The sequence below is a fragment of the Notolepis coatsorum genome, assembly GCF_963971535.1.
Source record: "Notolepis coatsorum genome assembly, chromosome: 1".
NCBI classification, from domain to species: Eukaryota; Metazoa; Chordata; class Actinopteri; order Aulopiformes; family Paralepididae; genus Notolepis; species Notolepis coatsorum.
The window spans coordinates 133797565-133941743 of record NC_140165.1 but is presented as its reverse complement, the minus strand read 5'-3'; the positions used below and the strand labels follow the sequence as shown (position 1 = coordinate 133941743).

General features: G+C 44.7%; 4 protein-coding genes across 4 annotated transcripts; 2 read left to right on the top strand and 2 right to left on the bottom strand.

The window, feature by feature from the left end:
• Nucleotides 1-13536: 13536 nt before the first annotated feature.
• On the bottom strand, nt 13537-27073 carry aqp3a (aquaporin 3a). The gene is made up of 6 exons (XM_084317619.1): nt 26946-27073; nt 18804-18930; nt 17816-17953; nt 17525-17640; nt 17130-17347; nt 13537-16236 (listed from the first exon to the last, which is right to left on the bottom strand). The coding sequence occupies exons 1-6, from the start codon at nt 27051-27053 to the stop codon at nt 16026-16028; spliced, it is 918 nt and encodes a 305-aa protein (XP_084173745.1). The 5' UTR covers nt 27054-27073; the 3' UTR covers nt 13537-16025.
• Nucleotides 27074-49639: 22566 nt separating this feature from the next.
• Nucleotides 49640-50641, top strand: LOC311222801 (paraneoplastic antigen Ma1 homolog; the record flags this gene model as incomplete). The annotated part of the gene is made up of 1 exon (XM_084307428.1): nt 49640-50641. One exon carries the CDS (start codon nt 49640-49642, stop codon nt 50639-50641), a length of 1002 nt encoding a protein of 333 aa, XP_084163554.1.
• An 18459-nt stretch (nt 50642-69100) lies between these two features.
• On the bottom strand, nt 69101-133071 carry nol6 (nucleolar protein 6 (RNA-associated)). Its single transcript, XM_084327689.1, has 26 exons — nt 132950-133071; nt 126767-126991; nt 125641-125757; nt 125326-125505; nt 124806-124974; nt 123407-123538; nt 119874-120037; nt 117375-117495; nt 115516-115574; nt 115287-115388; nt 115054-115169; nt 114505-114682; nt 113555-113677; nt 113251-113399; nt 107164-107239; nt 106841-106981; nt 103702-103819; nt 102984-103138; nt 102615-102778; nt 101448-101600; nt 97995-98092; nt 97760-97884; nt 82977-83066; nt 72186-72386; nt 69929-70030; nt 69101-69639 (listed from the first exon to the last, which is right to left on the bottom strand). The coding sequence occupies exons 1-26, from the start codon at nt 132986-132988 to the stop codon at nt 69490-69492; spliced, it is 3447 nt and encodes a 1148-aa protein (XP_084183815.1). The 5' UTR covers nt 132989-133071; the 3' UTR covers nt 69101-69489.
• Nucleotides 107214-112593, top strand: LOC311239393 (E3 SUMO-protein ligase ZBED1-like). Its single transcript, XM_084327699.1, has 2 exons — nt 107214-108965; nt 110970-112593. The coding sequence occupies exons 1-2, from the start codon at nt 107490-107492 to the stop codon at nt 111522-111524; spliced, it is 2031 nt and encodes a 676-aa protein (XP_084183825.1). The 5' UTR covers nt 107214-107489; the 3' UTR covers nt 111525-112593.
• Nucleotides 133072-144179: the final 11108 nt, after the last annotated feature.

The following is a 144179-nucleotide window of genomic DNA, read 5'->3' as shown; positions in this document are numbered from 1 at the left end:
AGGACGGAGCGTGCGCGTACCGGATAGCGTTAACCATAGAATAGTCAAAACGCATCCCTACCAGATTCACACTGTCAGCAGTCAAGCCTAGAGGCTGCCCCAGAACAGGAGGCAGAACAGAGTTCCCTGAGAGAGGGCCCGCGGGGACCACACAGCTGAGCCCCGGCCCGGCGCGATCAGGACCAAATCCCGCGCTCCCGACGTACCCGCCCCAACAGCTGAGCTATCAGGTGTAAGGGGGGGAATGCGTACAGAATCCCGGACGGCCACGGAATCGGTCCCAGACCTGCCCAACTATGTCTGGACGTAGTCCACACTCGTCAGGGTGAGGACCGCCCTGCGACATCACACCTGCACCCACATTCTCCCTGCCGGGGATGTGGAGAGCCCTCAGGCAGCGCAGATGGAGAACGCCCACAGCAGGAGCCCGACCGCCGCCCGGTGCAGACGGGGGGAGCGCACTCCTCCCTGTCTGACAATATACGACGTTGACGTCGTGTTGTCCTTCCTGACCCAAACATGCTTGCCCACCACAAGGTGGCCGAGCCGTTTGAGGACCAGAAGGACTGCCTTCAATTCCAACACATTGAATGTAGCGCAGACCGGGAATCATGGTTTTGCCAGCTACACGTCCCCCCCCATCCCCCCATCCCATGAGGGAGGCGTCGGTGAAGACAGTGACGTGTGACAGCCTGCTGCCCACAGGGACCCCGCTGGTGAGGACACCAGGCCCTCCCCAGAGGACGAGGTCCCCCAGCACTGACATGGGAACCTTCAGCCACTTCCACATGTCTCTCACCGGGTCCATTTCCATACTGGAAAAAACCACCTCTGTATCCTCCTCATGAAGAGGAGGCCAAGAGGGACCACAGTGAGGCGGTGTGGGGCCTAGGTCAAATACCGCCTGCACTCCTGCGGAAAGACCAAAGTCCCTCTGCGGAGAGGGGAGCCCTGAGGAGGGAAAAACCTTCTCTCATATACATTACATTTACATTTACATTTAGTCATTTAGCTGATGCTTTTATCCAAAGCAACTTACAAGTTCTGTACGACAAGTCATCAGGAAGGGTACAACTCTATCAGCTGAGTAACAATGTTCATCAAAGTGTTGCGTGTTACAGTGTAGGTTAGTTTATTAGAACAAGTGCATGACAGTAAGGTTAGTTGGGGTTAGATTTTTTTTTATTATTATTATTTCAGATAATGGTTGAAGAAGTGCGTCTTTAGTTGACGGCGAAAGATTGGACGGGATTCGGCTGTCCTAACTGGGGTGGGTAGTTCATTCCACCATTGTGGGGCAAGGACTGAGAATAGGCGGCTTCTCTTTGATGACCCTCCCGGAGCTTGGATAGGAGTAGGTCTGAGGCGGCCAGAAGATGCAGAGCGTAGGGGTCTTGAGGGTGTGTAGTTAGAGACCATTGACCGGAGGTAGGTGGGAGTGGTTCCCTTTGCCACACGGTATGCTAGGTCAAGGGCCTTGAAGCGGATACGTGCAGCAATGGGGAGCCAGTGCAGGTCCCTAAGAAGTGGGGTGACATGGGCCGACTTCGGTAGGTTTGAGATCAGGCGGGCCGCTGCGTTTTGAATGAGTTGAAGAGGCTTGGTGGCAGTGGCCGGGAGGCCAGCGAGCAGTGCGTTGCAGTAGTCGAGGCGGGAGAGGACTGTTGATTGGACGAGGAGTTGGGTGGCTTCTTTTGTCAGGAAGGGGCGGATCCTTCTGACGTTGCTCAGGAGGAATCTGCAGGTTCTGGTTGTCGCTGCGATGTCTCCTCCTCGCTTCTATCCTCCTCAAGGGGAGACTGTCCCAACCAAAGATGTCTGTGAACAAGCGTTGACAGCATCCTAGCCCTCCCTGCGGTTATAGCTTGCGGCTAGGTCAAAAGCTGAATAACCTCAAAACCTTGCGTGATGTTTTGACGTCGGCTGGCCCTAAGGCCCCACCACCCGACACCATTTTTGACAGAAAAAACAGCAATTTGAACAATGTTGCCAGTCACTGCTAATTCTATACCGCGGCGGTATAGGCTTTAACAGCCCACCAGCCACCTGCCGGGCCGACTCGCCTCATGGCGTTGGCCGGGCGGGACACCGTTCCACCATGTCAGAGGCAAAGGACTGATGCCACCTGCTTCACAAGCACGGAACACTGCACGGTGGCTGCAGACCAAAGTCTACTACTAGTGAAGCACTGCCTCACTAGTAGGCATACAGCAACCTCCACTGTGGTGTGCACCCATGAAGGGGTAAATGAATAAATGAACGAAAACTCCACTAACACACTGCAGAATGGGCTAGCCCATACACACAATTGTTAAGGGGATGCAGACCAAAGAAAAACACCAGTCCCGTCCACACTATTCATAGATTCACAAAAAGCACACCAGCCCTGAGCCTCAGCCCATCCACCCATGTAAATGGTAAACAAGCCCCTGTTAAACCCCCAACATTAGACACCGATTGACCATCAGCATGAATGGTTAAGAGGAGGGAAGACCTTTTAGTAAAGACATCCCTTGGCGGGGAACAAAGGAACAGCGTCCTAGCATTGTAGCATTAGCATTAGCCGCGCGCTCTAGGATAGCTGGGAAAACACCCAAAACAGAGTCATGACGACCATGTTTTCCCAAATATCCTGCCCCTCGCGCCAATACATAACTCGGCTGTCTCACGGGACAACAAGCAGTATCACTCATGCTAGTATCAATGCCTGTTAGCGCAGGCCCTACCTGTGCGCAACGTAGCTCGACTGCTAACCGTCGCGCGATGTCCCTCGATTCGCTGTAACGAGATGAGGAAACCCCAGGACAGGCCCGATGCATTGTTAGGATGTGCCGAGAAGATTCCAGGGGCTGGTGAACCAAGAGATATCTCATAATGGCGAAGAGCGAGAGGCAATTGGCCAGTATGATAATATAACTAATGTGATTACTCACATAATCACACATGAATGCAGTTGGGCTCCTTGAATTCACAAGAGTCTTCATCTCACAATTCTGGAGCAATATTTAACCATTTCCAGGGAAGCTAGCATGACATGGGGTTGGTATCTATGGATTCCCCCAGGGTCTAGTTTCAGATGATAGAGCCTGCTCTATCTCTTTACAATTTTGCACTACAGTCTGAAAAATAGTGATACATGAAATATAGTGGAAGGGAACGTTGTGTAAACTCTTAAGTAGGTAAAATATTTTATAGAATATTAGAATAATACAGTGTTAAAGGTAACAGCCCGACTACATTTTAGTCAACTATGATATTGTTTTTACACAGGCATCAAATTAACTACCACTTGACACTTGTTAAAAGCATAAAAGCATCATAAAGTAAGGTTCAAACAAGTGTTTCCCACACTCCTGTTGGCTTTTTTTGCACTGTGAACGTAGCCGTAGGTTATACAACACTGAAATGTGGCCAGATGCAAATATTTCGATCAGACCTTGGCAATAACAACCAGCCAAATGCCTTCAGAGAGGGGGGATTTACAGTTACACATAGTACAACAACCTGTAAAAACAGTAAATTGTTGATCAGATTGAATCAGATTGTAAATTGTATCATATTGCTGTTTCTGCTTCTTGTAGGGCTATTTGAAACAAGTATGTCTTATTAGCGCAATCTAGTAATCTAGAGTTTTAATTAGTCACAAAGTTGATCTCCACCCAAGCATGACACTCAAAAGCTTATTCCCGAGTATTGTAAGTTATTTCAATTTCCTTCCACCTTGGTGGCCTACTATCCATTCTATACTCTATCTGGAGGAAGGCCCATTTCTCTATTCTTTCCTGTATCTGAGTAAGTCTTTTTTTATATTCCTCTACCTCTTGCTTTGAAGCTTTGAGTTTCCCTCCCTTTCCTTGGCTGAACATTCCTTTAACAAACTTAAATGTATCCTTATAAAATGCTGTCCCGACTCGCTCCTTCTTTTTTCTCTTCCTCCTAAGTTGTTCTGCTAACCATTTTACATTTAGTCATTTAGCTGACGCCTACCGACTTTTTAAGCCACACTCTCAGACCCAAACGCATTTCCTTTGATTTAATTATACATCAAATGATTTATGAAGTTAACTTTTCACCTGGATAACGTCAACATTCAGGGTGAATGTAATGTGAGAAATTGGGATTAAAAAAAAATGATGATTATTATTATTTTTTGGGTCTGAGAGTGTGGCTGGTCTGCCGTTCTGCAGCTGGATACTATTGGTTTGTTTTGGCAAAATTCTTCTGCTCTGTGTGACAATAAATAAATAGCAGATTTTTTATTTATTTTTTTGCCGATCCCGATCTTCGGAAAATCACGTGATCGGATCGGGACATCCCTAGGTGTAACGGTACACAAAAACCACGGTTCGGTATGTACCTCGGTTTTTGAAGTCACGGTTCGTTACGGGTTTTCGGTACAGTGGGGGAAGGTTTGGCTTTTCCACCACTCAGGGGTGATGTAGTGTGCAGTAACTGTTAAGTAGGACTGTCAATGAATATTCTATATTCAAATTAATAATCGATTTGTTAAATTCTTTTTTTAATAAATAAATAAAAATAATTATATTAGATTGTGAAAAAAACAGTCCCGGTGGGCGTGGCCTGAATCCGCTGCGTGACGGATAGGAGACACGCAACGTCATTGAGCTGAAGAACATGTAGTAATAAACAACAACAACAACCGCGATCATCGGTTGCGAAGACAGTGATTTGCACTCTGAGCATTTCAAGCCCCGGTTGGAAATACTTCGGATTTTGATTAACTTGTGGAACCTCGAGACAGTTTTATGCAAGCTATATAAAATACAGCTGGCCTACCTTTTTTTAAACGCTATTTTGGGAGATCTAGCGTCAAGAATGTAAGTAGCCTACTTTTCAGTTTTTAGCACTTTATTGTAAATCATACCTCAGGGTAAAACTTTATTGAATAGAGAAAGAAGCGTCATGCAGGTCCCTAAAGTTTCATAGTTTTATGTACAAAACGTATGTACACATTTATGTTTTTTTATATATCCTTTTTTCTTTTTCTTTTTTCGATCCCTAGCTCTAATAACTAATGTCAGAAACCTGTGTTTAACGAGAGTTAATGACCAGATTAACGTAACAATGAGCTGAAACCAGTTAGAAGACGCCCCAGTTTCAGCCAGATCTAATAAACTCTGACATTTAACCAGTCAAAAACCAATACGCTATGAGATTGCTTTCTTAGCTGTCTCTCCTTCACTAATTCCTCTATTCCTTCTGCCGTCTGGACCTAACTAACTGCAATCTCTCCACCCTCTTTCTCTCAATGATTCCAAATCTTTCAGCACTATATTCATAAATAATGACTCACATCTCCTCTAATTTATTTTCCATTGTTCCTTTAAGCTCATCTAACACCATTATCAAATCCCCTGTTAACCGTCTCACATTCTTTCCTTTCATTTGCCCTAGGCCATTTAACTCTAGATTTTTGCCCACAGCTCTTCTCTCTGACCAGCAGGCTGGTCTCTGTACCATCTACACCCCCTCCTACAGCACTTCCCCCCTCCTTCCTCATCGATAAGGGTTACTGATATCCTGCAAACTGTGGTTTTCTACCTGTCGCTGGACTTCAACTGACTTGACTTCTCAAGAAGTACTGATCAATGTGCCAAACCTGCACTCCAAACACGGCCCTGCTCCCAAGTAGCCCACTGTTAGGGCAGGGGTTGGCGGAGCCCAATAGCAGAACACAGGAGGAGAGAGAATGGAGCGTTTTAGGTTGGTTTTAATGTTTACCCCCAATCAGACAGGTTTACAGGTACAGGAATGTGCAACAGGTACATGAATGTGCAATAGACGAGAGCAGGTGCACTCCTTGTGCAGCACGGGGCGTCCAGGTGGGTGGTGTCTCGGAGCGGTGGTCCTGGGCACAGAGAGAACAAGATTAGGACAAGGTATTTCAACAAGGACAGAGTAGCAAGGCTAGGGTTCGTCGTCGTACCTAGGTAGTTAGGTTAACACTGCGACAAGGGTAGAGCAGTATCCGTGGGCTGAAGTAGGAGTTCGTTGACGAGGGAATCCCTCACAGCCGCGTTAATTGATGTCCCTCTGGCAGCGTGGGAATCCTGGGGTCGGATGCTGCCCATATAAGGGTGTGGGGGGATGAGGAGTGAGGAAGGCTTCCGCCGTGATGGTGTGGAAGGAAGAGGGGTGAGGAAGGCTCTCGCCGTGATTATGACAGGACCCCCCCCTCTACGGGCGCCTCCTGGCGACCCTCCAGGCTTGCCAGAGTTGGCCCGATGGAAATCCTGGATGAGGGCAGGATCCAGAACCATCTGGCGGGAGACCCAGCTGCGCTCCTCCAGGCCGAAGCCCTCCCAATCCACCAGGTACTGAAAGCCGCGACCGCGGCGACGCACGTCCAGCAACTGCCGGACGGTGTAGGCCGGATGGTCGTCGATGATCAGCGGAGGGGGAGGCTCCGGAGCTGGGGGAGACAGGGGGCTGGAGACCACCGGCTTCAGCTGGGAAACATGGAATGAGGGGTGAATGCGCATATGGGAGGGAAGCTGGAGTCTGACGACTGAGGGGTTAATGACAGACAGAATCTTGTAAGGACCAACAAAACGGGGGGTGAGTTTTCGGGAAACTGATTTGAGAGGCAGGTCCCGAGACGAGAGCCAAACCATCTGACCTGGTTGATAGTCGGGGGCCGGGGTCCGGTGGCGGTCGGCAAAACGCCGATTCTGGTCAGCGGAGCGGAGCAGCGCGGCCCTGGTGTCCTCTCATATCCTCCTGCAGCGGTGAAGGTGCGCCTGCACAGAGGGAACTGAGATCTCCTCCTCCTGGGTAGGGAACAGTGGAGGCTGGTAGCCCAGAGAAGACTCGAAAGGGGACTGATCTGTGGCAGCGTAGGACAAGGAGTTGTGGGCGTACTCGATCCATGGCAGGAAGGCGCTCCAGCCAGAGGGGTCCCGGGTCGTGACGCAGCGGAGGGCAGACCCCAGGTCCTGGTTGGCCTGCTCCGACTGGCCGTTGGTCTGCGGGTGGTATCCGGAGGAGAGGCTGACCGTGGCCCCCAGGGCCCAACAGAAGGCCTTCCAGACCTGGGAGATTAATTGAGGCCCTCTGTCGGAGACGATGTCCACCGGGATCCCGTGGAGGCGGAAGACATGGAGCACCATCAGGTCCGCAGTCTCTGAAGCAGAGGTAAGTTTGGGGAGAGCAACAAAGTGAACAGCCTTCGAGAATCGATCGACAATGGTGAGAATGACTGTGTTACCGAGTGAGGGGGGCAGGCCAGTGACGAAGTCCAGGGCGACGTGTGACCAGGGCCGGCCAGGAACAGACAGCGGACGGAGGAGCCCGGCAGGTGGTCGGTGGGAAGCCTTCCCACGAGCACAGACGATGCAGGCAAGGACAAAGGCGCAGGTGTCTTCCCTCATGGAGACCCACCAGAAGTGCCACTTCAGTAGGGACAGGGTACGGTCGATCCCAGGATGACAGGCGAACCGGGAGGCGTGGATCCACTGGAGCAAGGTCGGGAACAAAAAGCCGGTTAGGTGGGCCGTTACCTGGATCAGGCTGGGCGCGCTGAGCCTCTTGGACGATGGACTGGATCTCCCAGGTGGCGGAAGCCACCAAGCAGGAGGAGGAGAGGATGGTTTAGCGGACCAGACAAAGGGCACAGAGGTTGAATCGAGTTGGGTAAGGGGTGCAGCGACCCGGCTGTAGTCCCTGATGAAACGCAGATAGAAGTTAGCAAATCCCAGGAAGCGTTGGAGTTGCTTGACGTTGGTGGGTCTGGGCCAGTCTGACACTGCCTTGATCTTCTCGGGGTCCGCCCGGATCTGGCCGCCCTCTATTATGTAGCCAAGGAACCCGATGGAGGAGACGTGGAACTCACACTTCTCCGCCTTGACGAACAACTTGTTCTCCAGCAGGCGTTGGAGGACCCGGCGGACATGCTGGACGTGCTCTTCCATAGAGCGGGAAGAAATCAGAATGTCATCCAAATAAACAAAAACAGAGTGGTTAAGGACATCACAGAGAACGTCATTGACAAGGGCCTGGAAGACAGCAGGGGCGTTGGTCAGCCCAAAGGGCATTACCTTGTACTCGAAGTGACCAAGCGGGGTCTTAAAGGCTGTCTTCCATTCGTCCCCCTCCCGGACACGGACAAGGTGATAGGCCAGCTGAGGTCCAGCTTCGTAAAAATGGTGGCACCTTGCAGGGGTTCAAAAGCAGAGTTAATTAACGGCAGGGGGTACTTGTTCTTGATCGTGATGTTGTATATACAGGGGCGAAGGGAGCCATCCTTCTTGGAAAACGAAAAAGAAACCAGCGCCGACAGGAGAGGAGGAGGGGGTAATAATGCCCGAGGCCAGGGACTCATGGACGTATTTCTCCATGGACTCCCTCTCCGGGCGCGAGAGATTGAACAGGCGACTAGCGGGGCCCCCGGGAGCAGGTCAATAGCACAGTCGTACAGGCGATGGGGTGGCAAGGAGAGAGCATGCTGTTTACTAAAAACAGCCTCTAAATCATGATAAATTGGAGGGATAGCAGAAAGGTCAATGGGTTCGTTGGAAACGTGATAACCAGCTACCTCCAGTGGTGGCCGAGCAGACTGTAGACAGGAGGCGTGGCAGTGGGGGCTCCAGCTCACAACCGCACCGGTTGGCCAGTTTATCACTGGGTTGTGTAGCTTCAACCAGGGCATGCCGAGAACAATAGGGTTATGGGGGGAATTAGTGACGTGAAAACGGATAACCTCGTTATGATTCCCTGAGAGTAGCAGGCGGAGTGGCTTGGTGTGGCGAGTTATCCCCGAGAGTAGCCTCCCATTTAGACCGTGAGGAAGGGGTGAGGAAGGCTCTCGCCGTGATTATGACACCCACCCCCTGACTCTTTTCTTGCCACAGATCCTGTTGTTTTTGTTGTTTGTTTGTTTTTGTTCTTTGTTTGTTTTGTTTTTAGTTTTTGTTAATTTCAACCACTTCATCCAATTGGACAGCACGCTTGCTTTTTTTTTATCAACTTTTTTTCCCCTGTTGTTACTATACACATATTCATTTTTTTTTTTTTTTTTTTTTACCCTTTCTTTTATATAGCTTCTCTCTCCTGTACAGTATCCTTGAGTCTGAGAAAGGCACTTCTCTCTTTAAATCCAATTTATTATTATTATTATTATTCCCTCCAAGCACTTCTTCCTGCACTCCCTCTAACAAGCACTTCTTCCTGCACTCCCTCTACCAAGCACTTCTGCCTTCACTCCCTCTATCAAGCACTTCTTCCTGCACTCCCTCTACCAAGCACTTCTGCCTTCACTCCCTCTATCAAGCACTTCTTCCTTCACTCCCTCTACCAAGCACTTCTTCCTTCACTCCCTCTACCAATCACTTCTTCCTTCACTCCCTCTACCAAGCACTTCTTCCTTCACTCCCTCTACCAAGCACTTCTTCCTTCCCTGATGTATTCTGAGGCCTTTTACTGTTGTTACTTTCTGCCACAAGGACAGATCTGGAGTTTCTTTCCCTCTACCACTCCACCTCTGCCCTCCATTGATGCATTCATCCTACTCACAGTGCTGTTCTCTATAGTTCTATAGTTCTTTATTGAATCATAAGGTAAGGCAGCAGTCTCCATAAGACAAGGTTTTGCAATTTTTTCAATAATTTCATGAAGCTGTAATTAACACAACACAAGGATTCAATGTCCCCAATGACTCACGGTTGCCATATTCAAACTCATTTAATTTAAATAACTGAATGTGTGCAAAACTATTTAGAGTTTTTGGATGTGTGTGAAGTCGTGTTGGTGAAGTGCCCTTAAGGTTTACTGAAAAGTATACATTTCCTGTAACATTTCCCCTTGCAAGTACAGTATATGTGAAAATATCAGATGAAATAATGAACATATGCATGATGCCAACAAATTATAATACAGCAGAAAAGACGTGTAAACCAAGGGACATGAAGCAGGAAATTGGAATTATATTCCAGTTGATATATTATATCCCAGGGAGGGGGTGTTAAGTTGAGGTAGCAGCAGGTTGACTCTTTGCACAAATAAGGAGTAATCAAGTCAAGTCAAGAGTTTTATTTGTCACGGCATACAAGTATACAATGAAATGCGGGTGGTCTTGCCCGCAACGATGTGCAATACAGTGGTACAACATATAATAGAATCCAATAAAAAACTAACATTGTGCAATAAACAGGTAACAGGTAACATGGTGGGACATGCTATCATAATGCTATCATATGGCAAAGGCTGACACAAAAACAGATGTAAAATGAAGTATTATCATGTTCAGTAATGCTATTAGGCTAAGCAAATTCAAAGGCTACCAGTTTGGCATACTGGTTGAGTCAACAGGATTTACTTGGTTTTTAAGGTAACAGCTACTTTAGTCCCTGGCACAGCTCTATCCAATGGTAGGCTATTTTAACCTTTGAATGTTTATTTATTTGTCTTTTCCTTTAGATATAGACTGATGTGAACTTGCATCACATTCTGCTGCAAGGTATACAATACAATGTAAATGTATTTAAAACATTTACATCATTTACAGTTAAATTAGCTATATATCAAAGCCTTGGTCAGGTTGATCCCCCAGGCCTAGTTGTTCTCGCCAATGTCTGTTAGAAATAGTTGCACCTGGCCACCATTTCAGTGTTGTATAACCTACTGTACGTTCACAGTGAGAAAAAGCCAACACGAGTATGGGAAACACTTGTGTCTTTGAACCTTACTTTATGATGCTTTTATGCTTTTAACAAGTGTCAAATGGTAGTTAATTTGATGCCTGTGTAAAAACAATATCATAGTTGACTAAAATGTAATTGGGCTGTAATGTAATCCAATAAAGATAATTTTATTTCCCACTATATTTCATTTATCAACTATCAATTACTATTTTTCATACAGTAGCGCTCAGTTCTAAAGAGATAGAGCAGATATAGTAGTGGTTATAATCTGAAACTAGTCCCTGGGGGAATCCATAGTTACCTTTAGTTTTTGCTTACGTTCTGCTCTGCTGGGAATAACCTCATTTCCTATATATCACTGAAAGTTTTTGCTACATGCACCTCCATTTGCCCGGCCATGCCCATTTCCGGTTATTGTATATAAGCGGGGGGCGTAGCCATACTCTTCCTTCCCTCATTATTCATCCGGAAGTGTTTGGCTACAGGCGCACGTCAACAGTGAATACTAGCCTTTTTCTTAGATCATAGATTTTTTCTTGTTGCTGTTTTTTCAAGATGGCATCGCCACCGAGACCCGAGAAGCCTTTCTTGGGGCTCCACCAGCGCTCCCTCCTTCCAACCCCCGCCGTTCGCCCGGCGCCGAGTGCATGTCGCCCGAAGGCCGTTGACCGGCCCTCATTCGTGAGGAGGATAGCTCCGGCCTCGGCATCCCCATCAACACAGACCCCCGACCATGGGCGCGGTCTCTCTGGTGGTAGACGATTGAGGCACAAGCTCTCCGCCTCTGCTTGCTACCGCCGTTCGGTGGTGAGCGAGTAGGGCGGGTGGTCAGAGAAGGAGGAAGAGTACCGCAGGGTTCGATTCCCTTCAGTTCTGCGGAAGAGCTGGTGTCAGAGAGGACCTTGCGCTCTCCTACCATCACATCTGAGAGGATTACATGGAGGGGGCGGGGGTTTCCCCTTTGATGCCTCGCTGGCAAGAGTCAGGGTTCGATACCCCATGAGAGTATGCCCCCGCATGATTATGACGTCTGCCAATTGTGTCAAACTCTTTCTCTGAACCCTGACCCCGCGAGATACAGGCTTCCTGGCAGGGTCAGGGTTCGTGGCAGAGTCAGTTCACTGACCCCGACCCCGCGAGATTGTGACCCCACGAGATCATGACATTGTACACAGCGTACCGGTGGTGTCACGAGTAAACGCCTGGAGAGGTCTCGATGCCACGGCTACGTTGACCTCACCAGGTCCCTTTGGTCGGGTTCTGGCTCCTGGACTCGGCGGAAGGCTCTGCCCTTGAATGGTCCATGGGGCTGGGACCCCCTCCGCGCCCCGCTGCTAGGCTTCGCTGGCAGACTCAGGGTTTGGAACCCCGACCCCACGAGACGCCTCGTGGGCAACGACCCTGACCCCGCGAGGTGTGGGAGCAGTAACACGAATATATGCTTCGCATACTTTTTCCCTTGTAGCAAGTGGGACGCGCAGTGGGGTAGACGCGGGTCCTTTTCCCCCACGGTCTACTCGCCTTGCACGTCTTTTGGGTGCTGTTACCTTTTTTCACACAGTCGGTGTCCTGTCCCCCCCCCCACCCCTCACTAGGAAGGGTGGGGGGGGCCCGGACCCTCCCCAGTGTTCTGATGGTTGTAAAGGGGACCTCAGTGGGTACATTTGTCGGGCTCTCCGCGTCCTGCTCCGCTCCTGTGCCCCAGCAGAACAGAACGTAAGCAAAAACTAAATGTAACGAAGGTTATCCTATAACCCTAGTTACATGAGTTTTTGTGAGCATTCTGCTCTCACGCGCTAAGGACCCCTGACTGTCTTCCGAATGAAGGTCAAGACTCGGTAAGGAAGAGTACGGCTACACCCCCCGCTTATATACAATAACGGGGGGCGTGGCCGGACAAATGGAGGTGCATGTAGCAAAAGCTTTCAGTGATACATAGGAAATGAGGTTATTCCCCAGCAGAGCAGAACGCTCACAAAAACTCATGTAACTAGGGTTATAGGATAACCTTCGATACCAATCATGTCATGATAGCTTCCCTGCAAAGGGTTAAATATTGCTCCAAGAGTTGGCATGGCCATTTTCAAACGGGTCCACAGGAGTCTCACATGTACAGCTGTGCCCAATTTATGCCAGTCCTATAAAGTATAGGGTCAAAACCATGCAGTTCTTTGCATGCAGCACAACCATGTTATTTATGCTTTTTGATCAAATTATATATATGCCTATTTCCGATACTAAACAGTCTTGGAATTGCATAACCTGAGTATGGCTTAAGGAGCTTAACTGCATTCATGTGTGATTATGTGAGTAACCACAGCAGTTCTTTCACTATTAGTGTATCCATGTTTTGAACCTTGACCTCCTATTGTACCTCATAGGCTATATTATCTGTATATATACTATGTATGTTGGCTATTGTCAGTAAGCATGTAGGCTATATTATCTGTATACTAAATACTGTATGTTAGCTATATTGTGAAAAGATGATGCAGCTTTTATATCAGCTTTTTATTATGCTCCTTTATATTCTTTATAGAAAAGGTGTCTTAAATTCAACAGATTGATTGGATAAAAGTTCTTTGAAAAAAAGCTTCCTTTCTGTCTCCTTTGACATTATAATTTTCTTGGTCTTTATTTAGCTTATGAAATTCAGGATGCCAGGTGATCAGCCTGGAAGACTGCTATCTATAATCTACTGACTGGTGCCATAACTGAGGCTCAGACAGACAGACGTGAGAAAGAAGAGAGAACAGAAAACAGGAGTGAAACATCATCCCATGACCCAATTTCATGATAAAAAGGAGCTTTATTATATCAGTACAAAAAGATCTCCCTTTGACCAACAAACAAAATACAAAAGCTCTCATGACACAGGCCTATTTTGCGCACTACCATGGGGTGTTACGCAAACAAGGAGTCACAATGATATTTTTCAAGAGATACAGATACATACATTTGATACATCTCTGTCGTTTAGAGCAGTAGTTGCCATGCATTTGCCACTGCAAATATTTACAAGCAGAGAATTGGGAAACTAGCACATCTTTTGATAACGTTTCCATAGGGATGTGATCAAATTATCTTGTTAACCCTTTCACTACCACACTACATAAGTTTAACCCTTTCAATACCACACTACAGACGGTTAAAGTGAAAGGGTTAACCATTTGTCGTGTGGCAGTGAAAGGGTTAACCTTCTGTATTGTGGCAGTGAAAGGGTTAACCATTTGGTAGTGTGGTAGTGAAAGCGTTAAGGAGGTGTCATTGAGGCTGTCAGCTCTTGTAACAATGGCAGGTCAAATAGTTACTTTACAGTGCAAAGCTATTGGATGCTGAAAGCTTTAAGATAGAAGAGCTCCAGTGGAAGAAGGATGATGGCTGGATAGTTTCACCATCGTTTGTCAGCTCCAAACAACGGGTTAGTCGGATAGATGATTGTTATTTAGATGGGATCTCGTTACCTTGCCAGCAAATGCATCTCTGGTTGTCAACTTTTTCTCAAGGCCCGAAACACATGAACAAATTCTAAAACGATAAACTATAAAACATTTGTCAAATTCTAGCTTTTAATGGCCAGCAGCCAACGTGACATAATCATTAGAATGTTCACTCCTCATAATTGTAATCTCACATGTGAGCTTGTACACACCTGAAAGGGTTAATCAAGCACGTTAATTAAGATGTTACACTATATATAGTAGATACATGAAAAAGGGAGTTACTTTCTGTGCAATCAGGAAAAAAAACATTCTGCTGAATCACATCCCCATTCACGGACATTTAAATTATGAAGTTACATTTCAAACTTAAAGGGGACATAATAGAATACAGGTTTTGGTTGCCTTGTTTTTGTACAAATTTGGCAGTCTGAAATGTTATTTAGGCGCTGGGGAAAACACCTTGCCGTTTGGCCAGAGTTTGAAGTCTTCAGATGAATGAGCCTAAACAAGCTGTTCAGAATTATTGCCCTTGGTGATGTCACAAGGGGGACACAAGAAATGACTTAGCATTTTCATTAAACAATTAACTGCTTTTTGGAGCCGGGAACATTGCGTACCTAATGTACTGCCTTGTTTGTACAGTTTTTTTTTTACTATTGGGTGTGGTAGTCACCCACATTAAAATGTCAGGCACATTTTAAATTAGGTGTGCACTATATCCCCTTGATCCCAAGGGGATCAATAAAGGAATATCTTATCTTATCCACCAAAAATACCATGTTTAATACAAGGGAAGAGGTGCTGGAAAATATATAATATATAAAATTACATTTAAACAAATGTATTTGCAAAAAAACACAACAAACATGTTCCACATGCTCAGAAGTCCTAAAGAATTGTCGAATAGATTAATAATATGTCCCTTTTGAAGGTCCCATATTAAACTCCAAGCTAGGTTAAAGATAAAATATTATGACTCAAGATCCAGCTATTTCATATCTTAAATGTTGTCAGGTTCAACTTTAGATAGAAAAGAGAATATTTATGCAAGCAAGCCACCATTTTGGACATGTGTGTTTTTTTCACACATTGCACACATGAGTCAAGGACTGCACATTGCAATACGTTTTTCGGTGTGACATCACATAAAGACAGAAGTCCAAACGGTCCATCAGAGACCCAAAGTATGTGCATTGTGCACAAGCACTGCAAATCTTTCATAATATGGGACCTCTAAGAGTCTTCCCTGAATGCAGAATGTTAGTACTGAAAGGTTTGGGACTGTGAGCAACAAATACAATTGGTTTAAGTCGGTACACACTCATACGTACACCCGTCTAAATTCTTCTATATAAATATTACAAACTATAAAAAACTACACTGGTATAAAATATACAAATACTGTTAAAACAGGAATGCTAAAAGACACTAAGACACTTTAATTTCTTCAAAGAATTAATATAATTCTATGGTCTTGGGTGTTTCTCCACACTATGGTCAAACACCAAATCTCTCCTCTACAACATAATACAATATCAAACTTAAAGAAACTGGAGTAATGCTACAGATGCTAAATAATCCTGGAATAAACGCTCTCACGAAACACACAGCTGTCAGAATCGTTGGAAATTCCTTTGGAAGGATGGCAGAATGGTCCAGCAGCTGGAAAGCTGACCGAAGGTTCTGGGAAGTGCTGGAATAGTGTTAGAAAAGGCTAGATGTAGGTATGTGTGTATGTGTGTGTGCTCTTGTGTGTGCTCTTGTGTGTGTGTGTGTGTGTGTGTGTGTGTGTGTGTGTGTGTGTGTGTGTGTGTGTGTGTGTGTGTGTGTGTGTGTGTGTGTGTGTGTGTGTGTGCGTGTGTGTGTGTGCGTGTGTGTGTGTGTGTGTGTGTGTGTGTGTGTGTGTGTGTGTTAAAAAGTCTGCTCATGACATCTCCTGCTTGGTGGGCTCCTTGGGGAGGTCATTGGTGGTGACGTTGGTGAGTCTGACCCTCTCCTTCTCTTGGTCACTGCTCAGCTTGTCGCGGGCCTCTCCCTCCACATGGAAACCAACCATCATCTGGTAGACGACCACACCAATGATGGTTCCCAGGAACGGGGCAAAAATGGGAATCAGGAACCAGCACTTTCTGGCACTGAGAGGGGCAAAGAAGAATTGTTTGAGATCGATTTTTTTTTTTTTTTTTTTTTTTTATCTTTCTTCCCCTCCTTTTTCCCGATTTTTCTCCCATCCCACCCTTCCTGGTTGTTGCGTACTTTCCCCTACTGTTGGTCCGGGAGACCGGAGACTGTCACATGCTTTCCTCCGACGCATGTGCAGCCTGGGGCAGGCCAACCTGGCCGCGCAGGTTCTCACCGGGGAGAGTGTAGCGTGTGGGAGGCCACACTATCTCTCCTTAGTTCCAACCCTCGCTGAGCAGGCACCCCGACCGAACTGTAGGGGTCGCTGTCCACAACGCCCAGGACCCACCCTTCAGCTTTCCCACCCCCTGATACAGCCAATTGTATCAGTGTGAGAGGCCAGCCAAGCTGATAGCAACGCCGGGAGCTGGATTCGAACAGGCGAATCCTAGTGTCTCCCGGTGTTGGTGACGAACGTAATCTCCGTGCGCCACCTGCCCCCCCGAGATCGATTTATTGATCTATATGTGGGAGATGAATTTGCCCAATAACAAAAGTCATATTATACACTTTATAGTAGTGAACTAAGTAACAGGAGTCAGGATGAATGAAAAGGGTTTAGAAGAGTTGACAAATACATAGAGATAATGTGAAAATGTGTATAGGCTGTAACTATGAAGTTATATAGAGAATCGAGAATTATTTTTGCATTTTGTTTTGCATTTTGTTTTGTATATTGTATATTTTGTATAGTGTTTGGTCTTATTATTTTACTTTCTTTTACTGTATGAAGCACAATCTCAGGAGGCTCATACAGAACCAAGCATTTCACTATAATGTACTTGTACCTTATATGTGACAAATTAAACAAAACTTGAACTTGAACTTGCACTGGATGGAGACTCACGTGAAAACCTCTGAGCCCCAGCCAGCCAAAGCAGTGAAAATACGTGGTCCCAGATCCCTGGCAGGGTTGACAGCATAGCCAGAGTTGAAGCCCATGGAAAGTCCAATGACCAGAACCACGAAGCCCACAGTGAAGGCCTCTAGTCCCTGGGGGATGGGGTTGTTGTACGGGTCTACAATCGCCAGGATACACACGATCAGAGCAGCTGTGCCGATTAGCTATGGTAGAGAGTTGATAGACACATGATAAGAACCAGAGAGGGGAACGCCTGGCCAGTGGTTACTTTTCTAGAGAGCAAAGTCAACATTTACGACATGGAATTTGTATTTGGTTGGATGGGCAGGTTGCCTTCGCAGGCAATGTTCCCAGCCTTCCTCTTTGTCTGATGAATCTACCTGATCAAAGAAACCGTTGAGAAGGGTGAGGTGTTCTCCAGGGTATGTAGCAAAGATTCCAGCTGTAGAGTTTTTCCCAGTAACAACGAAGGCTCCAGGAAAATCCCACAGAGCGTCTGAGAGACACAGACACCAAAGACATGAGACGTGTATTCTTTGTTTGGACCGTTTCATGGCACACTTGTACAATATTTGCATTGAATGGTGTATTCATATAATGGTGGTTTACTGAAAGAGATGGCTCCGCCTTTGGCAAATTTTGGCTCTGCCTCTGAAACTATACCTCCTTACCATGGTACATGCCGAAGATGATGGCAGAGCCCAGGAAAGCACCGAGGGTCTGGAAGGCAAAGTACACTGGGAACTTTCTCCAGCGTTCTCTCCCAAGCAGGCAGAGGGCAAAGGTCACGGCAGGGTTCAGGTGACCTCCTGGGAAATGCATGTATTAAGACAGAATGTTAACGTTACACCACATTAAAGTATTAAAAGTATTAAACAACATTTCCTGGGGGGGGGGGCAGGTGGCGCACGGAGACTACGTTCGTCACCAACACCGGGAGACACTAGGATTCGCCTGTTCGAATCCAGCTCCCAGCGTTGCTATCAGCTTGGCTGGCCCCTCACACTGATACAATTGGCCGTATCAGAGGGTGGGAAAGCTGAAGGGTGGGTCCTGGGCGTTGTGGACAGCGACCCCTACAGTTCGGTCGGGGCGCCTGCTCAGCGAGGGTTGGAATTGAGGAGAGATAGTGTGGCCTCCCACACGCTACACTCTCCCCGGTGAGAACCTGCGCGGCCAGGTTGGCCTGCCCCAGGCTGCACATGCGTCGGAGGAAAGCATGTGACAGTCTCCGGTCTCCCGGACCAACAGTAGGGGAAAGTACGCAACAACCAGGAAGGGTGGGATGGGGAGAGAAAATCGGGAAAAAGGAGGGGAAGAAAGATAAAAAAAAAAAATAAAATAAAAAAACATTTCCTAAACAAAGATCAAAATAGCTTAAAATTCTCTCAAATCTTATTCCATCAAGTCATTTGTCTAAGCGAGGATCACAGCCAATTATTTAAATAGGTTATAATTTAGTACGACACGTGCAGAGCAAATCTTCCCAGAGGAGCACCTGTCTGTACATGCTGGTGAAATTACCCAGAAAGTAACTCCCATAATGAAATTCAATCAAATGTCTTTTTGAATGCCTGTGAATTAGACAACAAGGTCTGTGTACTGTACTGTACTGTACTAGGCCACATGTATGTGAATATACAACCGTATTCTGCCTACCTGATACTTGGCCGCAGACCAAGATTCCCAAGGTGGCACCGAAGCCAAAAGCAAAGTTGACACTGAGGAACAAGCCATGGGACCCCGAACTCACCACCAGCTGGGCCACTGCACCACAGCCAAACATCTGGCGAAGGGAGAGGAAAACATTTGGACGTGATTTATCATTAAACCTTTCAGGTACATTTTCTTTATATATCTTTTTTAAACGTTGTCTTCAAATTCTGTAGCTTGTTTCAAGTATCCATTGTTACATCGTAATTCTACCTCACATGTAAATGGTAAATGGTGCATTTATATACATTTAAATGGTGCAATTTTGTTCCTCACATTCACCCATTGACTCACACGTTCACACACAGACGGCACAGGCAACCATGCAAGGTGCCAACCTGCTCATCAGGACCAATTAGGGGAAGTGTTTTGCTCAAGGACACTTCGACGCGCTGCCCGGGAGGAGCGGGAATCGAACCATGGGAACCTTCCGATTACCAGACGACTGCTCTACCTCCTGAGTGCGATTATACACCTGAAAGAGTTAACTGTACACACAGTGTATAGGCTACAGTGGTGTCATACAAAGTGGAGATCATTCAATTTCTGTGAAGAGAAAATGCTGTAACACGTGTTCTTTCGTGGGGCACGATAATTTTGTGTGTACAGGTGAAAAACGTATATTCACATTCTTGACATTAAGGGGCACCCGATGAGTACTCAAGCGTCTATGAGTACAAACGGACGGGGAGGACACTTGTGGCAAGAAGTGTTGAAGATACTTTTGAAAGGCCCCATTATTCCTGTAAAATGAAATTAAAGACTACTGTTCACCAGTGGCCGTGTCACCATTGAAGGTCAGGTGGAGGGACGAGGAGAGGGGACATGAGTGTCATCGGCGAAACCAAAACCCAGGGCCATTTAAATAGGCTCCATTGTGTTTACTGCGGGAGGGCGGGAGACCGTGTAGGGAAATGTCAGAGTGTTGACATTGGACTCAGCAAGAATTACTGCTGTCCTGTTGCTTTATCTGATCAAACGATCAATTCAATACTAACCCAGAAGGAAGATGTCTGTTATGTAACGGAGGGAAAGACAGGAAGCAGAAACATGATCCATACTGTCAGACAAGGTATGCAGTACGCTTTTATTACTCCTATCTTATAGGTTTAAAATGCCAAGCAGGTCACAGCCACAGGCTTGCATACTGTGTGTGTGTGTGTGTGTGTGTGTGTGTGTGTGTGTGTGTGTGTGTGTGTGTGTGTGTGTGTGTGTGTGTGTGTGTGTGTGTGTGTGTGTGTGTGTGTGTGTGTGTGTGTGTGTGTGTGTGTGTGTGTGTGTGTGTGTGTGTGTGTGTGTGTGTGTGTGTGTGTGTGTGTGTGTGTGTGTGTATGCAGAGGTGGATGTGTGAGTGCATACCTGTGCATGTGGTGCATGCCAACGTGTGTGTATGTACGTGTGTGCGCGCGTGTGTGTGTGTGTATATACGTGTGTGTGTGCATCTAAGTGCTTATGTTCCACTTGTGTCTATTCAATAAAAGAAGTGTGTGGTCCTTGCTTGGGCGGACAGTCTCAAAGCCCCCTGAAGAGGAGGCATTCCACCCAGGCCACAGGGCCCATGTGCTGAGGTCTAGCTCTGGGGGAACCACACTCACTTACAGGGGCTGGCGCCTGGGGGAGGTTCACCATCATTGGGCCCAGTCTAAACTCTGCTCAGCCCCTGCCAAGCCTTAACCAGTGGAAAAATACTACATACATTAGCTCCTTGTTAGACATGTACTGTACAGTATTTGTAGCCATTGGTATTTAGGGTGCACGCTACTGTTCTCTGTGATGTTGTACAGTGATGTTCACTTATGCGGAATGATGTGTCACTCACAAACTTGCTCACCGAGAACTCCTATATTCTGAATGTCAGGCAACTAATTGAGGGATTAGCCCGCTGGCACCAGCAGAATTAGTACGATCCGATTACGCAAAAGAAAGGTCTAATTTTAAATTCAATGGCGAATCTCAGCGAGACTACTATTCTATATTTTTTTTAATATATATATATATATATATATATATATATATATATATATATATATATATATATATATATATATATATATATATATATATATATATATATTGTCACTATGCTCTTAGCAACGGAAACATCTCACCAGTAGTTCATACTGTGTCTCTCCATTCTGTCTAACAACATCAGAATGAACGGACACACTCGGCCATCCAGCCAGCCACTCTTGGACCGTTAGCACAGCTGGGGAAGCTGAAGTGAGTCCGAAGACGTGAAGAGAGTCCTTTAAGACTGTCCAACCTATTGAAACGCTCCTACGTCATTTAGAAAGGAGCTTTGAGACTGAATAGAGGTTACATTTTGGCCCCATCTAAGAAGCTGCTAGTCCACATGTAGTCTAACCATAGGCTCTTGATGTTTTCTTTTGCAAAGTGACGTGATTTGCACACACACACACACACACACACACACACACACACACATGCCATATACCTCGCCCCTGCCTACGTGCAGGAAATATGTTTCTACTTGCAAAATGTATTTTGGTTCATTTGCCATATAATCTTAACACTGTCATTATCTGAGTTCAGGCAGGACACTCCGCTGAATGACCCTGTGATGACCTTCAAGGACAATGAAGCCGCTTTAACAGCCATGAGCCACATGACCACTCGATACGTTACAGTACAGATTACCCTACAGACACACCCAAACACACCAGACCTCAGCCTGTGGTAACTGAACTGGTAAATGTGGCTCTGTCCTGTGTTTTCATGGTAACCTGCTTTCAGGAAGGTAATGTCTAGATCCCATAGCTGGGAAGAACATTTGTACATGTATTTCACATTTTTAGGTGGTGGGAGTGGTTGAGATTAGGATTATGGTAAGGGATATATTAACAACTTTTTAGGTGAATTATGATGATTCATGGCTTCGTATCTAGGTCCATTTCTATGGAAAGATCATTCCGGGCTGTGGGATCTAGACACTACCATTCAGGAATATCACATGGATTAGATTAGATTAGATAAAATTAAAATATATTGTATTATACAGCACAAGTACAGTACAACGAAAATAAGTTGGCATTAACCAGATGCTCACAAATCGAGTGATCATAGTGCCAACACAAATAACACATGAAACGTGTGCAAGAAGGCACACGCACACACACACACACACACACACACACACACACACTTATAGTAGTGTCTATAGTAGTAATGACTTGCAGACAGACATACAGTATGTAGCGTACATTAGTCAGAGAGAGAGAATGATAGATGACATCCCTAATAGAGGAAGTAGAAATATTGTGTTTCTGCCATCCCTTCCCGGATTACTATCCACACATGCGTCATCATGGACATGCCACACCTGCTTTAATACTTGCATGCTAAATCACCTGGTGATCTACAGCAATACGTTCTGAAAGGGGTAACCCTTTGGTAGTGTGGTAGTGAAAGGGTTAACCTTCTGTATTGTCACAGTGAAAGGGTTAATCCTTTGGTAGTGTGGTAGTGAAAGGGTTAAGGATCTCGTAAAACAAGACTTTCACAGCGTGAATCCTGTCACAGCATGAAATGTGCTTGAAAGGTGCTCAAGCACTAAGTAAGTCAGAGAGTCAGGTACATTCTCTGAGCCAGACAGTAAGTTCAACCCACCAGACTGGGTTTGTTAGTACTTAAAATTATTAGCTCCATTTACCTACTGTAAGTGCCCACTTATGAATGAATGAATGAATGAATGAATGAATGAATGAATGAATGAATGAATGAATGAATGAATGAATGAATGAATGAATGAATGAATGAATGAATACTTTATTTAACAGATTGCAGAATGGGTACAATACAGTACGGCTCAATACACACAATTGTTAAGGGGATGCAGACCAGAGAAAGTTGCTTGTCTTGTTTACATCAGGGTCCCCCATTTTCAATTCATAGTGGCATTTATGACATACACAACATACCGTAATTCCTCTAATAGTAACCGGGTCTCAAATACAAGCCGGGTCTCTATTAATGGCCGGGTGCGCTCTTGAGCTAAGCAATTATAAGCCGGCCTCCTAATACAAGCCGGGTTACTAATATACTGAGCTGCATACTGAGCTAGTTACTTGATTTCACTTTGAAAACGTTGAAATGACCAGTGACCACCTGTAATTGCACTGTTTACTATTTCATACAGTACTTGGTTTCAATAAATGAACCCAGTACATTTTACTGGGTTCAAACTGACACAAAATGTTGATTTATTCATTATGATCCGTTTGAAAATTTGAAATATAGGCCTCCCTCTTATACAGGCCTCCTCCTAATACAAGCCTGGTACCCGCTACAGTTGAAACAAATACAAGCCGGGGTTACTATTAGAGGAATTACGGTACATGACATTTATGGCATAGGGACATACATGACATACACGTATTTAGTACTGTTACATTTGTGACATATACGATATTCAAATATACAGTACTGTTACCCATAGATCCTGACAGAGTATATACATATGATGGGGAGGGGACTGTACATTAGGAGGGGGTGGGCGGGTGGGAGAGAAATATACATACGGTGGGGAGAGAATATATAGATACGGTGGGAGGAGACTGTACATTTGGAGGGGGTGGGTGGGTGAGAGAGAAATATACATACGGCGGGGAGAGAATATATACATGTGGTGGGGAGGAGACTGTCTATTAGGAGGGGGTGGGGGGGTTTGGAAATTTATGGTGGCCAGTTTCGAATTGCAGCCCGTAGGTGCTGTTTAAGAGCGGTTTTGAATGTGGGTAGGGATTCACATTCCTAGAGCTTTGGGTAGGGCGTTCCACATTGATGTGGCATAATTGCGAAACGTGTTTAGTCCCTTGTTTGAGCCGAATCTGGGTTTAACATGATTTGTTGAGCTTCCTCTGGTGTTGTGGTCGTGGTATTCACTGACCTTTGGGAAGTATTTTGACATGTACATGGGTACCTTAGTCGTATAGTGTATCTTGTAGACCAGGCCCATTGCAAGTTGCTGTACTCTGTTGTCTACTCTAAGCCATCCTAGGTTGTCAAAGTGGGCAGGGGTGAGGTGGGTTCTAGGGGTAAGGTCAAGTAGAAGTCTGACCAGTTTGTTTTGTGATGTTTGTAATCTTGTTTTTAGCGCCTTTGAGGTGCTTTGGTACCATGAGGTGCAAGCATAGTCGTAGTACCCTTGAATGAGTGCTCCTGCCAGAGTCTTCAGGGTATTCTTGTTTACCAGAGAGGAGATCCGGTACAAGAATCTAGTTCGTTGGTTGACTTTTTTTATTACATTGGATGCCATTTTGTCACAGGAAAGATTTGCCTCTAGGATGGAACCCAGGTAGGTAATTTCATCTTTCCTTGTGACAATATTGTCACCCACTGTAACTGAGAAGCCGTCGGTCTTGCTGAGTTTGTTGTTTGAACCGAAGAGAATGGACTCTGTTTTGCCCATGTGTAATGATAGTTTGTTATCAGCGAGCCATATGCAGATTTTGCCTAGTTCCGAGCTGAGGGTTTTTTCAACCTGCAACTTGTTCTTGTCAGAGACCAGCAGGGCTGAGTCGTCCGCAAACAGGAACAAGTTGCAGTCACAAGCTGACGACATGTCATTTGCATAAATTATGAACAGTAGCGGTCCTAGTATGCTTCCTTGTGGAACACCACAGCTCACTGTGAGGGGGGGGGGATAAAGTACCGTTTACCTCCACCATCTGTTCTCTCCCCTCCAGGTAGGATTGCATCCAGCTCACTGATAAACTATCAAAACCAATTGCTTTTAGCTTGTCAATCAGAATGGAGTGATTGACAGTGTCGAAGGCCTTTTGTAGGTCCAGCATGACCATGCCGCAGTATTTGCCCACATCCACCTCTTGTTTGGCTGAGGCTGGAGTGAAAGGAACCATTTCAGAGCCCCCTCTGAAAATAAATGTGAAATCTACTGTAAGGTTATTTATTTTGTGACACATTTGTTGAGGCAGATAGCCAGTGGCCTGAATTAAAAAAAATGCAATGGCCTAAGGAAGATTAATATCAGGCTAAGAGAATATCATTCAACGACCACACCCGTTTCTTTTACTCTGCACTCTGTAAGATTGTGACTGTGTGTAGTCTCAACCACGTGCAATTACCTTGAATAAGCACGTCATTTAATGGTTGAGTCTACTCGGTCCTCGTTACGGTGCAGCAGCGTGAGGTCCATGTAGACTCAATCATTAAACAATCATGTGTTTGTTCTACGTGCTTGAGTCTATTCTGCAGGGTGCACCTTTAAACCCATATTGGAGTGCATGAATGGATGGAGGAGACTAACGTTCCTAAATCATGCATCTAGTCTAGTACATTGTTGTTTATATTTTACACGTAAAAAGTATATTCACTTCAGAACGAGGCTCAGGGGCTCAGAATTTGGTACCAGAAATATTAATAACAGTTTACCCTGAAACGTAATGAAATCAAACGTAACTTTGATGGCTTTGCAAACAGACACACGTGCTCAAAGTTATCCGTGAAAGCAAAGACAGAGAATAGATTTTAAGAAGAGGTGGTTGATTAAAAGATGCTCATACATCATTCATACACACACACACACACACACACACACACACACACACACACACACACACACACACACACACACACACACACACACACACACACACACACACACACACACACACACACACACACACACACACACACACACACACACACACACACACACACACACACACACACACACACACACACACACACACACACACACACACACACACACACACACACACACACATATCTTACATGGGAGGTAGTGGATCCTGGATCACAGTTCTTATCATATCATTGTGTTCACATGGTGAAGTTGTAAATGTTGTTTGCTGTTTGTTGTGAACATTGTTCCTAAACTGTTTGCTCTGAACTCGGCTTGTCATAATCACACTCACACCCCTGGAAAGTAACCAAGTCCCATAGTACAGTAACACACAATACATATAGTACAGTAACACATGATACATACTGTATAGTGTACAGTAACACATAATACATATAGTACAGTAACACACGATACATATAGTACAGCAACACACTATACATATAGTACAGTAACACATAATAAATATAGTACAGTAACACATAAAGCTTAAGGGATGTAATAGTGTTTGTCAATTCAAAAATAATTATAAAAAAAATATTTAGTCAGTATGAAAGTCAAATGTGATCTGAATAGTGAGATTTTTTTTTTCTTTCTTTTATTATCATTATTATTATTAAAATTTTATTTTCTTGTTTAAACTGTGGATTGTTGGTTTCTTGTATATGGTATAAATTATTATTTTGTGTAAATTAGGTTGTACGCCGACCATCAAATAAATACTTGTTTAGTTTAGGAATAAGGGGCAGGTAACTATACGATTTATTCTTCTTCCTGCTCCTTTTGTCCATGGTATGATATTATGATTGTGTATGAAGAACTCTGATTGTATTGATTCCATGTGGCAAATAAAACTCTGAATCTGAATCTGAATATAGTACAGTAACACATAATACATATAGTACAGTAACACATAATACATATAGTACAGTAACACATAATAAATATAGTACAGTAACACACGATACATATAGTACAGTAACACATGATACATAGGCTATAGTACAGTCACCTCACTTTCTTTGAAGTCTGTGCGGTCAATCTTTTAACCTTTTCTTGCCTTAGGCATTCATCACTCTTAAAGTCCCACCATTATGGGAAATGCACTTACCATCTTCGCCAGAGTCAGACAAGAAGATATATATCAATTTCCTCTCGCACAGAAAGGAAATTGGCATATATTTTCTCGTCTGACTCTGGAGAACACGGTAAGCGCATTTCCCATACTGTTCCTTTAAACCCTGGCAGCATAAAAACTGTTTACACAAAAGCTGCCATGCAGAGGATCATATCAGTATCATATCGATAACAGTATTGCAAAATGTATCAAATTCTAAATGGATGGCAAGGGCCAGTAACACCAGTAACACATAATGTGTTTTGTTATTTTTAACACATGCTTTTTGAGAGTGCACACACAAGCAAACGAACACACAGACACCCACAAACCATAACACACTTACCACCAGGATGAGGGTGCCGAGACATTCTCCCAGGGCCTGGCGAAGTAGCAGGTTGCGAACCTGGAAGGTACGTGCCAGCTTGTCCAGGTACGTCTTGTGTCTACCCATGGTGTCTCTGTCTCTACAGCTCAGTGTGTATGAGGAGAAGATGAGAGCAGGATAGGTGATATGTTCTCCTGGGTGACTGTGATGGCAGAGGCACTGGCCTCCGCCTCTTATAGAACCAGGACCGGCCTGAGGAGAGTTCTCCCCCCTCCACCCCTCCCTCTGGACCACACCTCCCTCCCTCCTCCCTCGCTCTCTCACACAACTACGCACACCCTTTCACTGAGGTCACACCCCTTGTATGTATGTATGTATGTCTCTCTCTCTCTCTCTCTCTCGCTCCCTTTCTCTCTCTCTGTCCCTCTGTCCTCCTTTTCTCTGTCCAACTCTATTGTCCACTGTTTGAAACTTCATCACCACACATTATTCCTGCTTTGTCTAGTTTCAATGGAGGTGTGAGAACATTACGATGCATAAAGCCCACAGATATGCCTCTACCTAGTAGTACACCAGTGTACTCTTTCTTTGCTCTGAGCGTCTTTTGTTCCGTCTGGTCTATGCCTATTTGTTGTTGTGACATCGGAGTGCATTATCAAAACCCTGGATCACTTGAGGATTAAACTCAATGTTATATACTATATATTTTATTCCATATCTTGATAGCAGGGGTTCCCAACCGTTTTGTTTCACATGTGACCTCATTATTAAGTTTGGAAAATTCCTACGATCCCAACATTTAACATGAAAATGTTGTTATTTACATTGTAGGCTACTGATGTTTGTTTTTAATGGTTTGCTTCCAACCCATTTTCCATAACATTTGAATTCCATTCAAATTGGTTTGAATCCAGGTTGAAAAAGATCATTCCATAACTAGCATTAAATCCTTGTGTGAAAACAAATTCCATCTCATTGGCATACATAGGAAATACATCTCTATGGTAGAACACAGCCAAAACAACGGTTCAGCAAAGCTGTCGACACTCATGGAGCCTGAGGATTTCTGAGTCATGTTAGTCAAGGAGCAGGCGTCACCCAGTCCTGCGTCATGACTGTTGCACAACCGTCCGGTGTGACACAACCGTCCGGTGTGAAGCTTCATTGGTACCTCACAGAAAGAAGGGAGAGAGGGAGGGAGGGAGGGAGGGAGGGAGGGAGGGAGGGAGGGAGGGAGGGACGGACGGACGGACATAGACGATGACAAACTTGTCAGAACTGTGGGAATTGGACCGTGCTGTCTGTGAGTATGCAAAACTAAATTATTTGGGTGAGAGGTCTGTGATCAAAACCAACTCAGGTGACTCACCTGGACTTGAAAACGTTCCAAGATGGCACCGCGACTAATCATTTTGGAAAATGAATTAATTTGCATATATAACATAATGCATTAATTATCATGTATTATATTGTATACACTTATCTGAGTATATAGAACTGAAATAAGTGTTTTTCCATTTGCGTTTCTTTCTTTTACTATCCAGGCTTATCTCCTTCTTTATGAAAAAAGAAAGAAAAAAAGAAGGAGGGTTGGCATTTGGTCTGAAACATATTTTCTTCTTTCTTTTTGGCTTTTCTGTATTCGTTTTCCAAACTCAACTCTTCAGGATGAATACCACAGCTGGCCCAGCCCAAAACAGCCACATGGAAGCTCTTTGGCTTGCCCACTAAGACTAAGGTCTTAAACAGCCTTTCCTGGAATAATTTGGCTCCGATATAGGACAGTGAAGAGAGAAAAAAACAGCAGAGGTGCCCACATACACGACAGGAAGCTAAATGACTCGTAACAAACAGAATTTATCTCATTTTCACATTAGAGGCCTTGCAATTAAGTGGTTGTTTTGTGAAGTTGTAGTCAGACTGATACTAGTAACATCCAGTGAATGGTGACAAGCAGACGATGGGGAGAGGAAGTGCTTTCCTCTCATTCTCCCTGCAACAAATGGGAAAGGTTCCTTAGTGAATGATTGATGGGTGTATGTACCATATGTCTACGAGATAAGTATTGTTAATATAGTCTATCTTGATAAGCTGATTTATCAAAAGCGTTTGACACTGTTAACTTAACAAGCGGGCAGAAAAGTGGCAATTTTTGAACTTGAACTTGAGGACTGCATACTTTTTTTGCAAACCAAAACAACATACTTTATACTTATAGCACATGCATGAGCCTGGTCTCTTTTGAAAGATGACATTCTGAAGTTTCTGATTCCAGAAAATAAATCACTTCTAGTGCTAATGTAATAGAGTTACATAGGTCTGAACTTGAGTTGTAAAAAAACGTGTTACTCAAGTTTTTCTGTAGTAGTATTTCCCCAGAAGGTGGTATGGCTTACAAAGACGGAGCCATAGCCTGAAGCCTTATGTAGTACATATCCAAATTTCATAAAGATCCATTCAGAAATGAGTGATTAGGAGTGATTTTGGTGTGTATAAACTGTGTACAAAGAAAAACTTTATATTTTTGCACAAATCTTTCCAATATTCACAAGACATCTTTCCACAGCATAATATGCAACATCCAAGATTTGTCTTTTTCTTTTTCGTAACATCATACAAAACATACAAAAGACTCATACAAACACATTAACAACTGACATGGAAATTAAAAAAGCACTTACAAAAAAAAACATTACTATACATTGTGCATATATATCCCTGATGCACATACGTTACATGTAGACCGATCTGCATCTTCTATCGGGATGCCATCTTTCTCCATAGTGCATGTGAGAGGATGCGTCTCAAATATATGTAGGTGTGCGTGAGAACATGTATGAATGTGTGTCTCAGATATGTGTATGTGGGTACGTGTCTCACGTAAGTATGTGTGTATGTCTCATACGTGTGTGTGTGTGCATCTCTCAGGTACGTGACTGTAACGCAGCTACTATTTTAATAAATAAGCTATCTTCCAGGGGGTTTGGATGAGCTTACTACAAACCGTTTTTTTATTATCTTTCAGGGAGCACTCAAGTTGTTGTTGCTGATGGTATCAAATCAAGCTCTCTTGAAATTAGTAAAGGTGTCCCACAAGGGTCTATTCTGGGTACATTTTTATTTACATTATAAATAATGTGGTATTTTCCTCTCCGCATTGTGATGTATATTTATATGCAGATTATACAATCGTGTATGCCACTGGCCACTTCAAAGTAACTTTTGATGCCTTTCAGATATATCTCATTAATCACAAGCCTATCTTAAATTCCAATAAAAGTGTATTTTATTTTCAAGGTCTTGTGTGAGCAATACTATAAAACTAAACTGTTGTATCTGTTAATGATACTAGGTACCCGTGTTGTTATCAAACCAGAAGTATACTCTTGTTAAGAATGGGATGTCCAGACAGGCGCTCCTGACTTCTTGCAAGTTTATTAACACTTTGATCGCCAGGGTTAAATTCATAATTTACCATCCCTCGCCAGCCCTATTTAACATGGAGAAGTTCCCCTTCTTTGCAGGGCTATAACTTGTATTGCTAAATTGACATTACTATGGCCCATTCAACGTCCTATATCTATTGTTCAGGGTGTAGCAACGTTATACTTTTTCATTCACATATTCATACTAAAATACGGTCTAAAGTATAAGTATGTTTTTATCGTTTTCTGCAGCTTTCTCCAGAACTTGATTTATAGCCCCAAATGCATTATATTGATGATGAAATACAGTTTGATAGGAATCTGTGCGAGATAAACAATTTCAACTGGACGTGCTTCTAGGAGTTACTAAGTATGATCTGATGTTGACCGGATGGGCGGGGGGTCGTTTATAATTCCGTGGCCAACGTTATATCATTCATCTAGTGTGGGTGATATGATCATTAGAGCAGTTAGTATCGAACGCGTTGAAAAATAACGCTGGATCTTACCGTATCTTCCTCGCGCCGTTGGACGATGAGCGTTGGACGATGAGCGTCCAATGTAGAAATATCCGATCCATTTCCAGGTTGTATAATAGTATATACGTCCAAATCATGTTGTTTATCGAGTTATTGGTAACGGATTGCTATCCGTTGTGATCAGCTCGAGTCCTGAGACTATTACCGAGTGATCGGACCGAATTGAAATGAGCACCAGCTTTCATTTCCTGTTTCCGCCCAGGCGATCCGCCGATCGGCCACCAGATGGCGCTCTTGAACCGTTGGAGAGTTGAGAGGGGCTCAACAGTACATATCATGTCTCCGGGGGAGAAATATGATTTCGATCACAGATTTTTGAAATATTGATATCAAAGACACTGCCCAGCGTCTTCGGCAGAATAAGCATGGCGGCGAAAGACGCTGCCCAGCGTCTTCGGCGATTAAAGTGTTAACAAAAGCAAAACAATGGCTGCTTATTAAAAACACTCGCTGTCATTCAAAAACATGTATCCAACAATTTAAGGTCTGAATCAGCGTTCTCCAAACTTATCTAACAAAAATGTCCGCTGATCGTATCCCGTCTTTGGCAACGTGGATATAGCTTATTCTTCACCGATGGGGCAGTCCGTTCAATGTATCCTTCTTCGTCTTCATCATCTTCTCTTTCAACTCTCCTCTAGTGTCTTGATGGCCCTGTATTCATAGCAGGCCTGGGTCCAGCTGATGACATCACAGCTAGTGACATCATAACAGGTTTTCCTCCAATCCACAAACAGTTAGTTTTCAGTTTGAAAATGTAGGCGTGGCTTATCGCTAACTGCCCTGCTGAAGACAGTATTTCTTTCCAACTCAATTTAAGACTAAATCATTGTTACCATTACATTTACTACACATGATATATGAATATTATGGTACTTCTCTCAAAGACACATATTTCAACATAACACATTACTTGTTTTGTCCCAGAGTAAACCACCAAACTGACATTCACATGAGTTATTTCCAGTTCAGAGTATCAAGATCTATATTACCTTATTTGACTTATTCATTAAACTTAGTTACCTAGATTTCTTTAAAACAGAGCTTTTCTAAGTAATCATCTTAAATGATACTAATTCAACCAGTTACAATTGATACTCAAACTTAATTATTTTACACAATAGTTTTGCACTTTAGTAAAATCACTTGACCTCCCTTAATCCTGTACATTTGGCTATATACCACTCCAAGTTTACTATCAAAATGTTTCCCTGGTTAAACACATAATTTCAGTGATAATTGTAGTTTAATCTGGTTTAAATTGAATATAGAAAAATACATTTCTAATGTGTCCTAATTACTAAACATTATCTCCTTCCTCCTGTCTATTTGTGCCCCAGCAGAAGTTTGAGCTTTTCACACCTCTGGGAGAAACAGCTGATGAACCTGCTTGTATGCAAATGCCTTGGTCTCCCTTTCCAGCTACTCACAGCATTTTCTGAGTACTTGCATTAGTTACAGAATGAGTTATTCTTAAAAGACATATACTTTATCCCACATAATACTTTGAAGATGTAATACTTTAAATTACTTTTTTTAAAGGCTTGATTCAACCAGAAGCTTTATTTCATGATTATATGTGATTTTCAAGAGCCGCCTAGTCTGCTCACACAACACTGTGTTGATACAGCTGTTTATCACGTATACATGTGATTTGAATGTTAACACCGTCATTGGCAGAATCATTGTTTGAGTCTTCGGGGGTGAATCATATCCCTTGGTTCCTTCTGTTGTGTGTTGCTTTGAAGCTCACTGAGGTGTCTGTATACAAAATTGATTTCTGTGGAAACATCCTGGCTTGCATGACCTGGGACAACTGGTCCCCTATAATGATTTCCTAATTAAGGTCACTCGAGGATTTTTCTAAATGGCTTCCTCCTGAATTCCAAATTGTGAATTAATAGTTATTAAGAATATGTATAATTTAACAGCCAAATTATACTACAAAACAAAATCTAATATTAGTAGTCAGGGTTCTGAAATTTAAATTGTAGTCTTATAAATGTTTAGTTAGATCAGTGGTACCCAAACTTGGGGGGGCGCAGACGATCTACAGGGAGGGGGGGGTGCACGGGGAGGTAAGATGGAGAGAGAAAAAAATATGTTGTTCCCTCATATTGTTCTATGTTTGCTCCTACTAGTCTAGTAGACTGCTGGCACAATGCTAATGCAGTGAGGTCTGGCTATGCAAGACTACCAGTGGAACAAAATATCAGAGTGTGGACACGTCATTATCTGTATCTGTATCTGTCCAACCAACAAAACGATCTGTATCTGTATTCAGATTGAAGACCGGAAGTGGTTTAAATATGTTTTAGGTTTTTTTGCAACAATTATTGTACAATACAAGATGGGAACAGATGTAATCAAATGAATAAATTAACATTAGATTAAAGGTATACCGATAACGGATAGCGGATACCGATAACGGTTCCAATAACATAACAGAACTGATTGTTAAACTGACACAACCATCATGTCCACCGTCAAACGATATCATTCGTTTTTTTACTTGATTTGTTGTAGTTGAAATATTTGTAATAATTATTTGGAACGGTGTGTGTCTGCATTTGTATTTGTCATACCAGGACAACTCATGACACCTTTTGAACAGATAAAGGGTATCTATAAATCATATTCCTGGAATTGGCGTGTCAGTGTTGTCAATGCAGGAATGGAGGAGAAGTTCACAGCACACCGATGATAATAATCAATTATTACTAATGTTTCCGTGAGTCAAAATGAAGAGACAGGGCAGACCTACTACAGGTCGTTTTTGATGGCAGTCCTACAGGTCGTTTTTGATGGCGAACAGATGGTTCTCCTAGGTGGAGTGTGCTGCGAATGGAGCTCATAACATTAAAAAATATTTATTCTTGAATAATACTATTACTATCCATGTAATGGAAATATCTGTGTACATCTCATCATCCGTACTTTCCCGAATTATAATTCGGGCTCATCCCTACTAGCTACCTGACCAGACTCATCCCTACTAGCTACCTGAAGGGCTCATCCCTACTAGCTACCTGATATATAGTGGTATACCTGATACTAGCTACCTGATATATAGTGGTATACCTGATACTAGCTACCTGATATATAGTGGTATACCCGATACTAGCTACCTGATATATAGTGGTATACCTGATACTAGCTACCTGATATATAGTGGTATACCTGATACTAGCTACCTGATATATAGTGGTATACCTGATACTAGCTACCTGACGAGGGAGGCTCATCCCTACTAGCTACCAGGGAGGAAATGTTTCCAATTACCCAGGGACACCTGACTAAATTTTTGTCGGAGCTGTACTTGTTTGTCAAATGTGTTTTGTTATGTCTTTTGTAAACAAGACGCTCATGAAAAAGAGATCAGGTCCCTGTTCCTCGTACCTGGCTAACTGAGTTAGCCGGATCATTTTCAGCATAGCTTGACTTAAGCCAGACCTTTCCGTTCCCCGACGTCGGATTTTCTAAGTCGCTATGGTAACAGATCAGAAAGTTTGAACCTGGTCGAGGGCAGGGTTTAGTTCAGTTAGCTGGATAACCTGCATGGCCACACCCTCGCAAAGTAATCCCAGCTCGCTTCCTGAAATAATTATCATAGTGTAGATCCCATTATACCATTCTGAATTATGTTTTTGTGCTTCGTTTTTCTAGAGGGGGGTTTTGAAATGTAAAATAATAGACCTAAAATGCTGATACTAAATTTACTTTGTCCTATATAATGCACGTCATAGTTATATGCATGGCCGCCTAGTTATAGTTGAAAGTGGGGGTGCAAGATTTTTTTTTTTTTCTTTTTTTTTGACAGGCAACGGATGGTCGTGCCGGACCCCCTCCATGGCAGACTTTTTTTTGTAAATTTAATGAACCTGTACGTGCAATTTCCTGCAATATAGAGCCTTCAATCTTGACCAATAAAGCTGCTCTTTTCACTATAAAACTCAGTTTATATTGCAGTATGATAGCCAATTACTATAATAATAATAATATATTATACTGTATATACACTGTATATTGATTTTTCGCTCATTCATTTTTATTAAATCAATCTCCTTTCAAATAGGCCAAGTTTTTAATAAGAAAGAGAAAAAAGATATATTTCCATTACCTGTAAATCTTGTGTCTCTTTCTCTCCTTCTCTGCCTCCTCCCTGAGTCTGCAGTGCACAATCATGACATCGATCTCAAAAATTAAAATTAAAATTAAAAAAAGAAAAAAAAGAAAAAAAAATGGAGGCCCCTCGTCACTATAGGCCCACGGGCCGCGGCCGTCGTTAATCCGGCCCTGCTCGTCTGCCATATAGATAGCGTTAACATTTGGAAATGAAGTCAACGTCATCCAGCTCACACCACATATCTAGATAACGTTAGCTAGCGGCTAGCACTAAAGCTAACGCCAACCAGAGAGGGAAACGTTATTATTTATTCGAGGAAACCGTATGACCAGATCGCAATTCGGGACCGTGAAACACTTTTATTGTATTGCGTGGTAGAACCGTAGAAGTTCTACTACCACTCAATAGTAACTTATGTCTAACATAATTCTTTTATTTGAACAACTTACTGGAAAAGCCTGCCTGCCTGCCACCAATATTATGACACACTCTGTGGGCTTTGATTTACACTCAGCCTAGTACCTGCAGCCAGACTGCAGCGCTGTGCTCCAAGGTCTACGCGCTGGAGATGGGAGGAACTGGATCAAACCATAATGGGGCAGGGGGGGGGGTTCGCAATCTTTGGAAACTTAAAAACTTGTTATTAAGTGTCATTGCGTATTATTAATTTGATTGAAATTACGTAGTTATGGTTAGATTTATATATTGGGGGGGGGGGGGGGGGGTATATCATATTTTTCATATGATCAAAAAGTGGTGGGGCAAGATCATACCCTTGCTCCCCCAAGTTCAATAGTGGGAGAGCAGCTGCTCCGCGTGCTCTTAAGGCCAGGCGCCTATGGTTATACGGATACGGCGCTCGCGATCGCGACTCACAGTTATTTTAATAACGGACTAAACGGATCATTGCAAATGTGAATCCCGCAGGGATATTTTTAATGAATGAAACCTATCGGGCGTTTGGCTCTGATTAGTTTAATATTCTTCGCTGTGTATTTGCTTAACGGAGCGCCCGGATTGTGTTTCATTCAAGCATATAGCGTCTATGCGTGGATTGTGGATATGAATTATGAGGAATCTGAATCTGTGGATTGTTTAATTGCATCACTGTCACTGTGACAGTGTCACACGTTATTATGATATTGTAACTGGGTTTAAAATATATGAGGAGATGCGCTGTTTGATGGATTTGATGACGTGACGTGACTTGATAAATTGAATGAGCCTTTGACGTTTTTGATGAATGAATTTGAGAAAATGCATTTATCTTTTCAAGCACTGTTATCTGATGATGAACATGAGGTGTCACTGGTATAAACCAAAGGGTAATCAATTCAATGCATGTATGGATGATGTCCGAAACATTCAAACCTGATTAATAGTGTAACTGCAAGCCTCCCTCCAAGCCTCTCTTTGGGAACCATGTATTTATATAGTAGATAATACCTAAGCATATACAGTACAGATATCCTCATAATATAATTGGTATCAATTAGATATACTATTTGGGCTTGTTTTTATCCTTATTCTGAAAGAGTTGGAACTAATTATTTTCGCTAGCAATATATCTCATTTGATTATTCATTCCATTAAGCCTACTGCCAGCAGGCACATTTAAAGAAATATAATCTGATTGATTGGGGTAATGAGGGACTTAAAATTAGTCTATAGATTATGCATGTCGGCGAGGCTATTGAGCCGTACTGTATTGTACCCATTCTGCAATCTTGTTAATAAAGTTTTAAATCAATCAATCAATCAATCAATCAATCAATCAATCAATGCCGTTAGAAAACCAGGATTTCTGCGATCGACACCTGCTGTCTTTTCAGGTGAGGCGGCCGCGCACAATTATCCTGAGTATCAAGTCTGGTTCAAATAACGAGACAGAATCAGCGTTCGAGGAACAGGGAAAGCCCGGATTCAAACATCGGGTTAATTGAATCTGGATAATGGACTTTTGATCAACTTAGTTGAACCAGGTACGGGGAATAGGGCCATGTGTTTACTTGTATAAATAAAGAACAAATAAATAAATATATGTGTTCCCTGTAAGAATGCCAGGCATTTGTTTAGCAACTACTGTAGGCGGTGGAGGGAAGGACAGGTGTGGATCAGTGATGACTGATTAATGGCTCTCAAACAGATGGCACAACCTGGCAGAGGAAATGAACAGGTTTGATCAAGCGGATAGATTCATAACCTTGTTATGGCAGGCTGAGAGTCCAGAAAGTAGTAGAAGCTCAGAGACTCTTTTCAAATCTCCCACCACTAAGCTCTTGAGCAAGGCATTTCATTTTACAAATGAGCTGAGAGTTCTATTACATCTTTCTTGACCGCCAGTCCGGTGTTAACTTCAGTGAGAATTATGGCTGCAAGTACACAAATGAGGTTCAGTCTGTCCACTTTGGGGGATCCCATCAGCAAGCTATCCTCCACACTGGTTACCTGTACACATCCTCCCAGTCACCTCTGAGCTTTTGTTCCATCTCCCCTTCTCTGAGGCACGACCCATCGGCCATCTGGGCCCACCTGTACCCGGTAAATTATACAGACCTGTTTGAACGACTTGAAATTAGAAAAACTAAGAAAACTGTGTTTTTCCATTATGACACAAGGGCTGTCCCCGACTAAGGATTTGGACAGTCGACTTTGATTGGCCGAAATTAGCCGATAGTAGTCGACTATGAAAATAATTTAATAAAATTGACTGAAGGAGTCGACGGAAGGCTTCTTGTCCCCTGCAAAAGCATGCAATTGGTCCACTGATGGATACATCTTGATATTTGTCAAGTAGCGTGTTCATTAGATGGGTGAAATCCTCTTTCAGTGCCTCTGTGGCTGTTTTCTTAGGCAGTTAGCCTCTGGTATGCATGCCATTAGCGTTAGCCACGCTTCTAGGCCTATTTTCTTTTGGAAAGAATGATTAAAAAAAAATACAAAAAAAGAAAAACAATTATAATACTTTTATTTATTTTTTGCATTCGACTAAGAGGTTGGCAGTTGACTACGGCTCCTTTCGATCGATTAGTCGACTATGCGACTAATAGGGGTCAGCCAGTGATGATATTTAAGAGGCTTTTTGTCGAGGACCTTGAGGGCTCTTTTGAAGAGCTGTTTTATGGGTTGGAGGATGGTGACACGCACCTGTAAAAGACAACTGCAGGTTCTCGCGCATCTTGCACTGACATGTTTCCCTGTCAGCTTCAGTTGGTGCTACAACCCAAAATGGGCAAAATGGAATTATTATAATGCAAATCTTATAGCTGGTATGTTGACAGTCAGGTACTGTGCCTGATTGAAGAGCCTCAAGAAAGTATTGTTGAATATTTACATTATTAACACTTTGCAATAGCTATGTATATGTCCCTAACAGGGTGGAACTCTCTCACGGTCGATGGCTGAACAATCCACCCATAATTATTATTATTTAAGTGCTTGAGCTCTACCAATGCAAGTACCTGAAGGTTATTATACATGTTATTTACCCGATATAATTCTAAAAACGCAAAGAAAAACATGATTTCCCCCCCCAAAGGTTAGCACATTGAAAAGTCACCAATAGCCAGGAATGACTCAGGTAAACAAACTGTTTATTCCGTTAAAAGACCATGGAACAGGAGAGCTTCTACAACTAAGAGTTGTAACAAAAAAGAAGATGCTCTTTGGTGGAGGGTATGAATATTTCTTGAAGGAATGAGGAAAGAACCAAGGCACTCTAAGTTCTTAAACACAGAACATGGTTAAAAGATATACAGTACTGTTACATCCAGACATTTATGACATACAAGATATACAAATATACAGTACTGTTTAAGAGACAGAGTTTCTAAAAAAGAATATATACATTTGAGGGGGAAGAAACTGTATATTGGAGGGGGTTGGGTGGGGGGGGGGGGGGGGGGGGGGGGGGGGGGGGGGGTTGGACATTTACCAGGGCCATTTTCGAATTGCAGCCTCCCGTAGGTGCTCTTTGAGAGCGGTTTTGAAGGTGGGTAGGGATTCACATTATTTTACGGCTGTGGGTAGGGCGTTCCACATTGTTGTGGCATAATTGTGAAACGTGTTTAGTCCCTTGTTTGAGCCGAATCTGGGTTGAACAAGTACACAAATGAGGTTCAGTCTGTCCACTTTGGGGGATCCCATCAGCAAGCTATCCTCCACACTGGTTACCTGTACACATCCTCCCAGTCACCTCTGAGCTTTTGTTCCATCTCCCCTTCTCTGAGGCACGACCCCTAGGCCATCTGGGCCCACCTGTACCCGGTAAATTATACAGACCTGTTTGAACGACTTGAAATTAGAAAAACTAAGAAAACTGTGTTTTTCCATTATGACACAAGGGCTGTCCCCGACTAAGGATTTGGACAGTCGACTTTGATTGGCCGAAATTAGCCGATAGTAGTCGACTATGAAAATAATTTAATAAAATTGACTGAAGGAGTCGACGGAAGGCTTCTTGTCCCCTGCAAAAGCATGCAATTGGTCCACTGATGGATACATCTTGATATTTGTCAAGTAGCGTGTTCATTAGATGGGTGAAATCCTCTTTCAGTGCCTCTGTGGCTGTTTTCTTAGGCAGTTAGCCTCTGGTATGCATGCCATTAGCGTTAGCCACGCTTCTAGGCCTCTTTTCTTTTGGAAAGAATGAGTAAAAAATAATACAAAAAAAGAAAAACAATTATAATACTTTTATTTATTTTTTGCATTCGACTAAGAGGTTTGCAGTCGACTACGGCTCCTTTCGATCGATTAGTCGACTATGCGACTAATAGGGGTCAGCCAGTGATGATATTTAAGAGGCTTTTTGTCGAGGACCTTGAGGGCTCTTTTGAAGAGCTGTTTTATGGGTTGGAGGATGGTGACACGCACCTGTAAAAGACAACTGCAGGTTCTCGCGCATCTTGCACTGACATGTTTCCCTGTCAGCTTCAGTTGGTGCTACAACCCAAAATGGGCAAAATGGAATTATTATAATGCAAATCTTATAGCTGGTATGTTGACAGTCAGGTACTGTGCCTGATTGAAGAGCCTCAAGAAAGTATTGTTGAATATTTACATTATTAACACTTTGCAATAGCTATGTATATGTCCCTAACAGGGTGGAACTCTCTCACGGTCGATGGCTGAACAATCCACCCATAATTATTATTATTTAAGTGCTTGAGCTCTACCAATACAAGTACCTGAAGGTTATTATACATGTTATTTACCCGATATAATTCTAAAAACGCGAAGAAAAACATGATTTCCCCCCCCAAAGGTTAGCACATTGAAAAGTCACCAATAGCCAGGAATGACTCAGGTAAACAAACTGTTTATTCCGTTAAAAGACCATGGAACAGGAGAGCTTCTACAACTACAGTAAGAGTTGTAACAAAAAAGAAGATGCTCTTTGGTGGAGGGTATGAATATTTCTTGAAGGAATGAGGAAAGAACCAAGGCACTCTAAGTTCTTAAACACAGAACATGGTTAAAAGATATACAGTACTGTTACATCCAGACATTTATGACATACAAGATATACAAATATACAGTACTGTTTAAGAGACAGAGTTTCTAAAAGAGAATATATACATTTGAGGGGGAAGAAACTGTATATTGGAGGGGGTTGGGTGGGGGGGGGGGGGGGGGGGGTTGGACATTTACCAGGGCCATTTTCGAATTGCAGCCTCCCGTAGGTGCTCTTTGAGAGCGGTTTTGAAGGTGGGTAGGGATTCACATTATTTTACGGCTGTGGGTAGGGCGTTCCACATTGTTGTGGCATAATTGTGAAACGTGTTTAGTCCCTTGTTTGAGCCGAATCTGGGTTGAACATTATTTGTGGAACTCCCTCTGGTGTTGTGGTTGTGGTATTCACTGACCTTTGGGAAGTATTTTGACATGTACATGGGTAATGTATCTTAGTGGTGTAGTGTATCTTGTAGAACAGGCCCATTCCAAGTTGCTGTACTCTAAGCCATCCTAGGTTGTGTTCTGAGCCCCCTCCTCTACTCCCTGTACACACATGACTGCGTAGCACAGCGGAACAACAACACCATCATCAAATTTGCTGATGACACAGTAGTGGTGGGCCTGATCTCTGCCAACGACGAAAGGGCCTACCTGGAAGAGGTAGAGAACCTGTCACAGTGGTGTCAGGAGAACTGCCTCTCCCTGAACGTCAGCAAAACAAAAGAGATGATTGTGGACTTCAGGAGGTCGGGGGTCAAGGACTACAGCCCCCTCAGCATCGACGGGGCACCAGTTGAGAGAGTGAACAGTTTCAAGTACCTCGGAGCCCACATATCCGAGGACTTGACATGGACCACACACATTGACAGTGTTGTGAAGAAGGCACGACAACGCCTCTACTTCCTCAGGCGCCTAAGGAAGTTCCAAGTCAGTCAGAAGATCCTTAGGAACTTCTACTCATGTACAATAGAGAGCATCCTGACCGGCAACATCACCTCCTGGTTTGGGAATAGCACTGCACAAGACCGTAGCAGACTACAAAGAGTGACACGTTCAGCCGAACGCACAATTAGAGGGGGGCTTCCCACCCTCCAGAACATTTACAACAAGCGGTGCAAGGGGAAGGCTAAGAGAATTATTAAGGACTCGAGCCACCCGAACAACTGCCTCTTTGAACTGCTGCCGTCAGGCAAGCGATACCGGAGTCTTATGGCGAGCACAGAAAGACTCAGAAGGAGCTTCTATCCCCAGGCCATCAGGCTGCTAAACGAAAATAATCGCTAAACGAACAATAATCACTATGCAACAACCATCAAATGCACACAGCACACACACCCACACGCACACACTCACTCAAACAAACAACACACTGCAGCACCCACTCTCCACACTTTAGATCACACAAACACACTTACACTTTATATTTATTGATAAAGGATTTGCACTACAACTCGTACACCTACTGTGAATTGTACCTAAACTGCACCTCGTCCATTTATGCCTTGCACTATATTGTATTGTATATTAGTACACTGCACAGTATTGTATATTGTATGGTAACTACGTCTACGAACATTGTACATATGTCAAAACTGAACACTGTGACCTCTTTTTTTACTTCTAATTTTTACTATGTTTTTATTTCATACTTATCTTGTCATGCACAGTCTCTGGAGCGCAACAGTAAGAAGCATTTTGTACAAAAGTATTCTGTACTTCTGTATGACAACTATTAAAGAAACTTGAAACTTGAACTTGAAACTTGGGCAGGGGTGAGGTGGGTTTTAGGAGTAAGGTCAAGCAGTAGTCTGACCAGTTTGTTTTGTGATGTTTGTAATCTTGTTTTTAGTGCCTTTGAGGTGCTTTGGTACCATGAGGTGCAAGCATAGTCGTAGTACCCTTGAATGAGTGCTCCTGCCAGAGTCTTCAGGGTATTCTTGTTTACCAGAGAGGAGATCCAGTACAAGAATCTTGTTCGTTGATTGACTTTTTTTATTACATTGGATGCCATATCTAAGGAAGTTCCAAGTCAGTCAGAAGATCCTTAGGAACTTCTACTCATGTACAATAGAGAGCATCCTGACCGGCAACATCACCTCCTGGTTTGGGAATAGCACTGCACAAGACCGTAGCAGACTACAAAGAGTGACACGTTCAGCCGAACGCACAATTGGAGGGGGGCTTCCCACCCTCCAGAACATTTACAACAAGCGGTGCAAGGGGAAGGCTAAGAGAATTATTAAGGACTCGAGCCACCCGAACAACTGCCTCTTTGAACTGCTGCGGTCAGGCAAGCGATACCGGAGTCTTAAGGCGAGCACAGAAAGACTCAGAAGAAGCTTCTATCCCCAGGCCATCAGGCTGCTAAACGAACAATAAACACTATGCAACAACCATCAAATGCACACAGCACACACACCCACACGCACACACTCACTCAAACAAACAACACACTGCAGCACCCACTCTCCACACTTTAGATCACACAAACACACTTTACACTTTATATTTATTGATAAAGGATTTGCACTACAACTCGTACACCTACTGTGAATTGTACCTAAATTGCACCTCGTCCCATTTCTGCCTTGCACTATATAGTATTGTATATTAGTACACTGCACAGTATTGTATATTGTATGGTAACTACGTCTATTCTGCATCGAACATTGTACATATGTCTAAACTGAACACTGTGACCTCATTTTTTTACTTCTAATTTTACTATGTTATTTTATTTCATACTTATCTTGTCTTGCACAGTCTCTGGAGCGTAACAGTAAGAAGCATTTTGTATAAAAGTATTCTGTACTTCTGTATGACAAATATTAAAGAAACTTGAAACTTGAAACTTGAATTTTGTCACAGGAAAGATTTGCCTCTAGGATGGACCCAGGTATGTAATTTCATCTTTCCTTGTGACAATATTGTCACCCACTGTAACAGAGAAGCCGTTGGCCTTGCTGAGTTTGTTATTTGATCCGAAGATAATGGACTCTGTTTTACACAGGTGTAGGTAATGATAGTTTGTTATCAGTGAGCCAGGTGCAGATTCTGCCGAGTTCTGAGCTGAGGGCTTTTTCAACCTGTAACTTGTTCTTGTCAGAGACCAGCAGGGCTGAGTCGTCCGTGAACAGGAACAGGTTTCAGTTCAGATTCAGATTCAGATTCCTTTATTAAGCCATTTGTGTAAAAACACATTGGTAATTGTTGCAGCATTACAGTGTATGCATTTTTCATTTCTTTTTTCACAGTAACGACAAACACCAACACAGACACAGGACAAAAAACAGTGCAGTGGAGGATTAATCATTTAAATACATATAAAGTGCAGAGTGCAGAGTTCCAGTAAGGACTAGTGCAGTGCAGTCAGTGTCATTGTGCCAGTGTCACTTGGGGGCAGAGGGGGGGGGACCTGAGGCATTGATCAGCCTGGTGGCTGAGGGGAAGAAGCTCAGTCTGTGACGAGCTTTCACAGCCTTTGGGATCCTCAGCCTTCTCCCCGAAGGGAGCAGGGTGAAGAGGCTGTGTCCGGGGTGGGAGGGGTCGTCCTCGCCCTCTTCAGCGCCCTGGAGTCGTGCAGGGACCTGAGGGAGGGCAGGGGACAGCCGCGGAGCAAATCACCCGCTGCAGCTTGGCGAGAGCTTTTGCCGCTGCAGCGGGGAACCAGGAGATGATGGAGTTGCAGTCACAAGCTGATGACATGTAATTTGCATAAATTAGGAACAGTAACGGTCCTAGTATGCTTCCTTGTGGAACACCACATCTCACTGGGAGGGGGGGGAGGGGGGGTAGTGTACCATTTACCTCCACCATCTGTTCTCTCCCCTCCATTGGTAGGATTGCATCCAGCTCACTGATGAACTATCAAAACCAATTGCTTTTAGCTTGTCAATCAGAATGGAGTGATTGACAGTGTCGAAAGCCTTTTGTAGGTCCAGCATGACCATGCCGCAGTATTTTGCCCGCGTCCACCTCTTGTTTGATGTGGTCGTTCAAATAGAGAAGGCATGTGTGAGTGACTTTTAACACATCCAAATTCGCTCTGCCCTGTTTCAATCTGCACAGTGTAAAGAGGAAGAAATGTGCAGTCATGTCAACACATGATATTTGTGAATCAGCCAATGCCTCCAGGCTTGTCGAATGGGCAGTGACTAGCATCTGGTGGCAAGTCGTGTGAAAGTGTCAATGACTCACCATACCATTTACACCTGGTATTAACGTGCAATTTGTATCCGGATATATTGTCTCACTGATTGTTATTGTTAGAATGTTAATGCAAGCTGTAAAGGCAGACAGTACGCATTGCTGTCGGAATGTGATCAGATCACAAGGAGGAAGGGAATCGCAAGCTTGGGAAAGTTACTTTAAAGATGCACTCAGTTACAGATTGCATGCAGATGGCACACATATGCATCACCTGTCCGGGTGATCAGACCATCACCCTGATTTATTTTCTCATTCATATTTTGTCTTGTTCTTTACCTTTAAAAAAATTAATTCTCATATTTGTATTGTAATTTATATTACCCTGCTGCCTGTACCTCCCCTCCCCACACCCACCTGTGCTGCTATGACCCCTGAATTTCCCCAAGGGGGTTAATAAAGATACATCTAATAAAGGAACCATTTATCTTATCTTAGATTACAGATTATCTTCTTAGAATTGTAATTTCTAGCATAATCCACTGGATTAAAACAAATAAGTAATGTAGTATGATTATTTTCAGTTAGTCTCAGATAACTTGTCTGCAAAATAAGACATTGACAATTGTGTGTATTGTATTAGTGCAGACAGAACTGTTGTAGCAGATGGGTGTGATAAGTTACTTAGGCTGAACCCATGTCTAAACCACCATCAAATATATATCAATATTTGAAGTTGAGTAGAATGAGTGAGTAGAATGTGCAACACCCAACTCAGACCAGTATAACTAGACTACTATGTCCTGTGGGTGGTGCATGAAGCCTGTTGCTGGTACATTTCCACTTTATTCACTTTCCATCACTCTCTAATTAAGAACATGCTTAAGAACATGCCCGCCAGCCCCCCCTCCCCCACACACACAGACTGCAGACACAACAGAAAAAAATAGTCCTTCTGATGCATCTGTGTTACTGGCACACGTGGGTAGTCATTCAACAGTTTGTTGTCACAATATTGAGTAGGCATAATTCCTTATCATCAGTGATTCTTAACTGATTTGTCTTGGAATCAGTTAGTTCAGTCAACTTGAGATGTTGCACAAAATGTCAAGAAAATCTATGGCAAACAAAAAAGCATTCCATTTCCTCAGTATTTTTCCCATTATTATTTATCAAAGTTAATCTATTTTAATATCTCCTCTTGTATGAACATCTATCTACCTCCTCTGTTGTCTCTCATTTTTACTTTTGGATTTCTCCAAAATCCCTACAATAATAAATCTATATGTATAGATTTATGATAAAATTTTTTTTTTTTATCATTTACAACCATCATCAACCATAATTTTGACATTTATGAAATTATCTTTGCATGCAATGTTTTACAATCTAAATACCCCCTTTCCCCCTTCAGTCATGTTTCAAAGTACTGTTAACCAACCCGCTTTTCCCCGCCGTATTATACATTCATCTGATGAGGTTTTTCTAGATTCAGTAACTGTAACAAATGACAGTTGCACACTGGTATTCAGTAATCAGATTATTGTATTACCTTTAAATGAATCCCGTCACTAACAGAGCCATAGTGGTGGTGTAGCCCAGTGGTCCCCTTCATTTCCATGTCTAGGATACCAAAATGTGTGTATCTGACCACTGACCCCCAATTGAAAATATTTTGTCCACGGGAACCCTGTGATGGCTGCATTTCCAGTAGTAGTATTACGACACAAATCGCTTTACAATGTGTAGCATCCTGAAAATATGACTATTATTCAGAAGTGCTGACTTGCCTTTCTTATCTCCCCTGGTGCACCAACACATTCTGATTAGTTTCCACTGATATTCTCACGAACAATGACGCAAGCTCCTCCTTCTTCTATCGCTGGAATATGGATTATGAACAGGGTTACTGGACCATACTCCATCAGTCTTTTCCCTGTGTGACTAGTTGGCGGTACCAGCAGGGGGCGGTGGCAGGCAGAGAGTGTCGGAGAGAGATGGAAGGAAATATATGGAGGCGGAAGAGGGGAGACGGACCTCTTCGAGTCCGGACGATTGTTGTGAACAGACGTGGATCGGGGAGCCCCGTTGTGAAACACGGGCGGACGAACTGAACCGGAGCATGTGACGGGTTATCCTATGAACGTAATCGTAGTGGAGCCTTGCATGTTTCCCCCCTGAATATCCCTAGTGATATAAAACAAGTTATCCTAGAACAAAGGCGGTATAGCCAAGTTGGGCTTAAGTTAAAGCTATCCTCTCTGTGGAGGTGTCCCGCCAGCGTGGCGTGAAGAGGACCGGTGTTTAGGGACACCCTGCGTTATTATATACCCCGTCTAGCAGGAGGGCTGTTTGGGACCCAGAGTGTAGCTGCAGTGTTAGTGAGGGCGAGCTTATAAATGCGCGTCGACCCAACACCAACCGTCTACAACCGGTCTGCTCCGGCTGTCTACAACCAGATCTGCACCAGGCTGCCTTCAGAGCAACAGAGGTCGCCATCACCCAGCACACGCTCTCAGCCCAGCACTGCCCCTCTGCTCCAGCTCCGCCTACTAGCACCCTCGCAGAGAGCGTTCGACGCCATCTTGCCACCCGGACGGTGGTGGTGCGGCGAGGCCGCCATGTTGGTTGAGTACAATTGAGCATCTACGCTCCGGAGCTATTACACAGTACACAGTGTGGTGCAGCCCGCGGGCGAAGCTAACGTTGCTAACCACAGTTCTAGGGGTACATTAACAATACATGCCAGCATTAGCATAGGACTTTGTTAGGCATTTGTGGGCCCACCTTTTGATTTCTTTTCATTTTCTTTGAGTGTGATAACGTGTTTGTGTTTAATAATATTTTCCCATCTAATTAACCCTTTCCCTGTGGGGAGGTTACAGACCTGTTGCATTACAAGTAAAGCCTAGAGAGGTATTATTCTTGCCGTATAATTAAAGCCTGTATTATACAGGGCGACCCAGACGTGGGTGAGGAGTCAAACACATTGCAGTATATTACCCCTGATACTAACCCAGAGGTGGGTGTATAAAATACGGGTTTAGGAGGTATTGAGTCACAAACGGAATTATAGTGGGACTTCAGTCCATTTGGTCATTATTATTAAATCATTGTAACTGACCAGTATAGTTAACATTAAAGAATTAGATGAGAGTTCTGTGTGCGTGTCCATTCATGAGCGGTTCAGCAACTCTTTTGGTGTGGGTAACGTTAACATAATTAACCCCTTCTTATTCCACCTTTCCCTTTTCATTGTAAGGTTTCTAGTGTCACTGAGGGAGGGTACTGCTTGCGGGGGGAACTCAGGATATTTATTTACAATTCAGTCACTAGGTGTGGGAGGGTTTACGGAGCAATTGGGGGAAGTGGGAGCGTGTTGGGGAGTACTGCTGACCGCCCTGCTGCAGGGAAGGAAGACCAGAGTACCAGACCAGGTTGGTAAATCCCGGGCCCCATCCACTCACACTACCAGCCTCCAGTCGAAGCTCCAGACTCAAAGACGGAGGTGCAGTCAGACAGAGCTCTACTGTGTCTCGCTACCCAGTGATTGTGCCCACCCGTTCCCACGAAGCAGGGATAATCCACCCTGCTACAAATGGAATAACTGCATATATTTGTCAGTATTTGTGGTGCTGGTGGGAATCAAACACCTAAACCTGGCAGTGGCATGGCTGGGCGTCAAGCAGTCTCTACCCATGGAGCTACACAGGAGCACTACTGTCTATATGAGGAGATAACAGCGGAGACAGTGAGACCTCAGAATAGTCATTGTTATACATTCCCTTGTTGTACTAACTTATATTGACAAAAATTGTGATATCAAACTATTCCTCATTTTGCTGGGGACCAAGGACACCACTAGAATCTAGGGTGTAGCCAATGTCTTACTTACTTATTTACTTACTTTGACTGAACACTATACCTTCATCCTGAGAGACGATTGTGGACTTTAGGAGGTCGGGGGCCAGGGACTACAGGAGTTACTAATATAGAGTTACCGATGATAACCTCAGAGACGTCTGAATGAACCCCAATGTGTTGATCCAATCGACCTAGGCCTTGATATCGACCTAACCCTCCCGCAAGGAAAGGTTACTGACCTAATCTAAAAGGGATACTTCAAAGCATAAGTTGTACTTTACGTACGTATGTATTATTACTGTTTATCTAGCGCGCTTTTAAGTAAAACACCGGTTATTGTTATAACTCTGCCTCTGGTCTACAATTCTTTTAATTGTGTATATTACTCCTTGTCGCATTCGAACCTAGAACTGTGCCCGTGGCAAACAGCTGTTACTGGTATTAACACAAGTGCTACATAAATTTGGCGAGCCAGCCAGGAGGAGTATATCACAGTTAACTGGATTATTAGCCTTTAAGGCAGAAGGTTAAATAGCGTGTAGCGATGGAAGTAGTTCGAACTAGCAGCGTGAGACTCACTCATTCACTCCTAGTCCGCGGTATAGTTGATATTACCTCTGACCCTAAACTGCATGAACACCTGCTGGGACGCGGCACCATTCAGAGGACGTTCGTGGTCGCTCCTGACGGCGGCGATCCCGACTCACGGGTTATTATAGAATACGACGGCCCGCAAGTAGTTACCAAGTTCCGACTAGCGACGCCCCAAGCGGAGTACGACATTACAGATTTGGCCAGCGTATATGACCCGGTAGATAGCGACGCGGCTACACAGATGTTTATCCAACATATAGCGGGGATAGCGGCGAGGAGGGGCGAAGCCCTGGGGGCCGTCCTCAAGAGAGAACTCGTCGCCATGAGCACCGCCCTCGACGAAAACCCCCAGGACGCAGTGATCTGGGGGCCAAAGAACCACCCCCACCGGGTCCGGGTCCTGCAACCCAAGCAGGCCCCGCACCCGGGCCAAGCCGAGCGGAGCCCGTACCCGAGGCCCGCGGGCCCCCAGCAGCAGTGCGTCCACAAGAAAATGCACAACCTGTTCTGACACAAGAGGATGTCAACCCCCCGGGGGTGCAAAAGATAATTGTGGAGCACCTAATGAGAACCGAAGACGCAGCCAGGCTCCGACCCTTCTCTGGGCGAAGCCCTCAGCCCGACAGAGAAGTAGACTACGAGACATGGCGTAACAATGCGGCTCTTCTCCTCAACGACCCAAGAGTGTCTGATGTACACAAATCCCGGAAACTCCTGGATAGCCTCATGGCACCCGCCAGTGGCATCGTAAGACACCTGGAACCGGACTGTCCTCCAGGGAGGTACCTGGAGAGCCTCGACGCCGCCTTCGGAGCCATTGAAGATGGAGCTGATCTTTTTGCAAAGTACCTGGGTACAGTGCAATACGTTGGAGAGAAATCATCAGTTTACCTTCCGCGACTACAGGAGATCCTGACTACCACCTATAGGCGGGGGGGCATAGCGGCCACCGCCCTCGATCAGCAACTGCTAAGCCAATTCATCAGAGGCTGCAGGGACACCGCCATGCTAACCGAGCTGCAGCTAGTACAGAGAAGGAACAACCCGCCTACCTTTACCGAACTCCTCCTGTTAATCCGCATCGTAGAAGACCAGCGCTCTTCCAAAGCATACCGCCTGAGACAGAGCCTGAATGTTTTGAGGCCAAGGGTATCGAGTAACGCCCAGGGCAGCTGGACCCAAAGGGAAGAGGAATACGCTCCAAAGTCGAGTCCGGACACCATCTCCGAAGTCCAAAGTTTAAAGGCGCTAGTTGCAGACCTACAGAAACAGGTCCGGGGAGTGAAGGACAACCAGGACAGACAAGCAAGGCCAGTTTCCAAGCAAGAAGCCCAGGCATCAGTTAAACCGACGACTAACCGAGGTACTCACAAGGCCCAAAAGTCGGAGACTCAAAGCCCAAAGCCCTACACAAGCCATAGACCCAGACCCTGGTATTGTTTCAGCTGTGGAGAAGATGGACACATGCGACACCAATGCGAGAGCGAGCCGAACCCCTCTCTGGTGGACTTGAAACATAAAGTACTAGCTGAAAAACAGCAGGTCTGGGACCTGAATTTAAACTAAAGACAGTTGCTGCAGAGGGACGAGCAGGAACTGGGGTACGAGAGAGATGTCCCAGACGGCAGTGGCGCGCCTCGGCCACTTATGCCAAAGTGGCGGCCATACCTAAAGGACTGGTTGGAGCTAAATGCACTGCCCACGTAATCCTGGAAGGTAAAGAATGCGGCTGCTTACTCGATACAGGCTCCCAAGTAACAACGATCCCGAATTCCTTCTATCAAGAGAACATGTCTCACCTACCCCTTTACTCCTTATACGACCTGCTGGAAGTGGAAGGAGCCAATGGGCAGGAGATGCCCTACCTCGGCTACGTCGAAACTACAATCACGTTTCCACGGAGCATGTTCGGTGTAGACATCGACATCGCCACCCTAGCGCTGATTGTGCCTGATATGAGCGCTACCCTGTCCACAGTGCTGGTAGGCACAAACGCCCTAGACAGCCTGTACCAGCAGTGCGCAGATACCCCATCTAAGAAATACCAATCCCGGCCCTACGGCTACCAGGTAGTTTTGCGAACCCTTGAGGCCAGACATAAACAGTCTGCAGAGTCCAGCCTGGGCGAAGTGAAACTACATAGCCGAGACCCTGAAACTATCGCTCCAGGGCAGACCAAAGTCCTCGAGGGAGTAGTGAGTTGCAGAGCAACCCACGCAGGAAGATGGGTGATGATAGAGTCCCCAAGGTCAACGGCCTTGCCAGGGGGAATCTTGGTATCAGGTGGCTTAGCAGAGCTACCACGAAAACTGCCACATTGTATACCAGTCCTCCTTAAGAACGAGTCCAACCACGATATTACCCTGTCCCCGAGGGTTGTGATAGCCGAGATACATGCAGTCATGAGTGTCCGGCCGCTCAAGACACTTGACGCAGACCTAGCGACAGGCCCTAACCAAACATCAAAGCTCAAGTTTGACTTTGGAGACTCTCCAGTACCTCAAGAGTGGAGAGAGAAGATAACGGAACGGCTGAACTCCATGCAAGAAGTTTTCGCCCACCACGATCTCGACTTCGGATGCACTGACAAGATAAAGCATCACATAAAGCTCAATGACAAGACACCATTCAAACAACGGGCGAGACCTATACACCCGCAAGATATAGAAGCTGTGCGCGCCCACATTCAACAGCTCCTCGACACTGGAGTCATCCGAGAATCTGAATCACCATTCTCGTCGCCAATTGTAGTCGTCAGGAAGAAGAACGGCGATGTCAGGCTATGCATCGACTACAGGAAACTGAACCTCCAAACAGTAAAGGACTCATACGCCCTGCCCAACCTGGAGGATTCCTTTTCAGCACTGACTGGGTCCAAATGGTTCTCAGTGCTGGATCTCAAATCTGGTTATTACCAGATCGAAATGGAAGAAAAGGACAAGCACAAGACAGCATTTGTCTGCCCACTGGGGTTCTTTGAGTTCAATAGGATGCCTCAAGGAATAACAAATGCGCCAGGCACATTCCAGCGGCTTATGGAGCGGTGCGTGGGAGAGTTGAACTTGAAGCAAACCCTCGTCTTCCTGGACGATCTGATCATTTTCTCTTCAACGCTGGAGGAACACGAGGCGCGACTCATGCGAGTCCTGAGCAAGCTGAACGAGTATGGGCTAAAACTATCACCCGAAAAGTGCAAATTCTTCCAGACCTCCGTAAGGTATCTAGGCCACATAGTGTCTGAGAAAGGAGTCGAAACGGACCCAGAAAAGACAACCGCACTCACCACCTGGCCAAAGCCAACCAAGCTGAAAGAATTGAGAGCATTTCTGGGATTCTGCGGGTACTACCGTAAATTCGTCAAAGACTATTCCAAGATAGTGAAACCCCTCAACGCACTTACTGCCGGATACCCTCCCATGAAGAAGCATGGGAAAGCTACAGTGACCGCCGAGAAGTATTACGACCCTAAAGCTCCCTTCCATGACAGATGGACCCCAGCTTGCCAGACAGCTTTCGACGCTATCATAGAAAAGCTGACCACTACCCCTGTTCTCGGTTTCGCCGACCCCGAAAAGCCGTACATATTGCACACAGATGCAAGCGCACTAGGTCTCGGTGCCGCCCTTTACCAGGAGCAGCAAGGACAGAAGCGTGTCATCGCGTATGCAAGCCGCGGGTTGTCAAAATGTGAAACCAGATATCCTGCCCATAAATTGGAGTTCCTTGCCTTAAAATGGTCGGTAACTGAGAAGTTCCAGGATTACCTCTACGGACGACCATTTCTTGCTGTCACTGATAGTAACCCCCTGACGTATGTCCTTACCACGGCTAAGCTTGATGCCGCAAGCTACAGATGGTTATCCGATCTATCTACCTTCGACTTCCAGCTGCAATACAGAGCTGGGAACCAGAATCAAGACGCTGATGGGCTGTCCCGGCGACCACACAGCACACCAGAGGATGACGCAAAATCGATAAAAGAGATGGAAAGAATACAACAGTTTGCGAAAAGACACCTACCGGAACCAGAACACACAAACATGAGTGAAGACATCATTATAGCCATCTGCGACAGACACTTAGTTCGCGAAGTGATCGACAACGGCTCTACAGAGACACCATCGAGCCGTGCATTGGTGGGATCACTTGCCCTCCACCCAAGTGCAATCCCAGACAGCTTCCAAGGAGAGGATCAGCTGGGTGGCCTACCCGTCGTTCCGCTGATAACTCCTGCCGAAATGAGAGAAAAGCAAAGAGCCGACACCTGTATCAGTCAAGTACTACAGCTAGTGGAGGCAGGGGAGAAACCTCCACCGACACTCAGAAAGGAAATCCCCGAACTTTACCTTCTACTAAGAGAGTGGAATCGGTTAGAAGTATTGGACGGGGTCCTGTACAGGAAGAGGCAAGAAGGCGCACAGACCCACCATCAACTGGTGCTGCCGGAAGACCTGAGACCTATGGTCTTAAAAAGCCTTCACGATGACATGGGCCACATGGGCGTGGACCGAACCCTAGACCTCGTCCGGAAGCGATTCTATTGGCCCAAAATGGCAGCTGAAATAGAGACAAAGATCAGGACCTGCAACCGATGTGTACGGCGTAAGGTTCCACAAGAGAGAGCTGCCCCGTTGGTGAACATCACGGCCACACGACCACTAGAGTTGCTGTGCATGGACTTTCTCAGCCTGGAACCAGACTCCAGTAACACAAAGGACATCTTGGTCATTACGGACCACTTCACGAAATACGCAGTAGCGATCCCTACCGCCAATCAAAAAGCGCGGACCGTCGCTAAATGCCTGTGGGACAACTTCATTGTCCACTATGGTATCCCGGAGAAGCTCCACAGCGACCAAGGTGCGGATTTCCAATCCCGCACCATTAGAGAGCTGTGTGAGCTGGCCGGCATCAAAAAGATACGAACTACCCCGTACCATCCAAGGGGAAACCCAGTAGAACGCTTCAACCGGACCCTGCTTAATATGCTGGGCACCCTGGAGAATCAGAAGAAGAGCCATTGGCGAGACTACGTCAAACCCCTAGTACACGCCTACAACTGTACTAAGAACGACACTACTGGATTCACCCCGTATGAACTGATGTTCGGGCGACAGCCAAGATTGCCTGTGGACATAGCCTTCAACTTACCTGTCAACTACAAACCAGGCTCACACTCGCAGTACGTCCGCAGTTTGAGATCGCACCTTGAAGCAAGTTACAGAGTAGCTACAGAAAATGCACAGAAGACGGCGGACCGCAACAAAGCAAGATTCGACAAACGAGTTGTTGAGTCTACCCTGCAGGAAGGTGACAGGGTTCTCGTCAGGAACGTCCGCATCAGAGGAAAGCACAAGCTAGCAGACCGGTGGGAAGCAGATATCTATATTGTAGTGAAACACACTGGAAATGTCCCAGTCTATGTAGTGAGACCTGAAACCAGAGATGGTCCACTACGAACGCTCCACCGAGACCTACTGCTACCTTGCGGCTTCCTTCCTACTACCCCTGTGGAGGATGGACCTACTGTAAAGGTCAAAGTGAAGCGACCAAGAACTCGACAGAACCCAAGAGAAGAAAGCTTGAATGAATCGGAGGGAGAGGACCCAGATGATGACTATCTTGATCTCCCTTATCACTATGACCAGGGAGGTCTAGTGGTGGAAACACGACTCTTTCCAGTGTCCACTGGCGAGCAAGACCCCTCAGACGGAGTCATTATTCCGGAGGGAGCGCCAGATACAGCGGATCGGGAAAATCCCTTACCTGCTATGGATCCGGAAGAGGACAACCTACCCGACCAGACCTTACCAGTTATGAGTTCAGAGGAGAACAATACTAACATGAATGAACTGGAGAACGAACACGATGGACCGAGAAGGTCGACAAGACATAGGGAACCTCCCAAAACCCTGACTTATCACCGACTAGGAAACCCACTAGTGACGATATTCAATATTACAGAGTCTAAGCTCAGTAATGACAGACTCGTTAGGTGACTCTTGACTCCCCAGAACCCCATAGGATTGTGATAATGTAGTCCTGGGATAATATGCACAGGGACGTGCATTAGGATAGAAGGGGAGAATGTAACCTCGGGTTCAGATTCATAACTAGCGTAGGAACATAAATAGTTAATGTTAGTAGGTAAGAACTTTCTAGACAGTAAAACATTCTAGGCCCAGACTCCCCAAAACCCCATAGGATTGTGATAATGTAGTCCTGGGATAATATGCACAGGGACGTGCATTAGGATAGAAGGGGAGAATGTAACCCCGGGTTCAGATTCATAATTATCGATTACATAAATAGTTCCTGTTTATCTCTGGCTACCACTTCCTGTTTTACCATGAGGTCCCACTTCCTGTATATAGGGTATGATGTCATGATTTGAAGGTTCTGGAACCTTTGTGATGTCATCCTATGATGTCATATAGAACGTTCCGGAACATCTTGGTTTCCTATATATTCAGCCAGCTCTCAAGCAGCCTCTCTCTTTCTCATCAACCACTGGACCCGCAACATCACCCAGACGGACCGGACTAACCAACCGACTGGAAGCCGCAAATCTCCACCAGCACCCCGGAGCAGTCCAGACCACCCCTCACCAAGCGTGCTCGGCTGGATAGATACCCGATGGCGAGCCAACCCCGGAACATTTGATAAGACTAATGGCAGCCTGATGTGAATACCCATGAGGCTCACCTAGTGCTCAACTATTGCTACACCACTAGTCCGGTAGGATTGAACTGAACGAGACTACAAGGACTTCCAAGGGAGGCGATCCCGTTCATCTTATGTTATTTTGATATTGTATTTTGTATTTGAATTGATTTAACTGGATATATGGATACAGATATTCTGCCATTGTATGATGTTATAATAGAACCTTAATATAGAACCTTCTACACCGGTTGTGGTGATGTCATAATAGACCTCGATTATCGCCGAATCACTTCCTGGTTTAAAGAGTTTAACGGGCCAATTCACCTAATAAGGTATTTGCATTCCCTGATAAACTAATATAGAGTTACCGATGATAACCTCAGAGACGTCTGAATGAACCCCAATGTGTTGATCCAATCGACCTAGGCCTTGATATCGACCTAACCCTCCCGCAAGGAAAGGTTACTGACCTAATCTAAAAGGGATACTTCAAAGCATAAGTTGTACTTTACGTACGTATGTATTATTACTGTTTATCTAGCGCGCTTTTAAGTAAAACACCGGTTATTGTTATAACTCTGCCTCTGGTCTACAATTCTTTTAATTGTGTATATTACTCCTTGTCGCATTCGAACCTAGAACTGTGCCCGTGGCAAACAGCTGTTACTGGTATTAACACAAGTGCTACATAAATCTAACAGCCTGCCGGACATCGAGGAGGTGAAGGACAAGAGCATCAAGAAGGGAACCAACGCCTTCAGGGTCTACAGGATGCTGTGTTAATTGTGTATATTACTCCTTGTCGCATTCGAACCTAGAACTGTGCCCGTGGCAAACAGCTGTTACTGGTATTAACACAAGTGCTACATAAATCTAACAGCCTGCCGGACATCGAGGAGGTGAAGGACAAGAGCATCAAGAAGGGAACCAACGCCTTCAGGGTCTACAGGATGCTGTGTTCCACCGAGAGGCCCAGCAGGAGAGGCAAGAAGAAATCCGATAAAGATGGAAGAAGTAAAGGAAATAAAGAAGCAGCTCCTCCCTCTCCAGATGGGGGCGGGGCCGTAGCCCAGACCGCCCCCCTGAACTACACCAGACAGGAAATGATCAAAGAGGAACTGATCAAAGTGGAACTGATCAAAGAGGAACTGATCGAGCAGGACGTTATGAGGGAGGACATGGTGATTGACAGCACCTCAGCCAATCGGAGCTCAGTTGATGAAAACCTGCTGCCAATCGTCTATCACACCATCGAGGTGACCACTGAGAACGAAGAACAGACCGTTAGCTCCTCCCACCCATACCCTCTCCAGATATCTCCTGTTTCATCCTACTGTGATAGTGACACAGACAGTTTGCACAGCGACCCTGAGGACTCCAAAGAGGCCCTCCGAGCGATGTTGAGGCGGGACCTGGGCTCCCCGGTGCTCCGGATGCCCTCCTGCTCGCTGCCCGGCATGGCCACCTTCTTCACGTCGGCCAAGCCCAACTTCCGGGTCACCAGCATGCGCGACCCCTCGCCCCTCATCAGCTACCAGGACCAGGACAGCTGGATGGTGGGCTACGTGCGGGACTCTCAGCCCCTCCTCCTCCTCGCCGCCGCCAGCGCCACCACGGGCCGCGCCCACTCCCAGAGCCCAGAGCGGCGCGCCAGCGTTATCATGAAGACTTCCGACGTCGTGGTGGAAACACGACTCTTTCCAGTGTCCACTGGCGAGCAAGACCCCTCAGACGGAGTCATTATTCCGGAGGGAGCGCCAGATACAGCGGATTGGAAAAATCCCTTACCTGCTATGGATCCGGAAGAGGACAACCTACCCGACCAGACCTTACCAGTTATGAGTTCAGAGGAGAACAATACTAACATGAATGAACTGGAGAACGAACACGATGGACCGAGAAGGTCGACAAGACATAGGGAACCTCCCAAAACCCTGACTTATCACCGACTAGGAAACCCACTAGGAAACTAGATTGCGTCTCTCATCTCAAAATGTATATGGCGTAAGAAATGTCCTAGAGTCCGCCTATCTCTGTTGTACCTTCCATTCGATGCAGGGGGGTTGACCTGTCCTAACCTTCATTGGTATTACCTGGCTGCACAATTGAGAACTGTAATGTTTTATTTTTCTAAGGAAGATCCACCATCATGGATGGGAGTGGAAGCATACCCAATGCAACTACCACTACATTTATACATGTATTCAGCTGAGCCAAAATATTTAAGAAAATATACTACACACCCCATAGTGCTCAACATGATTAATGTATGGTATGAGGTAAAGAAATTTATGAAAATAAACAACTCCATGTCACAATTCAGCCCAATCTGGGGAAACGTCTCATTCAAACCAGGCAAACTGGATGCCGGATTCAAACTATGGACAAAAGAAGGAATAAGTAAAATATCTGACCTTTACAAAGATGGGGTCTTGATGCCTTTTGAGGAACTATCAATAAAATACAGCATCCCAAGGAAGCATTTTTTTTAAATACTTGCAACTGAGAAGTTTCATTTCCTCTCTGCAAAACCAATCACTGGCAATTCCTACACTTTCATCTTTAGAAAAAATTATCATCAAGAACTGCAATAGCAAAGGCCTGTTATCAATGTTCTATAACTGGCTTGTATCTGGTTCAGACGAGACGTCATTATATAGATTGGAGTCATGGAGGCTGGACTTGGGAGAGGAGATCTCAAACGAGGACTGGAACAGAGCATGCAAGGAGGCTCAGACACAAACAGCCAACACTAGCTTAAAACTACTTCAATACAAATGGCTGATGCGGACTTATATAACCCCTGTCAAACTGAATAAATACAACAGCAACACACCAGGTGCTTTAAATGTACCGAGGATCGGGGAACTTTTATACATTGTATTTGGGAATGTGACAAAATCAAGAAGTACTGGGGGGAGGTGGTGAATAAAATCAAAGATATCCTGTCAGTGAATATCCCACTAGACTCCAAAATGATATTGTTACATTTATATCCAATAAATCTGAACCTGAGAACCAAACAATTTAAATGTATTGATTTTGCTATACTACAGGCAAAAAGAACAATAGCTTTCAATTGGAAGAAAATAGACGCACCCACAATCGGTGCTTGGATTAAAAACATGGCACAATGCATGTCTATGGAGAGAATAACATATATCCTCAGGAACAATATAGAGGCTTACGAGGATATATGGAAACCATTTAATGAATATCTGAGAAGGGAAGATATAGGAGGGCTGTTATAGGATGAGTCCCCCCGCTCTCTCCCGCGGTCAGCCGTGACCCAGACCCCGGGAGAGAGCGGAGGCACGTTAGTGAAGGTGTTATAAAGATGTCATTTTTTTTTCTTTCTTTACATTTTCTTTTCTTCTTTTCAATTATTTATATTTGTGTACGAGCTATTCTAATGGAGGTACCAATGAATGTACGTATTATTTCTGTATGACAACAGTAAAAACAAACTCAAAGATGCTAAGAGAGAGAAAAGGGGAGGGGGTATGTGGGTATACGTATAATCTTGTGGAGAAAAGGAATTAAGAATAACTGACGACAATGAAAACCTGAAATGTGTACTGTAAAACCCAATAAAAATATTGTACTAAAAAGACTAAAAACTAAAAACTGTGATGTGGTGAAATAAGTATGGTGAAATCAGTGTGGGTGAAGTGGTGAAATCAGTATATTGCTAAATGATATTCATTCACACACTGTAAATGCCAAGTATTGACACACATTGTAAATCATGACTGGTTACAAGGAAAACAAAATTCCAGTTCCTGGAATCTAGCAAACAATGGTGGTGAAAAGGGTGTTTGGAAGTCCCTCGAACTGTGGGGCAAAAACCACAGGAGGAATGTGACACAAGGCACGTCCACAATGGCTTTCAAATGGTTTGAATTTGGTATGTTACAAATGTCACATTCAGTATAGGTGTACTGAATGTATAATGTATGGTTAGCTTACAGTAGTGCTAAATTGGGGGGGGGGGGGGACTGTTTCCTTAGTTCCCATACATTATACTTGATCTATTAGATATTTTACTTACCTTATACTTGATCTAACTATTAGATGTTTTACTTACCTTATACTTGATCTATTAGATATTTTACCTAACTTATACTTGATCTAACTATTAGATGTTTTACTTGCCTTATACTTGATCTAACTAATATATATTTTACTTACCTTATACTTGATCTAACTATTATATGTTTACTTATCTTACTTGATCTAACTATCAGATGTTTTACTTGATCTAATTATCAGATGTTTTGCTTCTTACTTGATCTAACTATCAGATGTTTTACATATCTTACTTGATCTGTCAGATGTTTTACTCATCTTACTTGCTTTATTAGATGTTTTACTTAGCTTACTTGATCTAACTATCAGTTTTACTTATATTACTTGATCTATTAGATGTTTTACTTATCTTACTTGATCTATTAGATGTTTTACTTATCTTACTTGATCTAATTATCAGATGTTTTACTTATCTTACTTGATCTATTATATATTTTCCTTATACTTGATCTAACTATTAATTGTACTTATCTTACTTGATCTAACTATTAGATAGTGTACTTACCTTATACTTTATCTAACTATTAGATGTTTTGCTTATCTTACTTGATCTATCAAATGTTTTACATATACTTGATCCAACTATCAAATACAATTTATTTGTAAGGCCCGACAACACACGTTAATGTCCCCATCAAGAAGAAACATCACAATAAATCAAGAACAAAACAAAAAGACCATAAAGTCCAAATATTTTTAAATAATAAATAAAATAAATGAATGCAACACTCTCAGACATACCCCACGCGAAGGTAAGAAAAAACTCACTAAAACCTTAATAGGGGTCAATGGTTCCGCCTCTAAAACCAGATGTATATAGTACCCTGCGTTGTGTTTTGTCCGTTTGATAAACCCCTATTACTTATAAAGACCAACACGGCCTTGTAGAACGGCACGAGAGTGGAAGCATCAATGAGGAGAAGAGAAAGTTGTTACTGTTCAGATCCGCTTTTATTTTCAGAGTCCAAAAAGTGAACAACAATGAATCTGGTTCAATGAAAAATAGGAGTATGTGCAATAATATTGATGGAAGCAAACTCTATGCCGTTTGTCATCAATACCAGAATAATCAAAAGTAGTTAAAAAGGAATGGTCTTCAATGTAGGCTCGATGGTCGAGTCGATCTGTTGTTTTTCTCTGTTGTCTGATGACAACAAAAGGATTATTTTCTCGTTCTCAGCTCAAGCAGTTCCTCTATTCGCCGTCCTCTTCCGGTGGTGGGTGGTTTCAAAAAGCGTGTGTGTTCCTTCTATCTATCGTGCATGCTTTTTTAAAGCTTAGACTCCTCCTCCTAGAATACACGTCAGAGGGGAGTAGCTCTACATCCTGATTGGTTGAAACATCTTACGGCCGTTTTTGATCACGCCCGGTGTCACATGCCTCTCTTGAAGAGGCCGGCTTAATATCTCTAAGAGAATATGTTATTTCATTTAGTTAACCGTTTATATCCAGTGTCTAATTTTACTAACGGGGCGACCACTTCGCGCCTCAGCGCGCTATGTGGTGTGCTACTGGAGCGCCCCGTGTAGGTGGAGACTAGAGCTACAGTACCACAGATAGTAATAAGTTATTAAGAGTAAGTAATCCATACCATAAATATCCTAATAGTTACCTTGTTACCATACTTTGCTGCCTGTTGTGAATGTGTTTTCCCCTGTAGGCTAATACATAAGTAGGCATACATTTTTGCAGTTGAGCAAAAATTTGCAGTTGAGTAGGCTATATGTGCTGTGTTTTTATGTCTTCCATCGAGGACCACCTTGGAAATAAGTGTTTTAATGAATCCTTTTAGGTGATATCCTCAGGAATACAAATTGGTCAAAATAATTTGTTTTTATGATGTGTTTTTAATTTCCAAATAAATCAAATCAAATAAAAAAAGCAGTTTTTGCAGTTGAGCTACAGGTGTTGTATATTATACAGCCTTTTCATGCATCTTTATCAAGGGAACCCTTATCCTAATGATTTAAATAATATTATGATCATACGATATGGACCTAGTAGTTGGGTCATCTGTGGCACTTCGTTTCTGAATGGATTTGTCATCTAGGAGGGTTAATAAACTAATTTAGCCGGGGTGTATTTTTTTTTAAAAGGTGGGGACAATTTGTGAGAGACCAAAATCCAAAATGGCTGCCATGGAAATTAACTTTTTAATGGTTTGACCTAAAATGATGCACAATACATGGTACCAGCCCCCTCTCAGTCATGTACCAGCCAGCCCCCTCTCAGTCATGTACCAGCCAGCCCCCTCTCAGTCATCTACCAGCCCCCTCTCAGTCATCTACCAGCCCCCTCTGTCATGTACCACAGCCCCCTCTCAGTCATGTACCACAGCCCCATCTGAGTCATGTACCAGCCCCCTTTCAGTCATGTACCAGCCCCCTCTCAGTCATGTACCAGCCCCCTCTCAGTCATGTACCACAGCCCTCTCAGTCCTGTATACCAGCCCCCTCTCAGTCCTGTACCTGCCCCCTCTCAGTCCTGTATACCAGCCCCCTCTCAGTCATGTACCAGCCCCCTCTCAGTCATGTACCACAGCCCCCTCTCAGTCATGTACCACAGCCCCATCTCAATCATGTACCACAGCCCCATCTCAGTCATGTACCACAGCCCCCCTCTCAGTCATGTATACCAGCCCCCCTCTCAGTCATGTACCAGCCCCCTCTCAGTCATGTACCACCCAGCCCCCTCGCAGTCATGTACCACCCAGCCCCCTCTCAGTCATGTACCACAGCCCCCTCTCAGTCATGTACCACAGCCCCCCTCTCAGTCATATACCAGCCCCCCTCTCAGTCATGTATACCAGCCCCCCTCTCAGTCCTGTATACCAGCCCCCTCTCAGTCATGTGTACCAGCCTCCTCTCAGTCCTGTAAACCAGCCCCCTCTCAGTCATGTACCCGCCCCCTCTCAGTCCTGTATACCAGCCCCCTCTCAGTCATGTACCAGCCCCCTCTCAGTCATGTACCACAGCCCCATCTCAGTCATGTACCACAGCCCCATCTCAGTCATGTACCAGCCCCCCTCTCAGTCATGTATACCAGCCCCCCTCTCAGTCATGTATACCAGCCCCCCTCTCAGTCATGTACCAGCCCCCTCTCAGTCATGTACCAGCCCCCTCTCAGTCATGTACCACCCAGCCCCCTCTCAGTCATGTGTACCAGCCTCCTCTCAGTCATGTATACCAGCCCCCTCTCAGTCCTGTATACCAGCCCCCTCTCAGTCAAGTACCAGCCCCCTCTCAGTCATGTACCACAGCCCCCTCCCAGGCATGTACCACAGCCCCCTCTCAGTCATGTATACCAGCCCCCCTCTCAGTCATGTACCAGCCCCCTCTTAGTCATGTACCACAGCCCCCTCTGTCATGTACCAGCCCCCTCTCAGTCATGTATACCAGCCCCAGCCCCCTCTCAGTCATGTACCACAGCCCCCTCTGTCATGTACCACAGCCCCATCTCAGTCATGTACCACAGCCCCATCTCAGTCATGTACCAGCCCCCCTCTCAGTCATGTATACCAGCCCCCCCTCAGTCATGTACCAGCCCCCTCTCAGTCATGTACCAGCCAGCCCTCTCTGTCATGTACCAGCCAGCCCCCTCTCAGTCATCTACGAGCCCCCTCTCAGTCATCTACCAGCCCCCTCTCAGTCATGTACCACAGCCCCCTCTCAGTCATGTACCACAGCCCCATCTGAGTCATGTACCAGCCCCCTTTCAGTCATGTACCACAGCCCTCTCAGTCCTGTATACCAGCCCCCTCTCAGTCCTGTACCTGCCCCCTCTGAGTCATGTACCACAGCCCCATCTCAGTCATGTACCAGCCCCCCTCTCAGTCATGTATACCAGCCCCCCTCTCAGTCATGTACCACCCAGCCCCCTCGCAGTCATGTACCACCCAGCCCCCTCTCAGTCATGTACCCGCCCCCTCTCAGTCCTGTATACCAGCCCCCTCTCAGTCATGTACCAGCCCCCTCTCAGTCATGTACCACAGCCCCATCTCAGTCATGTACCACAGCCCCATCTCAGTCATGTACCAGCCCCCCTCTCAGTCATGTATACCAGCCCCCCTCTCAGTCATGTATACCAGCCCCCCTCTCAGTCATGTACCAGCCCCCTCTCAGTCATGTACCAGCCCCCTCTCAGTCATGTACCACCCAGCCCCCTCTCAGTCATGTGTACCAGCCTCCTCTCAGTCATGTATACCAGCCCCCTCTCAGTCCTGTATACCAGCCCCCTCTCAGTCAAGTACCAGCCCCCTCTCAGTCATGTACCACAGCCCCCTCCCAGGCATGTACCACAGCCCCCTCTCAGTCATGTATACCAGCCCCCCTCTCAGTCATGTACCAGCCCCCTCTTAGTCATGTACCACAGCCCCCTCTGTCATGTACCAGCCCCCTCTCAGTCATGTATACCAGCCCCAGCCCCCTCTCAGTCATGTACCACAGCCCCCTCTGTCATGTACCACAGCCCCATCTCAGTCATGTACCACAGCCCCATCTCAGTCATGTACCAGCCCCCCTCTCAGTCATGTATACCAGCCCCCCCTCAGTCATGTACCAGCCCCCTCTGTCATGTACCAGCCAGCCCTCTCTGTCATGTACCAGCCAGCCCCCTCTCAGTCATCTACGAGCCCCCTCTCAGTCATCTACCAGCCCCCTCTCAGTCATGTACCACAGCCCCCTCTCAGTCATGTACCACAGCCCCATCTGAGTCATGTACCAGCCCCCTTTCAGTCATGTACCACAGCCCTCTCAGTCCTGTATACCAGCCCCCTCTCAGTCCTGTACCTGCCCCCTCTGAGTCATGTACCACAGCCCCATCTCAGTCATGTACCAGCCCCCCTCTCAGTCATGTATACCAGCCCCCCTCTCAGTCATGTACCACCCAGCCCCCTCGCAGTCATGTACCACCCAGCCCCCTCTCAGTCATGTACCACAGCCCCCTCTCAGTCATGTACCACAGCCCCCCTCTCAGTCATGTATACCAGCCCCCCTCTGTCCTGTATACCAGCCCCCTCTCAGTCATGTGTACCAGCCTCCTCTCAGTCATGTACCCGCCCCTCTCAGTCCTGTATACCAGCCCCCCTCTCAGTCATGTATACCAGCCCCCCTCTCAGTCATGTACCAGCCCCCTCTGTCATGTACCAGCCCACTCTCAGTCATGTACCACCCAGCCCCCTCTCAGTCATGTATACCAGCCCCCCTCTCAGTCATGTACCAGCCCCCTCTCAGTCATGTACCAGCCCACTCTCAGTCATGTACCACCCAGCCCCCTCTCAGTCCTGTATACCAGCCCCCTCTCAGTCATGTACCAGCCCCCTCTCAGTCAAGTACCAGCCCCCTCCCAGGCATGTACCACAGCCCCCTCCCAGGCATGTACCACAGCCCCCTCTCAGTCATGTACCAGCCCCCCTCTCAGTCATGTACCACAGCCCCCTCTTAGTCATGTACCACAGCCCCCTCTGTCATGTACCAGCCCCCTCTCAGTCATGTATACCAGCCCCAGCCCCCTCTCAGTCATGTACCACAGCCCCCTCTGTCATGTACCACAGCCCCATCTCAGTCATGTACCACAGCCCCATCTCAGTCATGTACCAGCCCCCCTCTCAGTCATGTATACCAGCCCCCCCTCAGTCATGTACCAGCCCCCTCTCAGTCATGTACCAGCCCCCTCTCAGTCATGTACCACCCAGCCCCCTCTCAGTCATGTGTACCAGCCTCCTCTCAGTCCTGTATACCAGCCCCCTCAGTCATGTACCCGCCCCCTCAGTCCTGTATACCAGCCCCCTCTCAGTCATGTACCACAGCCCCCTCTCAGTCCTGTACCTGCCCCCTCTCAGTCATGTACCACAGCCCCATCTCAGTCATGTACCACAGCCCCATCTCAGTCATGTACCACAGCCCCCTCTTAGTCATGTACCACAGCCCCCTGTCATGTACCAGCCCCCTCTCAGTCATGTATACCAGCCCCAGCCCCCTCTCAGTCATGTACCACAGCCCTCTCAGTCATGTACCACAGCCCCATCTCAGTCATGTACCACAGCCCCATCTCAGTCATGTACCAGCCCCCCTCTCAGTCATGTATACCAGCCCCCCCTCAGTCATGTACCAGCCCCCTCTCAGTCATGTACCAGCCCCCTCTCAGTCATGTACCACCCAGCCCCCTCTGTCATGTGTACCAGCCTCCTCTCAGTCCTGTATACCAGCCCCCTCTCAGTCATGTATACCAGCCCCCTCTCAGTCATGTACCCGCCCCCTCAGTCCTGTATACCAGCCACCTCTGTCATGTACCACAGCCCCCTCTGTCCTGTACCTGCCCCCTCTCAATCATGTACCACAGCCCCCTCTCAGTCATGTACCACAGCCCCATCTCAGTCATGTATCAGCCCCCCTCTCAGTCATGTATACCAGCCCCCTCTGTCATGTATACCAGCCCCCTCTCAGTCATGTACCAGCCCCCTCTCAGTCATGTACCACCCAGCCCCCTCTCAGTCATGTGTACCAGCCTCCTCTCAGTCATGTATACCAGCCCCCTCTCAGTCTGATGAAATTGTTTTAAGTACTGGTTCGCCACAAGGCTGTATTCTTAGCCCTTTACTGTTCTCTATCTGCACTCATGACTGTACTGCTTCCTATGATAACAGTATGCTGAAACTACTGTCATTGGGCGTATAAACTCAAATGACGAGTTACAGATCAGAGGTGCAGAACCTAGTTAGGTGGAGTGAGACCAATAACCTCACCCTGAATGCTTCCAAAACGAAGGAGCTAGTCATCGATTTTAGACATAGCAAGGTATCCCATCTTTCATTACCATAAATGGCTCAGAGGTGGAGATGGTGAGCAGTTTTACATTTCTTGGGGTCACTATTTCAAATGACCTGAGCTGGCACTCCAATACCAGCACCATTGTTAAAAAGTCCCAGCAACGTCTTTTCTTTCTTAGGGAACTGAAAGAGTTCACTAATAACAGGGTGATTCTACATAACTTCTATCGCTGTGTGATTGAGGGCGTTCTTACTTCCTCTTGTACTGTATGGTTTGGTAACATTACAGACCAGGAGAAGAAATCTCTGAACAGTGAGACCTCGGGCTAGGACTCTGACTGACAAGGCCTTTTCTTCATTAGCTTTTCCTGTGGGAACATGCATACGATAAATTGATCTGTGACTCATTTCCCCTTTTCCAAAGAAGAAGCATTGTTTTACCAAGGTAGAAAGGGGGGATTCCTTGGACTGGTACTTACACTGCCTGCGGTATTCCTGTACAACCATCTGTCACTACTCACAGGTTATACACATACATCTGTCACTACACACAGGTTATACACATACCTGTACATCTAACTGTCACTACACACAGGTTATACACATACCTACAATCATCAAATTTGCTGACGACACAGTGGTGGTGGGCCTGATCTCTGCCAACGACGAGAGGGCCTACCTGGAAGAGGTCAAGGTCCTGGCGGGATGGTGCCAGGAAAACAGCCTCTCCCTGAACGTCAGCAAAACAAAGGAGATGATTGTGGACTTCAGGAGGTCGGGGGTCAAGGACTACAGCCCCCTCAGCATCGACGGGGCACCGGTTGAGAGAGTCAACAGCTTTAAGTACCTCGGAGCCTACATATCCAAGGACTTGACATGGACCACACACATTGACAGTGTTGTGAAGAAGGCACGACAACGCCTCTACTTCCTCAGGCGCCTAAGGAAGTTCCAAGTCAGTCAGAAGATCCTTAAGAACTTCTACTCATGTACAATAGAGAGCATCTTGACCGGCAACATCACCTCCTGGTTTGGGAATAGCACTGCACAAGACCGAAGCAGACTACAAAGAGTGACACGTTCAGCCGAACGCACAATTGGAGGGGGGCTCCCCACCCTCCAGAACATTTACATCAAGCGTTGCAAGGGCAAGGCTAAGAGAATCATTAAAGACTCCAGTCACCCGAACAACTGCCTCTTTGAACTGCTGCGGTCAGGCAAGCGATACCGGAGTCTCAAGGCGAGCACAGAAAGACTCAGAAGAAGCTTCTATCCCCAGGCCATCAGGCTGCTAAACGAACAATGAATGAACACTACACAACAACAACCACCAAACGCACATAGCACACACATCCACACGCGCACACACTCACTTTAAACAAACACACTGTAGCACCCACTCCACACACTTTATAGCACACACCCACTTTAAACAAACACACTGTAGCACCCACTCCCCACACTTTATATTTATGGATGAAGGATTGCACTACAACTCGTACACCTTACTGTAAATTGTACCTAAAATTGTACCTCATCCCATTTCTGCTTTGCACTAGATAGTACTGTACATTAGTACACTGCATAGTATATTATATGGTAACTCAGAACATTGTACATATGTCTATACCGAACACTGTGACCTCATTTTTCTTCTTCTAAATTACATGCTATATTATGTTATGATGTTATTTGATACTATCTTGTCTAGCACAGTCTCTGGAGCGTAACAGTAAGAAGCATTTTGTATGAAAGTATTCTGTACTTCTGTATGACAACTATTAAAGAACTTGAACTTGAACCTGTACATCTGTCACTACACACAGGTTATACACATACCTGTACATCTAACTGTCACTACACACAGGTTATACACATACCTGTACATCTAACTGTCACTACACACAGGTTATACACATATTTGTACATCTGTCACTACACACAGGTTATACACATACCTGTACATATAACTGTCACTACACACAGGTTATACACATATTTGTACATCTGTGACTACACACAGGTTAGACACATACCCGCTCATTTGGCGCCCTAGGCAAGCTTCACCACTGTGCCCCCCCCCCCCCCTCCCCCCACACCAAAAATATAAATAAAAACATTTTTTATGTCAAAATATTGGTTGCAGATTATTATTATTTTTCTTTGCTGGGTCGTTTTTTGGCTCTAGGCAACGGCCTATGTCGCCTGTAGGAAGCTCTGCCCCTGCACATACCTGTACATCTAACTGTCACTACACACAGGTTATTATAGCTAAATACTAGCACATTGTGATGGTATTGTACTTCCTATTGTACTTGTAGTAATATTGTATGTCTCCATCTAGTGATCATTATACGAACATGTTTTTATATAAACAGTGATGGATGTTAGGTGGGTAGATGATAAGATGACGAAGGAAACCAAAGATAGACCTGTAAGATACACAGACAGGACAAACTGAAGAAAGGAAGTATGAACAAAATAATGATTTATTCATCTTATAATTTCATTTATTTATTGAAATCATGCTGCTCCAGAAAGAAAGAAAACAACATTATCACTAGTCTTACATAAATCACTGTTCAATTTAGTTGACAATAGCCATACAAAGACAGACAAAACTGAGTTATACTTGGTTACACTGTATAATGTATGTGTGCGTGTGTGCGTATGTAATCAGAGAAATATATGTTCATGATTGAAACGTGTCTATGTGAGTGTGTGTGTAATCAGATGAATATACCATTATGTTCTTGATTGAAACATGCGTGTGTGTGTGTGTGTGTGTGTGTGCGCGTGTGTGCGTGTGTGTGCGTGTGTGTGGTGTGTGTGTGTGTGTGTGTGTGTGTAAAATCAGATAAACATACTATATGTTCTTGAAAGGTGTGTGTGTTCACACAGCCCATCTCTCCGTCCTGGCCTCCACTGACTTTACCAGGCCCTTCCCCATGACCCGGAGGTCCTCCAGTATGGCCTCTACATTAGGAACGGTGTGCGCCTCCTCCCCCGTCACCTCCACCAGCCGAGCGAACATCTGCGATGTCTGACGAAGACAAGAGGAGTGGGAGGAGGACCATGAGTAAAGGGGAGGGAAAGGACCGCCGGCGTGGCTGATGTTGACCCGTCTCAAACCCCGCCCAGTTTTCTTGATCCTCCAATCAGAACTGTTGCGTTGCAGTCGTCATTGGAGGATCGAGAAAAGAGGGTGGGGCCTGGTTGATATAAGACTGAATATTGAGGATGAATACGGGGTAACTAGGAGAGGGAAACGTGTGCGTTTCTTTCTTCTTCTGGCGTCATTAGTAAAATGACCTCGTCTGGTGTCTCCTTACCTTGAATGGCACGGGGTTGAAGGCCTTTGGTTTCCATAGAAGTGCAATAACGGTACCGCCATAGGGATCACAGAAGAAGAGGGCCAGATCTCCAAACGCATCCTGGAGAGGAATGGGAGTAGGCAAGTGAAACGAGGGCAAGTGAAAACATGACGACAGCTCCTCAGTTTGAATAAACCACGGAACTCCCTCTGCGTCTTGAACTTTAGATTATAGGTATTATGTTTCATCATGAATGGGGGGGGGGGGGGGGGGGGGGGGGGGGGGGGGGTCGTTTTTTTATGCTTTGATCGTCACCAACGGAATACGTTACACAGTACATTACACACATACGCTCCGATCACAATGAAGGAATTCTTGGATCTACGCAAGATTGATACCATATAGCCCTTACCTTGACTAGGATGTACCCCAAAAAGAATATTCCAATTATCTGATCGCCATTCCAAGTATTGATGTCGATCATGTCCATACCATAACCCACCAAAGAACATGAATCTGGAGTGTTTGATTCTTATAAATCCATGCGTTATAACCGCTCGCCATGCCCGACTAGGAAAAGTCCGCCCGGACCTATATAATCGACACACACCCGAATACAGAGAGTTTCAAAGGATGTGCAATACCGGCCGCAACCCACCAGGCGGCGGTATTGGACTTTTGCCATCTCAGACTCATTCCCTATGATAACACCAGGCTCCCTGGATGGAATAGGGTATTAAATCGAAAAAAATGAAAAATGACCCAGAAACGAGAATCTTTGTTTATGGCACTGAACGGTTGGGGCCCAGAAACGAGAATTCTCGTGAACGGCACTCAACGTGTTAAAAGGCATACTGGGATCCCGAGGGTGCAGCACCGGCCAGATCCTCCCAGGTGGCAGTATCGAGAGTGCAGTAAACCCTGTTCCAGACCGTGTGTTAGGTTTAAACCGCTCCGGGCGCAGTTTTTTAGTACAGGGAAGCCTAGAGGTTCACTCGGTCGCATTGAAACGGGTCCGGGCCCCTCCGTGCATGTGTTGTGCCGTATTATGTCGTGGACCAGATAGACATCAGATGGACCAGATGGCGACCAAACAATTGGAATATTCTTTTTGGATCTTTTTATCTGACATCAATTTCAGCTTGATCCAACAATGTTTTGATACCGATCCAGGTGATCAGTGTTTTTAGTGTTCAATACGAATGCCGTTACTGGCAATCAACGAAGAAACGACCCCCCCCCTTTCATGCATTCATGATGAAACATAATACCTATTATATACATTTGATTTGGAAATAGTAGCGTGTCCAGGCAAGAAACGCCAACGCTTATAGTAGAATTCACATTGTGCCCTATCCCAGGAATTATCCCAGATCACTCTGAAATTATACTTATATTCACCATGCGATAACACGTGAACGTATGCATGAGAAAATTATCACTTTTTTTTTATCTTGGATGGAAGAAAGTCAGTGTCAAATGACTATAGTATCGTCTCCATAGCTATAATATAGAATATAGTATATAGCTCTACAAACAAGGTGACGCACTCCTATCTTCAAAGCGTGGCATAAGAAGTTTAAAGAAGATAGGGCAGCTACGTGGCGTAGTGGGCAAGGCGCTCGCCATGAAATGCTGGAGACGCTGGGCTCGTCAGTTCGAGCCCAGCGCTCCACATTTGCTTTCAGTTTAGCTGGTCGTCCGTACTAATACACATTGGCCGTATTAGGGGGTGGGAAACTGATGGGTGGGGATCGGGCGTTGTGGACAGCGACTCCTACAGGTCGGTTGGTGCGCCTGCGCAGTAGAATCAGGAAGTGTCGGGGGCAGCGTGAGCCTCCCACGCGTTACTCCTCGCCACTGAGAGATCGAGCTGCGCAGGTGAAAAGATGCGACTGCTGTTACCTCAAGTACCGGAGGGGACTTGTGCTATGTATGACTTAGTCCACATTGCAGCCGGCTTGTGGGAGGCAAGAAACAGCGTCCGTGACAGGGGAGGGTTGAATTGGATGATACGAAATTGGGATGGGAGAAAAATATAGAAAATGGGAGAAAAAGTGGATAAAAAAAAAATAAGTTTAAAGAAGATCTGTACGGCCCATGGGGACATTAACGTGTGTTGTCGGGCCTTATAAATAAATTTGATTTGATTTGATTTGGCATAGCTACTGTACAATGGGACCCGGCTAATGGCTGGTGCCCAATGTGTTAAGGACAATTGACAGCACACACACACACACACACACGCACATGCACACACAGCAGCAGGCCTCACCCGGAGCTCTGCCAGGTAGTTGGATACAGGGTTATAGTCTATGACAGGCAGAGCCCTGTCAGAGTTCGTCACACTGCCAGCCTTCACACCCCTGCAGAAGGTGGCTGGAGGAGGGTCCACTGCCTGGTCGAGCAGGGGCACCTGCCTGGGGTTCAGGTGGATTAGGACGTCATAGACATCCAGTGGAGGGCGCATGGCCACCTGCACACACACACACAAACACACAGGAGAAGAACAGGCATTTGACACTGTCAATCACTCCATTTTGATTGACAAGCTAACAGCAATAGGTTCTGTATCGTATTAGCTCTCGCTCGGCGTCACTCTCTGCACTGTCCTCGCACACGTGCACACGCACTGAATAAAGACCACAATGTACCTTTAATCCCAATATTTGTCTGACCACACCCCTATCAGCTTACCCATATAAGCAGGGGTGGGGCCACCCACTCGCCTCCTTCTCGCTTTCACCACAAGGAAGTGCCTCGGTAGATCCCCACACTTGAAGTGATGTGATGGTAGGAGAAGAGTTGGAAAGCAAGGATACGTTGACATCATATCTTTATTTTCTCTCTCACTATTTGAGAAAATACAGCGATATTGTCTTCGTACTGGAGTGTCTGGAAGATGATGATCATTCTAAAAATCCTCCACCGGTTTTCGTATTTGGAGTTCGCGCCGCTACATGCTTTTCCAACTGCAGTCCTTGCTGTGTGCTGGTTGCGGTAAAGACACAGCTGGGCTGTAGGACGCGCTGCTGTTGTGAGAAGCGGTGGGTTCCAGGTTTTGGTGAGTTATGTTTTGCTGGCAGGCTCCACTTGTCTGTTAGTGCTATGGGGGCTAATTGACAATGTTTATGAAAACCGGCCCCAGGCTAGGGTCCTTTGTTCAGCCTCTTAGGCGACAGAAGACCTTGGTCTGAAGCCCATTATAGTTTTAACTAGTGGGCCGCGACCATTAACACTGGTGATCCCTGTGTTTTCTGGACGAGTGGATATCTCTCTGTCACCGTGTAGCCCCTTCTTTTATATCCAAATGAGAGTATTCCTTCACGAGGAGATATGGGCATAGATGTTCGATAGCGGAAGATCTGTGTTCAAGTCAGCTACACAGGCCAGTTTGGTATTGTGCTGGCTCCGTCGGGTGTTGGTAAAATCACTGTTGTAAAACTGTGTTGACATCTTGTTTCTCTTTTCTCTTAAAAAGTGAGGAGGGTTTCAGAACGGCGGCCTGTCTGGGTGAGTGTTATATCATTGTGTACAAGTTCAGGTGATAGCTGCTTAGCTTACGGTTAGCCAGTCAGCTGTTAGCTGCGGCGTTAGCCTGCTATGATCACTGCGTGACCTACCTAGGTTGGGCCTACTGTTAGCCAGTCAGCTGTTAGCTGCGGCGCTAGCCTGCTGTGATCGCTAGGAAACGTTAGCTTGCTGCTATCGGCCAAGGCCCAGCGCGGGGTGGCTCCGGTTCCTCGCGCGCCGCCGCAAGCTCCCCTCTGGTCGCGTGCGCCGTTCGCTCGGCGTCTCGCGGGCAGGGGCAGTAGCGACCGACGGTTGGAGCGGCCGTTAGCTTAATGCTACTCTGTTGAACGTGCTTTGATTATAACATGTTTTAAACACTCTTGACTACGACGTCATCTTTGACAGAGGATGTTCGTCGAACCTGCCCTGGGCCAGGACGGCAAAGCCTGCGTCAACAAAGGGGACCGTAGCGACGGGTTGGAGCGGCGACGCTGCCCAGATCGAACAACACAGGACGGCTGTGTTTTCTACGGTGTCTTGAGACTGCACTTCGTTGATCTACGCTCCGGGTAGGCCAGGTCTGACCAGACCTTGTACACTTCGTCTGGCTTTCCCTTCTAAATGTTTTGTAAATAACGATATTTTCCAAAACGAGTGTTACTGCACTACATTTAGGATACGACGCGAGTTGTGTGTGAATTGTCTTGTCACCAGTGTTGGGACTAACGCGTTACAAAGTAACGCGTTACAGTAACAAAGTTACTTTTTGCCGCTCTAGTACTCTAACGCATTACTTTTTAAATTCAGTAACGCTGTTACCGTTACTAAATGGTTTGTTAGTTCGTTACTGCGTTCTTTTTATGTAGATTCATAGCGAGCGTCCTCCTAACTCCGTTTGATTTCGCCTGAGTTTGTTTTGTTTACAATAGAGAGCGTCTATTTCTTTCCGTAGCCGCATTTCTGGTTTTCGCATTTCTGATTGGCCACTGACTGACATTCTCTGACGTTCTCTGACCAGAGAGCGTCAGTCAGTGGCCACTGGCCAATCAGAAATGCGCAAACCAGAAATGCGGCTACGGAAAGAAATAGACCCTCTCTATTGTAAACAAAACAAAACGAACTAACAAACCATTTAGCAACTACTTGGAGAGATAATTAATATACAACATGGAAACGAGATAAAGAACATGTTTGAGGCGCTGCTGGAGTCAACTGGACTAACGCTACTACATCTCGACCACCGCAGACTTTGGTGAGTGCAATGTGTTTACTGAAACTCAAGTTGATCAACGGATTTTGACTGTACGAAATCTGCCAGGGAATCTCAATACTAATCAAACAATATAAATATAGTCCTTTCATGCACAATTGATATCCTAACTATTCTAACGTTGCAATGCTTTGATTGATATCTTAAACAACGTTGCAACTTGCAAGATGGTGAATGAATGAATGAATGAAAACTTTATTTAACAGATTGCAGAATGGGTACAATACAGTACGGCTCAATACATACAATTGTTAAGGGGATGCAGACCTGAGAAAGACGTTTGTCTTGTTTCCATCAGGGTCCCCCATTTTCAATTCATATAGACATTTATGACATACACAACATACATGACATTTATGGCATAGGGACATATAGGTATTTAGTACTGATACATTTGTGACAAACGGTATTCAAATATACAGTACTGTTACCCCTAGCTTTGGGTAGGGCGTTCCACATTGTTGTGGCATAATTGCAAAACGTGTTTAGTCCCTTGTTTGAGCCGAATCTGGGTTTTACATGATTTGTTGAGCTTCCTCTGGTGTAGTGGTTGTGGTATTCACTGACCTTTGGGAAGTATTTTGACATGTACATGGGTACCCCGGTCGTATAGTGTATCTTGTAGACCAGGCCCATTGCAAGTTGCTGTACTCTGTCGTCTACTCTAAGCCATCCTAGGTTGTCAAAGAGGGCAGGGGTGAGGTGGGTTCTGGGGTTCAGGTCAAGTAGTAGTCTGACCAGTTTGTTTTGTGATGTTTGTAATTTTGTTTTAAGCGCCTTTGAGGTGCTTTGGTACCATGAGGTGCACGCATAATCGTAGTACCCTTGAATTATAATGGTTATAATGAAACGCTCCGGCGACATCAAGGCTGTTCCTTCATGGGCATGGGACTCGGGAGCAATCTTTTTTTTTTATTATTTTTTTAAATAACTAAATAGTTACTTTTCACAGTAACTCATTACTTTTGGGTGTAAGTAACTAGTACAGTAACGAAGTTACTTTGAAATGAAGTAACTAGTAAAGTAACTGAGTTACTATTTTTCAGTAACTAGCACAACACTGCTTGTCACTAGGTATTTAGCTTCTCCGTGCAAATCGGGTTGTTGTTTCAGATGTGAAAATGATCTGGTTTGTTGTGTTGAGAAACATCATGTGTGTTTATATGTACCGTGTACTCACAACTAAGGGGGTTAACTAACCTATAAAGCTATGCTTAGTGACAAATGAGTAAAGAATATTCTTTTCTCAGCCTGTAGTGACAATAAACAGTGTGTTCACATATTAACAGGTTTTCCTGTTTTAACTGGCCGTATTAAGGGTAAAGTAGGAGGATTGTGTTTCCCCCCGGTTCCCTGGGGACTTCTTCATCCTCCTATCAGAGTGGACATGTTGTTGCACTACATTGTACACATGTAGTGCAACAACATTTCCTGGTCCCACGGCCTGGAATATTGGGCGTGTGCACCGCAGAAATTCCCCCGCCATAGAGTACGTCACCGTGCGCGTCTCTGTTGGTAGGACTTCCGTGTGCTGTTCAGGTCCATGTGATGGATCTGTTTTCGGGGGGGTGGTCAGGGCTCCTCCTCAACAAGCGCCTATTCGGGCCTTCTGTGAGTTCGGACTCCTCCTTCCATGTGAGGGAGCCTCCTTCAGAGTACAGAGCCTCCTCCTCAGATTGTCAAGGTGAGTGGACCCTCTAGAAGGTGTCCTATTCTATTGTGTATGTATTCGATTCAATTCGATTATTGAGTGTGTATGGGTTCAGTGCCTCTTCCCCGGAGAGCCCTAAAACCAATTTTTTACATGGCTCAAGGTGCAATATATTCTTTTCAATCTGTACAGCTCGCGTGGGAAGTCTCTCTGGGGATTCCCGTCTCCTTCCTATGGGAGGGTGGTGGGATGTAAAAATGTGAAAAAAATGTACCCCCGGCTGTGTAGACTGTTGGTGCTTCCTTCTTTTCTATTAAAAAAGAGTTGGAGTTGGAAGTGTCACACCCCTCTTGTCGTTCCCCTGGGCGCCTTGGGGATTCAATGACAGGTCTAAATAGCCTGTTCATTGATGTGGGTGTGTCCCGACGCACGCATAGTGCTAGCTCGCTGTAAACAGGCGACTGACTGGCACGCCTTGGTTGCTTGAGGTTAAAACGGCGTTTTTATAAAGCAACTGGGATGGAGGTTCTTCCTCTTCCGACGACGACATCCCACGACCTGGGTTGGTTATCGACGGATTCTTGTTCATGTCTGGGGGATGATGACGGAATGGATCTGAACATATGTAGAGGGGTCTCACGCCCTGCTGAGGGGCCTTTGTCCGTATACGCTGGCGATGTGGGGGGCGGGGTCACTAAGTGCCCACCTGGTGGGGTCTTGATGCTGGCATCATGGACTTCTCCGGGCCCCCGTTCCAGGGGGTCCAGTCCCTTTGGTGGGTCTGGGTCTTCCTTCACGCTCCGCTGCTACGGCCTTGCCACGGGGTTGGGTTTGCCCTTGACCCCGTGATTCTGGGGGCAGTAACGAGGTTGTTTCCTCCGTTCGTTCCCGGGTGGCATGCGGGTTGTGCGTGTATGTAGTCGTGGGGTCAAGCCACGGTCTGCTCACCCTGTGCGTTGAGTTGCTTGAGTGCCTCTTTGCACGGTCGGGTCCGTCGCCCTCCCGTGAAGCCCCCAATAGGGGGGGTGCCCTCCATTAGGGTGGGTCGGGGGGACTCGGCCCTCCCTGTTCTGAGGGTTGTGGGGGGCTTTCAGCGGGGTGTATTTGTCGGCCGATGGCTCTCGCTCGGCCTCCCTTGTGCAGAGAGTGACGCCGAGCGAGAGCTAATACGATACAGAATGTTAGGTTATGACTATAACCAAGTTCTGTTAGTATAGCGACGCTCGGCGTCCGACACCGCTGCAGCCCTTGATCTCGCCTTGTGGTGAAAGCTTGGGAAGGAGGCGAGTGGGTGGCCCCACCCCTGCTTATATGGGTAAGCTGATAGGGGTGTGGTCAGACAAATATTGGGAATAAAGGTACATTGTGGTCTTTATTCAGTGCGTGTGCACGTGTGCGAGGACAGTGCAGAGAGTGACGCCGAGCGTCGCTATACTAACAGAACTTGGTTATAGTCATAACCTAACGTTTATCAGTGAGCTGGATGCAATCCTACCTGGAGGGGAGAGAACAGATAGTAGAGGAAAACGGTACACTACCCCCCCCCCCCCCCTGTGAGCTGTGGTGTTCCACAAGGAAGCATACTAGGACCGTTACTGTTCCTAATTTATGCAAATGCCATGTCGTCAGCTTGTGACTGCAACTTGTTCCTGTTCGCGGATGACTCAGCCCTGCTGGTCTCTGATAAGAACAGGTTGCAGGTTGAAAAAGCCCTCAGCTCTGAACTCGGCAGAATCTGCACCTGGCTCGCAGATAACAAACCATCATTACACCTGGGTAAAACAAACGACTTCTCTGTTACAGTGGGTGACAATATTGTCACAAGGAAAGATGAAATGACATACCTGGGGTCCATCCTAGAGGCAAATTCTTGTACCGGATCTCCTCCCTGGTAAACAAGAATACCCTGAAGACTCTAGCAGGAGCACTCATTCAAGGGTACTACAACTATGCTTGCACCTCATGGTACCAAAGCACCTCAAAGGCACTAAAAACAAGATTACAAACATCACAAAACAAACTGGTCAGACTACTGCTTGACCTTATTCCTAAAACACACCTCACCCCAGCCCATGTTGACAACCTAGGATGGCTTAGACTACAGCAACTTGCAATGGGCCTGGTCTAAAGATACACTACACCACTAAGGTACCCATTTCACTATGAATTGAAAATGGGGGACCCTGATGTAAACAAGACAAACGTCTTTCTCTGGTCTGCATCCCCTTAATAACAATTGTGTGTATTGAGCCGTACTGTATTGTACCCATTCTGCAATCTGTTAAATAAAATTTTCATTCATTCATTCATGTACATGTCGAGGTACTTCCCAAAGGTCAGTGAATACCACGACCACAACACCAGAGGGAGTTCCACAAATCATGTGCAACCCAGATTCGGCACAAACAAGGGACTAAACACGTTTCGCAATTATGCAACATCAATGTGGAACGCCCTACCCACAGCCATACAAAAATTTGAATCCGTACCCACCTTCAAAACCGCTCTAAAAGAGCACCTACGGGAGGCTGCAATTCGAAACTGGCCCCCGTAAATGTCCGAACACCCTCCCACACACCCCCTCCAACCATTCGCTCAACAACAGCAGAGCGAGTGGAAATACCTGCACTTCCTCAAGCGGGTTTTGACAGAGGCAGAGAACGAGCGAGGGAGGGAGGGAGAGAGAGAGAGAGAGAGAGAGAGAGAGAGAGAGAGAGAGAGAGAGAGAGGAACCGCGCGCAGGAGTGTGTGTAAATGTGTGTGCGCCGCGGGGATGAGTCTTCTCCCCGCAGTCGGGAGCACTCCATATCACTGTCAAAATATCTTTGCGCACGCCCGTATTCAGATCCGTGCAATAATATTCACAGAGGTATATATTGTCATTTGAAACAAGTTACCAATGCATTGTCCCGTGGGATTATGCCCCCAGCGGCGAAATTAATTAGTATCCCCCTCAATCTCTCTATCTCTCTCTCTGTCTGCCAGTCGCAGACTGTGTGGGTGACTGTCACTCAAAGCACTTATGGGCGGAGCCCAGCACAAACAGCTTGAAATCTTGAGGTCAAAAAACTTTGCTTTTGAGTACTTGATTAAAAATATAAAACAGTGAATTTGTTTTGATTTTTTTCTTTTTTCTACAGATGTGTTCCATAGACTCACAGGAATTGTGTAAAGTTGTCCAAATAGTGAAAGGAATAGCAATGCATGTTCCCTTTAACATCAAACCACAACTTCAGCTTGCCCAGTTCTGCTGTGACAACCTCCAAAATATTTTGAAAGTTCTCCCCTGCAGAGAAGACATTTGTGTCATCAGCAAATATAACACATTGGAATATTTTAGAAACATTACATATATCATTAATGTATAGTAGAAACTATTTAGGTCCTAAAATTTACCCTTGCGGCACACCACATGTAATGTCTGAAAGTGAAGACCTATATTCCCCTATCTGCACAAATTGTTGTCTATGTTCTATATAACTTTTTAACCAGAGTAGCCCTACCCCTCTAATCCCAAACCTTTCCAGTTCTTTTTTACAGAATCTCATGATTGTATCGAATGCTTTCTTCAGATCTATAAATATACCTAATGCAAACTTCTTCTTATCAATTGTACTAGTTAGTTCTTCCACAAGATCCATTAGCGCCATTGAGGTTGATCGATTTGTTCTAAAATCATATCGACTATCTGTGAGCAACTCATATTTGTCCACGAAACTGTCCAAGCGTACAACAAAACGTTTTTCCATCATTTTTGAGAACTATGAAAGCAGGGAAACTGGCCTGTAGTTAGTAAAGGGATTTTTTTCACTGGCTTTGAATATCGGAAACACTTTAGCAGTTTTCATTCTACTGGGAAAGGAGCCAAGCTTGAATGATAGATTACAGATGCGTGCTATTTGGTCAGCTATGCATTAAATTACTTCATATCAATCCCATTCCAATCCAGAGATTTTTTTCTTTTCTTTTTTATCTACTTTTTCTCCCCCATTTTCTATTTTTCTCCCATCCCAATTTCGTATATTATCAAATTCTACCCTCCCCTGTCTCGAAAGTTGTTAGACCATGCCTCCCACTGGTCGGCTGCAATGTGGACGAAGCTTTGCATCACGTGTCCCCTCCGGTACACAAGGAGGCAGCCGTCGCATCTTTTCACCTGTACAGCGCAATCTCTCAGCGGCGAGGAGTAACGCGTGGGAGGCTCACGCTGCCCCCGTTGCTTCCTGATTCTGCTGTACAGGCGCACCAACCGACCTGTAGGAGTCGCTGTCCACAACGTCCGATCCCCACCCACCGGCTTTCCCACCCCCTAATACTGCCAATTGTATTAGTATGAACGACCAGCCAAGCCGGAAGCAACACCGAGATATCCTGCATTAGTGGCGAGCGCCTTGCCCACTGCGCCACTTAGCCGCCTCAGAGATGTTTTGTTGAATTTGTTTACACCATCAATAATTTAATTTGTATCAGTATTTCTTATGAAAATGTAAGCAGGATTTCGCCCCCCCCCTTGTGGAGGGGTTATCTCACCCGCAAGTTTCGGCCCTACACCCACAAAGAATTTGTATTGTATTGCATTGTGTGATTTGATCTGCAAATTTTCAGTGTGTGTGTGTGTGCAGTGTTTGCCCTGAAAAAAATTTCAGCAGCAGTGCTGTGCCTCTAGGTGGGTCCGGGGGCGTGCCTCTAGGTGGGTTACATTTTAAAGTTAAATGCATCAATCTGGTGCACTTTGAGAGCAAAATAAAGAGGCTAGATCTATGATGAACTTTGTGCTCAAAACACAAAATCGACTAGACTGCAGTGCTCTCTCCCTGCAGCCTTTTCCTCAGGTCAGTCTTTTACATTAAGCACACCCCATAGCCCAAATGAAATGATAAAAAAAAGTGTATATATATATATATATATATTTTTTTTTAATAGTCTAGTTCAGGGGTGGCCAACCAGTCAGAGACTAAGAGCCACAAACATTACTGTGGTACCACAAAGAGCCACACCATATACCAGCGTTTCTCAACTTTTTTTTTCAGTCACGGCACCCTCACCCTCTGGCCTCTGAAGTTGCTAATGTCTTTTATTTGCGCCTCACAGGGTTAAAAGTACCCTGCGAGACCCACGGTTGCAAAATTACAAAATCACTTTTAGCCATTTAAAAAAAGAATTTTATTTAAAAATATTTAAGCACATGTATAGTCAATTGGTCCTGTTGTTCAGCATCACAATGCTATTTGATAGGGATGCTCGATATTGGCTTTTTTACCGATACCGATATACCGATATTGTCCAACTCTTAATTTCTGATACCGATATCAACCGATACCGATATATGCAGGGTCCCCCCCCCCCCCCCCAAAAATGGAATAATTTCAGGTAATTAACATTACATATATCTTGTTGTGGAATTAACACAGCATTATGCATACTTTTGACAATAAATAAAATCTGAATTTGTTCTTACTTGCTTGCCTGGGTAAATAAAGGTTATAGAAATGAAAAAAAAAAAAACGATACCGATATTTTCCCAATACCGATATTTTCCGATATCACATTTTAATGCCGATATCGGCCGATAATATCGGACATCCCTACTATTTGATAGTAAATGTGTTTATATGTCCCACCCTCTGGCCTCTGAAGTTGCTAATGTCTTTTTAATTTGGGCCTCACAGTAAAAGTGTATATTTTCAGCATTACGTTTGTTTACCAATTATTTTAACTGTTATTAGTGAAATATAAGATTATAGAAATCTCAGGGCATTGAGTCGGAAACTGGCGCATATTGACAGGAGGAAGTGGCACAGCCAAAAGTGAGTGTAGTCTTTTGAAGGAAGAGACTCAGGGCTTTCGAATTGTGAAAAATTACCCCACCCAGCTCACACCAGCCCCGGTCAATCATCTGACTTCTGGATTTACTTTTTTATTGCTCTTATTTTTTGGGATTATCTCCCACAAACCTGACCGTTATTGCCATAAAACAGAACGCAGTTAGTTTCTCTACCGTTCTGTGAACGTCTTGCAAAAAACTGTGTTGCAATACGATGAAAAATGGTGGAGAAATTTACATTATAAAAAAGATGGCAGAATTCAGTACTGTATCTACAAAACCTTCTGTTTAATCATCTTCCCTTTATTCATTTGCTTAGATTTTTCAGGTCTGGTCAATTTTAGTATGGTGTTATTCACAGTCAAAAGATTTTTTTTTTTTTTTTAATTTTAAATAGAATTGATATTCTCCTTTGGTTCATTACAATTTACTCAAGCCTAGTAACAGACACACTATTTCTGACACTGATCCATATATGTCCCTAGATTCAGATACCAAGAACATGCAAATGGACAATTAAAAAAAAATTGTAAATGTTAATTCTACGTCCTTATGGAATAAGTGACATAAAAAAGAAGAAAAAAGTAAAAAAGAAAAGAAAAAAGTAAAAAAAAAAGATACGGTATATATATATTTTTTTTTTATGGATGGAAGAGCCGCACATTGACGGGCAAAGCCGCGGGTTGGCCACCCCTGGTCTAGTTCATAGCAGCGGCGGTCCTAATTCAGAAACACTGGTGTGTGGTGTGGTGTGGTGTGGTGTGGTGTGGTGTGTGTGTGTGTGTGTGTGTGTGTGTGTGTTACGGACCCTGATGTCCTGAATCTGGTTGGCATCCATGAGCTGCGATTCCAGAACCTTCAGGCTCTCTGCAGCCACTACCACCACACGCTGGAGCATCTGAGGAACGCACACAAACAAGTAATACTGTTGACAAAGACACGTATCAATAAACTTGACAAAGACACACAAACAATACTGTTGACAAAGACACACAAACAATACTGTGACAAACACACACACTGTGACAAACAACAAGTCAGGTGAAGTTCATTTGTATCGTCCATTATCCAATGTTTCAAAGGGCTTCTCAGGCCCTATTTGGAATTTTCTTAAATCATTGTAAATCATAAGATGTGGTTTATTCCAGTGTTTACAAACATTACCAATGTAAACAAACGTTTACAGCCACAGAATACAAAGAGCTCAGTCAATCAGCTACAGAACGATAACATATTTCTGTCATATTTTTGGTGGTGGGGTTACCCATTTGTTAATACGTTTGCATCACTGATTGGGCCTTTAACTCATTCCCTGCCAACAACGATTTAATACGTAAATGTAAATGTAAATACGTGTTTGTCCGCCAATCGTTGAACACCAACCACGTATATATACGTTATTTGATCATTATTTATTTTATTCACTATTTCCAATCGTTATCCATCCAGGGAGCCTGTGTAACCATAGGGAATGAGTCTGAGATTGCAAAAGTCCAATACCGCACTCCATTTGAGACTATGTGTATGGGCCTGTGTGTCGATGAAATTCCTCCGGGCGGACTTTTCTACTAACCTGGACCGAGGGCTTTACCCGATCGCATTGAATAGTTTTCGGAACCCCCGATTCATTATGCTGTGGTGGGTTATGTGTCGTGGCCCAAATGGACATACGATCTACCGGATGGCAATAAAATAATTGGAATATTCTTTTTGGAATCTCACCGGCCACAGGTAAGAGCAATTTAACGTCAATTTCAGCTCGTATGCTGTTGTACTAACGAATGCCATTATTGACAATCAATTAATCAGAAACGACCCCCCCCCCCCTTTCATGCATTCATGATGTAACATCGGGATGCCCCGATCGATCGGCCAGCGATCGGTATCGGCCGATATTCAGTATAAATATGAGATCGGTGATCGGTGATAATGCTTTATTTTCGCAGATCGTTAAAACAGATAGAAAAACATGATCCAATTCTTAGCGGAGATCTCACTGCTGACTTCTCTCTCAGACACACAGAGCTGCCTGCAGCGTACGGCCCCTCCTCCTCCTCCTGCCTCTCCCTTACCCGTGTCAACACAGAGGCTCCAGCTGCCTCCGTGAGCTAACGTTGGCTACCTACCGAGCTAACGTTACTGTTTACATTTACATTTTACATTTACATTTAGTCATTTAGCTGAGGCTTTTATCCAAAGCGACTTACAAGTTCTGTACGACAAGACAGCAAGAAGGGTACAACTCTATCAGCTGAGTAACAATGTTTATCAAAGTGTTGCGTGTTACAGTGTAGGTTAGTTTATTAGGACAAGTGCATGACAGTAAGGTTAGTCAGGGTTAGATTTTTTTTCTTTAAACTAAATGACCCAGTCAACTATTCACTTTTAGTTTAATACGTGAGGCATTGTGGCTACGTGGTGCAGTGGGCAAGGCGCTCACCACAAATACTGGAGACGCTGGGTTCGCCTGTTCGAGCCCAGCGTTCCACATTGCTTTCAGTTTAGCTGGTCGTCCGTACTAATACACATTGGCAGTATTAGGGGGTGGGAAACTGATGGGTGGGGATCGGGCGTTGTGGACAGCGACTCCTACAGGTCGGTTGGTGCGCCTGCGCAGTAGAATCAGGAAGCGATGGGGGCGGCGCCCCTCCAAAGCGCAGACCCCTGACGCTGAAAGATCACGCCGTGCAGGTGAAAAGATGCGACTGCTGTTACCTCGAGTATCGGAGGGGACTCGTGCTATGTATGACTTAGTCCACATTGCAGCCGGCTTGTGGGAGGCAAGAAACAGCGTTCGAGACAGGGGAGGGTTGAATTGGATGATACGAAATTGGGATGGGAGAAAAATAGAAAATGAGAGAAAATGTGGATAAAAAAAAAATACATGAGGCATTGTCTAACGTTATCTAGCTGGCTAGCTACTGATAGCTGCTGATATCAACAAATGCTCCAGCAATAGTCGAGTGCATGATAAGTTACCTCTGTTGAGTCGGTAGCCACTATACTATTTCTATATGGAATGTCCCAGTAAACTAAATAGTTCACTGAGGCGTTGTCTTAACGTTATCTAGCCGGCTAGCAGTAGCTACAGATAGCTCCTGATATCAATGTCTTATAACATTGATTCGATGCATATTCGAGCTGAGGGCATGCTGAATGTGATTTGACCAAAGCACAGTATACCAATAGGGTCCAGCTGCAGCGCCGGAGAATCCTGGCCGTAGCTGGAGGCTACTCGAGTACACACAGACAGTGGAGCTGTTTGCAGATAGCGAGCATTTTGACTTGTTGCGTGGTGGCGATGTCTCGCAGATAATACAACTACAAGTATGATTATATAATTTTTTTTTTTATAAAAAATAATTATATATATATATATATATATATATTTTTTTTATACCAAAACGATCGATATCGATATCGGTATCGGCCGATATGGCTCATAGACGATCGGTGATCGGTGGCAAAAAACGTGATCGGGGCATCCCTAGATCATATGCATTTGAATTTTTATTGTAGCGTGTATAGCAGGGGTAGGCAACCCTAGGCACGCGTGCCTGCATTTTCATTGGCACGGGGGGCAGCAGTAAAAAATATATATATAAAAATGATTATTATTATTTTTTTTTTTGCTTTGAAATATTATAGTGAAATATTTTGCACTGTTCTCGCTCGCATTTATCTTGTTGAAATCCTCCCACAGGTTCTTTTTTGTAAGTTGACTGTTTTGCACACCCCTATGACAGCTATACAGCTGTTCCCATGGTGCTCAGCTGTCAGCAGTCAGCTGACCTCCCGCGCCCGTGCGCAGTTCCCAGGTAATCACACAGTGCTGCGGTTGCATTCTGTATGTGCCATCTTTCATGATGGCAACCCCCGCTAAGAAAGTTAAAGCAAAGGAAATTCGGGCATTCCACCCCTCGTGGACAGACAACTACGGGTTTGTGTGTCAGAAGGACCGTGCTGTGTGTACTTTATGTTTAGAAAATGTAGTTTGCAGAACATCAGGTGTGAAACGCCATTTTGAGACGAAGCATCAAAAAAGTTTCAAAGATCAGGCGGATAAGGCAGAATCGATTAAACGTGCCGTGGCCAGGTATGGAAAGCAAGCCAGCACCCTCAAAGTGTTCACGACTGCTAAAAACCACGCAACTGAAGCAAGCTATCGCATTGCTCATTGCATTGCAAAATGTGGAAAGCCATTCACTGATGGCGAGTATATCAAGGAGGCTTTTCTCTGTAGCTCAGATGTTTTGTTTGAAGGCTTGCCAAACAAAGAGAAAATCAAATCAAGGATAAAAGATATCCCCATGTCAGCTTGAAGTGTCGAGCGACGCATCAACGAAATGTCAGAAAATATCAGAGAACAGCAAACAGCTGGATTAAAAGATGCTCCGGTGTGCAGCTTAAAGTGACCAACTACAGCCCCCAGATAACGGAGCTCAGTAAAGCAAAACTGTTTGTCTGCATTGCACCCCCGCCCCAACTCAGATTTAGGGTTGATACAACCATCATAATAATATTGTTAATAATAACAATAACAATAATGATGTAATAATGTAAAAATGATCATTAACACTTTGATCGCCATGGTTAAATTCATAATTTACCATCCCTAGCCAGCTCTATTTGTCTATGGAGAAGTTCCCCTTCTTTGCAGGGCTATAACTTTTTAAATTCTATTGCTAAATTGACATTATTATGGCCCATTCAATGTCCTATATCTATTGTTCAGGGTGTAGCAATGTTATACTTTTTCATTCACATATTCATACTAAAATATGGTCTAAAGTATAAGTATGTTTTTATCGTTTTCTGCAGCTTTCTTCAGAACTTGATTTATAGCCCCAAATGCATTATATTGATGATCAAATACAGTTTGGTAGGAATCTGTGCGAGATAAAAAATTTCAACTGGAGGTACTTCTAGAAGTTACTACGTATCATTTGATGTTGACCGGATGGGCGGGGGGTCGTTTATAATTCCGTGGGCAACATTATATCATTCACCTAGTGTGGGTCATATGATCATCAAAGCAGTTTATATGGAACACGTTAGAAAATAACGCTGAAACTCACCGTGGCTTCCTCGCGCCGTTGGGGGATGAGCGTGGAACAGAATTCTTTCTATTATGGGATGGAGAAATACCGGATCCATTTCCAGGTTGTATAATAGTATATACGTCCAAATCATGTTGTTTATTGAGTTAGGGTGAGCGATCAATTATCCAGTGTGTCAAGATGGAGTCCCGGGAGCTATAGCGAGTGGTCGGACCGAATTTGGATGAGCACCAGTTTCCTGTTTCTGGTTTGCGGTTTGGGCGATCTGCCGATCGGCCACCAGATGGCGCTCTTGAACCGTTAAGAGAGTTGAGAGGAGATCAGCAGTATATCTCAGGTCCCCGGAGGAGAAATATGATTTCGATCACAGATTTTTGAAATATTGATATCAAAGACTAGTTACGGCGTCTTCGGCAGAATGAGCATGGCGGGGAAAGACGAGTTCCAGCGTTTTCGGCGATTAAAGTGTTAAGAATACCTGATTATGAGAAGAAAAAAATTACGATGCATGGAATATTGTTGAGGCACACTAGTTACAACTATATTTCAAACAGGCACTCCATGTCAAAAAGGTTGCTGACCCCTGGTGTATAGGGACGAAATGCCAATGGATTAAGTATAATATGCGTCGCAGCCTATTACTGGCCTCCCAGGAATGACCCTAAACCGCTCTAAAACCATACTTGTATTCACCACGGTATAAAACGGGAATGTATGGATGGAAAAATTCGTCCTTTTTCACATCTTGAACGATAGATACTCTATGTCAAATGGGCCATAGTATTGCATCTATAGCTATAATATATATATATATATATATATATATATATATATATATAGTTATAGCCCTGCAAACAAGGTGAGCGACTCCATTGGTTTAATGCGTGGCAGCACATAGTCATATCCCGTTCCCAGCGTGGCGGTCATTGAGTTAATAGGGGAAAAGGGAGGATACCTCAGAAGGGCAATTCAAACAGAGACCCCCTCCCCTGCTGAGGTGGGCAACTGATAATTATGTATGAACAAAAGATTTGCCAAATATGGCGCTCCCCATGTGCCAGGGCAACAACAACACGTTTGCAGGAATTGCAGCTGCAAAGCAACAATCGCTCAAATATGTTCCACTCTGCTGGGTCGCATCACGGTGTGGAATGTCCATGAGATCGAGCGTCACTTGTAGTTTTTTCTTGTGCCATTTACCATTTTCTCCCCAATTTAGTCATTATACTAATTCCCTGTGTGTATCACGGTCCTGGTCGATGCTGGGGACTATACCACATGCCTCCTTCGATAAACGCGGAGTCGCCAGACGCTTCTTTTCTCTACAGTAAGAGTTTCACTGAAAATGAATGGCCCACCTGTGACGTCGACTATAGTCTGTCGAGCACATGGTTTAAGAAATGTACATCCTGTCAATTCAGTGCTCTGTCCTTGAGGGCAATTACAATTTCCCAAGATTTTATGGGCAGTAATTTTCCTTAACCTATATTAAACATCTACAATTATTTTGTCATGTTTCTAAGATTCATGACCTTCCATAACATTATTTCCCTGTGTAAATACTCTCCCCGTGAAGCGGTAACATTAGGATTTGACCAGACATGACCTGGAGAGAGGTGACTGGTTCTGGCCTCTGTTCCTGAAGGATGTTGTTCGGGGACAATGGGCCTCATTCACGAAGCGATATAAGAACAGATTTCCTCTTATTTTGTTCTTAACTAGCATTATTTCTTATTTTGTTCTTACCTGGGATTCAGCAATGTTTTCTTATTTTTGCTTTTCTCTTAGGCTACGTTTAGACGGAGAGAGTCTAAACAGAAACCGCAAAAGTCGTCTTACGGTCTCACTTTTAATTTTGCGTTTAGACTAGTGTTTTGGGATGGAATTCTGTGTGCAGACGACGCTGTAACAACTCGAGACAACGGAGCCCCGCTGTCACACGATTGGCGCATATGTCACATGACGTGCTGTGAAGACCCGCCCTACTCTGCCTCTGATTCGCAGACTGTGGGTGGGGAATGTGATTGGACCAAAGCAGAGTCACTCACAGACGGTGGGTCCAGTCACGCCGCGGGACAGGTTCTTGTGTATTTAAAAGTACTGCCAATGTAGCCTTCAGGTGATCGCCATGGATAGAATCAGACATGCTTTGTTTACGCTTCTAGGCTACTGGCGCATGCCTGTGATGTAAGCAGTACGCGCGACGAGAGCCTTGACAACCCTTTCGTCATCGTTTTATGCGGTTTGACAGTTTAGATGATAGCGCAAAGGTTTATCGTTTCTAGGAATTCCACCCTGGAAGGTAGTCTCACTTTTTTGCGGTTTCACCCCGTAAAAACGCTGTTTCCGTATAAACGAAAGGCACATCCGAAAAAGAAAATGTGCGGATTCACCTGCTAGCGTTTCCGTCTAAACAGGGCCTCAGTCAAGACCAAATTCTAAGAGTGGTCGAGAACACTCTTACCCAGATCAAATAAAAAATTAAAATAAAAAAGCCTACCATTGGTCAATTGCCCCCAAATACGACTTTAATACGCCAGAACTTTTCAATAATAATTATTATTATTATAACTTATTGCGTGCATTCTGCTTCTGAAATGGATTATATATTGCTGTTAGAACAGTTAGATGCTCTTGCCGCCCAATCCGTACATATTTAGAGATTGTCTAGATCTATTTGATTACTATCTGGAGTTGGTTACAAACTCATACTCTAATCCAGCAATGTTTTAGAGTGCGGTGAATATGAACAAAATAAAATCATCTAATTCTTTACCCTCTCATATTAAAGTTGATAACTGTGTGATCTCTGAGCAGAGTGCAATTTGTGTTGCCTTCAATAGGCATTTTGGAGAGGCTGGTAATTTATTTAATAGGAACTATAATGGACCTTGTCCTGTTGATTCTGATTGTTTGTACCCTGTGGGTGTCACTTCACATTTCTCTTTTCAACCCTTTTCACAGTCAACTGTATTTTATGCTTTGCAATCAATAGATTCTACAAGTGTTCTACAGGTGAGGATAACTTAGAGCCTTTTTTTATTAAGTTGGCTGCACCAGTTATCGCTGAGCAGATAACTTATATTTTTAATCTCTCCATCTCCTCAGGTAGATTTCCTCTAGCTTGGAAATCTGCACGGGTGATTCCTTTACATAAGGGAGGTGATAGGGATAATTATCGTCCTATCTCCAGGTTACCTTGCCTAGCTAAAGTCCTTAAGTTTTTCTTTTCAATTAACTCCATACTTAGTTCTCAGCAATCTGGTTTTAGAGCCAAACATAGTACTACATCAGCCATCACTCTGGTTACAAATTATATTATTTCAGCATTAGATAAGAAGAAACATTGTGCTGCCCTCTTTGTTTATTTATCAAAAGCATTTGATAGTTGATCACTACTTACTTCTAAAGAAACTATCTAACATTGGGTTGGATGATAATGCCTGTGTCTGGTTTCAGGATTATCTATCTTCTAGGCGGCAGTGTGTGAAGTTTAGGGCTGACCCCTATTAGTCGAAAGGAGCCGTAGTCGACTGGCCAACCTCTTAGTCGAATATAATAATAAAAAATTAAATAAAAATTATAATTTTTTTTCTTTTTTTATCATTCTTTCCAAAAGAAAAGAGGCCTAGAAGCGTGGCTAACGCTAATGGCACGCATACCAGAGGCTAACTGCCTACGAAAACAGGCACAGAGGCACTGAAAGAGGATTTCACCCATCTAATGAACACACTAGACTAGACAAATATCAAGATGTATCCATCAGTGGACCAATTGCATGCTTTTGCAGAGGACAAGAAGCCTTCAGTCGACTCCTTCAGACATTAAGCACCCCCACAGCCCAAATGGAATGATACAAAATTAAAATAATAATAATAATTATTTAAATATTATATATATTTTTTTTGTCGACCAATAGTCGACTAACGGCAAATTTTGGCCAATCATAGTCGACCATCCAAATCCTTAGTCGGGGACAGCCCTAGTGAAGTTAGGTCAAGCCCAATCTGAATTCTTGGCCATGACTAAAGGTGTGCCACAAGGTTCAGTTTTGGGTCCTGTCCTTTTTACAATTTATATTAATGATATTGTTTCTTCTTTGTATGGATGTCATGCCCATTTGTATGCTGATGACCCAATTGTGTACTGTATTGCTGACTCTGTACAGTTGGCCATTGAGAAATTGTAACTTTCCTTTTATGCGCTACAGGTTGCCCTTGCTAGTCTTAAATTAGTTCTTAATGCTAGTAAGACAAAGTTTCTGTTATTTTCAAGAGCCAGAAATATATTAGGGCGGCTAGGTGGCGCAGTGGGCAAGGCGCTCGCCACTAATGCAGGAGATGCTGGGTTCGAGCCCAGCTCTCGGCATTGCTACCAGCTTGGCTGGTCGTTCATACTAACACAATTGGCAGTGTTAGGGGTGGGAAGCTGGTGGGTGGGGATCGGACGTTGTGGACAGCGACTCCTACAGGTCGGTTGGTGCGCCTGCGCAGCAGAATCAGGAAGCAACGGGGGCGGCGTGTCCCTCCCACGCAGACCCTCGCCGCTGAGAGATCGCGCTGTGCAGGTGAAAAGATGCGACAGCTGCCTCCTCGTGTACCGGAGGGGACACGTGATGCAAGGCTTGGTCCACATTGCAGCCGGCCTGTGGGAGGCATGGCCTAACAGCGTTCGAGACAGGGGAGGGTAGAATTGGACGATACGAAATTGGGATGGGAGAAAAATAGAAAATGGGAGAAAAAAGTAGATTAAAAAAAAAGAGCCAGAAATATTTACTTTGATGATGTGCGGATATCTACTGTCACTCAGTGGATCTTGTATAGAGAGAGTCACTGAGTATAAATATCTTGGCCTGTGGCTTGATGAGAAATTTACATTTAAGTTCCATGTGGAAAATCTTGCCTCTAAACTGCGACAGAAAATTGTTTTCCTGTACAGAAACAGATCCAATGTTCCTCTATTTAGTAGAAAAAGAATAGTTGAATCAGTCTTCTTTATGTAATTTATAGGCATGCTGCGGCATCAACTGTTAAACCTCTGGATTCTGCCTATCACTCAGCTCTTAGGTATATTACTGGTGACATATACTCATCATTGTGTCCTGTATGATAGGGTGTGTTGGCCTTCTCTTACAGAAAGGTGCAACAAACACTGGTATTTATTTATTTATTTTTAAAGCCCTTATTGGTAAACAACCTGTTTATATCTATTCACTGTTAGATTGGAATATTGGAACCTATTCAATGGAACCTATTCAACTCGATCGAATGACTGGATGGTAGGGGTGGGGGGGAAATCGATACGTAGTAGTATCGCGATACTTTGCGTGGCGATACTGTATCGATACAGGGACGCCAAGTATGGATATTTAAGTATTCATAAAAAAATTAAATAAATATTTTGTATAAGGAAGTTGCATTGTTCATTTCAATACCTGTAATAGTACAGTAGTCCACACACACACATGTGCATTCAGTTAAGTTGGAATATGACTGTAATACAAACAGTTCAGTTTGTCAGGTACATGCAACACAGATTACAGTGTTTACATCTGTCTGCTTGAGAAAATACCATGTTCTGCAATACAAATTATTGAAGTGAGATGAACAGACTGAACTTTATTTTATTAGATAAAACATGTTGACAGTTTGACTTTGCAGTAAAAAAATAAAAATAAAAAATATTTCTATAAAAATAAAATAATCGCAATATTCGCGCTGTATCGAGTATCGCGATACTATCGTATGGCGAGATCTCTGGCGATTCCCACCCCTACTGGATAGATGGTTCTTAGGGTCCCTCAAGTTTGTTCTGATCTAGGGTAGTCAGCTTTTTCCTTTGATGCCTCTAACTCATGGAATGTCCTCTCTGAAATTGGAGGTTCTCCCTTCCCTTGGTATGTTTAAATGTATGATTTCAGACCATTGTGTAGTCTGTAACTGTGTGACCTGTAACTGTTTTAGCTGATCTTTTAAAATTATTTTTAAACTTAAATATTTTTACTCTGGTGTTTTCTTTTCTGTGAATATTGCTTGTATTATGTACTGTTTATATTTTGTACAATCGTTGTTTCTGTAAATGAGGGAAACCTCAGAAGCTTACGATTTTAAATAAAGGTTGAAATGAAATTTGCAGAGCCAGATGAGTGGCTGCTTAACCGTTTCAGTGTATTGTAATCTGGTGTGTAACCTGACACTGCAACTCTGAGTGAGTCTTGCATCAGTGAGACGAGAGCAAAGTTCCGTGATGCACAACGTGGAAACATTTGGGTGATTTTGCGCACGCCCATGCGCGGATCGACGCAAGATTTCTCCCGGTGGTAGCTCTCGGCGGGGGGCAGGACTTCTCAATGCACTTCCATCACCGAAAACGTCGGGAAAAGGTTGCGGCGCAACGTGGAAAAATCTCGCCGATTTTGCACAAGCTCCCACACGCGCGCGCGTATTCCGATCCACACAATAATATTCACGGGAGTAGATCTCGTTGTGGGACACAAGTTCCCAATGCATTGTCCCGTGGGATTATGCCCCCACACGCCGATATTAATTGAGGGGCGGATTTGCATTTTACTGCCTCGCTAAGCCGTTTATTTATTTATATGTATTTATTCATGGAGCATTTATTTATCCACTCTGGTTGGATGTATTGTACTTGTGCTGTACAATAACAATACATTTTAATCTAATCTCATTTTGAGATCAGTCGCAAATCACTTCCTGTTGAATGGATCAGATGACGAACCTCTGCGGTTTTGCACACGGCTCATTCGCCTTATAAGGAGCAGGCGGGGCATGTCTGTATGCAAATTAATTGAGCGAGAATGCGCATTTGAGTTTATCATTCAACATACCTGGGTAAGAACAGATTTGGTGTTTTTGTCTGCAAGAACTCCTCCCCTTCGGAGGACAGAGCGACAGAGCGATCGCTCTGAGATTTTATCGCCCCACACCTATTTCCCGTATACACGTATACACAAGTAATCGTGATGGCGATGGGATCACTGGGGATTGTTGTTTTTAGAGTACCTTCTGGCTAAGGTAAGGTATATTCTATGTCTATTTTACCAAACCTGAAACATGTTTTTGTAGTGATCACAGTGTCGTATTTTACCGGACCTAAACCGTGCTTTTGGTAACAATCAGAGTTTTGAGTTCAAACGACCCCCCCCCCCCTTGATGATTTTGTGAAGACACATATGTACATGGTATATACCTTTGATTTGGAAGTATTTGGGGTTTCAGGCGGGCAACCCGAACGATTTGGGCATATTGCATGTAACGCGTCATATCTCGCGATCTATAAAAAAAGACTGGATTATTTTGGAAATGTTTAGCGTGTAATAGTGCACAAACTACAGTATGTAGAAATGAACTGGTTAGTAGTCAGTAATGGACTATGAACAATGCCTGTCAAATGAGCCATACTATTGTCTCCATAGCTATAATACAGAACACACGATGGGTCCGCAAACATCGCTAAAATGGTCAATAACGCTGGCGCCATTGAGTAGAGATGGGAAAACAGCGTGGCGGTCAATGTGTTAACTCATTTCCCGCCAACGAGTTTACTCGTTATTGGGCGCCATGCGTTGAACGGCAACAACGAGTAAACTCGTTATTTGGTGCGTTTTTCTTTTTTTAATATTCTATTCAATGTCACAGACCTGTATGTTGCCGTTAAAAGGCATACTGGGACCCCGAGGGTGCAGTACCGGCCAGATCCTGCTAGATGGCAGTGTCACCCACCCTTTGAAACCTTATATCTCACCCACAATTGGAATATTCTTTTTGAAATACCCCGGATCAAAGGACTATCTGACATCAATTTCAGCTTGATCCAACAATGTTTTCATATCGATCCAGCTGATGTGTTCAACACGAATGCCGTTACTGGCCATCAAAGCATAAAAAAATGAAACGCCAACGCTTATAGTAGAATACATGTAGCGCCCTATAACTCAGCTTTTCAGGAATTATCCCGGATCACTCCTAAACTACTGTATACTTATATTCACCACGGGATAACGCGCGAACGTATGCATGAAATAATGGAATAAAGTCACTGTCAAATGACTATAGTATTGTCTCCATAGCTATAATATAGAATATAGATATAGCTCTACAAACAAGGTGACGCACCCCTATATTTAAAGCGTGGCATAGCTAGAACGGGACAAGGCTAATCCCTGGCGCTGAATGAGTTAACAGACGGTTAAGAAAGAATATAAGAAAAATAATAAGAGAGTATTGGTGAATGAGGCCCAATGTTCTGGAATACATATATTACTATGACAACTGGACATGGTGTGGTGAACATGGACATGGACAAACTAACTGAAAACGTTGTTGGAGAATTAACGGAGGTATTGTAATATGTACCTTCAAATGTCATTTGTGAAGTTTAGTAGTCAGAATGGGTTAAATACAGAGGTTACATTCCTAATATATGTAAATGTACTTGAGTATTACTTTCCTTTTCGAAAATGTCATCTTGGTGAACGGCTTCTATAGTTGTTGTTGAATTTGATGCTTCAGGGGAAGCATTTCACTGCACTGTAATTTAACAGTTGTATGCAACAAATAAACTTCAAATTGAATTCAACAGTTGGCACATTTCCAAGGCCACTGCTGGAAAGCCGTCAGAATATCACCTACAGACTGCATGTGAACACCGTCACTGTGTACATGTCATCACATATGGACACGAGACACACAGACACATGCATTTGCATCTTTGGAATATAGTAAAAAAATAAAAATAAAAATACCTGGGCTGGCTCACATCTCCCTTTCAGTCATTGCAGGCCGACCGAGGGGCCGGCGCATAACTCAGAATCTCAACTCCCCCCACCGATCTACCGTACAAACCATTTTAAGTGGCCGAAAACCAACGCATTGTATTCTAATGGGGCATGATGGCATGAGTCTGCGGTGAGCGCTCCTATCAGGACGTTATAGAGGACGGAGTTCCAGCCCTCTATGGCAGGCTTATAAAAAGGGGTCCACGGAGTCGGAGAAGGATCAGTGTTTACGTTTCACATCCAGGGTCTGAGAGGCGGGACAGCAGGACGCGTATCCCAGTCAGCTGAGCACTATGGGGGGCCGGCACGTCCACCTTCTCCCTGTGCTACTGTGCGCCGCTGGGCTGTTTTACAACTATGCCGTCGCTCACAGGGAGGATTTGAAAACACGATATTTAAGTAGTTTCGTTTTGGCGGAGGACAGCACTGAAAGGCAACTGGTGAGCAGTGGACAGTGGTTGAGGCAAAGTTTGGTGTTTGATCAAATTAATGATACCTTCATGGAGCTTATTTATGTATTTATTTTGATTGATAAACAATCTACAGCTAATATAATTTTAATAACTAGCTAATATCCTGTATAACATGTCATGTTTCCAGATAAGTGATTCGTTCACTGTAATATTTAAGATTTTAAAAGATAATTCATATAATATGGCATATCATATTTCCAGATTAGTCATCTGTTTAATATACAATTTTCTGTGTCGAGTTCAACAATTCACATATACAGTGTTATAACATTTCCAGATTAATGATCTACATGGGGTTCTGGAGAGACTTAAGAACAGTGGGTTTCCGTCCCATGAGAAGAAACAAGGTTACCTGCAGATGGTACGTGATGGGATTCCTCACTCAAACTAATACTGTATATTTCTGTATATTCTGACTGTATATTTTATAAGAATGTATATACATTGTATGTGGAAATGTATATCCCGGACCGTATTTTATTCGTAGTCTTATTTTTATTCCTGACTTTTGTTTTTGACTACCTAAATGTGAGCGATCTGTAGTGCCAAATTTCCCTCGGGATGAATAAAGTGCCAAATTTCCCTCGGGATGAATAAAGTATTTCTATTCTATTCTAATACGTACAAACAATGTCCTTAAGTACTCATCAACCCTATCTCAATTTAGTTATCAAAATCAGGAGAGTCATAGTCATTTACTTTATAAATCATTGATCGACAATAGACCACTTCACGTTGATCTTTATTTAACATCAAACATACGTGACTCGAGGCCCAGATCGTTGTGGTTCTTAAACAGATGCTTGAATGTGTCCACAGTGTGAGCCGGGAGACCAGTGTGCCATGAGGAAGGGCTCCAGGATCGGGAAACTGTGCGACTGCTCCCTGCCGAGAACCTGCAACTCTTTCCTGCTCCGCTGTTTGTGACGCCATCTCTATTATTACTATTTATTTGTTCACGGAAACCCTCGTTGGCGGCTTCAAATAGCTCGACCGCGATACAGAGACGTGTGTGTGTGTGTGTGTGTGTGTGTGTGTGTGTGTGTGTGTGTGATGGGGCTGCTGTGGACTGGTTTGACAGTTATGAAATGTTCGGTTTTGTTTATTTAAGTACCTTGTTTTTACATGGATAATGTTCAAATGTAAATAACCTTGGTCAATGTGCAACAAATTTTTACTTTATTTGGTTCATTGTGGGGGAACATCACTACTGTGTGTGTGCGTGTGCGTGTGTGTGCGTGTGTGTGCGTATTCTGACCTGTACGCTGGGTGCCTGCTTGGTCCACATCGAGAGCTTCTTGTCATTGGGAGTGGCTACAAACATGACGGGCAGAGATTCTCTGGAGGCCATGAAGTCATTCTTGATCTCTGTGTAGTCTGCAGCTAAATGTGACAGAGAGGAGAGAGAGAGACAATTAAACCTGCTACAATAGCAAGAGCAGGATGTTGAAGCATTTGTGGACTGTATACAGAATGGGGGGGTCTGTACCGACCGGTGAGCTGGTTGTTGAGGTTCACCACCATGGGGTTGTTCCTCCAATCAAAGGAGGACAGCAGATGGAGGAAGCGAAGAAGGCCCACCTGAGGAGAACTGAGAGGCAGGCGCAGAGAGGCAAAACAAAAACACATTCATTCATGACCTACTGAAGAACAAAGGAAAGGAGGTGAAAAACAGACAAACTGGCTGATGACACAGATGGGAATGATTGGAGCTAGTGTGGCCAGAGACGGCATAGTGGTCAAGACCCCCGACTCAGGGTCGAATCCCGCCAGAAGCTCCTCTCCCGTGTCTCCTATTCATTGTGGTCTGTGGCTACGTTTGTATTGCACTTAAAATGTACATGTCTATGTAGTTTGTCATATTGTTATTTGTAGTCATGTTTTGTATTGCTTATCCGTCTCAGACCAAGGACCACAATGGAAATAAGTCTTGGACTTTTTTGTGTTTCATCCTTGATGTTTTCTTGAATCTTGAATTTTTTTAAATGTCAAATCAAATCAAATCAAAATCCCCAACTCTGTCTCCAACTCTTCCTTTCAACCGTCTCCAAAAAAGATGAAAAAGAAAAACACTAAAAGGGAGTGGACTCTGCCGCCATGATAGACATAGTTACCCTGGAGGTGTGAATGAATGATCATTACATTATATAGCGCTTTTCTAGACACTCAAAGCGCTCCCCACAATGTAGGGTGGAAATTGCCTCCTTCACCACCACTGGTAGCACCCAACCTTGGGCTACGCAGGCTCAATGGCTGCCATACACTGGCACCAGGCACACACAGGGGTGCAGTGCTCATGCCACGCGGTACCAAGCCGTTCCACCTCCTTTCTGAGCAGAAGCACTCGCGTGCACACAAAAATGCACTCGACTCGTTGTGCCGTGCGCCAAGTACCGGTACTCACCTGGCTACTTGTCTTTGCATAACAATAGCATAACAATAGCATGATAAAGAACGAGAAGAGCAAAACCAAAATACAAGCCCTGTACCAATTGGTGGGGGTTTGCTTGAGCTGTGGAACCTCTCACTATGTGACATATGGTCCCGACTGGAAGGATGAGACATTTCTTAAGTTGTGCTTCAGAAGGAAACTATCCTTCTGTAAACTGTAAGTTACATTGTTAATTTAGTTAGTAATTACTTTTCTAGTTTAAGTTAATACAATTAAAGAAATTGTAACTACAATGTATCTACAATTACATTTAAAACATTGTTTGTTTTTCCACCATATCTGTTGACAATATAATTTCTTTATATATTGAAGGCTACATCCTGCTACCTTTTTCAGATTCTCTATTTCAAGGCAATATTTACAAAAACTAAACTAAAACTAGTAATTTCCTATACAAACATGTTTCCTAATATTTATGCATAATAATGATTCTAATCATAATGCTGGTCGGAGCTGTTCTGTGAGCACACGAGGGAGCATTTATGCGCGGGAGCGCGCGTGCACGTGATGTCATTAATTAAAACACAGTGCAACCACTGGGAATTTGGCCAGGAACGTCGGGGAACCCCCTACTCTTTGCGATAGGCGCCCTGGGTTCTTTAACGACCGAATTCAGTTGGGACCTCGGTTTAGAGTCTCATCCGAAGGGAGCAGGCTGCAGGAAGAGCGACGCCATGATAGACATAGGCCCAGGTTACACGAGGGAAAAACAGGAACGTTGACATGATTTTGTTTGCATGTCCAACAGCGTTTTAGCTGGCATTTTCGTTCTCCTAGCGGCAACGCTCCAAGGGGGTTTTTGTTCTCAAAGTCCCTTGGAACGGTGCCATGTAAACTTGCGCGAGCCGGAGACGGAGCCGTTCACGTCCAACGCCCATGCGCACTAGACACAGACGTCCGCGTGCCCTCACCAACGTCTGGTGAGAACGTTGAAGAGAACCGGAAGAGAACAGGATCCAGCCATATTTTTCCAGCACTGGATTAGTCAACATGAACGACCAAGTAGCTTTATTCGTTTTAACTTCTTTAATTCACATTTTCTTTAGTTTGCAATAATGCAACTGCAAGCCAATGTTCCGAGACATATTGCCTTTTATTTGTAATTGTTAGGCTATTTATGAGGCAGGTAGCATTATGTTGAAAATTGATATATATAGAAAAAAATGGAGCCTCTAATAAATATTATTGCTCAAGACGCAAAATAGGCCACAACTTATACTATTCTGAGAAGATAATTCATCTGTATCTGGATAACTGAGGAACGGATTTTGTCGAGGCAAGTAACATTATGTCGGGAAAATCTATATCTATAGACTCACTGGTGTATTTTTCGTCCACGAAAAATGGAGCCTCTAATGTGCTCTCTCTCTCTATCTCTCTATAGACCGGTCTATCTCTCTCGATAGACTCATTGGTTGCGCGTAATGTAGGATAGACCGATAGACCGCTTGTGACGGAGACGACTTTCAGAACCTTCATTTGGGAGAAATAAATTATACGTTTAATAATAAGTAAGTCAACGGATAAGTTTAACAAATTCCATATAAATCGATAGTTTAGTGCCGGTCCGTAAAAATAATGCCAACATTAAACCGTCTGTGGCCGTCAGATAGACTCATTGGATGCGCGTTATGTAGGATAGACCGGTCTATCAAGAGAGAGAGAGAAAGAGCGGTCTATTAAAAATGATTAATTAACAGGAACAAATCAAATCAAATTTATTTGTAAGGTCCGACAACACATGTTAATGTCCCCATGGGCCGGACAAGTCTTCTTTAACACTTTGACTGCCGGAAAACGCTTTACAGCGTCATTCCCGGCCATGCTCAAGTTGCCGGAGGACGCTTTACAGCGTCCTTATATCAATATTTCAAAAATCTGCGATCGGATTCATATTTCCCCTCCGCTGGCCTGAGATCCACCAGGAGGACCCACTGAGCTCTCTGGCGGTTCAGGAGCGCCATCTGGTGGCCGATCGGCGCAATCGCCAAACAGGAAGTGCTATGGAGGTTGTGCTGGTCGGCCATATTACTTCCGGGCACTCTGTTTGGCTACCGGGACTCGATCTCGACACAATACATAGCGATCGATTGCCAATAACTCGATAAACAACATGATTTGGACATATATACTATTATACAAGCTGGAAATGGACCCGATATTTCTTCATACCATAATAGGTAAATTACTGTTCCACGCTCATCGCCCAACGGCGCGAGGAGGATACGGTAAGATTCAGCGTTATTTTTGATCGTATTCCATATAAACTGTTATGATGAACATATCACCCACACTAGATGAATGATATAACGCTGCCCACGGAATTATAAACGATCCCCCGCCCATCCGTTGCCCTCTGACCACGCCTAGCTTCTGACAATGAAAAGAGTTCAGGAGACAAACAACGTCTAACCTGACTGTCATAACGCAATGTTCTGAAAAGTGAAAATGAAACGTTCCCGTCTTCCCTTAGTGTAACTTCAGCCATAGTTACCCTGGAGGTGTGAAGGGAGCAGGCTGCAGGAAGAGCGATGCCACCAGCAGGTCGGCCGTGTCATCTGTGATGTCGTTGCTGAAAAGCTGGGACCCCAGCCAGCGCTTGGCCAGACGACACACCGCCCCGAAACACGCGTGCTGCTGCTGGAGCCTGTCGTGCAGAGGGGTAGAAGAAGGGATCGACGGGGAGGAGGGGGCAGGAGGAACGACGGGAGGTACGGTTAAGGAAGGAGAGAGGGTACGGCGGTAGGCATGGGACGGAACAAAGGAGGATATATACACGAGTGAAAATAAAACGTAGATAAAAGGATCAAAGGATGAGAAGTGAAAACAATGGGTGGAACGCTTCAAATACTAGGCCTGGAGCCTCCGTCTTGCCTCCCATTCAATTCCACCTCCAGACTTCAAAGTGAGGAAGTTCTGATTTTGCTGTGATAAATTACAAAAAACTAACTTTATCCAAAGTGACTTACCAGTTCTGTGCAATAGGTCAGCAGAAAGGGTACAACTCTTTCAGCTAAGTAACAATGTTCATCAAACAGTGTTGAACTTAGTTATAGTCTTGATTATTATTTTTTTTTTTTATGGACAGTGCATTAATCAACATCTTCAGTGTCCAAATCAATGTAAATGTGTCAGAATTAGCTAATGAGCTAGTTTTCATCTGTATGCATGTCTTTATGGTGTGGGAGGAAACCGGAGTACCCAGAGGAAACCCACGCGAACACAGGGAGAACATGCAAGCTCCACACAGAAAGGCCCCCTGCTGGGTTCGAACCCAGGACCGTCTTGCTGTGAGGCAGCAGTGCTAACCACTGTGCCACGTGCCGCCCTATTGATTGAAGAAGTGTGATTTTAGTCAACGGCGGAAGATTTATCGGGTTTCGGCTGCCCTAACTGTGGGTGGAAGTTCTTTCCACCATTGTGGAGCAAGGACTCTAGTGCGTGGTCATGGGAATCTACTGCCTTTACATCTGTAATTAAAATGACTAAGAATCATAACAAAGTCAAATCATTAATGTCTCTACCAATGTCCCACCCTTAGAAATGATCAGCATGGTCCCCCGTGTCTGTGCAGAAACCTGCACGTCATGAATGTCAACAGGCACTAGGCAGAAGACGCAACATGCTCTCCATCTCTCCCTCTAACCTGTGGTAGTCTTACCCATGCAGAGTGCTGGTCAGTAATGGCTGGTGTACGGTCTCCATCTCCAGGGCCTGAGCCTCCGCGTTGTCCCGGACCACCAGGAGCCCCTGGTCGTTCACACTCTCCCTCAGGACCTGGGGCTCCCTGTGATACGCAACCTGGACACGGAACACCAAGCCGTCCTGAACAAACGCACACAGGGGCGAAGACGATGCAGATTACAGGTTCAAGTTCAATTGGAAGAAGTGGGTGGTAATGTGCCACGTGTGTGTGAGTGTGAGTGTGAGTGTGAGTGTGAGTGAGAGTGAGAGTGAGAGTGAGAGTGAGAGTGAGAGTGAGAGTGAGAGTGAGAGAGAGAGAGAGAGAGAGAGAGAGAGAGAAATATACCTTCCAGACGTCCAGGTGTGTGGGGCTGGGCCTGCAGGTGTAATGGTGGTGTTTGTTGAGCAGCTCTCCAAGACTGACATGGAAGGCAGCTTTGATGTGGCGGAGTGCCAGGCGGTCGTGAGGCCACTTCCCACTGCCCTCCATGTGCAGGATGACTATAATAGGAGAGGGGGGGGGTGAGTATGTGTGGCGCCTAAATGCTTCAGTCAGCCATGAAACAATCAAATACTTCTCACTAGGGCTGCCCCCTCTTAGTCCATTAATCGGTCAATGTGGTCTTAGTCGACCTAGATTTTATTTATTGATAACTCATTCTCTGTGCTCTTCGTGTTGAATGAGTTATCTCTCTGGAGAACACTAGATTTAAAAGGTCACTCTGCGTGATTCATTCACATTTTTTACAGATTTGTATTAGTCAACCACAAATTTCTTTACTTCTTACAACACAATTAACGGTATTACATATTTGTGACATTTGCTGCTATTCTTCCCACCTCCCCACCCCCCCCCCCCCCCCTTCAAAAAAAGACTGTGTGGTAATAATAAATAAATAGCAGCATTTCTCCACAGATTGAACATGTCGCAGTGGGATGTGCTGCTGACCTGTGATGGGGGTGATATAGGCAGGGTTAGGGTTAGGGTTAGTGGGATGTGCTGCTGACCTGTGAGGGGGTGATGTAGGCAGGGCAGGGCAGGGTTAGTGGGGTGTGGTGCTGACCTGTGAGGGGGGTGATGTAGACAGGGCAGGGTTTACTCTCCAGGGGAACCAGTGACCTGGAAGACTTTTCTCTGTCAAAGAAGGAATAGTCCAGCTTCAGTGGCACAGGGGGAAAGACCTGTGGGGATGTGAATGAAGAAGAAGCAACCATGTGAACCAGTACAGTAACATAATAGTTTCATTTCACCATTAGTAACCTCGATGAGAGAAAGTAAAGCAGCGACTCTCCTGACCTTCATCTCCACAATAACATGGAATTCTGTGCAAAGTAAACCTGTATCTAAAAACAACAGGCCTCTCAGGTGTGGGGGGGGGGCTATCAAATGGGGGTCCATGACCTAATGCATATGAATTTGGTGGTCCTTGATGTGAAAACAAGACCACTAATCAACAGTTAATTGTTACTTTATTATAGTATTTTTCAATATAACAGTATTTTTTTTTGATTATAATAAAACACAAGATACTTGTGCCCTAATGATAAGGATGAATGCCCAATGAAGAAACCCAATCCCCTTGCCACACATCTATGCTACTCAGTTTATTCTGAGGACTGAGAAGAGGGAAGAGAGGAGGGTGGTGACCCAAAACCTAGGAAGACCACCATCAAGAGCCAGACCAGGCTTCACTCCGCCCAAAACCCAATCCCCCTATTTATAATAAAACACAAGATACTTGAGCCCTAATGATAAGGATAATTAAGCACTCATTGAAGAAACCCAATCCCCCTAGCAAACATCTATGGTACTCATAGTGATCAAATCAAAAGGTCATATATATATATATATTTTTTTTTTTTTTATCCACTTTTTCTCCCATTTTTCTATATTTTCTCCCATCCCAATTTCGTATCATCCAATTCAACCCTCCCCTGTCACGAACGCTGTTTCTTGCCTCCCACAAGCCGGCTGCAATGTGGACTAAGTCATACATAGCACAAGTCCCCTCCGGTACTTGAGGTAACAGCAGTCGCATCTTTTCACCTGCGCAGCTCGATCTCTCAGTGTCGAGGAGTAACGCGTGGGAGGCTCACGCTGCCCCCGACACTTCCCGATTCTACTGCGCAGGCGCACCAACCGACTTGTAGGAGTCGCTTGTTCACAACGCCCGATCCCCACCCTTCAGTTTCCCTCCCCGTAATACGGCCAATGTGTATTACTGCGGACGACCAGCTAAACTGAAAACAATGTGGAGAGCTGGATTCGAACACGCGAATCCTAGCGTCTCCACACTGGTGGCGAGTGCCTTGCCCACTACACCACCTAGCCGCCTTATATATATATATATATATATATATATATATATATATACACACACATATATACACACGTGCGTGTGCGTATGTAGGAAGAAATGGCTCAAATGTGAGCTCCAGGTGTTGACAATGCCGATGCTATATACCCTACCACATGGCCCCCAATGGCCACCACAATCCAACATAGCTAGGCACCTCGGGAAGGCTCAACGGTTAGTTCCAGCATCCCAGAACAACCCCCGTCCAGGCTAGCTTCCACTTTTCCATGATATATCCACACACTAAACCTCCCTATAGTGCCTCCCTCCCCAGTGATATGGACCCTATGCAATTTGCATACAGGCCAAACAGGTCCACTGATGATGCGGTCTCCCAAGTACTGCACAGCACCCTCTCTCACCTTGACCGCCAGAAGGGGGGCTATGTGAGACTGTTGTTCATTGACTACAGCTCAGCGTTCAACACCATAGTCCCCAGCAGACTGGTGGACAAGCTGATCGAGCTGGGTCTGAGCTCCGCTCTGAGCGCCTGGATACTGGACTTTCTGAGCGAAAGGCCCCAGGCGGTCAGGGTGGGGGGTCAGACCTCCAACACCATCACCCTGAGCATCGGGTCCCCCCAGGGCTGTGTTCTGAGCCCCCTGCTGTACTCACTATACACACACGACTGTGTGGCCAAGTTCAGCTCCAACTCCATAGTGAAGTTTGCGGACGACAGTGGTGGTGGGGCTGATCTCGGACAACGACGAGAAGGCCTACCGGGAGGAGGTTGAGGTACTGGAACGCTGGTGCCAGGACAACAGCCTGCTCCTGAACATTGGTAAAACCAAGGAGCTGATCGTGGATTATAGGAGAGGACAGCAGGAGACACACACACCACTGAGGATAAACGGGGCTACCGTGGACAGGGTGAGCAGCTTTAAGTACCTGGGGGTCCACATCTCAGAGGATCTGACATGGACAACACACATAGACTCAGTCGTAAAAAAGGCGAAGCAGCGCCTCTACCACCTGAGACAGTTAAGGAAGTTCAGAGTATCTGGGAAGATACTCCAGTCCTTCTACTCCGGAGCTGTAGAGAGCATCTTGACTGGAAACATCACTGCCTGGTATGGAATGGAAACAGCACAGCACAGGACAAGAAGGCCCTACAGAGAGTGGTGCGCTCAGCTGAGCGTACCACGGGTATTGCACTACCACCCCTGCAGGTTCTATACAACAAGAGGTGCAAATCCAGAGCCTGCAGAATAATGAAAGACCCTCACCACCACAACAACAGCCTGTTCATGCTGCTGAGGTCAGGCAGACACCTGCGAATACCAGCTACTAGGACAGAGAGGCTTCGGCTCAGCTTCTTCCCCCAGGCCATCAGAGCCTTGAACACTGAACTCTACACACACAAGCACACATGAGCACACACACGACACACGCTCACACACTAGCAGCCACTTTAACATGAGCAAGCACACACTCATGCTGCACACGCCCACACTTATGGCCACTAAGGAAAGGTCACTTTAAGAATAGTATAGTATAACTTGAGATTGTATAATATGGCATGTACATAAAGACCCAGTGCCTCATCCGTAGCTAACAGGGTATTGCACTCCCACAGGACCTAGCATGTCCTACCATGCTCTGTAAATAACTTATGTACATATACCGATATGCCCTACTCTGTTTACTTGTTTTATTGCACAATTTGTTACTACTATTGTATTATGCACATCGTTGCGGGCAAGACCACCCGCATTTCATTGTATACTCGTATACCGTGACAAATAAAACTCTTGACTTGACTTGACTCTTGACTCGACTTGGGTCAGTAGTCACCTGTGCAAAATGACAGATGGAAATTAATTGATAAGAACAAAGTGGGGTTTACCTGTGTGTATCTGAGGGCTGGGTGGGCTCCTTGCACTGAGGTCACAGAGAGAGGCAGCCCCTCCAATCTCCACAGCTTCCTGCTCAAGTCATCATAAACCTGGACCACCTTCAGACTCTCTTCCTCTCCAGTACTGGGTATCTGAGGGACAAATATACATGTATTTAACCAGGCAAGCCGGTTAAGAACATATTCTTATTTCCAATGACAGCCTGGCAATGAACATTACATTTCATGTATAATAAATTATTATACATTAAATGTAATAATACAGATTTGTTCACTGGCACACTCTTCTGGCCGAGACTTGCCACTACACCTACCTCTTGCCCCACGTTGATGACATCATCCATCATCGACCCAACATATCTCACGGAGGATTCGGGGATGTTTGCATGGCTGGGGAAGAAAACAGTTAGCTAGTTAAAAATTTTGACCAAATTCGCGATTGTCGTAAATGACTGACGTTGTCTTCTTGGCAACATTTTTAATTATTATTATTTAATATATACAAAACGGACACATTTGATTGTCCCAAGAAGGATCTGTTTTCGCCGCTCCGTCTTTGCAGACGTACGTTAAGGTAAACAACAGAGCCGTGTCTACTCATGTACTACTAGCTGGTTACGTTCACAGCCGAGGGAGGGCCATGAAGCGCAGGAGATGGAGCTCCGTGTGGGACTGCTTTGAGCAGGAGGGGAACTTCGTCCGCTGCAAAAAATGCGACGCCGTGTTGAAATACACGGGCGGCTGCACGACACACATGATGTACCATATGGGGAAGCATAACCACGGCGCAGAGTCCACCGGCGCGCCGGATGGAGAAACATCGACGGACACGGAGGCCCCGGGTCCCCAGGAGGAGAGAGGAGAGGAGGGCTTACAGGTCGCCCAGAACACCGACGAGCCGTGCGCTGACTCGGGGGAGAGGAGGCGCTCCAGGCGGAGCTCTGTGTGGGACATATTCGTCAAAGTGGACGACGGAGTCCAGTGCACGATGTGTAACACGAAGTTGAAATACATGAGCAGCACCAGCAACATGATGTACCACATCAAAAACAAACACACGCCAGAGGATGAAAAACGACATGCTCCCGACCTGTCGCACGTAGAGGTGACCCACCTAATCTGCAGAATGATAGAAAAGGATATGCTGCCAGTCAGCATAGTTGATGGCAATGGATTCCGTGAGCTCCTGAGTTACATTACGCAAAATTATAAAATGCCATCACAGGGCGAGATTACCAGCCGCATCGAGACACATTTCCAAGAGAAGATACAGGAACTGAGGGTGCTTCTGGCCACAGTTGACATGGTGGCTCTCGCCACCGACTGCTGGACGGCTCTCCCTGCAGAGAGGTACATAACCGTCACCTGCCACTTCATAACAGACAACTGGCAGGCGAGGTCAGCCGTCCTACAGACTCATAGCACGTCAGTCAGTCGCAACGACGCCACCATCGACAACCTCACGAAGACGCTAACCGAGACGGTGGCGGCCTGGGGAATCAGCGGCAGGGTGATCGCCTGTGTTCACAACAACGCACAGGACATCCTGCCCGCCCACACATGCGCCCGGGTCACCTGGGACTCTGTGGCGTGCTTCGCCAGCACCTTGCAGCTGGCCGTCAGCGACGGGCTGAGCGACGACGTGCTCGACGTCATCGTCGCCGCCGGGAAACTGGTCAAGCACTTCAACCACAGTTCACTTGCGAGCAAGGCCCTGGAGATCAAGCAAGCCCAGATGAGGCTTCCGCAACATAGACTGGTCCAGTCGAGCAAAGTCAGATGGGTGACCATCTGTGACATGTTCGAGAGGCTGGTGGAACAGCGCTGGGCCATAAAGGCTGTGCTGTCTGACCGCATGGTCACCAACCGGCAAGAGGCCCAGGCGCTCGAGATCGAAGACGACTACTGGCAAATCATCGAGGACGTCACGCCGGTGCTGGCGACCCTGAAGTGGGCGACGACCGTAATGTCCACGGAAACGGAGGTGTCCATCTCTAACATCTACCCCATCACGTTCAGCCTCCTCCAGAACCACCTCGCAGCCAGAGAGTACGACAGCAGACCGGTGTCCGAGTTCAAGCTGAAGGTCCGCGAGTCACTGAGACAGAGGATGGAGGTGAGCAGAAGCTGAGGGAGTCACTGAGACAGAGGATGGAGGTGAGCAGAGTCACTGAGACAGAGGATGGAGGTGAGCAGAAGCTGAGGGAGTCACTGAGACAGAGGATGGAGGTGAGCAGAAGCTGAGGGAGTCACTGAGACAGAGGATGGAGGTGAGCAGAAGCTGAGGGAGTCACTGAGACAGAGGATGGAGGTGAGCAGAAGCTGAGGGAGTCACTGAGACAGAGGGTGGAGGTGAGCAGAAGCTGAGGGAGTCAGAGACAGAGGATGGAGGTGAGCAGAAGCTGAGGGAGTCAGAGACAGAGGATGGAGGTGAGCAGAGTCACTGAGACAGAGGATGGAGGTGAGCAGAGTCACTGAGACAGAGGATGGAGGTGAGCAGAAGCTGAGGGTGTCACTGAGACAGAGGATGGAGGTGAGCAGAAGCTGAGGGAGTCACTGAGACAGAGGATGGAGGTGAGCAGAAGCTGAGGGTGTCACTGAGACAGAGGATGGAGGTGAGCAGAAGCTGAGGGTGTCACTGAGACAGAGGATGGAGGTGAGCAGAAGCTGAGGGTGTCACTGAGACAGAGGATGGAGGTGAGCAGAAGCTGAGGGAGTCACTGAGACAGAGGATGGAGGTGAGCAGAAGCTGAGGGTGTCACTGAGACAGAGGATGGAGGTGAGCAGAAGCTGAGGGTGTCACTGAGACAGAGGTGAGCAGAAGCTGAGGGTGTCACTGAGACAGAGGATGGAGGTGAGCAGAAGCTGAGGGAGTCACTGAGACAGAGGATGGAGGTGAGCAGAGTCACTGAGACAGAGGGTGGAGGTGAGCAGAGTCACTGAGACAGAGGATGGAGGTGAGCAGAAGCTGAGGGTGTCACTGAGACAGAGGATGGAGGTGAGCAGAAGCTGAGGGTGTCACTGAGACAGAGGATGGAGGTGAGCAGAAGCTGAGGGAGTCACTGAGACAGAGGATGGAGGTGAGCAGAAGCTGAGGGAGTCACTGAGACAGAGGGTGGAGGTGAGCAGAAGCTGAGGGAGTCACTGAGACAGAGGATGGAGGTGAGCAGAAGCTGAGGGTGCCTTTTAACTTGGGCTTTGAATCAGTTTGGAATATATATATATATACAGGTGCAGGCAGCTCAATAAATTAGAATATCGTGTAAAAGTCCATTTATTTTGCCGCATTGATGCAGTAATTTGTGCAAAAGGAGCCCCAACTAAGTACTGAGTGAACACACTTTTTAGTAGGCTGACATTTCTATATTAAAAATATATATATTTTTTGATTGGTTCCATGTAATATAAAACATTTCTGAGATACTGAATTTGGGGTTTTCATGAGCTGTAAGCCATAATCATCAAAATTAAAACAAATAAAGGCGTGAAATATTTCACTTTGTAATGATTGAATCTATAATCTATGAGTTTCGCTTTTTGAATTTAATGACAAATAAACTTTTCCACAATATTCTAATTTATTGAGCTGCGTCTGTATATATATATATAATCGTTATAAATATATAATCTTGCGTTAGTAGTAGGCGCCCTATTGCATTTTAACAAGATGCAAAAAAAATTAAAAAAAACAGGCTGACCTATTATAGTTAGGCCTAACAAAATAAATAGTTTGGTTCCTGTTGGCTGTCAGTTAAGGCCATGGGTAGGTAGGGAATTTCTTTATTTAATTAAAATGTTCACGACAACATGGATGCATGTACTCTGGCAGCATGTTTAATATCCATAATACTAAAGGTTTGACTAAGATTTGTATGAAACTTTATTGTAAAAAAATTATTATATATATTTTTTAACTCATAAAATAAATTGGGTCGCACCTAAATCGGCAGGGTCGGTCGGCAACCGGAACCAAACCATTTATTTTGATAAGCCCTACGTGGGGTTTTCTAGTTACTAGTAAAGTACTAGTTGATACAAATGTTGGACTTTTTTAACCATAGTGTTTTTACAGACTACTTTTTTTTCTTCTATTGATGTAATTAAATGTATCCCCCCCCAGGTTGACTCTAAAGATCTGGCCTCCAAGCCAGCTCTGATCGCCTCCATGCTGGACCCTCGTCACAAGCACCTCAGCTTCCTGACGCCGTCGGGGAGACTGACCGCAAAGATGAAACTGCTTGAAATCGTCGCCAAAGTGGACGCAGCGTCCACCGTCGTCGGCCCCAAGGCCGAACAGCAGGAGACGCTGGTGACACCCCCCGTTAGCCAAGTGGCCGCGCCGCAGCAGAAAGGCGGGGACACCAAGAACGCGATGATGCTGCTGCTCGGAGACAACTACAGCTCCTCCTACGCCAACGACTCGGAGGCCCAGGTGGACTACTATCTGAGGGACATCTCTCCCTCGCTGGACATCAACCCACTCGACTGGTGGAGAGTCAACGGCCCGAGGTTCCCGTGTCTGGCGACGTTGGCGAGACGCTACCTGTGCATACCTGGGATATCGGTACCGTCGGACAGGATATTCTCCGAAGCCGGTCAGACATTTACAAGACAATGTACGAGACTGAGCCCAGAGCACGTTAACATGTTGATATTTCTGAACCAAAATGTGTAGTGGTTTGGGCTCTAAACGTCAAGTATCTGCCGATACTTCTACTGAACAATATAGACTTTACAGAAGGCATGTTGATATAAAATGACCCAAAATGTTATAACTGTTATGAAAATTATGACTAAAGCCCTTTGATCTCTATCCCCCTGGAAATCAACAGAATGAAACCATTTCAGATATCCAATCTCCTTCCCTGAAAACATTGCCTAATCTACTCAGGACCCTGATTGGCCCATCAGTCAAGTCTGTCAGTTGTCCGTAGGATATCAGCTAGCTAGTCCAGTAGTCCACCAACCAACCCTATATCGCCCATGTGTGAAATACACATGCCGGTCCACTACAGGATAGTGTGTCAGTGTCACGATAAATGGTTATGATGCATGAAGGTGCATTAACGGCAGGGAGCGTTAACCCCAAAACAAAAAGGAAAAAAATATTCCACGACTGGGACTCGAACCAGCAGTCAAAACACATTTACCATTACACTACCATCCCATGTTATGGTTCTGCTCAGGGTTATGGTTCGTTTAATGTAACAGTGGTTAGGGCGAGGCTGTCCTAATAAGACTTAGTTAACCACAGACAGTCACACAACGGATACCAACTTAGCACCCCGGGTTCGGTACTAACTTGGCATCTCCTTTCTATGAACAGAGGGCCCCCATAACATACTGAGAGTTGTCTAAATCAAATCAAATTCATTTGTAAGGCCCGACAACACACGTTAATGTCCCCATGGGCTGGACACGTCTTCTTTAAACAAGTCAAGAAGAAACATCACAATAAGTCAAGAACAAAACAAAAACACCATAAAGTCCAAAAAATGTAAAATAAATGCAACACTCGAAGACATACCCCACGAGAAGGTAAGGAAAAACTCACTAAAACCTAGCAATAGGAAAAAATGCACCACAGGCAATGTGGAGGAGAGAAACCTTAGAAGGTCTCAGAGGGTGCACTAAAACAGTTATAACAACTCATACACCTGAAGCTGGAAAATAACACTCGTGATATTCTGATTGAATTCACATCATGTACTTTTTCCAAGAATAATTGAGACATAATACATTCCCCCCCCCCCCCCCCCCCCCCATAACATGCTTCTAGAAATGCAGAAAATCAAGTCGCTTTGCTTTGATTATACATGGCTTTCGATATGTTGCTATATGTATCGAGTATTGGGAAAATTCTTTGTTGGCATGGGGCCAATACCAGTATTGGTGCATCCCTACAAGTAGTTGTTTATGACAAAGCATGATCAGACCAATGTTTACGTCTGTAGAAAATATTTAGGCGTTAGCTTGCATCAATGTGGTCTTTCATCTTAAATGTGATAAATGCAGTACATCATAGCCTACTGTTTGCATATTGTGTTCTTTTATTAGGCTTGATTCTACCGCTGCCATTAAATGTCCCTTTTCCCTACCTCATTTAACAATAATTGTTAATAATCAAAAGGTGTTCTCCTCGATCCGTGTGTACTAATTGTTGTATCAATTGGAATAAACATTTCCCCTTTTTATTTGATTACCGGTAATTTATCTTACTGCCAGTGACCATTCCCGTCACATTATGGATACTTAAGTGTACTTGACTTTCCATTTGGCTACCATCTCTATACCAGAGTGACAACGAGATAAATCTTTGTACTATTAAAAACCATGTCAAATGACTGTTCCTTCACAGTACGCCTGCTCCCTCCCCAGCGTGGTGTTGCTAAGATACATACAGCTGTAGCAGGTGTGTGACGATCTGCCTGGGCACCAGTCTCTTCTGGCAGCTGGTCTCCCCCTCCCACAGCACCGCCTCAGTGATGGCCCCGTCCTGGAAGCGCCGCAGCTCCGAGCGCGAGCCCCACAGCTGGCGGAACTCTGCCGCCTGGCAGCCAGAACACACAGCACAGCGTTATGGCGAGCGTTGCACACGCATGGTGGTAACGCAACAAACGCATGCGGTGACAATTGCAGATTACACACACATAAGTGAGCAGTGAGACTAAATGACCCGTCGGCATGGTGGTGGCGGTTCAGTACCTGTGGATTGTCTGCAGGAGGACCTCTTTCCAGCACAGAGGCCGCCTGGTCTGGACTGAAGATGAGGCCGAAGGAGAGCGGAGGCTGGGCCTTGTGCTTCGGTGCTTCACTCTCCACTGACCACTGAGACACCACACACACACATGTTGGAGTCTAAACTGAAATGGATAACTTTACAAAATTAAATGATCCGTAGAGATAAGATAGATACTTTATTCATCCGCTTGGGGAAATTCAGGTATCCGGTAGCTCAGTGCAGTTGCAGACCATAAAAAGCGATAAAAAGGACAACCAATACAACAAACAAACAAACAATGAAAGTCAGTGCTGAAGTTTAAAAAGTTCCAATAAATAAATAGTGAGCACTATTGCACAGTGTTAAGTAAAGAAATTGCAATATAAAATTGCACATTGTCCAATGGGGAAGGGCAGCCTGCAGCCCAGGTCATGAGAGAGAGGATAATGTATTTTTATGTCTATATTGTTTTTATTATTATTACTGTATTGTGTTTAGTCTCGTTTCATGTGAAAAATTAAAAAGTTTATTTAAAAAAAAAAAAGGACTCAAATAGTCTAATACAGTAATATAAAACAAACCAATTAATCATGAAGGTTATTATCTTTTCCCCTTGTGTCGAGATAGGCTCCCCCCCCCCCCCCCTAGTAGGATTCATGGGGACATTGATCTCCAAGCTATGAAAAATGTAGATGGCATCAAATGTTGAGCATATACAGATATGGATGCACAGAAAAGTGCTGGGGGGGAAGTATCTGGGTTTCCTGGTGATTGACATCAATCTGTCTACATGTGGATCATTCTGGGTTGCATCGTGTGCTGGGCATTCCCAATGGCGTATATACACACTTACAATGTTTACATTACAAAAGGTAACATGCCGAGTTAAGTCTCACGCCGAGTGACCGACAACAACAGACGACATCCCTAATACCTCAGGGTCAGGAGAGAGGGAGTGGGCGAGGAGGAGGATCCTTTGGCCCAGTCCTCGTTTCAGGAGGGACAGAATAAAGGGGAGCGCAGTCTGGACGTAGTTGCCACTGTGGTCCATGAGCTCACTGAGGAGGTTGAGTTTCTTACAGCTGAACTGAAGCTTCACCAACTCACATAACCTAATGAGGAAGGAAGGAAGGACACACACAAAGAGAGCAAAACAGGAGGCTATGAATATATGATAATGGGTTATGTGTATATGATAGTGAGTTATGTGTATATGATAGTAGGTTATGTTTATATGATAGTAGGTTTAGGTTATGAGTATATGATAGTGGGTTATGTGTGTATATGATAGTAGGTTATGTTTATATGGCGGTGGATTGTGTGTATATGATACTAGGTTGTGTGTATATGATAGTGGGTTATTGACAGGATCTAATAGGGGCCCTACTGGAAGATGTGTTAGCTAGTTGTGACAGAATCTAATCAGGGCCATACTGGAAGATGTTTTATGTGGTTGTTTGACAGGATCTAATAGGGGCCCTACTGGAAGACGTGGTCGCTGGTCCTGATGATGGGTTTGAGAGTCATCAGGAGAGCATGGAACCCATCCACCGTGGGGTCGTCCCAGAACTTCATCGACAGAGAAGCCTCATGCTGCACCTGGACACCATTTTGGATATTGTCAACCAATAAGATACTATGTTATTAGGGAGAGGGGGAAAAAAACACACCAAGGACAATCAATCTCATTTGACAAGTGTTCTACAAAAGGCCAACCTGGTTGTAAGTGCAAGCGGTCATATCAGCACACATGTTGAGGTGCCCAGAGGGGTCGACAAACACGACCTGGAAAGCACCCTGGAACTCTGCAAGAGACGGCTGCAGGGGAGGGGATGGATGACAGAGAGGAAAGCAATAAGCATGTATTTTGACTCCAGATGAAAGAGGAGACGAGCCTGTGCTCTATACATATATATGCCTATTGTTTGGGTTTTGTTCTACTCACGGCTGTTGAGTCAGGGTCTCTGGCGAGAGTGATACCACTCTGTGTCAGGTCAGTGGAGGCTGAGGTTTAAAAAAGAGAGGGGGAGACATGTATAAGTAAGATGGAACACATGATCCTACTGCAGGACAGATATAGGGGGGACTGAGACGGTAAACTAGGGATTCACACATTTCTCACAGCCAATACCAACTGTGAGTCCTGAACCTTCGTTATTTGCACTGAACTGGTTGACTTGCTTTTCATCGGATTCAAATAGGCCCGATATCCCGATACCAATATCGGAAAAGAGTGAGCAAAATAACCAAAATACTAGGGCTGCACGATTTGGTGAAATAGTGCGATTGCGATATGATAAATGGTGTCATGAGTCTACTTGCTTGGTTATCAAGGAAAATGCAGAGATTACTGATCAAACATACAAACTTAACCACAAGCGGTTAACCACAAGTGGCTGGTGGTGTTTGTTTACATTCCTGAGTCACATGCACCAAAGGGAGATTAGTACCGTGACCAGACATCCGCAAATGTCTAGTTATTTCATAATACAAAGTTTCCAAATGGACTTTTGGATTAAACCCAAGTTGTATGCAGTGATGAACACAATTTACTTAACGTTACACAGGTCGAGCTACGCACGCTTTGCTTGCAAACGTTAGATAGCCGTGTTGATAAGAAGGAGCCTTCTGCCAAAAAAGATGTATTCAACTAATGTATTCACAAAATGGATTACCATTCAAATGTTATTGAAGTTGTGGCTAGCTAACTATTGAAGACTAACCATTTTGTGACCGCAGCATTTGCTGCATTATGTGCGCAAATATACTGCGTATACGGCTCTTATACTGGACTCAACCCTCTCATTTCACCCTCACGTCAAGTCTGTCACCAGATCCGCCTTCTTCCACCTCAGAACCATCTCCCGCATCCGCCCCTCACTCTCCGACACCTCAGCGGAAACACTCATTCACGCCTTCATCACTTCCCGCCTCGACTACTGTAACGGAATCCTTCTTGGTGCTTCCAAGAAGGTTCTGGATCGCTTACAGTACGTCCAAAACTCTGCTGCGAGGGTCCTCACGCGCACCAAACCCTGGCAGCACATCACCCCCACCCTGCAAAAACTCCACTGGCTCCTCATCAACTACCGAATCCCCTACAAGATCCTCCTCCTCCTCACCTACAAATCCCTGCACGGGTTGGCCCCTTCCTACCTGACCAACCTACTCCACCCCTACACTCCAGCACGAGGCCTCCGCTCCTCCAACTCCGACCTCCTCACCATCCCCCGCACCAGGCGTTCCACACTGGGAGACCGAGCTTTCGCTGTAGCTGCCCCCATCCGAGGCTCTGACACCATCAACCTCTTCAAAACCAAGCTAAAAACCCACCTGTTCACACTTGCCTTCACGCAACACGGCCCCGCTCCCAAGTAGCCCACCCCTGACTCTTTTAAGCCACAGATTCCGTTGTTTTGTTTTGTTGTTGGTTTTGTTTGTTAATTTCAACCACTTCATCCAATTGGACAGCACCTTGCTTCCTTTTTTGATCTCTTTTATCTTCCTGTTGTTACTATACACATATATTCATAATTTTTTTTTTTATCTTTTATTTTTTCAACATTTTTATTTTTCCATCCTTTCCTTGTACAGTGTCCTTGAGTCTGAGAAAGGCGCTTCTCTCTTAAAATCCAATCTATTATTATTATTATTATTATTTAACGGCTGTTGCGGTTATATAATTGCACAGTCTGACATCGCAACTGCAATTGCAATTTGATTAATCGTGCAGCACTATTCAATATAACTGTAGCTTCTATGGAAAGCACTCATTATGACAGAGAGAAATAGACATTTTCTCACCCAGAAAGTGCAGGCTGTTCCTTAGCAGCTGATAGGCTGTCATGGTGTTACTGATTTTGTGAGCGGTCAGGAGATAGGCTAACAGCATGGAAGCCAAGAAGCCATTAAAACAACCTGCGCCCTGTCAGAGATGGAAAGAGGGAGACAGAAATGAGGCAAATGGATGGAGGAAGTCATAATAATAATAATAATAATAATAATAATAATAATAATAATAATAATAATAATAATAATAATAATAATAATAATAATAATAATAATAATAATAATAATAATAATAAACTTTATTTGTGTAGCACCTTTCATATAAGAATTGTGCTTCACAGCAGTAAAAAAGACATAGGCATAAAATTAGCACAAAATTGCAGATCAAGCGCAATGCATAAAGTGCAGACATAGAATTAGGTATAAAATTTGCATAAAATAGACAGCAGCAAAATAAGACATAGAACATTAAATCGAATATATATATTATTTTTTAACTAACAATAGGCCTCTTTGTTTACGGTTTGATTGTCAATGATACACATAAAATAGACATATAAAATCATGAAATTGGCAGATACACATCAAATAGAAGTGAAGAAGTGGAAGCCTGTGCCTTATTCAGCTGGGCACCATTCTAAATGGAAAATGTGTTCCCAATTGTTCTACTCGCATGTTATGACTCGTGTTATGATGAAGAATTAATGTATAAAAAAAATTACATGATTCCCTACTCATTTAGCCAATTATTTAATTTATTTGACTTAATTTGGTATGAATCAAAGTCAATGCTCCCTCCCACTCCCGCATTCCTTCCATATACTAGGGGCTAAATGGTAAATGTTGCATTTATATAGCGCTTTTATCCAAAGCGCCTTACAATTTGTTCCTCACATTCACACACCGATGCGACCATGCAAGAGCAGTTAGGGGTTAAGTGACTCTTGCTCAATGACACTTCGACACACTGCCTGGGAAGAGGGGGAATCGAACCGGGAACCTCCAATTACCAGACGACTGCTCTACCTCCTAAGCCACTGTCGCCCCCCTGGTCAAGCTCTCTTTGTCAGAGCCAGACTTTGAGCAGTGGTTTATGTGTATATGATAGTAGGTTATGTGTATATGATAGTGGTTCATGTGTATATAAATACCGGTAGAAGGTTATGTTTATATGATAGTAGGTTATGTGTATATGATAGTGGTTTATGTGTATATAATAGTAGGTTATGTGTAGGCTATATGATAGTAGGTTATGTGTATATGGTAATAGTAGGGCTGTCCCCGACTAAGGATTTGTATAGTCGATTTGTAGTCGCCAAAATTAGCCGATAGTCGACTATTAGTCGACTATGGAAAAAAAAAGTATAATGTATATATTTATTTTTATATCATTCCATTTGGGCTGTGCTTAATGTCTGAAGGAGTCGACGGAAGGCTTCTTGTCCTCTGCAAAAGCATGCAATTGGTCCACTGATGGATACATCTTTATATTTGTCTAGTCTAGTGTGTTCATTAGATGGATGAAATCCTCTTTCAGTGCCTCTGTGCCTGTTTTCTTAGGCAGTTAGCCTCTGGTATGTGTGCCATTAGCGTTAGCCACGCTTCTAGGGCGCGTCTATACTTTCCGTAGCCGCATTTCTGGCAAGACGCTCTCTGATTGGCCGACGCCTGTTTCTACACTGGTTAAGCTTAGGCACTCTTTCGAAGTTGGTTAAGGTTAGAGTTTGTCTTAGAGCATGGCGATAGAACGCCAGGTAGTTTGCATGCTGTTCGACGCGGAAATGGGCAAAGACACAGCTTGTCACGCGATTGGGCAACAGTGGCCAATCAGAGAGCGTCTGCCAGAAATGCGGCTACGGAAAGTATAGACGCTTCTAGGCCTCTTTTCTTTTGGAAAGAATGATAAAAAATAAATAAATAAAAAAAAATTATAATATTATTTTTATTCTTTTGCATTAGACCAAGAGGTTGGCAGTCGACTACGGCTCCTTTCGATCGATTAGTCGACTAATAGGGGTCAGCCCTAGATAGTAGGTTATGTGTATATGATAGTGGGTTATGTGTATATGATAGTAGGTTATGTGTATATGATACTAGGTTATGTGTATATGATAGTGGGTTATTGACAGAATCTAATAGGTGCCCTACTGGAAGATGTGTTAGCTAGTTGTGACAGAATCTAATCAAGGCCATATTGGAAGATACTATGTTAGGTAGTTGTTTGACAGAATCTAATAGGGGCCCTACTGGAAGATGTGTTAGCTAGTTTTTAGCTAGTTGTGACAGAATCTAATCAGGGCCATATTGGAAGACATGTTAGGTAGTTGTTTGACAGAATCTAATAGGGGACATACTGGAAGACGTGGTGCTGATTATGGGTTTAGGAGTCATTAGGACTGCAATCATATAATTCCCTACTAATTTAGCTAATTATTTAATTGATTTGACTTAATTTGGTATGAATCAAAGTCAAAACTGTGCATAAAACACAAGAGATGCAACACAGCTTCCTACCTGGTCCAGCTCTCTCTGTCGGAGCCACACTTTGAGAAGGGCCACCCCCTCAGCGAAGGCTGAACACTGGGAGCTAACAGCAGACAGGAACTGGAGGTGGGCCCTTGGGAGAAGGTCCCCCAGCACAGAGCTGTTGTAGTGGGGAGTGGGAGGCTCGCTGGTCTCTGCAAAGACAGACAGGGACAAGATTCAGGGCTTCAAATTAAGTGTTCCAGCATCCTGGGGGACGATACAAATGTTGTCTGGGACAGCGTTTCCGTCCGATTACTGTTTTGTCTTTTTACAGAAGAAATCTGTTGATATCCCTAAAGAAATAATGTAAAATTTTTATTCAGAACAGAAATCTTGCTAAACAGAAGTCTCTTTGAAATCCTGTGAAGCGTGTGTGTCTGTGAGCAGCAGGAAAACAAACAAAACAGTGGAAGCTGGAGCATGAGAGTCAGGCGGATTCTATGAATAGCAACGTTACCAGGGAAAGTTTGTTGCGTTGGAATACAGTGACCTTAGTGTTAGATCTAAAGATCTAAATAATGGTTTGGGTTTGTGCATTTTCACCCATTTCACCCAGTTCATAGACTATTGATACGGATGTTGTTGCTAACTGAGTTGTAGTGCATGGACCCTAACACTGGCTGTACCAAAACTTTTTTCTCAAGAAAAAATAAGAAGAAGTCACCTGATCTCGACCACTACTCGATTATGGTGAATTACCCTACATGTATGCACCTGACCAGTACCTCAGATAGCTGGATACTGTGTACCATTCTGCCTTACGCTTTGTTACGAGATGTGGCAATCGAGTGCACCATTGCAAGTTGCCGATCTCTACAAGCATGCAGATTTTCACAATGGCTCTCTCTTGTGCACAAAGTTCTGCTTAGGCTGGTTCCCTCGTACCTAAGCGTGTTTCTGTGCACTAAGCAAAAAAAGTATGCCCTTTGTTCCCAAGATGCTTTGAAATTGGATGTTCCCTATGCGAGAACTGAATTGGGAAAAAGGGCTTTTAAATATGCTGCTCCTTAATCCTGGAACAAGCTACAGGAGGACCTAAAATTACCAGGACTGGTCACCCTCAGAGCATTTAAAACCATCTTAACTCATCTATGAATTCAGTTCCCTCGGACAGTGCAACCGTCTTTGATAACTTGCCTGGAATTGGATCTTGCTGTGAATGTTTTATCTGTATTTTATTGTGATGTTCTTTTTTATTTTAAAATCCGCCCTAAAAACATGGCTCAGCAGCAACTCAAATTGGTCTTAAAATGTTTTTTTATCTCTTTTGTCATAACTTGGCTTTTATTTCTTTTACCATGAGTTGCTTTTACTTCTAATTTTACTATGTTATTTTATTTCATACTTATCTTGTCTTGCACAGTCTCTGGAGCGTAACAGTAAGAAGCATTTTGTATAAAAGTATTCTGTACTTCTGTATGACAAATATTAAAGAAACTTGAGAAACTTTTAAGGGTTTGCGGATTTTTTTGTTGTATGAGTTGTCAGGTTAGGTGTTATTGTACTAATTTTTAGGATGTATCCTGTCTAGTGTACATGTCCATTTGTGTTTCTGTGCCTTTTTATGTTCCATGTATGGACCACAATGGAAACAAGCCTTGGCTTTATTGTGTTTTATCCATTTTTGACCAGCGTTGTGGACACTGTTATTGTCTTGTCTTTTAAAATGTTTTTTTGTCCTACGATTTGTGTCAAAATAAAGTATTAAAAAAAATATATATATGTTGAAACTTTCTGCTACCTTGCTTGGCCAGATGGCTCTTGAAAAAGATATTTTAATCTCAATGATGCTTATCTGGTTAAATCTGCCGTTCCATGAGTGGAGATAACGTAACGTTAATTATTACTATTGATATAGACGGACACACGCTGAGGTTGTGGCTAGCCAACTGTTGTGCTACATGGACCCAAACACGTGAGACAACCTGGCTGCACCAAAACACTTTTTCCACAAGAAATCTGTTGTTCCATGAGTGGAGAGAGCCGCTGCAGTGCAGACAGAGAAAACACAATGTAACATTAATTATTACAAATGATAACTGTGACTGATTTGATTAAAGATTGAGCATTAGACACCGGGTATATAACGTTGTTGCAATAAGCTCAATAAAAACAGATACGATTTTACCAGAATTTCTCTCATTTATCCGGGCCATTGAAATCCTCCTGAACACGTGGAGCAGTTGTGAAATACAAGTTTCAAAATCTCTATATATATATATATATATTGTTTTTTTTTACTTTTATTTCACAACTGTCCCAAACTACAGTTACCGGTACATTCATCCCAAATCGAGACAACATGGTTGTATATGAATTCTGCCTTGGGGGCAGACCAGGGTTTCCGTGGTGTTGCTCCATGTGTTCAGGAAGATTTCAATGGCCTGGACAAATGAGAGAAATTCTGGTCAAATCTTATCTCTCTTTCTCTTTCTCTCTCTATATATATATATATATATATATATATATATATATATATATTAAGGCTGTCAAAGTTAACGCGGTATTAACGCGTTATCGCCCGATTCTATTAACGCCACTATTTTTTTTAACTCACGATTAACTTTTAAGACATTTCTTTTATTATTTTTTTTTTTTTTTACTAGACTTCACTCAGGTGTATTATTGATGCTCTCATTGATACTATGTTTGTTTCTGAAGTGTGTGTGTGTGTGTGTGTGTGTGTGTGTGTGTGTGTGTGTGTGTGTGTGTGTGTGTGTGTGTGTGTGTGTGTGTGTGTGTGTGTGTGTGTGTGTGTGTGTGTGTGTGTGTGTGTGTGTGTGTGTGTGTGTGTGTGTGTGTGAGATATAGAGAGAGAGGGGGGTGAGAGAGATGAGGAAGGGGCAAGAGAGAGCTGGGAGAGTGTGTGTGTGAGAGAGAGAGGGGGGGGGTGTGATTACTCAGCCCTTGTGTGGGTGAATGTAACAAGTTCCTAACGTTTTATTTCCCCTATTATTTCATGCACACTTTATTCATTGTTTTAAATTATTATTTTCTTTTAAGTTATTTTGTGCATCACTCTTGTTTTGAATTTGATGCAAATTTGCAATGCATGAGGGTCATCCTTTTGTGTTAAATGGCTGCATAAAGCAAGTATTTGTTGACTCGCATGTTGATAAGAGTATTAAAACTTGGAACTTGAAAAAGACCCGTTTAAGGTAGAAAAAAAATAAAAAGATAAATGCGATTAATCGCGAGTTAACTATGGACAATCATGCGATTAATCGAGTTAAATATTTTAATCGATTGACAGCACTATATATATATATAAAAGATAAAAGTAACACTGTGTAAATATATGTTTTTTATTTAATTTTTTTATTTGCTGTATTTTATGGATCTAAAAAGATTTGTTTACATTGGTAATGTTTGTAAGCACTGCAGTGAAAGAGATCTATATATTTTCCATCTGCAAATGAAAGTCTTGAGGAATGTATGTCAGTATACGCCCCACATTGATATAGTAAAGGAAATCATGGATTGGGGCTTTAAGGCTCCAAACGCTGGATGAAGGCTCTTACCTGGTTGAGGGGCCTGCAGGCCGGTGTACCACTCTGTCCGGATGTTGTTCCTCTGTGGATGGAAGCGGCTGGGCTTGAAGAAGCCAGGAGGAGGGCAGGCATGGACACGCAGCGTGAAGGAGGAGTCGTTTCCTGCAGGATGGAGGAGGTGCAGTATATTACCGGCATGCATCATCAACACACATCATCAACAACCAGTCAAAGTGGTTGGCGTTATTTGACAAGCATGGACAAAATAAAAATGACAAATCAATGCAATCAGGAAGGTGATTAAGACTAAATCTTTACAGCCTCACACCCACTCACTCACACACCGACAACCATGCAAGGCGTCAACCTGCTCATCGGGAGCAGGTTGCTCAAGTAGCTCAAGGACACCTCAACATGCTGCCGGAAGGAGCTGGGAACCTTCCGATTACCAGACGACCACTCTACTCCCTGAGCTACTGTTGCCCCCCCCCCCTTTTTTTATTTCTTTATTATGTTCTGAATGTCTGTTTGCTTGTAATATAAATAATTTAAAGGGGACCTATTTTGCTATTCTTTTCACTATTTGGGCAATTTTACACAATTCCTGTGAGTCTATGGAACACATCTGTACGTTTTTTCCCAATACAATTCATTGTTATGCATTTTTAATCAAGTACTTTGGTGGACCACTTTCTGCCCTTCCAGATTCCAAGCTGTTTTTGGCTGGGCTCCGCCCATACTCGCAATGCGATTTGAGTGACAATCACCCACCTGCACTGGCAGATAACTTTGGGGGGGGGGGGGGGGGGGGAGAAGAGAGAGAGAGAGAGAGAGAGAGAGAGAGAGAGAGAGAGAGAGAGAGAGAGAGAGAGAGAGAGAGAGAGAGAGAGAGACAGATAGAGAGGGAGACAGATAGAGAGGGAGACAGATAGAGAGCACAGAGCGCGCATGTGTGAGCGGCTCGAGTCGCGAGTGTGTGTAAAAAGCAGGGGGAGAGACAGAGGAGAGATCGCTCTGAGACTCCGTATGAGCCTCTCTCCCTCTGTCTCTCCCTCTCTCTCTCTCTCTCTCTCTCTCTCGCATTATTTCCACTCGCTCCGTTTTGATCATACTTACGCAACGTTACGCTAACTCCTCCAATCACAGTTAAGCATTTTTACACGTCACAGATTGACGTAAATTCAGAATGGCTTGGTTTAGTGGGGGAGGTTCTTGTCTCAGCTGAACTGGAGGAATGGGACTGGGTAGAAATCTCACATCTAGTCAGTGTTGGGTACAACCCCACATTGCTAGAAAACAATGCAAGCCACTGGAAAAGGCCATTTATAAGATAGGGGACCTTTAAAGAAAGAACTTAGAGGGATAATGGTATTCAGTAATGACTGGGGAGACGCGTGTCCAAAATGTGGGAGTAAAAACCATTAAGAACCTGGCGGAGTCAAGAGCAGAAGGGCACGCAGGCGGTTGCCATTAAGACAGGAGTAACGCAGGGTTCCAACTTCAGGAGAGGAGGCCAGATGCTGAGCCAAGCCTGCCAGGTAGAGAGCCCTCTTCCTGGGGTACCTCTGATTCAGCGCATCCTTAGGATGGAGGATGTCCTAACGGGGGAAATATCAGCAAGACGCACGTTATCATATCTCGTCTTGTATGGAGAACAAGGTGTCTTTCAACAACGGAGAGGATGATAAATATCTTAGCAGGTCCAGTGGTATTTACAAATAAGTCTTAGCATTCTACGCTAATATGCTTGAAATACCAGGTGAATATATTTACTGCATCTGGACAATTGTAAATGTTGTCGACTCTGTGTGGCAAAACATTGAATTCTCCACCCATCTGGTACTCCAAGTTGGTTAAAACAAACGCAGAAGATGATTTGACCCAGGAACAAGGCCTGAAGGTCTGTTTATTTGACATGAGCAAATGATCCAAACCCTTGGCTGACTTACAGCAGGAATGGTGACGGCCAGGTCCACCGTGACGCGTGGCTTGGTGCAGGTCCCCAGAGGGTAGCTCCCTATGGGGTTCACAGAGGTGGGGGGTGCCATGTGGAACTTGCCCTTCACCTCTTTGGGCACCAGCAGAAAAGGCACTTTCACAGCGCCGGACAGCCAAGACATGTCACTGAGCTGGAGACAAGAATACAGGGTAGAGGAGAACACAGACATCACAACAATGGGCAAAATCTCACACCATTATTAAAAACTGAGCCTATAGTTTAAATCAGTTCCAAAGCAAAGTTCTGACACTCAAGTATTCCATACCTCAACTTCTGGGGACTGTGGCACGGTCTGGAGCAGTGTGGTGATAGTTTGGATGAAGGAATCTATCTGCTGCTTTCTACGTTCACTCAGGATCACCTCCTTCAACAATTCTTCCATCTGTTATTGGAGACAGATTACAGCAGATTTAGCATGGGTGCAGACGGGCTGTTTATACAGTAGTAGTAGTTATGCAAGAATACTAGTGGTGATTATCTATGTGTCACGGTGAGAGTGAGGGAGGCACACATTTGTCCCCATGTTTCCATTCCTTCCCCAGTACCGTCCGTCTCGTTCCAGAAGGCAGTGAGAGAGAAAATGCACAATCACTTTCATGTATGCTAATCAAGGATGTGTCAATTCCGATACTGGTATCGTATACAGTCCGATAGCAGGCAAGAATGTGGTTTCATATTGAAGAATTCCCCCAAACACTAAAATCCCATGTGTAACATGTCAGTTAGGCGGCACGGTGGTGTAGTGGTTAACACTGTCGCCTCACAGCTAGAAGGTTGTGGGTTCGATTCCCGCTTGGGGACCAGGTTGCCGTGTTGGGTATCTCCCGGGCCTTTATCTGTGGAGTTTGCATGTTCTCCCCGTGCTCGCAAGGGTTTCCCCTCACGATAAGATAAACCCAATGGAAAAACATGCACAACAGATGGCTAACACTGTTGCGTCCCTGACGAAGACAGACAGGAGTACTTGGATTGGTCCCCGGGCGCGGCGCTTGCCACAGCCCTTGTCTGCTCCCGGCTGCCCTTGGGGGGGTTAGAACGACGGGATGGGAGGTGCAGACATTTCGTCAGCGACTCAGTGTATGTGTGTGTGTTCCTGTGGGTCGCCCATCGCATGCGTGTTTAAATCTGATGACAAATAAAGACTTATACTTATATACTTAGAATCAAAGCAAAGTGACTTGATTTTCTGCATTTTTTTTACATGCATGTTGAGAAGCATGTTAGATCTCTCTAATGGAGGAAAATGTATTATACCTCAATCATTTTGTGTAAAATTACCCCAAGCTGATGGTCTAAGTCTACGGACTGCATTTATATAACACTGCCGGGAGGAGCTGGAATCAAACTGGGAAACTTCGGAATTGATAGTGAAGAAGTTGTATCGGACTCACCTGCATTTTGAGCAGGCTGCAGTGAAAAAGACTCTCCGCCTCTTTCAGCTGGTTCAACTCCTCTGCAGTCGGGGCTCTGTACAGGTCACTCCGAGACAGCTTCACTGGACGGAGGACGACGTCCTTCTGGCCCCCCTCGTTGGGTTTGCTCCGTTTAGGCTTTGTAGGAGCCCCATCTTCCTCTTCCTCCGCCATCTCATCTTGAGACAAGTCTGATGGAACCATCTGTGCAATAAGAAAACCAACACACGTATGGGCATACAACTACTTGTAACTAGATTACTCTCACTTACGCTGGCACACACACACACACGGCTCTTTCACATAGGCGGCGGGTGAGCTGGACATTAGGGTAGGCTATAGATGGGATAGGACATATTGAGGCAAAACAGAATTATATATACAGTATATATTGAGGCAAAACAGAATTATTCAGCATTGTATGTGTGTGTGTGTATACAGTATCAGCTGCTACATCGTTAACACATTCCCCGCCATTGGTTATACCCATCAATATACCCAGTCTGCCACCACTGTAAGCCTATGGAGATGTTTACCTTCTTTGCAGGGCTATAACTTTTTAAATTGTATTGCTATATTGACATTACTATGGCCCATTCAACATCGATTATCTATCGTTCAGGATGTGGGAACGTTATACTTTTTCATTCATACAAAAATACCTTCTAGAATATAAGTATGTTTTTATCGTTTTCTGCAGTAATTCCTAGAATGTGAGTTATAGGCCTAAACGCATATATAGATTATCGATTGCCGTTTCTTCCCTATACACGCTATATTAAAAAATTCAACTGTATATGATCGGTATACGTTAAGCTTAATCATGCGTGGAGGAAAGGGGGGGGGGGGGGGGGGGGGCGTTTATAATTCCCCGATCATCAGTAAATGCTTTATGTAGGTTGGGTGATATATTGATCAGATGGTTTGCTCACAAGGAAACTCACAATTGGGTTGAAAATAACGTTATATTCCTCTTACCGTGGGTCAAAGAGACTGGCGGTAAAAGATCCCAGGTATACGACGCCGATCGCCTAGGTCCATTTCCGGTTTGTATGTCGCAATAAACGCCAAAATCATATTGATTATTACGTTTAGAAAGCGATCCATTATGTACATTGTGTCTGTCGGGAGTAGGGATGGGTACCGAATTCGGTACTTTTGAGGTACCGAACCGAAACACGTCGGTACTACCGAGTATCGAATCAAGTGAGAAACCGAAAAAAAAATAAAAACAAAATAATATTTTTTTTTTTTTATAAATTTTTTTTTATTACTTTTTTTTTACTTTTTTCTTTTCATGTCAACGTTCACACGCACAATATATGCTTACCTAGGATTTGACTTGATTCAACAACAAAGCAGTCGGAGAAATGACAAGCCGAAAACTGTCGAAATTGTAGTTATTTGAAGTTTGGATTTTTTTTTTACGACTGAGGTAATAATTAATAATTTCTTGAGACTAAAGTACCGAAAAAAGGTACCGTTGGGTACCGGTATCGATTCACAGGTACCGGTACCGGTATCGGTTCAAATGTGAAAGGTACCCATCCCTAGTCGGGAGTCATGCAACGATATCTGACGGCCGGATGAATTTCATCGACGCACATCAGCCATATCCTGTAGGTGAGTGTAACTCGCCCGACAATCCACCAGGCGGCGGTATTGAGCCGTCGTTGCGTCACCTATAAGGTCCAGCTGCAGCGTCGGGGGTGTATATATGAATTATGAATGCCATGGCAAAAAAATGAAATATTGATCTCAATAACGCTGTACAGCGAGGTCTGGCGGTCAACGCATGGCGGCCAATAACGCTGTACAGCGTTTTTGGCGGGAAAAGTGTTAATGAACTATAGATTTATATGGAATTCGTTAATCTATTATAGTCATGAGTCATGACTATAAATGCAAAACGTAATTGTTGTATATATTTATTATCATTATAATTATTTAATTCCGATGATAGAAACAGTCCGTCTGTAGAATTGACTTGAAGAAGCTCTTGGTACCCAAACTCCTGTATCCAATAATAATAATAATAAATCTATCTGATAGAGGGGATAGACGGGTAGACGGGACCCGTACTGTATTGTACCCATTCTGCAATTGGTTAATAAAGTTTTCAATCAATCAAACGTCTCATAACTTCCTCTTGTGGGTGTGGCTGGTGGTGACAACCAGGTGACAACTTTTCTGAGCCAATAGGCGCTTTGCGCAACGATAGCAAGTCGTTTCCCATCATGGATTTGCGTGGAGCAGTTGGGTGAGAGGTACTGTGGCGCCTGGCTCTGAAGGCTGTGCGTGGCTCGCTCGCGTGAGATTTCCGCGGCTCGCCTCGTCAGATTTCCAGAGCAAGTCGGACAACATTCTAACCGTCATGCAACGCGCTTGGCAAGGCCGTAGTAAAACCTGCGCAGATCTGCGTCCGCCTCGCCAATCTCGAACACGCAACATCGTAGCGTAGGCTGCCTATAATAATGCGCAGACTGGGGCTGCTGGTTTGGGTCGGCATTAGGGCTGCACGATTTTGGGAAATAATCTAATTGCGATTATTCTGACAGATATTGCGATTGCGATTTGCGATGCGATTATAACATATTTAAAAAAAAAATTACAAGAAGAATGTTGCTGCTTTCTGTAGTCGGGTCCCAACTGCAAAATTACTGTATTACCTTGTATTATACACTTTTACTATCATGTAGACTATTCTGCTTTGTGTTTACATGTGATGTATTGTATACATGCACATTTATTATGTTCTTGTGTGATGTATCGCACATTTTATTGCTGTGTGATGTATTGCAAATGTTATTGCTGTCATCTTGGCCAGGTCTACCTTGCAAAGGAGATCTTGTATCTCAATGGGACTTCCTGGTTAAATAAAAAAAAAAAAAAAAAAAATTTAATTGCAGGCTTGGCGATTTGATAATTGCATCATTCCAAATCGCGATTTCGATTAAAAAACGATTAATCGTGCAGCCCTAGTCGGCATAGCCTCGCCTGGCCTTACATACCCGCCGCCTATGCTCTTTCATCTGAGAAAACTTCGTTCTTTTGACATCAGCAGGTCACTTCTCTATGTATTTTACCAAGGTATCCTGGCTAGTGTCCTGTTCAAAAAATTTAGCGCCCTCCAACCTAACAAGGCCACTGGCCATGACAACATCCCCTCCAGATTCCTCAGAGACGCAGCAGCCGCCATCACCCCAGTCATCACACACATAATAAACCTCTCTATAAAACAGGGACACGTCCCCAAGGACTTCAAAATTGCGAGAGTGACCCCTCTGCACAAAAAGGGCAGCAAATTAGACCCAGGCAACTACCGCCCTGTCTCTATTCTTACCTCCATCTCGAAAGTCATGGAGAAAATAGTCTACGAACAGGTCGAAAAGTACCTGGCGGAAAAAAATCTAATCTACGAATTCCAATCTGGCTTCAGAACCTCCCACTCCACTGACACATGGCCTTCGACACTGTCAATCACTCCATTCTGATTGACAAGCTAAAAGCAATTGGTTTTGATAGCTTATCAGTGAGCTGGATGCAATCCTACCTGGAGGGGAGAGAACAGATGGTAGAGGTAAACGGTACTCTATCCCCCCCCCTCAGTGAGCTGTGGCGTTCCACAAGGAAGCATACTAGGACCGCTACTCTTCCTAATTTATGCAAATGACATGTCGTCAGCCTGTGACTGCAACTTGTTCCTGTTTGCGGACGACTCAGCCCTGCTGGTCTCTGACAAGAACAAGTTGCAGGTTGAAAAAAAACCTCAGCTCGGAACTAGGCAAAATCTGCATATGGCTCGCTGATAACAAACTATCATTACACATGGGCAAAACAGAGTCCATTCTCTTCGGTTCAAATAACAAACTCAGCAAGACCGACGGCTTCTCAGTTGCAGTGGGTGACAATATTGTCACAAGGAAAGACGAAATTACCTACCTGGGTTCCATCCTAGAGGCAAATCTTTCCTGTGACAAAATGGCATCCAATGTAATAAAAAAAAGTCAACCAACGAACTAGATTCTTGTACCGGATCTCCTCTCTGGTAAACAAGAATACCCTGAAGACTCTGGCAGGAGCACCCATTCAAGGGTACTACGACTATGCGTGCACCTCATGGTACCAAAGCACCTCAAAGGCACTTAAAACAAAATTACAAACATCACAAAACAAACTGGTCAGACTACTACTTGAACTTACCCCCAGAACCCACCTCACCCCTGCCCACTTTGACAACCTAGGATGGCTTAGAGTAGACGACAGAGTACAGCAACTTGCAATGGGCCTGGTCTACAAGATACACTATACGACTAAGGTACCCATGTACATGTCAAAATACTTCCCAAAGGTCAGTGAATACCACAACCACTACACCAGAGGAAGCTCAACAAATCATGTTAAACCCAGATTCGGCTCAAACAAGGGACTAAACACGTTTCGCAATTATGCCACATCAATGTGGAACGCCCTACCCAAAGCTGTAAAGGAATGTGAATCCCTACCCACATTCAAAACCGCTCTTAACACTTTGGTTGCCTAAGGTTAAATTAATGATATACCATAGATTGCCAGCGCTATTTGTCTATGGAGAAAGTCCCCTTCTTTGCAGGGCTATAACTTTTTAAATTCTATTGCTACATTGCCATTATTAGGGCCCATTCAAAGTCCTATATGTATTGTTCATTGTGTAGCAACGTTAAACTTTTTCATTCACATATTCATAGTAAAGTATGGTCTAATGTATAAGTATGTTTTCATCTCTTTCTGCAGCTTTCTCCAGAACGTGATATATAGCCCCAAATGCATTATATTGATGATGAAATACAGTTTGATGGCAATCAGCGCGATATAAAAAATTCCAACTAGACGTACTTCTAGAAGTTACTACACGTCATCTGATGTTGACCGGATGGGCGAGGGGGCGTTTATAATTCCGTGGGCAGCGTTATACCAATCATCTAATGTGGGTCAAATGTTGATAATATCAGTTATTATCGAAGACGGTAACGTTACACGCTGAAACTCACCCCAGTCTCCGCGCGCCGTTGGGCGATCATCGTCGAGTAGAAATTTTATCATTATGGGATATATTATTACCCGGTCCATCGCCAGCTTGTATAATGGTATATACGTCCAAATCATGTTGTTTATCGAGTTATTGGCAATCGATCGCTATGTAGTGTGACGAGCTAGAATCACGGGACATGTACCGAGTGGCCGGAAGCAATACGGACGTCTAGCAAAACCTCTACTGCGCTTCCTGTTAAGCGCTTGCGCCGATCGGCCACCAGATGGCGCTCCTGAACCGCCAGAGAGCTCAGTGGGTCCTGCTGGTGGATCTCAGGCCAGCGGAGGGACATTATGAATCCGATCGCAGATTTTTGAAATATTGATATAAGGACGACGTACAGCGTCCCCCGGCAACTTTAGCATGGCCAGCAAAGACGTCTAAAGACGGCTCCCGGCAGTCAAAGTGTTAAAGAGCACCTACGGGAGGCTGCAATTCGAAACTGGCCACCGTAAATGCCCAAAACCCCCACCACCTCCTAATAGACAGTCTCCTCCCCACCGCATGTATATACTCTGTCAGGATCTAGGGGTAACAGTACTGTATATTTGAATACCGTTTATGTCACAAATGTATCAGTACTAAATACCTATATGTCCCTATGCCATAAATGTCATGTATGTTGTGTATGTCATAAATGTCTATATGAATTGAAAATGGGGGACCCTGATGGAAACAAGACAAACGTCTTTCTCAGGTCTGCATCCCCTTAACAATTGTGTGTATTGAGCCGTACTGTATTGTACCCATTCTGCAATCTGTTAAATAAAGTTTTCATTCATTCATTCACATCAAAGAACAAATCCTAAAATCCAATTGGAACCCTGAATTGAGTGAGTGAGAATGATATTGTATGTGGCATCTTAATTAATATATTTTTTTGTCTCACTAGTTTTACTAAAGATAACATTTGGGGTTGGGTAAACGTGTATGGAAGAGTTTTTAATGGCTGCGAAGTGTATACAGTTACAATATTACCCACCAAACGTCATTATGTGATCAACATTGTGTCAAGCATGGCTTGCGAACGTAAGCTTCGAAAACAAAGTGCATATAATTAGATATTACTGACAGTTGATTAACAGTCTTACCTCCTCTGTGTCTTTCTTCTTCATGTTTGATCTGCTCATAAGATGAAATATACTTCGATCTTCTGTAACTTTGCTCAATAATAATTTGCGATCGTTGCGTTCTCACATGTAGGAAGGGTCAATCAAACTCCAATGCAAAACATCTTTCTGGTTGGCTCACACGCGCGGCGAGTGAATAATGATTGGCTTTCAGCTCCGGAAGCTTCCCGCCCACCTTAACAAGATGGGTTGAATGAACAGTATTATATGCGCGCTTGTTTTGTATGCTTGAGACGCCCGATTTAGTAGAAGTTTATACTTCAACAGACAACTCCACCCACTCAATGAATCAAACTAAATTAAATTATGAATGAATGAAAACTTTATTTAACAGATTGCAGAATGGGTACAATACAGTACGGCTCAATACACACAATTGTTAAGGGGATGCAGACCTGAGAAAGACGTTTGTCTTGTTTCCATCAGGGTCCCCCATTTTCAATTCATATAGACATTTATGACATACACAACATACATGACATTTATGGCATAGGGACATAATATATGTATTTAGTACTGATACATTTGTGACATAAACGGTATTCAAATATACAGTACTGTTACCCCTAGATCCTGACAGAGTATATGATGGGGAGGGGACTATACATTAGGAGGGGGTGGGTGGGTGGGTGGGAGAGAACAATTGTATGTATTGAGCTGTACTGTACTGTACCCATTCTGCAATCTGTTAATAAAGTTTTCAATCAATCAATCAATGAGAAAGACTTTCGTCTTGTTTCCATCAGGGTCCCCCATTTTCAATTCATCATATGACACACACGACATACACATAGACAGTACTGCTACATCTATACATTTATGACATACCAGATTTTCAAATACAGTACTGTTTGTGATACTAAAAAAACGCGATTGGGCAAACATGTCAGTGGCCAATCAGAGAGCGTCAGTCAGTGGCACTGGCCAATCAGAGAGCGTCTGCCAGAAATGCGGCTACGGAAAAAAATAACGCCGCTAGCGGCTTTGGCTCCGAGCGTGCAGATACGCCCTACTCTGTATGTAAACCAGACAGCATTGTGGGTAATCAAGAGACACACTTGTTGTAAATTAATATAAATTCATAAATAAAGTAGGTATTAGTTTGGTATATGGATGGCATTGGTGCGGATATTTCAGTGTTGGCTGTCTATATTTAGAGCGAAAAGCTTCCTTGGAATAGACACCATGACACAGATTCGTAAACGCCCCATAGTGGTACTGGACTATGTTGTGTTATCTGGTAAGACTATACTTTCAGGGATCATTTCTATAGTTCTTGACTTGTGAAATGTGTTTCTAAAGTGTGTGTCTCGCTAACCACGATGATGAGATGCGGTACTTTTTCCTGAGCGTGAAGCGGGCAGAGAGACTTGAATTTATTCACATGCTCTCTGTCATTGATGACCGTTCTTTGTCTCTTAGGGGACATTGAGGGAAGGAGTACGTTCAGAGCGGTAGCCCTTTATAAATGTATAAAAGCAATTCATTACTTCCAGCTATTGAAAGTTCTAAGTTGTATTTTAGGGTTAGTTTATCGGATATCCAATGGTAGCATTCAAATGTATTGAGCCGTACTGTATTGTACCCATTCTGCAAATCTGTTAATAAAATGTTCAATCAATTAATCAACCTCAGCACTGCCAGCACTAGCGATTTGTCTTTTAACACATAGTATTTCTCACTGAAACCAATGGGTGTCTAAAGATTTCGCCAGACTAGTACTGAAGTAGCAGGGCTGCTGATTCACCTTGAGCTCCCAGTTGTAGTGCAGGCCCTGGAGGGCAGTCAGGCACTTCAGACGCACCTCGCCTTGCTGGAACCACACAAACATCAACTCAGTTACTGCTATTGCCCTCAATACACAAACGTTTGCCAATTGACCATATTCACATGTGTGAATATGGTAAATGCCTATAGCATAGCATTTGAATTGATATAATAACCGTTCCTATTTAAAAGGTGCTATAGATCATCTTTTTATTTTATATATATACATCCACAGAGCTTTTAGAAAGGTGCAGAATAAAAGTATTGCTTTTTCCCCAAAAACATTTTTATTAATGCATTTATCATTAAGAAAATGTTTTCAGGTCCAAAATGAATGTTGTTGTTTACATCATATACATACAGCGGGGAGGGAATATATACATGCAGTGGGGAGGAGACTGTCTATTAGGAGGTGGTGGGGGTTTTGGGCATTTACGGTGGCCAGTTTCGAATTGCAGCCTCCCGTAGGTGCTCTTTAAGAGCGGTTTTGAATGTGGGTAGGGATTCACATTCCTTTACAGCTTTGGGTAGGGCGTTCCACATTGATGTGGCATAATTGCGAAACGTATTTAGTCACTTGTTTGAGCCGAATCTGGGTTTAACATGATTTCTTGAGCTTCCTCTGGTGTAGTGGTTGTGGTATTCACTGACCTTTGGGAAGTATTTTGACATGTACATGGGTACCTTAGTCGTATAGTGTATCTTGTAGACCAGGCCCATTGCAAGTTGCTGTACTCTGTCGTCTACTCTAAGCCATCCTAGGTTGTCAAAGTGGGCAGGGGTGAGGTGGGTTCTAGGAGTAAGGTCAAGCAGTAGTCTGACCAGTTTGTTTTGAGATGTTTGTAATTTTGTTTTTAGCACCTTTGAGGTGCTTTGGTACCATGAGATGCAAGCATAGTCGTAGTACCCTTGAATGAGTGCTCCTGCCAGAGTCTTCAGGGTATTCTTGTTTACCAGAGAGGAGATCCGGTACAAGAATCGAGTTCGTTGGTTGACTTTTTTTATTACATTGGATGCCATTTTGTCACAGGAGAGATTAGCCTCTAGGATAGAACCCAGGTATGTAATTTCATCTTTCCTTGTGACAATATTGTCACCCACTGTAACTGAGAAGCCGTCGGTCTTGCTGAGTTTGTTATTTGATCCGAAGAGAATGGACTCTGTTTTACCCAGGTGTAATGATAGTTTGTTATCAGCGAGCCAGGTGCAGATTCTGCCGAGTTCTGAGCTGAGGGTTTTTTCAACCTGTAACTTGTTCTTGTCAGAGACCAGCAGGGCTGAGTCGTCCGCGAACAAGAACAAGTTGCAGTCACAAGCTAACGACATGTCATTCGCATAAATTAGGAACATTAGCGGTCCTAGTATGCTTCCTTGTGGAACACCACAGCTCACTGTGAGGGGGGGGGGGGGGGGGGGGGGTAGGGTACTGTTTACCTCCACCATCTGTTCTCTCCCCTCCAGGTAGGATTGCATCCAGCTCACTGATAGACTATTAAAACCAATTGCTTTTAGCTTGTCAATCAGAATGGAGTGATTGACAGTGTCGAAGGCCTTTTGTAGGTCCAGCATGACCATGCCGCAGTATTTGCCCGCGTCCACCTCTTGTTTGATGTGGTCGTTCAAATAGAGAAGGCATGTGTCAGTGGAGTGGGATGTTCTGAAGCCAGATTGGAATTCGTAGATTAGATTTTTTTCCGCTAGGTACTTTTCGACCTGTTCGTATACTATTTTTTCCATGACTTTCGAGATGGAGGTAAGAATAGAAACAGGGCAGTAGTTGCGTAGGTCTAATTTGCTCCCCTTTTTGTGCAGGGGGGTTACTCTCGCAATTTTGAAGTCTTTGGGTACGTGTCCCTGTTTTATGGAGAGGTTTATTATGTGTGTGATGACTGGGGTGATGGCGGCTGCTGAGTCTCTGAGAAATTTGGAGGGGATGTTGTCATGGCCAGTGGCCTTGTTAGGTTGGAGGGCGCTCAGTTTTTTGAGTACCTCATCTGTTGTTACTGTCAGAGTATTAGAGTCATTACGGTAACCTGCCGTACGTCACCATGGTAACACGGGTTTTACAACACTAGACCAACTTACGTACTGACTGCATGTGGCTCGCTTGTGTATATGCTCCACAACGTTATATAAAGTATTACCTCAACAAAGATACCTGATTGGACATTCCGTGTTTATTACATGGTGTCAGAAGTGGGGTATTTTCGTCTACTAAGAGAGTGAATCATGGCGAAGTTTAACCCACCAGAACGTTTTTCTTTCGATAAACCAACGGAGTGGACAGACTGGAGGAGGCGGTTTGAGAGGTATCGAACGGCTACGGAGCTCACCAAGAAGCCTGGTGATGTACAGGTTTCTGCGTTGATATACGCAATGGGGAGTGAAGCTGAAAATATTTTCAAATCGTTCACGTTTACTGAGGAGGCACACGCGAACAACTACAAGATAGTGTTGGAGAATTTTTATGGCTATTTTTTCCCTAAACGAAACGTGATTCATGAGCGTGCTGTGTTTCATCAGAGAGTGCAGCGGGCGGGAGAGCTGGCAGAGACATTTATCAGAGCTCTCTACAAGCTATCAGAACACTGTGAGTTCGGTCAGTGTAGGGATGAAAACATCCGAGACCGGATCGTAGTGGGGATTCAGGATAAAGAACAGTCTCGTAAATTGCAAATGATAGACCTCACCTTAGCGCAAACTATACAGTCTGTACGCCAGTCAGAGACGGTTAACATGCAAGTCAGTGCACAGGGGGAGACTACGGGAGCCGCCGCGGCCATACAAGAGGTACGGGGAGCGCAGAGAGAAAACCCCAGATGGCAAGGGAGGAGCTATGCCAAGGGAGGAGGAAAAGGCGCGGAACATGGAGGGAAGTGCGGCCGTTGTGGGAAAATGGCGCACAAGGATCCAGAGTGGTGCCCCGCACGAAATTCAACTTGCAATAAATGCAACAGGACTGGGCACTGGCATGGTCAGTGCAAATCCAAAGCGGTGAGTGAAGTAACAGAGACAGATGAACAGAGTGAATACTTCTTGGGATCAGTGAATGCAAACAGTAATGAGCAGTGGACAGTGCAGCTCCTCATTGGTGCAACACCAGTGCAGTTCAAGATTGATACTGGGGCAGATGCTAGTGTTATGTGCGAGGAGACTTTTAATGTGCTTATCCCAGAGAGGGAACTAAGCCAGACCAGCGTATCACTGAGCAGCCCAGGGGGTAAATTAGATTGTCAAGGACAATTTTAAGTCAGCACTGCATACAAGGATAAATCATACTCATTCCCAGTGTTTGTCATCAGAGGGAAGTCTGTCAATAACTTACTCAGCCGGTCCACAGCAGCAGAGATGGGCCTCGTGAAACGGATAGAGGAGGTCCACGGTGCCTTTGGAGACCATGGCACACTAAAGACAGAGCCGGTAAGGATTAGGCTCAAGGACGACGCCATTCCATACGCGGTGCACACAGCACGCAGAGTCCCAATACCACTCATGCCCAAGGTCAGGGAGGAGCTTCGCTGCATGGAGGAGAACGGCATCATAGAGGTGGTAACCGAGCCAACGGACTGGTGTGCCCCCATGGTGCCGGTGCTCAAAAAGACTGGAAAGGCGCGTGTATGTGTTGATCTTAAGAAGCTAAATGTACAGGTCAAGAGAGAGAGATTCATCCTACCTACACCGGAAGAGATCACAGCCAAGCTGAGTGGAGCAACAATGTTCTCCAGCCTCGATGCAGCCTCAGGGTTCTTCCAGATACCTCTGCACAGCGAGAGCACCCGGCTGACCACCTTCATCACTCCATTCGGCAGGTACTGTTTCCGGCGCCTACCGTTTGGAATAACAAGCGCGCCGGAGATATTCCAAAGGAAGATGACAGAGACACTCCAAGGCCTGCAAGGCGTCGCTGTCTATATGGACAACATCATAGTGTACGGGAAAGATGTGGAAGAACATGACCTCTGCCTCCAGAAGGTCCTAGAGAGAGTCGAGTCTGCTGGGCTCAAGCTCAACAAGGACAAGTGCGTGCTCAGGCAGAAGCAGATCCATTTCCTGGGGCAGGTGGTCGATGCCTCTGGCGTGCGGCCAGATCCAGCAAAAGTGCTGGCCATCCGGGAGCTCGCCGCGCCAGAGAACGCGCACAAGCTCAAACGAGTCCTCGGCATGGTGAACTATCTGGGGAAGTACGTGCCAAACCTGTCCACAGTGGGCCAGCCACTGTACGAGTTGCTCCGGTCCAAAACAGTCTGGACCTGGGGCCCAGCACAACAAACAGCTTTTGAGAAGTTGAAAGAGCTCCTGATGACATCGCCGGTGTTAACCTTCTACGACGTCAACAGACCCACTGCAGTCTCGGCTGATGCAAGCAGCTACGGGATCGGTGCGGTGCTGCTGCAGCTCCATGGAGAAGACTGGAAGCCAGTCGCGTACTGCTCCAGGAGGCTGACTGATGCGGAAAATAGGTATGCGCAAATTGAAAAAGAGTGTTTGGCGAGTGTCTGGGCCTGTGAGAGGTTCGAGAAATACCTCTACGGCCTTGAGAGTTTCAAGCTAGTGACGGACCACAAGCCCCTGGTCCCACTAATGAACAGCAAGGATTTTGACAACGTCCCACTAAGGTGCCAGAGACTTCTCATGCGGCTCATGCGCTTCAAGCCAGTGGCAGAGTATGCGCCTGGGAAGACCCTTGTAGTGGCAGACACACTGTCAAGGAGCCCCCTGAGACACACAGAGAACCAGAAAGACACACACTCCGATGTGGAGTGCTACATCGCAGCTGTCATCAACAACGTGCCAGCTACTCCACAGAGGATGGACAGCATCCGAAAAGCTACAGCAGCTGATGAAAAGCTGCAGACAGTGATCAGGTACATCAGGTCAGGATGGCCTGAACACGTGAATACAGTACCAAGCGTCATAAGAGAGTACTTCCCGGCGAAAAGTGAACTTTCAGAGTATGACGGAATGGTCATCAGAGGAAGTCGCATATTGATACCAGAGACACTGAGGACAGAAATCCTAGAGAGAATCCATGACGGACATCAAGGGCTCTCAAAGTGTCGGGAGAGGGCAAACGCCTCTGTCTGGTGGCCGGGCATTTCCTCGCAGCTGAAACACAAGGTCTCGTTGTGTCAGTCCTGCTGTGAGCTGAGAAGAGCGCAACAGAGGGAGCAGTTGATCTCGACTCCGCTCCCTGACAGACCATGGGAGCGTATAGCTCTAGATTTATGTGAGCATAACAAACAGAGCTACGTGATAATCTCAGACTACTACTCTAGATATATAGAGATACTGCACATGACAACGACAACCAGTTCTCAAGTCGCTCTGAAGCTGAAAACAACGTGTGCCCATTATGGCGTCCCGGACGTGGTCGTAAGTGACAACGGGCCACAGTTCTCGAGCGCTGAGTTTCGAGACCTAGCCTGTGAGCTTGACTTCAAACATATCACCTCAAGCCCACACAACCCACAAGGCAATGGTCACGCGGAGAGGGCGGTGCAGACCGCAAAGCGAATCCTGAAACAGAAGGACCCTCTCATCGCACTCATGTGCTACAGGTCGACACCGTGTAGCACCACAGGGGCCAGCCCAGCGGAACTTCTGATGGGTCGGAAAATGAGAACGACACTGCCTACACTCGAGAGGAACTTGCAGCCCTCATGGCCAGACAAGCGACAGATCAAGCAGAAGGACGAGGCTGAAAAGAAGAAGCAAGCCTTCTACTACAACCAACGTCACGGGGCGAGACCCCTACCTCCACTACAGCCTGGTGGTAATGTCCTCACCAAGCTGGACCACCAGAAATCCTGGACAGCCCCTGCAGTAGTGACCAGCGAGAGTGTCATGCCACGCTCTTACATCATTGAGACGCAGCAGGGAGCGTCATTCCGGCGCACCCGGCGCCACCTCCAGAGGGTACAGTTGGGAGCACAGCACCAGTCTCACCAGTTCCCAAGGACACCGGTCAAGAGCCAGGTAACACCAGTGTCGACGTGCCTGCTGGTACTGAAGGACTGTCACAGTCCAGGTCTGGACGGATCCTTAGGCCAGTTGTCAGACTGGACTTGTGAGTTGACATGATGTCACACTCATGGCCTTTCAGGGGGGGAAATGAGGGAAAAGAGTTCCAGGTGGTAAAGTTAACCACATAACGAAATGTTAAAATAGTTCCAGAATGTAAACCACATAACCACATAACAAATGTCAAAAGAGTTCCAGAATGTAAACTGTTGCTACCCAACCCCCCCACCCAACCACCACCAATGTACAGTCGTCGTCCCCCCCCCCCCCTGCACCCACCCAACCCCACCTACCCAACCTCCTCCAATGTACAGTTTCTACGTAAAATGTATATACTCTCTTTTCTGGACTCTTTTTGTATCACAAACAGTACTGTACTTGCAAATCTGGAATGTCATAAATGTATAGATGTAGCAGTACTGTCTATCTGTATGTCGTGTATGTCATATATGTTATGATGAATTGAAAATGGGGGACCCTGATGTAAACGAGACGATTGACAAGCTAAAAGCAATTGGTTTTGATAGTTTATCAGTGAGCTGGATGCAATCCTACCTGGAGGGGAGAGAACAGATGGTGGAGGTAAACGGTACTCTATCCCCCCCCCCTCACAGTGAGCTGTGGTGTTCCACAAGGAAGCATACTAGGACCGCTACTGTTCCTAATTTATGCAAATGACATGTCGTCAGCTTGTGACTGCAACTTGTTCCTGTTTGCGGAGGACTCAGCCCTGCTGGTCTCTGACAAGAACAAGTTGCAGGTTGAAAAAACCCTCAGCTCGGAACTAGGCAAAATCTGCATATGGCTCGCTGATAACAAACTATCATTACACATGGTCAAAACAGAGTCCATTCTCTTCGGTTCAAATAACAAACTCAGCAAGACCGACGGCATCTCAGTTACAGTGGGTGACAATATTGTCACAAGGAAAGATGAAATTACCTACCTGGGTTCCTTCACTATACTATACTATACGACTAAGGTACCCATGTACATGTCAAAATACTTCCCAAAGGTCAGTGAATACCACGACCACAACACCAGAGGAAGCTCAACAAATCATGTTAAACCCAGATTCGGCTGAAACAAGGGACTAAACACGTTTCGCAATTATGCCACATCAATGTGGAACGCCCTATCCAAAGCTGTAAAGGAATGTGAATCCCTACCCACATTCAAAACCGCTCCTAAAGAGCACCTACGGGAGGCTGCAATTCGAAACTGGCCACCATAAATGTCCAAACCCCCCCACCGCCACCCCCTCCTAATAGACAGTCTCCTCCCCACCGCATGTATATATTCTCTCCCCGCCGTATATGTATATTTCTCTCCCACCCACCCACCCCCTCCTAATGTACAGTCCCCTCCCGTATATACTCTGTCAGGATCTATGAGTAACAGTACTGTATATTTGAATACCGTTTGTCACAAATGTATCAGTACTAAATACCTATATGTCCCTATGCCATAAATGTCATGTATGTTGTGTATGTCTTAAATGTCAATATGAAATGAAAATGGTGGACCCTGATGTAAACAAGACAAACGTCTTTCGCTGGTCTGCATCCCCTTAACAATTGTGTGTATTGAGCCGTACTGTATTGTACCCATTCTGCAATCTGTTAAATAAAGTTTTAATTCATTCATTCATTCATGCATTCATGCATGCATTCATTCATTCATTCATTCATTCATTCATTCATTCATTCAAAGTCTTTCTCTGGTCTGCATCCCCTTAACAATTGTATGTATTGAGCTGTACTATGCTGTACCCATTCTGCAATCTGTTAATAAAGTTTTCAATCAATCAATCAATCAATCAATCAATCATATAAATCTCTTGAAAATGGAGAGGCGAATCCCAACTTGGCCAGAGAGAGTAATGATAGGGTTCATGAGTTTCACAGTACGTGAATATATCCAGCCACCTACTAGCTGCTTCAATTGTCAGAGGTTTGGCCACGTGGCCGCAGTATGTAAAAGTAGACAGAGGTGTGGAAAGTGTGGGGGGGACCATGAATATGGACAGTGTGGAGAGGGTGCAGTGAGGAAATGCTGTAATTGTGGTGGGGACCATACAGCTGGCTATGGTGGCTGTCTGGTCAGTCAAAAGGCGGTTGTAGTGCAACAGGTGAGAGCAGCTAAGAACATGACATATGCTGAGGCTGTGAAAGTAGTGGATCTAGAGAATAAAAAGGAAAGCAGTGAGCTGGGAAACCAACAGGGGCAAGAAGTGATTCAATCAGAGCGGATGGTGGATCAAGTGGTGATTAACCCGGAGAAGTTGGTGCTGTTTATAGCGTATGTAATCAATTGCGCTGAGCAGGCTAAGAATAGAACTGAGAAAATCAAAATCATTGTGAAAGCTGCTGGTAAATTTCTAAATATGGGTAACCTGTCTTGGGAAAAGATCAATAATGACCTCAATAGAATGGGCGAAGCTCCGGAGTCTACCTCTCTGCCAGCATGGATAGGTCCAAGTTAAACCTAGTGGTTTTGCAATGGAATGCAAGAAGCCCAATTGCAAATGGTCAGGAGTTTAAAGGGTTTATTCAAGATCTAAATATCAAACCAGATGTGATTTGCATCCAGGAATCCTGGCTTAAGAGCACATTAGACTTTGTAATAAAAGGATATGTTAGTGTTAGGAGAGATAGGGAGGGGGGTAATGGAGGAGGGTGTGTTACCTTTGTAAAGAGAGGTTTGCAATATAGGGAAGTGAGAATAGGTAGGGAGTTGGAGTACATTAGTATTGAAGTTTGGGTTACAGAGGGCAGTATTCAAATTATAAATTTTTATAATCCATGTAGGCAGATTTAGCTGGGACAGTTAGATGAAATGTGGGATGGGTTAGGAGATAAAGTAGTTTGGTGTGGGGTTTTTAATGTGCATAGTTCACTATGGGGAGATAAGAATGATGCAAATGGTAAGGTGATAGAAGAATTTTTGGAGGGGAAAGACCTGGTATGTTTGAATGATGGAGCAAGCACAAGGGTGGATGCCACAAGAGGGAAGGAGTCTGCTATAGACTTAACAGTAGTCACGGCTATGTTAGCAGATAGGTGTAAGTGGGAGGTATTGGCTGATAGTACATTTGGCAGCGATCACTACCCTATTAGGTTACAGATGGAGATTAACCCTATCAGGGAGAATGTTTTGAGAGGAGGGAGATGGAAATTGGGTGTGGCTGATTGGGAGTCTTATGCCTTATTGAGTGAGCATGGGCTTATGGGTATGGATAATGAGAGTCTAGATATTGAGTCCATGTGTAGTGAGGTTACTAATAATATTGTTGTAGCTGCAGAAGTAGCAATTCCTAAGACTGGGCAGAAGAGGGTGAATAGGATAGTACCTTGGTGGTCTAAGGAATGTTATGAAGCAATTAAAGTAAGGAATAGAGCAT

Bases quoted from the DNA above. Each gene is read 5' to 3' on its own strand.
- nol6 (XM_084327689.1), bottom strand. From the start codon at position 132,988: ATGAGCAGATCAAACATGAAGAAGAAAGACACAGAGGAG. The intron at 113,400-113,554 runs GTACTGAACCGC...TCTGGCTGCCAG, and splicing joins CTCCTGCAGACAATCCACAG to GCGGCAGAGTTCCGCCAGCT. The intron at 97,885-97,994 runs GTCGGTACAGAC...TGTCACATTTAG, and splicing joins CCTCAACAACCAGCTCACCG to CTGCAGACTACACAGAGATC.
- LOC311239393 (XM_084327699.1), top strand. From the start codon at position 107,490: ATGAAGCGCAGGAGATGGAGCTCCGTGTGGGACTGCTTTGAGCAGGAG. The intron at 108,966-110,969 runs GTGAGCAGAAGC...ATCCCCCCCCAG, and splicing joins CACTGAGACAGAGGATGGAG to GTTGACTCTAAAGATCTGGC.
- aqp3a (XM_084317619.1), bottom strand. From the start codon at position 27,053: ATGGGTAGACACAAGACGTACCTGGACAAGCTGGCACGTACCTTCCAG. The intron at 17,954-18,803 runs GTAGGCAGAATA...TGCATTTCCCAG, and splicing joins GGTCTGCGGCCAAGTATCAG to GAGGTCACCTGAACCCTGCC. The intron at 16,237-17,129 runs GTGAGTCTCCAT...TGCCCCTCTCAG, and splicing joins TGGGGCTCAGAGGTTTTCAC to TGCCAGAAAGTGCTGGTTCC.